Below are 139,471 nucleotides of genomic sequence, written 5' to 3' on the forward strand. Positions count from 1 at the left end.
CTCACTTGTTTTGTGAGCCACTGGTCGAAGTTGATCAATGTAGCTCGGGCCGGCTCCATTTCAACGACGTGTGCGCTCCAAACGCGCTTCATTTCTTGCGGCAACTTCTCCACTATTCTACGCAGGTTTTCTGTGCTTTGAAGGTCTCCTTCGTACTTCAGGTTCTGAAGAACTGTTACGGCAGAGTGAACAGCTGAGTGAAACCGTTCCAATCCTTGCAGATCTAGATCTGCTGGCGACGGGCATGCAAAGATAGCCTTCATTTTCGCCTGCACAATGTCCTCTTGTCTGCCAAAGCGGTTTTCTAGCGCGTGCAGCGCTTCTTCATAGAGAGTCCCTTCGTAGAGCATCCCACTGATCAGCTGCTGCGCCGGACCCGTTACTGCGTTTTGTAGATGCGCCATTTTTTCAGTGGAGTTTAAGGTTGCTTGATCGTGCACCAATGTTCGGAAGAGCGCGAACCATCTTGGCCACTCTCCCGGACTACCACTGAAGTTTGGCAGCGTGATTCTTGGGAGACTTCTTGCGAACAGAGATTCAGATTGCGTTGGCACAGGACGGGCGCTGGACGGCAGAATAGGCACATGCACTTCAGGGCTGTCATCTTCAGACTCCTTTTCAGCTGGGGAATCGCCTTCGGTTTGAGCTCCTTGCTCTTCAACTGCGGATGCCTCACCATCAAAATCCTTTCTGCGGTCCCAGCTGAGCTCACCCTCAGCAGCTGCGGTAAGGCGCGCTTCTAGCCTGGCTAACTCTTCGGCATCTTTAGCGGCTTGAAGCTCATTTTTTCTTCGCAACTCTTGTTCTTCCCTTTCTCTCAGGTGTCGCCGCTCCAGAAGCTTACGTTCCTTTTCTTTCACTTGAAAAGCAATGTCAGCGCTTCGAGCAGCTAACGAGCTGCTGGACTGGTGAGACTGAATTGAGCCCGACACTATAGATGGTGTTTCACCTTGTCTGGATTTCAAATATTCTCGTATGCATTGATATGCTTCGTCGTGTTGCTGCTCTGCAACCTTCATGTAATCGACCGCTTCTTGAACAAGTGCTTCATCTTCTGCTATTGCTTCTTTGAGCTCTTCGTTCACTTCTTCTAAAGACTCAAGTGCAGCGTCCAGCTCCTTAAGCATGTCGACCAGCTGCGTCCTAGAGCCTCTATTTTCAATCATTACTAGGGCTCGTCTTCTTACTCTGGTGAGATTTGACAGCATCCTCCCACGCTTCCCTTTGAAATCAGATGCTGACATGATTGGTGCAAATAAATCAGTGTATCTTAATCAAAGTTGATAACTTGAATTCAGACGCTACATTGGTTTGCATCATGCTACTTTATATCTGAGCAGCTTCTCTTAAACTTATGCTGTGCAGTTCATCTTAGAGTTTTGCAAACATTTTTGGAACTGCATTTTTGGAACTGTCACCGTTAGCCGTTAAAAATTATGAAACTTAATGCCGCAAATGCACTTTCGAAATCAATGTTTATTTTGGTACAGGCTTGATCCACTTCGCTCCTTGATCGAAATGAAAAACACCGTTCCAAAAGTCGCACATTGCGGCTAACGAGAGAAAATAAACTAAGAAATAAGTTGAAACATAAAGATAAACCTTTCTTGAATGTCACTTTGACACTTGTTAATCAGTGAATGCATCGTCCTTGGCTTTGCATATTTACTTTCACTGTTTCAGAATGAGCTATAATAATGACCCCGTTTCAATCAGTTTCTCATCCAAAAACCCCCTTTTCCTTAATTTTCTAAGCACAAAAATATGACAACAATTTCGTTGCTAGGCAACAAACGCACAGTACCCCCCGGTCGCGACATCCGACAACATTCAACAAACGACTCCGTAGCTCATGAACAGAAGAGATAAAAAGTCGTATAAAAAGGAATCTGATGGAAATAAGAATCACTTGAAATTTATTCCATTGACTTATAATGGGCAGGTAAAAAATGACCTATTCGTAGGTCATCGATATGCAATTCTGAGATATACGAGTTGTAGGTGCTCATCACCAAAATTATTTCTGTGAGTTTCAAGATCTGCTTTCAACAACGAGATAGCAAACTTCGAAGATTGTGTTTCGAGGTGAGGTCACTTAACGTGGCCTGGTGGCCTGACTTTTTTAAGATATGAGCTAAAGATTTCCAGAGGGTGTGCGAAATGGATGTATCAACAGTCGTGCCAAATCTGGCGGCGCTATGCGCCGCCTTTTTTATGCTATCTGACAAAACCTGAGGGGGGGGGGGGCTCCCCCGTCGGTGCGCGGGTTAAGCACTGTAATCATAAGGCAAAGAACGATATTGTATGTCTGTCCGTGAAAACTGAAAGATATAACTAGTAAGCACTGTAACATTTAAGTACAGAACGATATTGTATGTCACGGACCGACCGACCGACAGACGAGACAGACGAAACAGACAAATGTAAAATATTGGGGGGGGACACGTCCCCCGTCCCTCCCCCCTCCCCCCGTTGGCGGAGCCCATGGATGAGACAGGCGAGACGGACGGACGGACGGACGGACGGACGGACGGACAGACGGACAGACGGACAGACGGACAATTGTCGTCAGTCATCATTAAAGGGACCCTCCCACCTTCAAAAAAGTTAATGAATTGGCATGAAAGTGATGTCCCTTGGTTCAGAAAGAGCGAAAACGAATATCTACCAAATTTCACCGAAAAATATTCACTGGTTTTCAAGATATTAGGCTTTTACTTTTGTTTACTTTTTGGGATCTCCCCTGTTACTAGCGACTTTATTTGGAAGCAATAATTTGGCAGCCTTAAAGTGCGGCAGACGTTGCGCGCAAAGCAGCGTATACCACCACGTGTTAACGATGGTTTTAGTCTAAGATTTAAAAATCGTTAGATCTCCGCTGACGTCACAAATTCTAAGGGGGCATTCCAATGCATTAGCCCCTTAGAATCCGAAAACTGCAAGTTTGAAATTCCATATCTTCGAATTAAAGCATTTTTCGATGTTGTGAGTGCCCAAACCGGTATTTGCAGGCCATGGCCACCAATTTGGCTATCTCAACTCAAAACTAATGTTAAGGTGGGAGTGTCCCTTTAATGGTAGCTTAACCCTCGCCCGTATAGGGGGGGGGGGTCGAACGGACCCCCCCATGGTTTTTCGCGAATAACTCGCGTAAAAAGCGGCCGATCGCAACGAAACTTTCAGTACCCTCGCGTTAATCAATTTTACACCTACCCTGAAAATTTCATGATCCTGACCCCAATGACCTTTGACCTGTGACCTACTTTTCGAGACCATGTTTGGCCAGAATCGCGATTCGGCGTATGTCGGCTCGCATTAGCCGCGCGTTTGCTATCTTTTCGTGGTTTCAAGCGTTCAAACATGTGATATGATGTTGCCCCCATGCATAAGGGTGGGTGTTAAGGTCACCTGAAGGTCAGGTCAGGTCATTGACCTTTGGTGACCTCGGTTCACTTTTTCAAGTTTTACATGTTTCTAGGCCAGTTTTTGGAGCTGAATTCGAATTTAGCAACCATATGAACATTTACGAAGTAGTTTTGGTGCCTTCGTAACATGTTACGAAGCTGTCAGAGGTGGTTGACACCTACTAGGAATACCCGGCAGGACCCCTACTGGTTGACCTGACCTGACCTGACCCGACCTGGACTAAATGCATAAAGACATTATCTGTGATCAAAACTAACATGATATTCGTGATCAGCGCCCCGAAAAACCCCATAACAGCCACACTTTACGACCTTCTAACAGGTCCCGATTTTCCCGACTTTTGGGTCATTGACCTGACCTGCAAGGTCAACCAATGACCTAGGACCTTAAAATTAGGTATCATCGGCTTCCTCTCGTCACGGGCAACACGCTCGTTTTTACCGCGAAGCTCTAGCTCGATCAGGGGCGAAATGGCAAGGGGGGGGTCCAACGGACCCCCCCCCCTTATACGTTCGCGGCTGGAAAAACACCAATACGGGCGAGGGTTAAAACTCACCTTCAACGGGTGTGGCGCCCTCCGGAGGTAGGAGTTGTGCGGTGTAGCACGCCTGTCGCGTCATTGAGGTGACTTTGTCCTAATGCCATTCTCGCCGGCGTGACCCACGACGAGAGCCAGGTCTGAGGTCACCCCAAACCTGAAAGTAATACACAAAATAAATTAGCAACTTTTTCAGGCCAAGATTCTAGTACTTTTGTAAAACGTAGAGAAATGAAATTACTAAACATACCTAAACATATATTGATCAATCGACACATTGAACATTTGATGAAGTTACAGTTAACAACCTCAGTAGGTACTTAACTGATTTCTCAATTTGCCCTTGAGAACAAACTGAGAGGGTCAATTTGAGCTTCTGGAATCACTAATCAGAATGCCACGTATTGACACAAACAGCTAAGTGAGTGACGTGCATACAGACAGCAGCAAATCAATTTCATCAACTGCTAGGGGAAAGTGGGTGTATTGCGCCCTCCTAACCAATTGCGCCCACCAACATTCCCACGGTTTCAATGGCATGTTTATAATTTTGTGTTCGAAAACATTATTTTCATTTTTCACCACTGGATTGTTCATTTTATGGCCCAAACACTCCGATGAAGCCAATCAGCAAAGCTCATTACGCCATCAAAGATGTTATGGCGTTTTCTTAACTTTTTTTGCAGTACTTTGAACCGTTGGCTATAAAAATTTACGTTATTTGTGTGATTTTCAGAGTGATATTTAGAAAGAAAAACCCTTTTTTCATTGTATTTCACTGAAACCGTAAACTTCCTGCAACATCTTAATGATAACTTCTATGCTTTTATTAAAAAGTGCCTCAATTTTAATTGCGCCCATGGCAATTGCGCCAGGGGGGCGCAAATAGAATAATGGTGAAGCCATTGTATCACGACAGTATGAATGCATCATTAACTGATTGCAATAAAGAAGGAGTTTAATGTCAGGCAAGGGAGCAGCCCGCTGTCGTCAGTCCGCAAATTATCTCTATCGTCAAACTTATAATGCAACTGCCATTTAGGCTACGACTTGTGGTGTACTTGACAAAATACGACATTTTCAACATGGACTCAGGCGTGAGAAGTGCACTGAAAAAAACTTACTCCCCATTTTCTAATTTTAGAATGCCAAAAAGCACTCCTGCAATCGACTAATTTTATGACCTGGCATAAGCGCCTAAAATGGGGAGTTTTGGGGAATAAAACTAGCATATAGAATATATTTAGTATCCGAACGCTTATATTATTCGTGCTAGGGAGTAATTTTATGACGGAGGATAAAAGTATGCTATCTTTGGATAAAATTACACCAGATGATAATTTTATTAACTTAATACTAAAACTACTCCCATTCGGGGAATAATATTGCCATGCCAAAAAGCACTCCTTTTTTCGATAATTTTACCCCGGAGTAACTCCCCGGTAAAATCAAGCCCCGGTGTAAAAGTACCACCCCTGATAATGCGGGGTGATGTGATAATATTATGACCAAGTGTAAAATAAGGAATGCATTTAAACAATGTACTGAAACACCAACAATTGATTAACGAATGGTACCTGAGCATCAGCAGGTACATCTTAACCCGCGCCCCACTGGGGGGGGGGGCTATTTATAGCCCCCCCTCCCGTTTTTCTGCAATAACTTCCAAACCGCTTGACGTATCGACGCCAAACTTTCAGTACCTTTGGCTGCATCAATTTGACACCTTGTGTGAAAATTTGAACTTCGTACCTACCATAGGTCGGCCGGAAATGACGTCAGAGTGACGTCATGTTCGGCCGATTTCGACGCAAAACATTGAACCACGGCAATCGCTCCCAAGAGCTCAGTTTTTAAGCTAGATCCAATTTCTTTGCATGAGAGGACTCAGAATAGACTGCGCTATCAAACTGCTATCTCGGATTTTCGAAATTTTGAAAATTTTGAAAATTTTATATAATAAAGCTCAAAATTTATATTTTTACATTTTTTTTCAGAAATTTTTTGACTTTTCGAAAAAACCGGAATATATGTGATAGAACGCATTATTATGACTAACTCTAGCAAGTTTTAGCTAAATATCTTCAAAAATGGCCAAGTTATACGCATTATTGCAAAAAAAATTAACAATTATTAGTTTTTCAAATCAATTTTTCAGCACGAATTTGACATCGTACGCCAATATAAATAGCACCATCGTGTCCCTGAGCTCAAACTGCATCCAATAGACACCTTTTTTGTTGAAAAATTTTAACTTCAAAATTTGACCTTTTTTGACCTGAAAGTGACCTGACCTGAGCTAAATTTGACTCAAAATGACCTCAAATGACAAAGACGACATCAAATTCGAAATGTTTGGCCTAAATGGACCATAAAACATGTGCCACGTGACCGACGGATGATATAATATTTTCGTGACCTGTGATGACCTGACCTTGACCTGAAAATCAAAGTACAAGTTTGGTACCCTTAGAGTATCTAGAGCATCTGTTCACGAGTGTGTGAACCAAAAATGAGCCTGATCTGACTTGTAAGACGGCGGCCAGAGCCCAAAACGTGAAGAAACCAAAATGCTAATAATTTTTACTTTGACCTGACCTGTGACGTCATCGGTGACCTCGAGGTCAATGAAATTAGGTTTCGCTCGACAGTTTTTCCGGGGCTATCAGACACCGTTTGAATTTTGACGATCGGCCCAGTAGTTTCGGAGTTAGGAGGGGGGGGGGCTATGAATAGCCCCCCCCCCCCCCCAGTAGGGCGTGTTATACGCAGACCCCAGTGGGGCGCGGGTTAATTTGGACGCACTTCCAGTGATGGCGCATTGCGGCCGACAGGGACGTAATTTTGCTTCCTAGTTGAGAAGCGGCGTCTCAACTGGGAGGCAAAACTTCGTCTCTACCGGCCGCAATGCGAAATCACTGGAAGGACGTTCAAGGTCACAACTCACAAGGGCGTTATGGTTAACACTGAGGCTAACGAATAACATCTGCGCACAGAACCACCGCCACGGATGGCAGATAAAACGAGCGTGTATGGTTAACACTGAGGCTAACGAATAACATCTGCGCACAGAACCACCGCCACGGATGGCAGATAAAACGAGCGTGTATGGTTAACACTGAGGCTAACGAATAACATCTGCGCACAGAACCACCGCCACGGATGGCATATAAAACGAGCGTGATCTGGGCTATGAAAGACGTACAGATGTACTGAGACTCATTGGCGTACTGAGACCGCCACAGCTAAATTAGTCATAATACAGAGGCTCCAGTAGTGTGAGCCACACGTTGCGAGTCACTTGAGCCACAGGTGAGCCACAAGTCACGAGTCACTTGAACCACAGGTGAGCCACAGGTCGCCAGTCATTCGAAGTGGGCATCTCCGATGCTGGTTCTACACTACCTGGGTAACCTCCCACACCTTCTGTGATAAGCCAGATAGGTTTACATCGAATCCCACACTCCGGTAAAGAATCTCGAACAGGGCCCTGCAGGACCCCGTGAACTTTGTGTAGAAGACAGCGTGGGCGGCCGTCATTAGGGCCACGGTCTCCAACCTGGTGGCCGGCAGTTGGCAGACCACCACACCGTCCACCGATAGTTCCTCACCTGCCTGACGAACCCCGTTTCTCGGATCCGCCAAGGTGCCAATGGTTGTTCCACAACCATAGGCAAGTAGAGCTAGCAGCTCGACGTCTGCCGTGAAAAAGAATATTGCAGTCAGTTGGCATCAATGCATATCGTACAAATAAACGTAAAGGAAACCTATAAGGAGAGAAACAAGGAACCGCGTTCGTACAGTAGCTGGCTATGCCATCTACAGTATCTGGAGACGATTCTTCGCTTCTTCCTGATTTCTTTTCACTCTCAAAATCGTAGTACGATGCGTAGTACGTTTGCGTAGTACGATGCACTCTTACAACTAAACGTGGTGCATAATTACAAAATAATTATACGTCGTTAAAATATTTCAGTGAAATAAGAAATTAGTACCCGATGTTCCGCTGTCATGGTTAAGTATGGAGTGCAAGTAGGTATCAAACTGCATGTAACTGTGGTATATTTGGAGACAATGAAGACAACCATGAATGGAGACAACCTGAATGGAGACAACCATGACTTTTCAATATCACTAAAGTTAAACAACACTTTTTGACTAATAGCAAAACCAACGACGATTGGCTGTCCAAAGGTGAGGTACAACATATTGTCCCGCCCGTCGTTAAAGTGCCACCTTTTTACGGTTTTCGGTTTAAAATGGTTTTCAGTAGACCTGACCCACCTATGACCTACCCTGAAGTCCGTTTCCCGAAATTCGTCCTAGTTTTCGAGATATCCGCATTCGAACTTCACATTGATGCCATCACAAAAAGTGTGGGCGATGGGATTTTAACATGGTAATGTTACATTCCCATATTCCACACATTTGTGATGGCTTTAATCTGAAGTCCAATTGCGGATATCTTGAAAACTAGGCCGAATTTCGGGAAACAGACTCCAGGGTAGGTCATAGGTGGGTTAGGTCTAGTGAAAACCGTTTTGTGTAAAAAAGGTGGCAGTCTTCCTTTAAGCCAAAAAAATCAAGAAAATAAACAGTTGTCCTGCCCTCTGCTATTAATGTATTACGCCATTGGGATATGTGAAACGTCATTTCTCCATCGTGCAGGAAGAAGCATGCGTGGGAAATACCTTCCTACACTTGGTCTTGGCTAATGTTTTGGCCTGACCTCGTATTTATCGAAAATACCTCGGGCCTAACTTTACATTCGCTAAAAAAAATCAGTCAGATCTAAACATTATTCCAGCCCTGGCCAGGAATATATTGTCTACGATGGTCGGCTCGAGCCCAGTTATATAGAAGAAGAGTATGCCCCCACCCCGGCACGATGTGTTGCTAGCGGAACACCTCATCCGAAAAGGTGTGCTTGTACCCGTTCAAAACTCACCGTCTTTGTCGGCCGGCTCCACGTTTATCATCGTCTGGGCATGCTTCTTCGCGGTATGTCTGATTTTGTGCAGGACATGCTCCTTCACGTCCTCCTCGAGCCCCATGATCATTCCCAAGTCAGTCCATGCACCTGGAAACATTGCAAAATCACATTAATGAATGGAGTTAATATCAAGCAACATCAAGTGAACATTATATCATTGTGGAAGGTCAGGTCAGGTAAGTTACTCCAGCTCACAAAAAGTTTGAAAGCGCGCCACGTCAAGTGTCAACCTCTGGTGATCTTTTACCTGATAAAAATGACTGGAATGCTTTCGTCATGGTTTGTGACAAGATTCCCAACTTCCCAACCTAGAGCCGCCCCTGCCATACCTAGGTATTTGGAGCATTTCATACAGTTTCCCTGAGTGAGATGCTTATATTGTTGCTTACACTGTGAGTTGCATGGTTTAAAAAATATCACAAAATCTATAACTTATTAGCTCTACATAACAATCTTGATCACAACTTGAACTAAATCAGGGTAATTGACATGGCTGTTTCCCCTGGTTTCAATGGCCTTGAGCATGTCATGGGTAACAATTTGTCTTCCAGAATTTCATCGTCGCGGAAATCTTCGTCCGCAAATCTACGTCAACGCTTGGATTATATGGTCATACTACGGATTACTGTAAAGTCATACTAACAAAACACAAATTATACAGTAATTTCAGCTTACCTTCGAGGACTGGGACGCTTGCTCGGTTCTCTGACAGAAGGCCTTGGTTCTGACGACTTGAGCACAATGGCGGTCGCGAATGGTCGCGAACTGCAGAGACATTCCGAAAATATTATTCTTGGAATAATACTGTGCTGGACGAATATATTAATTACTTTTAGATTAGTTATGTCACAACGGAATAGGATTATCAAGAAAGTGATACAGTATTGCTTGAAATACGCTCCCGAATACTCCCGAAGAATAATGTTAGTAATGCTACCACATACCTAATATTACTCCATGGTTATAAAATTATTGTCCGGACATGATAGTTTTATCACGAAGGAAGTAATTTTTACACCTACATGAGAATAGTTTTATTCTGTCGCGTCAATTTACCAGCCGTAATGGAGTATAAAAATTACCCTTATTACTCCACAGCGGTTTATTTTCATGCAGTTTTGATAAAAGTACTCTAGCTGTCAATTTTATTACCATCTAATGGGAGTTCAGCACAAATATATTCTAATGACCTTGTTTATCACTGTGAAATAAGCTAAAATTACCCCATGGCTCTTTGAGACTGATATAAATTTATAACCCGAAAGAATAAAAAGGACACGTGATAAAATTAGAAGATAAAATCAGCACTTGCTAGAACACAAAAGAGATGATTATAGTACCAGGTTTAAGAATAACTTTCAAAAACGCCCTTAATGCAATGCAGAGAGTAAGAATACGCTACAAAACATAATCATTATATGCCATTGGTGCGTGATTATTCGCCAAACTGGAGTGGAAAAACTCCAAAAATAACTCTCTAGGTGTAAGTTTTTTTTCAGTGTGACAGCTATGATAAAAAAGTAAAAACTGATGTCATTAAGTTGTCAAAACGATAAAAATTATTAATTTTGAGAGAACCGATTGAAAATTTAACTGTATAGGCGCATAAGTTCACATATATCTAGTCGGTTACAGTAAACGTTTTCGTTGCACTTTTACAAGCGTACGGACACATGTAAAGTTATCTACCTGGGCAAAAAACATCACGATTTATATCTACATTTATTATTCATCCAGCCTGAATAACATTATAAATGTTTAAGTAAGCCGCAATGACATTAGACTGCCGGGGTGTATGCATTCCGTCTCATTCACTTAGCCATGTTAAAGTATAGGGCGCAATTGGGTTCTAATTGCGCCATCCCCCTGGCGCAATTTACAGCAGTTGTTGGCAAATGCGCCCTTTTTCATGCTTCTGAAAAAGCAGCTGTCAGAAGCAAACGAAACATTCTTAATTGATCGGGAGGCTCTTAAGTCGTAGCCAATGAGCTCCCCTTTGAACTGGTTACCAGTGCATGCTTATATCTCCAGCACTTTTCTTGCAATTAACGTTTTTCCTTAAGGTGGCGCAATTCACCCTCCTTCCCCTACATCGAAACATTATCAAGTCAACTTACCCTCAAAGTTATTCGGAAATGGGTCCAGCACTAGTCAGTCATGACCACACCGAACGCACCAGCACACTCGCACCTATCTCACTGTTTCAACCGCCAGAAGATCACTTGCAAGCGCCAGAAGTCTCCGTGGCTCCGGTCCGGAGCAGACACAAAAATGAAAATGGCGGAAACGGAAGGCTCGCGAGTCGCACGTGGACGCTATCGTAAAATAATGAACATATGGGTGCAGAACTATCATGTTTAGGGTATTTTAAATCCTTGTCATAAAATAACACCATCCTCATCGAAACACACTTTACCAAGGATGCATATTTACACCATGATGAGGGTTGAATTATCAGCTGACAAATCAGAGTGCAAATTTATGCTATCAGATGGGTATTCTTATCCAACTTGAAGAAAATACACTATAGTAGTAATTTTACCATCCATCAATTAGAGGGGTAAATATCTCAAAAATTAGAATTGCACCATGAGTGTTAAACTGGATTGAATTAACCCCCAAGAATACGCTCGTGACAGAGTACATTCGCACCGGAGCATTATTTTATTCTCCATATACGTCGAACAAGGGTATAAATATTCTTGATTTCGGTGTAATGGCGGTGTATAATAACACTATGCAACAAAAAATGAAAAATTTTCTGTTCCTGGAAAGCGACCGAATTTTTCTTATTCATTGGGTCCTATTATAACCGAAATGGGCATTAGTTTTGATCTGAAAATGCTTTTCCGGTTTTCAGAGACGATTTTCGATTTTTGGCCCCGAAATTCGGTTTTTGGCCCACCGTGTCCGATGTAATTGAGTAATCGACTCGCGGTAACTTTCATCGCCTTTCCTATGCCACAAGCTTTCGAATGATATCTGGTTTTGCATATTTGCGTGCAAAAATAACGTCATAAATCTATGTTAAAGTAAGAAAATGTTGACATTTTGAAAAAAAATTGACATTTTTTTTTCGATTTCATTTCAAAATAGAGGAAAAACTAAAGGCCCCATCCAAATTCTGAGCCCAGTTCCTTGAAGAGCATTCAATTTCCGTTCGGAAGGTACCTTTTCAGTGCATTTTATCGGATTCCTGTGGCGTCCAGATTGAGTTAACCTAAACACATATCCTAAGTCATATCACATAGCATTAACCTGATAACGTATGTTAACGCCGTAGGATCAACGAGGGGTCAACTGAGGTCATTTTGTTGACCCCTTGTGACCTCGGGTCACACGCAGGAACTTACTTTTGAGCAGTCCTGTCGCTCAGAATCTTGATCTGTTGGGGGCCCGTTTTTCAAGTGACTCAATCTGGACGCCACAGTAAACCGATAAAATGCACTAAAATAGTACCTTCCGAACGGAAATTGAATGCTCTTCAAGGAACTGGGCTCAGAATTTGGATAGGGCCTCTAGTTTTTTCTCTATTTTGAAATGAAATCGAAAAAAATGTCAATTTTTTACAAAATTTCAATATTTTCTTACTTTAACATAGATTTATGACGTTATTTTTACACGCAAATATGCAAAACCGGATATCATTCGAAAGCTTGTGGCATAGGAAGGGCGATGAAAGTTACCGCGAGTCGATTACTCAATTACACCGGACACAGTGGGCCAAAAACCGAATTTCGGGGCCAAAAATCGAAAATCGTCTCTGAAAACCGGAAAAGCATTTTCAGATCAAAACAAATGCCCATTTCGGTTATAATGGGACCCAATGAGTCCAAAAAAAATCGGTCGTTACTCAGGAACAAAATGACTGTTGCATAGTGTAATCAAATTCAAATTACCAAGGTGTACTTTTCTTTCAGTGATCCTAAGTAAATATTCTTTTCCTCTTGTTGTCCTACTGTTATATCATGCTGTATTTTTCTGACAATATGGTTAAACAGCCGTTTTCACGACGGCTATTTGGTACACATTTGGTGCAGATTAGGTGCAAATTTAGTGCAGATTTGGTCAAATTATGTTTAGTGTTTCTTAAAAACTTTCAGCTTGGGTTACACAGATAGTTTTACTCCTCATTTTTTTAAAGTTATCAGACGTTATTTTCTATTAAAATACTTAAATGAATTCATGATATGGTGATATTTACTGTAAGAGATATAGTGCAGATTTGGTCAACTTATGTGCATTCGCCGCCAGATAGCCCGTCGTGAAAACGGCTATGTTCCGATCTCAGATGAGCTCCAGCCGTATGGTGGGCACCGGGGCGACCTTGTGCGCGCGGCGGCGCGGTGTCACCGGCCGCCGGCGCCGTCCGAGCAGCACCAGCCTCAGCTGCGGAGAGATCAGCGCCAGCCCCACCGTGTCCATCAGACCGGCCTGACCGATCATCAGCACCCGGATCAGCAGCGCGCGCGTCACGCCGGCCGTCAGCGCCGAGGCCGGCACCCACAGCAGCACCAGCAGCTGCTCGCACAGCGTCAGCAGCGCGAACCGGCGCGCCGAGAGCACGTTGCGGTGGCGCGGCGGCGCCGGCGGCAGCGTGGCGTCGGCGTAGAGGAGCAGCGTGTTGGCCGCCGTGGAGATGAGAAACAGCACACCCAAGGCGGTGTTGTTCGGACTGGGCCGGTTCTCGATCGTGAGACCGGAGCACACAAAGAACAGCACGGCCGGCCGGTACTTCATGCTGAAGTAGGCGGCCGACGGGGCGTACAGCATGACCATGACGCCGTAGATGTGGTTGTTGGCGAGTCTCCAGGCGTTCTTGGGCGTCCAGCGGGCGGTGGCGAGCAGCAGCAGGCGCACCAGGCTCAGCCACATGGTCAGGTAGGTGATGGTGAACGCTGACGCCGCCGACAGCAGGCTCAGCGCGAAGCAGGTGTCCCGCTGCGACTTCCGGCTCGGCCACAGGATGACGGCGAACAGCACCAGCTCCATCAGCACGTTGCCAAGGAGAATCGTGGCGCGCACCAGCAGCAGGCTGTCGAACACGGTGAGCGGAGCGTGGAACCGAGCCAGGTAGCGCTTCAGGGTCGCGCGGAACACGAGGCCGGCGAGGATGCTGCCGATGCAGATCAGGACCAGCAGGGTGGCCAGCCACTGCTGCGGCAGGGTCAGCTCCAGGGAGGCGTCGGCGGCGGGAGGCCGATCCTGGACCTCGGAGGCAGCGGTCGCGGACGTGGACGGCTGCTCCGGGGGTTCGACGAAGGGTTCTTCGGAGATCGAGAGTGGTCTTGCTGTACTGGTAGGGTGCTCGGGGACGGAGGCATTGATAGTTAGTGAGGCCAGTGTAGTTGTGAAAATACATTTTAGTAGAGTGCAAGTGGGGTAAATTACATCGGATACAAAGCCCAGAAGAATTTTTTGTGCAACTGCAAGAGAATACAAAGTCGACTTCGAATTATTCACGATCACAGGATTCACCCCGTCTTTTGTCGACAGCTAAGTCCGTTGTCACAGTCTAAAATGCACAAAAAATAGCGGAATATTTTTGTTTACTTAGGCAAACTTTTTCCTCAGTTTTCTTTATAGAAGATCAGTCAAGTTGCACCTCGCCAAAGCACGCCAGCGTCTGTCCACTGGCAGCCCACGTCTGTCCACTGGCAGCCCCGGCGTCTGTCCACTGGCAGCCCAGCGTCTGTCCACTGGCAGCCCCGGCGTCTGTCCACTGGCAGCCCCGGCGTCTGTCCACTGGCAGCTCCGGCGTCTGTCCACTGGCAGCCCCGGCGTCTGTCCACTGGCAGCTCCGGCGTCTGTCCACTGGCAGCTCCGGCGTCTGTCCACTGGCAGCCCCGGCGTCTGTCCACTGGTAGCCCCGGCGTCTGTCCACTGGCAGCTCCGGCGTCTGTCCACTGGCAGCCCCGGCGTCTGTCCACTGGCAGCTCCGGCGTCTGTCCACTGGCAGCTCCGGCGTCTGTCCACTGGCAGCCCCGGCGTCTGTCCACTGGTAGCCCCGGCGTCTGTCCACTGGCAGCTCCGGCGTCTGTCCACTGGCAGCTCCGGCGTCTGTCCACTGGCAGCCCCGGCGTCTGTCCACTGGTAGCCCCGGCGTCTGTCCACTGGCAGCTCCGGCGTCTGTCCACTGGCAGCCCCGGCGTCTGTCCACTGGCAGCTCCAGTGTCTGTCCAGTGTCCACTGGCAGCCCAGCGTCTTTCCACTGGCAGCCCCGGCGTCTGTCCACTGGCAGCTCCGGCGTCTGTCCACTGGCAGCCCCGGCGTCTGTCCACTGGCAGCTCCGGCGTCTGTCCACTGGCAGCTCCGGCGTCTGTCCACTGGCAGCCCCGGCGTCTGTCCACTGGTAGCCCCGGCGTCTGTCCACTGGCAGTCCCGGCGTCTGTCCACTGGCAGCCCCGGCGTCTGTCCACTGGCAGCCCCGGCGTCTGTCCACTGGCAGCTCCGGCGTCTGTCCACTGGCAGCCCCGGCGTCTGTCCACTGGTAGCCCCGGCGTCTGTCCACTGGCAGTCCCGGCGTCTGTCCACTGGCAGCCCCGGCGTCTGTCCACTGGCAGCCCCGGCGTCTGTCCACTGGCAGCTCCGGCGTCTGTCCACTGGCAGCTCCGGCGTCTGTCCACTGGCAGCTCCGACGTCTGTCCACTGGCAGCCCCGGCGTCTGTCCACTGGCAGCCCCGGCGTCTGTCCACTGGCAGTTCCGGCGTCTGTCCAGTGCCCACTGGCAGTCCGGCGTCTATCCGCTGGCAGCTCCGGCGTCTGTCCACTGGCAGCCCGGCGTCTGTCCACTGGCAGCTCCGACGTCTGTCCACTGGCAGCCCCGGCGTCTGTCCACTGGCAGCTCCGGCGTCTGTCCACTGGCAGCTCCGGCGTCTGTCCACTGGCAGCTCCGGCGTCTGTCCACTGGCAGCTCCGACGTCTGTCCACTGGCAGCCCCGGCGTCTGTCCACTGGCAGCTCCGGCGTCTGTCCACTGGCAGCTCCGGCGTCTGTCCACTGGCAGCTCCGGCGTCTGTCCACTGGCAGCCCCGGCGTCTGTCCACTGGCAGCTCCGGCGTCTGTCCACTGGCAGCCCCGGCGTCTGTCCACTGGCAGCTCCGGCGTCTGTCCACTGGCAGCTCCGGCGTCTGTCCACTGGCAGCCCCGGCGTCTGTCCACTGGTAGCCCCGGCGTCTGTCCACTGGCAGTCCCGGCGTCTGTCCCCTGGCAGTCTAGGCGTCTGTCCACTGGCAGCTCCGACGTCTGTCCACTGGCAGCTCCGGCGTCTGTCCACTGGGAGCTCCAGTGTCTGTCCAGTGTCCACTGGCAGCCCAGCGTCTTTCCACTGGCAGCTCCGGCGTCTGTCCACTGGCAGCTCCGGCGTCTGTCCACTGGCAGCCCGGCGTCTGTCCACTGGCAGCTCCGACGTCTGTCCACTGGCAGCCCCGGCGTCTGTCCACTGGCAGCTCCGGCGTCTGTCCACTGGCAGCCCCGGCGTCTGTCCACTGGCAGCTCCGGCGTCTGTCCACTGGCAGCTCCGGCGTCTGTCCACTGGCAGCCCCGGCGTCTGTCCACTGGTAGCCCCGGCGTCTGTCCACTGGCAGTCCCGGCGTCTGTCCCCTGGCAGTCTAGGCGTCTGTCCACTGGCAGCTCCGACGTCTGTCCACTGGCAGCTCCGGCGTCTGTCCACTGGCAGCTCCGGCGTCTGTCCACTGGCAGCTCCGGCGTCTGTCCAATGGCAGCTCCGGCGTCTGTCCACTGGCAGCCCCGGCGTCTGTCCACTGGCAGCTCCGGCGTCTGTCCACTGGCAGCTCCGGCGTCTGTCCACTGGCAGCCCCGGCGTCTGTCCACTGGTAGCCCCGGCGTCTGTCCACTGGCAGTCCCGGCGTCTGTCCCCTGGCAGTCTAGGCGTCTGTCCACTGGCAGCTCCGACGTCTGTCCACTGGCAGCTCCGGCGTCTGTCCACTGGGAGCTCCAGTGTCTGTCCAGTGTCCACTGGCAGCCCAGCGTCTTTCCACTGGCAGCTCCGGCGTCTGTCCACTGGCAGCTCCGGCGTCTGTCCACTGGCAGCCCGGCGTCTGTCCACTGGCAGCTCCGACGTCTGTCCACTGGCAGCCCCGGCGTCTGTCCACTGGCAGCTCCGGCGTCTGTCCACTGGCAGCCCCGGCGTCTGTCCACTGGCAGCTCCGGCGTCTGTCCACTGGCAGCTCCGGCGTCTGTCCACTGGCAGCCCCGGCGTCTGTCCACTGGTAGCCCCGGCGTCTGTCCACTGGCAGTCCCGGCGTCTGTCCCCTGGCAGTCTAGGCGTCTGTCCACTGGCAGCTCCGACGTCTGTCCACTGGCAGCTCCGGCGTCTGTCCACTGGCAGCTCCGGCGTCTGTCCACTGGCAGCTCCGGCGTCTGTCCACTGGCAGCTCCGGCGTCTGTCCACTGGCAGCCCCGGCGTCTGTCCACTGGCAGCCCCGGCGTCTGTCCACTGGTAGTCCCGGCGTCTGTCCCCTGGCAGTCTAGGCGTCTGTCCACTGGCAGCTCCGACGTCTGTCCGCTGGCAGCTCCGGCGTCTGTCCACTGGCAGCCCCAGCGTCTTTCCACTGGCAGCTCCGGCGTCTGTCCACTGGCAGCTCCGGCGTCTGTCCACTGGCAGCCCGGCGTCTGTCCACTGGCAGTTCCGGCGTCTGTCCACTGGCAGCCCCGGCGTCTGTCCACTGGCAGCTCCGGCGTCTGTCCACTGGCAGCTCCGGCGTCTGTCCACTGGCAGCTCCGGCGTCTGTCCACTGGCAGCCCCGGTGTCTGTCCACTGGCAGCTCCGGTGTCTGTCCACTGGTAGCCCCGGTGTCTGTCCACTGGCAGCTCCGGCGTCTGTCCACTGGCAGCTCCGGCGTCTGTCCACTGGGAGCTCCGGCGTCTGTCCACTGGCAGCTTTGGCGTCTGTCCACTGGCAGCCCGGCGTCTGTCCACTTCACCGATCGTCCAGAAGTCTGACCCGTGACAGACAGACGCAGCGTCCCAAGGGCACAGCCACAGACAGAGCCGTCGTGAATAGCTCGGTCCAGTCCAGCGCAGACGCCAGTCCAGTCCGCCGTTCGCCAGGAGATCTGACCAGTCCAGTCCAGTCCAACGCGGACCCTACCTGACGCTGCGCACTCCTCCGCCCGTCACGACCACACGCAGCGACAGCGGCGGGCACTCTGGGAGTCGAACCGTCGCGTCGGATCCGGCCACACTTCTGCGTCCCTCGTCGGAGTCGGCTGGTCGCCCCGAAGACAGCTGGGTCTCGAAGGGGAGATGAGACTGACTACTGAGTGACGAGTATCAAAGGAGACAGAAGACAACAGTCATCGCGGACAAATGATTGCGTGTGCGTCGATCCATTGCCACCGCCCTAGCTAATAATTTGGAGTGTATGTATTATGTAAGCAATAAGCTTGTACGCGTGTGTGTGTGCGCGTGGACTTTGGAGACGCGGTCAGGCACTGCGATGCCACTACATTAGAGCGCACATGATCTTTGGCGGAGAGCGACCTCTCAACCAGTAGCGGCGGAACACCTGGGGGGGGGGGGGGGCACTGCCGACTTTTGGTCCCATTCTTTCCATGCAACGCCCATACGCCCTTAACATTAGCCCATAGGGCTAATGTTAAAATGCCATAATCAAAGGGGGTACGCTGCCCCGGTGCCCTCCCCGTTCCGCCACCTATGCTCTCAGCATTTCTTTTATTTTTATTTTTTTCTCATAGCACTTTCGTAAGGCTACTTCATTGTTCCCAAGCTGCTAGCCTGATGTCATATTGCTTTTTTGGATATGAAAAGGTCTTTCGTTCACTTTAGTAAAATTGGTGAGAGGAATGTCACTGGAGGTTTGGTCCCTGCTTCCATTAGAGCGAGCGGACAAATAAGACCCCTCTCACCAGTAGGTAAGCTATTTTCCAAGCTCCGTTACCTAACTGAAAACACATTGATTATGTTATTTATTTATTTATTTATTTTTATTTATTCAAATAAATCGCCAACAGGCTCATGGCCCATTAACAGGCGAAGTCATACCACAACATAAAATACACACACAAGGTAAACACTAAGCACTCATTCGCAATTAGATGACACTTAAAAATACAGAGATCCATGAAAGAGATCCATTAAATAATAGGATATAATATAAAAGTACACAGTAAAAATAAAATTAAATTAACCCGCGCCCTGCTGGGGGTCCTGGATTTCCACGCCCTGCTGGGGGGGGGGGGGGTGTTTGAACACCCCCCCTTGTAACTCGGCTCCTGGGCCACGTAGCGATACGCGGAAGGCGGCGTTCGAAAGAGCGTCAAAAATAATGACGAAATCACTTCGGTCAATTTTTTGGTCAGGTCAAAGGTCAGGTCACCAGAGGTCATTGAAGGCAAAATTTCGCCGATTTCCAGGTCGAATGTCGAAAATTTCCAAGAAGCCAACGCATAACTCGGGAACCAATAGAGCTACAGCGCTGCGGAAAAGCGCATTCGATAGCCCTATTAACGTCCTTTCTGAGTAATTCTCTCAGATTTGACCTAACGTCAACGGTTTTGCCTGCAGGGGGCAAAAACTGCAAAAATAGCCGATTTTTTCGAAAACAGTTTTTCTGCAATAACTTTAGACCCAAGCCTTGTACGAGCTTACTTTTACCGGCATCGTGTTCCACTCGTCAAGACGCATCGAATGAACTATAACTTGACCTTGAAAGGTCAACTTGAAAATTTGACCTCAGGTCAAGGTCATGACCTGACCGGAAAGGGTCATGTTGCATATCAGTCGATCCGTATCGTCGAGCTGAACACATCTAAGGCGTTTTCATCGCTCTAGCATGCCTCTATCAAAAGTTATTTGCGAAAAACTGTTAGATACCATTCGTGACCTAAGATGACCTCAGGGCATAAACAAGGGTCACGGACACCATTTTCATGTTCAGTGTGTCTAAACCACTTGTAATTCGGTGTTTGGGAGTGTTTATAATGTCTTTCATCCAAAAGAGGCGCATTTCAATTTTCTCCCATTGACTTATAATGGGGAGGTCGCAAAATTGACCTGACCTTAGGTCATCGATATCAAAATTCTGAGATATACATTTCGTACATGCTATTGCTCTTAGCAATCGCTGAAAGTTTCAAAGCGATCGGTCACTCGGTGTAGCTATGACAGACATTGAAAGTTTTTATGAGGTGAGGTCACTTTAAGTGACCTGGTGACCTGACCTTGAATGACCTTGGTCTGAAATTTTCACAACATGTGTAGAATTGATGTATGATAAGGTGTACCAAAAACGGCGGCGCTCCGCGCCGCCGTTTTTGAGATATTCGCGAAAAACCACAAGGGGGGGTGTTCAAACACCCCCCCCAGCAGGGCGCGGGTTAAAAGAAAAAAACAATAAGAAAAGGAAAAGTACAAACAAACTTTAAAATCTCTAAGACACGGTTCTCAAAGGCATGTTCCTGCAGTGGACCACGACGAATAATTTAAAAGAGATAAAGGTATCCGACGTGAAATCCACCTGAGGATTCCTGGCGATAAAATCATTTGCCTGGGCCCCCAGCCTTGTAAAAGTTCCTGTCTTTACCGTCGAGTTATGTACCTATATAGTTGTTCGCTCAGAATCAAATCTAGTTTGTTGCGTCAGGCTTGAATTTGTTGAACTCGTTAATGTTATGGGCTCTCGTGGGTGGCGGGTGCCTTGGTTCAATTGATCATTTCGATGAGAATTAATTTTTGAAAGAAATGTGAAATAGTAAATCGAACAAAATCCTTCAATCATTCCGATTTAATGAAGATCCGCTCAATACATTAAGGTTAGCACCACGAAAACTGGAGTCCTGTAAGTCATAAACCATAAGCCATCAGTGATTCTACTACTTAACCCGCGCCGGGCCGGTGCTCTGAGATTCCGCGCCGGGCCGGGGGGGGGGGGTCTGAACCCCCCCTTCTAACTCGGCTCCTGGGCCACGTAGCGACACGCGGTAAGCGGCAATCGAAAGAACGTCCAAAATAAGGACGAAAACACTTTGGTCATTTTTTGGGTTAGGTCAAAGGTCAGGTCACCAGAGGTCACCAAAGGTCAAATGTTCACTATTTCAACATTTTAGAAACTGCCAACGGCTATCTCGGGAACCGATAGAGCTACAGCGCCGCAGAAAAGCGCATTCGATAGCCCTTTTACAGACCTTTCTGAATAATGTTCTCAGATTTGACCTCAGGTCAACGGTTTAGCCTCCAGAGGGCAAAAACTCCAAAAATAGCTGTTTTTACGAAAGACGTTTTTTCGGCAATAACTTTTAACTCAAAAGAGCCATGACATTACTTTTGCCACCATCGTGTTCCTCTCGTCGAGGCGCGTCGAATGAACTATAATTTGACCTTGAAAGGTCAACTTGAAAATTTGACCTCAGGTCAAGGTCATGACCTGTCACCTGACCGGAAAAGGTCATGTTGCATATCAGTCGATCCGCAACGTCGAGCCGAACACATCTAAGGCGTTTTCAGCGCTCTAGCACGTCTCTATCAGAAGTTATTAGCGAAAAACTTATAGATTCTGTTTGTGACCTGAGATGACCTCGGGGACATAACGAGGGGTCACAGTTGCCATTTTCCGGTTCAGTGTGTCCATTTTACCTACATCTCGATGTTTGAGAGTGTCTAGAATAGCGTTCGTGCAAAACAGACGCTTTTCAATTTTAATCGTTTAATTGTTTTTTTTTTTTTGAATGACCTTCTTACAAAATTATACTTTTTATTCATGTATTTTTGTGTTTTTTCATTTTCATTACTTTTCATTACTTTTCATTACTTCATTACTTCATTACTTCATTACTTTTCAGTCATGTATTTTCATTCATGCTTTTCAATTTTCTCCCATTGACTTATAATGGACAGGTCGCAAAATTGACCTGACCTTAGGTCACCGATATCAAAATTCCGAGATAAACATTTAATAGATAATGTTGCTCTAATCAATCGCTGAAAGTTTCAAGGCAATCGATCAATTGGTGTAGCTATGACGAGCATTCTTATTTTTTTCTGAGGTGAGGTCACTTGGCGACTTGGCGCAGTGGCGGTCGCAGGGGGGGGGGGGCCATCAGGGCCATGGCCCCCCCCAAAGGCAAATCAGGGGGGGGCCATCATATCATTTGGCCCCCCCCAAACAACCGATGGGCCCCCATGGCCGTATGGGGCCCTGGCCCGTATTCGATTGTCACGAGGCTCGAGAAACCCACGTCAGCTATTAACAGCTCTCATACCAGTCTTTGAGGCTCCTACACGGACCTCTGAGGGCCCTTCAGTGGCGGTCATGCGTCCACATTGACCGCTGAGGACCCACATTGACCTCTGAGGGCCCTCCACTGGCCTTTGAGGGCCCCTAAACCGGCCTTAGGGGCCCAACCGGCGTCTGAGAGTCTCACACCGGCATCTGGTGGCCTCATTTCTGTCTCTCGAGTCCCAAGACCAGCCTTTAATAATTGTCTCTGAGGGCCCTGCGCTGGATTCTGAAGACCCGATGTCGGCCTCTAAGAGCCCGCATCGGCCTCTGGGGGCCCATCTTGGCCTTTGAGGGCCCTCCGCTGGTTTCTGGGTTCCAATGCCGGCCCATGCCGGCCTTTTAGGGCCCCAAACTGACCTCTAAGGGCCCATGCTGGCCTGTAAGGACCCACATTAGCCTCTGAGGGCCCCCGCACTGGATTCTGAAGACCCAATGCCGGCCGACCCGCATCGGCGTCTGAGGGCCCACCTTGGCCTTTGAGGGCCCTCCGCTGGCCTCTGGGGTCCAATGCCGGCCCATGCCGGTCTTTTAGGGCCCCACACTGACCTCTGAGGGCCCCATGCTGGCCTGTAAGGACACACATTAGTCTCTATGGGCCCCGCACTGAATTCTGAAGACCCGATGCCGGCCTCTAAGGGCCCGCATCGGCCTCTGAGGGCCCATCTTGACCTTCGAGGGCCCTCTACTGGCCTCTGGGGTCCAACGCCGGCCAATGCCAGTCTTTTAGGGTCCCATTCTGACCTCTGAGGGCCCCATGCTGGCCTGTAAGGGCCCACATTAGCCTCTGAGGGCCCTCCCCCGCACTGAATTCTGAAGACCCGATGCCGGCCTCTAAGGGTCAGCATCGGCTTCTGAGGGCCCATCGTGGCCTATGAGGGCCTTCTGTCTGGGGTCCAACGCCGGCCTATGCCGGTCTTCTAGGGCCCCACACTGACCTCTGAGGGCCCGTGCTGGCCTGTAAGGACCCACCTTAGCCTCTGAGGGCCCCGCACGAGCTTCTGAAGACCCGATGCCGGCCTCTAAGGGCCCGCATCGGCCTCTGAGAGCCCATCTTGGCCTTTGAGGGCCCTCTACTGGCCTCTGGGTCCAACGCCGGCTCATGTCGGTCTTTTAGGGCCCCCACGCTAACCTCTGTGGGCTCCATGCTGGCCTGTAAGGGCCCACATTGGCCTCTGAGTGCCCAATTCGGTCTCTGATGGTCTCAAAATGCCCTTTGCAGGCCCTGTGCTGGCCCCTAAGGGCCCAAACCAGCCTTAAAAAGTCCCACATCGGCCTCTGATGGTCCCATTTCTGTCTCTGGGACCCAAACTGACCCTTATGTGCCTCTGAGGGCCCCGTACTGGCTTCTGAAGGATCGATGCCGGCTTCTGAAGACCCATTACGGTCTTTAAGTGCCTCATACCGACACCTGAGGCACCACACTAGCCTCTGAGGGGCCCCAAACTGGCCTATGAGGTCTCTACACCGGCCAATGATGGCCCTGTTATGTTCTCTGGGGGTCTCATGCCTTACCTTCGGGTGTCATGCACTTGCCTCTGAAGGCTCACATCAGCCTCTAGGGCCCTACCTGGGCCTTTGAGGCCCTTCGCTGACCCTTGGGTCCAACGCCTGCCTCTGGGGGGTCTGACACCGTACTCTAAGGGCCCCATTGCAGCCTCTAGGCGATAGGTATCGCCGAAGCGCTATCGATGGGCCCATAAGTGTAGGAACCATGGGTGCAGTGGGCACAGTTGCACCAACAATAATTCTGCAGTGAGTGCAGACAATGTATTCTGCATCCACAACAATCTGGAACAAAACCCCCTGTTCTCAGCAACACTACTTTCCATGCAGCACGACAAATTTAGGATATTTTGCCCACTATCCATCTTTCGAAGCATTTGCTACTGTTATGATCTTCAAAACTTACATTTGTGCCCAAGTAAAAAAAAAAGATGAAACGGAACACATGTGATTGAACAGTGAACAGATACCGATGACCCACTGTCAAAAGTTTTAGCACGATGATCTTAGAAAATGGCAAAGTTAGCCGCCTAAGCCGCCTTTACTTTTGCGGTAATCCATTCACAGTTGCGTGGATTATTGACAATATCAATGCTTCAAAATGCACTTATCGGTACCTTTTCGACATGGTACACCCTCAAAGCTCGCATTGAGCCTCCGCTCGGGTGCCGCTCCCTACCCCCCCCCCCCCCGCTTCACCGGCCATGGCCTGGATTTCTGCACCCGTGCACTACGCCCGTGGGCCCCTTTAAGCTAGCACCGGGCCCCCCGGGTCATCGCAGGGGCCCCTTTGCCAAGTTGGCCCCCCCAAACTTCAAGTCTGCGACCGCCCCTGACTTGGCGTGACCTGGTGACCTGACCTAAGGCGACCTGGGTCTGAAATTTTCATAACATGTGCGGAAAAGCTGCACAAATAGGTGTGCCAAAAACGTTGGCGCTCCGCGCCGCCGTTTTTTTAGATATCTGCGAAAAAAACTGCAGGGGGGGGGGGGTGTTCAAACACCCCTCGGCCCGGCGCGGGTTAGGTAGGAGCAAAGGTGCATTTGAAGCAGGTCCGATGAAGCATAAGCATAGGCCTTTTCGTTTCCGCGTATCACCCTACGGTGCAAATTTGTATACAGCATTTCTTCCCAGGGCCTCGGCTAAGGAATTTTGACTGGTGGGCCACTTGGGCAGCGACATGGACTGACCTTCGTAGCCATAGCCCCCCCCCCCCAATTTTCGATTTCTCCCCAGATTTCGGCCACTTTATTCTGCAAAAAAAAAAACGTCAGGATGGCATTAAAAAATGTAAAAAACGGGCCTCGAACCCTCCCCCGACTCTTCAGAGAGAGGAGAGAGTAGATAGTAGGGACCCACAACCCTCTCAGTGGTGACACTCCGGCGGTGCACATAAAATCGCACAAGTATGCACAAAATATTGACGCAGATAAAACTTTGGACGATAACTTACGGCCGTTCGGATGTTAAAAATCAGCGAGCCCTGAGTGGATCGCTCGCCGACTAGTCGGAGATTCGAAAGCGGTCGGACGGCATCGGGCGTTGTCGGGAGGAATGGGGTTGGGAACTCGATTTTTTAAGAATGCATGAAAATGATCAAACTATTTTCACAGAATTTATGGTGCATACCATTGCCTCATAAAATCAATATCCTGAGAGAAATGGGTGAAGAAAGATAGGAAACTTGTTTTGAAAAGTTCTTGAAAAAAGATGCTCTTGATGCTGTTACGTCACATGTCACCTTCTGCGGTTGACAATTAATGGCGCATCTGGCGCACCACAGATTACATGTTATATCAATGGGTGAAAGATGTTGTTTGTTTCACTCTGCCATTCGCGCTGTTTTTAACTTTAAATTATGCTAAAACATTTACGAATGAAATGTTCAGTGTCAAAAATTGATGTGTCTGCCGTGTACTATATTCCCACTTAACATTGAGCGCGTGATAAACATTTTATGTACCTCGAATTTTCAAATGATAAAGATGATGAATCGGAGGATGCTGAAAAGCAAAAGCTCATTCCAATATTTGGACTACTTTACGATTAAAATGTTTACATTCCTGTCATCTTATTGATCATTTATCTGTTCTTTTTTATGAAAATAACTTAAGGCGTTGAGAGCCGAGGTAATTTCTATCTACCGTGCCTTAACTTACCAGCAACAGCAATCTATCTACGCCCTACGGTGGCAAGGGAGACTGTGAAAGAAGCGTAAGATGGATTCTAAACAATTCTTTTGTGATATACTGAAGGGCAAAGTGCAGAGAAGAGCATACAAGTCCTGTTTTGTGCCAGGCTGTTGCAGTAGCACTTATGAAACTCCGAAAACGATCTTCGTTCATGTCCCGAACAACATTACCCTGAGGAGATGATCGTCTGCAATAGCAGGAAGAGCTGATGCAAGTACTTTGAAATCCACTATCAAGTCGGTGCTATTGTTGTAATGATCACTGTGAGGTGAGATATTTTGTGTAAGGGCTGAGTGTAATGCCCAGGAGATGACCTCCATTCGCCCCCTGACCGGTCAGGGTTATAAAAATTTGAGTGGATGGCGGTCCGTTTGGGGTTCAGATGTCAATTGTATTTTGTTACTGTCAAACAATACATGTTATGCTGGCAGCGAATGTGTGTAACGTCGGTTTTCGAAACAGAAGTTAGAACTGTAACGGCAGAGTGCTTGCTGGTCTCATCGTAAGTATTGTAAGTGTTGTAAGCAAAAGCATTGTCAATATTGTAAGTATTGTGAGCATTGATGTATGGTAGATATCACCTCACATGATCTCGGCTCAGATAACCCTATCCGGTGTCCCTGTCAGTAAATGGCACCTGGATCATTACAGATAAGATAATTTGTCATTATTCTTAAAGAATTGGGTGGTTTTGACTCGTTTACTCGAGGTGCAGGTCGCATTTCAATACTTTTCCATAGGCTTGCAATGTAAAGGTCACGACTCTGACCTAACCTCAGGTAACAGATCAAAAATTCTGAGATATACGAACGACACATACTGCAGGTACTGTTTTGAAGAATTGATGAGAGGAAATAACTTCGTGAAAAACTCAAGCTCTGACGTGTTTGCAAACTTTTCTGAGGTGGGGTCAACAAACCCGCTCTGGTTACCTGACCTGACCTGACCCGGCATTTTTTTTTTTTTTGCTGAGATGTGCGCAATGAGCATTTAGGAAAAGTCACCAAATATGAGCTGAATGTCTCGCGGCGTTTGGCAATTGTACAAGAAAATCCTGAAAGGCCTCCCCGTCCGAAATAGGGTTAATGTGTATATGAAGAGTTGCAGATGCCAAACATACCCAGATCTAAGACTGCAGTTCCCACCGCCGCTGCAATGTTTTTAAAACAAACATACATAGGACATACAAACATGTTTATTTGCATCTGTTTTGGATAATAGCAAGTAGCAACTCATGGCGCCATCACCCGCGATAACTGTTAGGATTTGAGATATATTTTTATTTAGGCCATTAGTTTGGCTGTAATGTTTATTAATATTAGTTGGGCGGAGTTTGGTAGTTTTTTATTTAACTTGTGGTATGTTGTGCTGATTGCGGGTTGTTCAAACCTTTCAAATGTAAGGACCTTATTGAACTCAACCCTACCCCTACACTACCCTACATACGACTGGACGCTTTCCAAGCCCACAAGCATCACGACGCCGAGATGGAATGTAGCCGGGAAATCACCCTCGCCATCTGCTCTAGAGCTAATCGTGTGGGGCGGCGTGTGGGGCGCCGCTTAGCCTATGGGGGTGCACTTCTAGTGGATGGGGACGGGGGTGCACCTGCACCCCTTTCATATGGAAAGTTACTTCCCTGATTACAGCTCCCCGTATTGCACCTAATCAGGGAACGGCCAGCAAACGAAGGAACTATTTCTGGATGACAGGCGAATAACCGTTCACGCAAGGAGCGGAGCTCCGCCCCGTCCAAAGTGGCCAACAAAGCAGAGACGAGGCAGCATCACATCTTCCATCAAAGAACTGGTTTCTGGCTTGGAAGATGAGCTCCATCTTTGCATCCGAGTCGGTGCTGTCAGGAATCAGCTGGTCTAATGGAGTGAGAGTAGTGAGACGACTAGCTATTGTATCAGAGCTGCCTGGTCTTCGTAGCATTTGCACCGATTCTTCTCGATCGGACTCTGAATTCTGTCCCTCCTGCGTATTACTTGAGGCATTGCTATGTAGCTAAGTCTTTGGCAGAGTTTCATTATCCATGCTTTGCAAACAGTGCCATAACAACACAGTTAATTAATCACCAAGCTGTTTTGCAAGTTCCAATACAGTTGAATCGCACGCGATTTGGGTGCAAAAATCAAGAAAAGTGCAAATTTGTTCCAGTAAAATATTTTGAATATTGACCTAAAAAAATGAGTAATTTCCAGATAAAATAACAGCGAAATCAGTTTTCGCTTGCCAATAAAACTCACAGATATTGAAGCTCCATTATTAAAGGAACATTTTAGTATATGCCATTCTTTATAAAACTTCTTAGCCACGCAATACAAGCGCAAAATAAAGAGACACTGAAAACACGACCAATCACTCCCATTTACCATAGGAAAATACATAGACAATGTATGTCTCAACTGCGCCAAATATACAGACAGTTATATACCTACATGTGACGTCATGATTAGCCCGACCAATCAGAAGCAAGTTGTTTTCAGCCACAAATAATTAATTTCTGAACTAACTAGGCATTTTTTTAACAAAGTGATTTTAAATTAAATCATTAAAAATTCTGAGCTTTTTTATTTTACCAAAACATACAGAGCATGCAGATAGGTCCCAACCCTATTGTGAACAGCACAAGTGCAACTTTAGTGAAGTGGGTTGTTGTAGCAGGAACCCCAAAAGGGGGTTGTAGCAGCAGCCCCAACATCTCTGAAAATGATCATTAAGCATATTGGTGTCGCATGGAAAAGAATTGACTCAAAAGCCCAAGCGCACTGTGCAACCCTAATATTTTTCTAAAAACTAAGTAATGTACGCTTTTGGTGAACAGTGTCCCAAACTTCAGATTTCTCTTTGGTGTCTGAGTGGAAAATTCTAGCCACCCAAATGTGAGAGTGGAGAATTATTCATTCTTATTCTTGAGTGTCATCTTCAGCCCAAATGAGAAATTTTTGGAACGCTGACTGTGAACGGTTCGAAATTCGTCCGACTGGTCAGATGTGTGACTGCAAGCATCATACCGGTCGTGAAGACGCATAATATTGCTTGCAGACTTCAATCTGCTGGAAGTCGCCGACACTACCTCTAGTTTGACTCTGGCTTATATCGTGTATATCGACGAGCCGTCTGAGATCGCTCGCAGGCTTATACCCGACCGTCTGAACTGCTCTGTTCTTTATTCGTAGTTTTTTTCTTGTAACCGACTGGTCTGCGGCAGATGCTTATGTGACTGCAACCACTCGATCGATCAGAAAGCTTGCAAGAACTTTCGCAGACCTCGATCGGCTGGAAGCCGCCGACGCTATCTGTAATTGACAGAGGCAGACGTCTTTCACGATTATTGCATAAAATTTAAAGCCTCGGTCACACTTCACCGGATTGGACCAACGGACGAGAAACGGACGAGAACTGTCAGCGTCCGGTGATGTCCGTTTGCAGGGTATATTGTCCGTTTGTTTCCGTTGGACGTCCGTTTGTCATCCGTTAATATCCGTTCCATATCTGGTGGTGTCCGGTTGAGCACACCGGACACCACTGGACATGGAAGTACTGTGACGTCACATGGAGATCGAAGTAAAAATCATACAGCAAAGACGTAGGTGGTGGATTTTTTAAGTTGTGGGTACTAGGTATAGTCCACCCAAGAGGATATTGCAAACAATAGGTTGAAGTTTTTTTCACAAGAATATGTTTCACCGATGGGTACTTTACAGCCTGAAAATGTACGATAAGATCTGCTTTTTCAATTTGAAAAGTGAAAAATGTGAAAACTTCGATTTTTCGGAAAATAACTGGTGGGCCAAATCTTTGAGGCTGGTGGGCCATTTCGGGTCACTGGTGGGCCATTTGGCCCACCAGTTAACATGTTAGCCGAGGCCCTGTTTCTTCCTTATGTGCTTTATATGTTGAGGACAGACGATAGCGGAAGACTTGTATTGTAAGACGTCACACGAGCTCCACCAATACTTTCACAGAGGAAAATAGCATGCTCATGTGAGCTGGTACATTCCGTCTATTCAACAGCAGGCCGTGGAAATAACCCACCTAGTCAAACAGTCTAGAAGTACCGCACATAGGGGCCGGAGCCGCGATCGTCGAATGAGTCCAGGCCACCGAAGCTGCTGTCGTCGCGGGAGAAGCGACTGCCGAAGAGATCGTCGTTCGAGCTCTGGCTGCCGAAGGCGTCATCGTAAGAGCCCTGGCTCTGGTAGAGATCGTCGTTGGAGCTCGGGCTCTTGTAAAGGTCGTCGAACGAGCTCTTGTAGCGGTCATCGAAGCTGCCCTGGCTGCCAAAGTTGTCGTCGTAGCTGCCCTGGCTGGAAAAGCGGTCATCGAAGCTGCGCTGGCTGGAGAAGCGGTCATCGAAGCTTCCCTGGCTGCTGTAGAGGTCGTCGTAGCTGCCCTGGCTGCCGAAGAGGTCGTCGTTGGAGTTCCTGCCGACGCCGAAGGAGGCTCGGCGGCCGATCCGACCGGCGGAGGGTCGCCGGAGCGCGGAGGCGCGCACTACTCGGTACCGGAGGGCGTGCCCGACACCGGCCAGCGCGGCCAGCGCCGCCAGGACAGCGATCTGCCGACAGACAGCTGCCGTCAGCACGCAGCACTCAGCACTCAGCACTCAGCGCTCAGCACTCAGCACTCAGCACTCAGCGCTCAGCACTCAGCGCTCAGCACGCAGCACTCAGCACAAAGAGAGACAACTGTGGCGGAAAGAGCAGCTGCCACATGTGGAAATTACAGCGTTTTTGTACGGTGTACTTACCTACTTGTGATGCGTTATACACGTATTGCGCTATGCTACGTTGGCACGCCGAAAAAAAACGAGCAAATAACTTGTAATATATAGATCACACGGTTCGACATTTCTAACAACTCAAACTATCGCTGGCAGTTTTGGATGCACATTAAAGCATATGTGAGACCATAAACATTTACGCCTCAAAGAAATATCAAATAATTGCGTGTTAGTCAGAACACGGCACGACACTTACCGTCTTCATGGTGCTGCTGGTGTTGGAACACTCGAGAAGGCAATGGCTGGCCCTCGGCGTACCTGCGCTATATACCCGGCCACTTAGCAGGCAAATTAGCGCCTACAGCACACAGACGAGGAAGACGCGCATCGCACACGGGTGGGGCAGGCAGGCGGGAAACAAGACTCCGTAAAAACGCAGCCCTGTGGCGCGTCCATAGCGACCAACAACCGGGAAATAGGAAAATGGAAGAGGGAAGACGTGGCGCGAATGGATGAGGCGGCCCGCGTGTCGCTTCAATTCCTAACGGGTGCGGCTTCCTTACGTTCGGGGGAAGGTGGTTTCCAACGATCGGCCTCCAGACGCTTCCAGTAGGTACCGATCTTCGTTAGCCCACGCCTCGCACTTGACTGAGCCTCCAGTTGAACGCCATTGTCTTGAGGAGAGGGGGAGGGAGCGTTGAACGCACCACCGTAAGATTTTGAGAACCGGCGGCGAATTAAATATTGATTGAAGTTTATTATGTTTAACTGTCGAAAGAATCGGTCGATTTAACCCGCGCCCTGCTGGGGGGGGGGGGTGTTTGAACACCCCCCCTTGTGGTTTTTCGCGGATATCTCAAAAACGGCGGCGCGGAGCGCCGCCGTTTTTGGTACACCTTATCATACATCAATTCTACACATGTTGTGAAAATTTCAGACCAAGGTCATTCAAGGTCAGGTCACCAGGTCACTTGAAGTGACCTCACCTCATAAAAAGTTTCAATGTCTGTCATAGCTACACCGAGTGACCGATCGCTTTGAAACTTTCAGCGATTGCTAAGAGCAATAGCATGTACAAAATGTTTATCTCAGAATTATGATATCGATGACCTAAGGTCAGGTCAATTTTGCGACCTCCCCATTACAAGTCAATGGGAGAAAATTGAAATGCGCCTCTTTTGGAAGAAAGACATTATAAACATTCCCAAACACTGAATTACAAGTGTTTTAGACACACTGAACATGAAAATGGTGTCCGTGACCCCTGTTTATGCCCTGAGGTCATCTTAGGTCACGAATGGTATCTAACAGTTTTTCGCAAATAACTTTTGATAGAGGCATGCTAGAGCGATGAAAACGCCTTAGATGTGTTCAGCTCGACGATACGGATCGACTGATATGCAACATGACGCTTTCCGGTCAGGTCATGACCTTGACCTGAGGTCAAATTTTCAAGTTAACCTTTCAAGGTCAAGTTGTAGTTAATTCGATGCGTCTTGACGAGAGGAACACGATGCCGGTAAAAGTAAGCTCGTACAAGGCTTGGGTCAAAAGTTATTGCAGAAAAACTGTTTCCGAAAAAAATCGGCTATTTTTGTAGTTTTTGCCCCCTGCAGGCAAAACCGTTGACGTTAGGTCAAATCTGAGAGGATTACTCAGAAAGGACGTTAATAGGGCTATCGAATGCGCTTTTCCGCGGCGCTGTAGCTCTATTGGTTCCCGAGTTATGCGTTGGCTTCTTGGAAATTGTCGACATTCGACCTGGAAATCGGCGAAATTTTGCCTTAAATGACCTCTGGTGACCTGACCTTTGACCTGACCAAAAAATTGACTGAAGTGATTTCCTCATTGTTTTTGACGCTCTTTCGAACGCCGCCTTCCGCGTATCGCTACGTGGCCCAGGAGCCGAGTTAGAAGGGGGGGGGGTGTTCAAACACGGGCGTGGAAATCCAGGACCCCCAGCCGGGCGCGGGTTAAAAAAGCTATCAAGGTTTTAATGACTTCCTGATTTCTGAGTTTTCGACCGGAAATAGTCCATGGGCGTCGCCACTACTTCGACCACTACCGACAGTGTCCGTCGAAGTTTTGAAGTTCCAAAATCTTTTACGGTATGTCCGTACGAGTTTCGACGACAAAAAAATGAGCTTTTTGAACGTTAAAAGAGCATGAAATGCTGCAAAAGCTTAGGGGCGTCCAGGCTTAGGTGTTCTGGCATCTAACTTGTTAAACGGGATGGAAAATATCATTGTACATTAGAGCTGTCTTGGCAAGAGTTTTTGCAAAGCTTCGCAGTGCTACGCTAACGCGACGCCGATTTCACACACAAATAAAACGAGGGATGAGGGAAAACTTGTATTATTAGGGGAAAAATATTGCCACCCCAACATTGGCGAATCCAGGGCCTCGTTTCATAAAGCGAGTCCGTAACTTACGCCGCTTTTTGGGCTTGTATTGCAAGTGCACGTGAAGCGATAAATTTATTTCCCCTTCTCCCTTTTGTTCTTGCTTGTAAGATAAATAAATTCAACGATTCAAACTATCGTCATCGCTTCAAATGCACTTGCAATACAATACCAAAAACCGGCGTAAGGTACGCACTCGCTTTATGAAACGAGGCCCAGGGGGCATTTAGGGCAAACACACTTCCACCACATATCGATATCGACGATATCGACGAAGATCTGCGGTGTTCCGAGGATGAAACGAAAGCATAATTCTTAACATCTTTTATTAGGAAAAATCAGTTTTAAACTGCTCAAAATTGCGTAAGGAATCGAAATCATCGGAGTACCTATTTGGAGTTTGGAGAAACCTTTTTTAGGAACATGTCCCCCCCGCAGCGTCCAAGACTGCCTCTCTGGATCCCCCAGTGCCCCCCCCCCCACGCGAGCAAAGGCGTTCCTATGTTTTATCTAGTGGGTGCCATATGTCAATAATTACACCCTGATAGAAGCTCAGAGGCTTTGCCGTTAACCGTGATAAAGTGGAACGGATTTCGGATGTGTACTTACAGTGCAGTGGGCACCCATGTATTCGGTTCATTGTCATTATACAATACACATGCAATGCAGCGGCTTGGAAAAAGTACGGTAACAACAGGCACTATGAAAGGACGGGGTTTTCAGAGGGTCAACCCCCCCCCCCCCCCCGCCAGTAAAAATCCGTGGCGACACCGCTGCCTCTGACCGACCACGGACGATATCCTATAGTCCCGGTCGGATAAACCACCCCCAGTTTATAAACATCGAATTCCTCACCGGCGCCACGTCGACACCAGAGCTGAGCTTGGGCCTCTCAGCTGCCGCCGTGTCAGTCTGCCGCCAGCCTGCGCGCCGGTGGAAGCCGTAGTGCCCGGTGTGTCCCTCCGAGCCCACTGAGCGCCGGCCCGAGTCTGCCGCTGAGGCTCAGAGTCGTTCGTAGGTCGGGGCTGACCAGAGAGGCCGTCCCCTGTCGTCCTCAGAGGGTCGCCGCAGCCATGTCGCCCCTGCTGCCAGCAGTGGTGGCAGCTCTGCTGACGGCGGCAGCACTGCCAGCGCAGTGTTCTGTCCAGCAGCAGCAGCAGCAGCAGCAGCAGGTCGCAGCGGGACTCTACATCACTCCTGATGAGCTGTGGCAGCTTGTTGATCGTGCCGTCACCGCCGCCATTCAGCCGCTGACCATCAAACTGGACAGCCGCATCGACACGCTGGACTCCAGACTGGATGTGCTCGACGCCCGACTGGACAGAGTATTCGAACAGGAGCGCAAACAGGATTCTGAGATTGCAACGGTCAGGTTGCAACTGGGAGACGTTGAAAAACGTCTGAGTGATCACAACCTTCAACTACAAGGACAGCAAACCAAAGTTGACAACCATGAACTGCTGCTGAACGTGACGCCATCGCAGTTAGGAATCGCGGAGTCCCGACTCGATGAGCAGGTATTGCGACTCCAGAAACAGGACTCACTAATTGGTCGACTCAGATCGAGAATCGACTCGCATGATTCGCGCCTCGACAGCCAAGCGTCTCAGGTCAGCCTCTACGAATCCTCTATTGGTAAACATGCATCTCGAATTGCCGAGCTGAACTCCAGTCTGGAGACGCTTCAGAGCAGGACCGGTGGTCAGCGGGCGCGGATTGATGGGATCACCCTCCGCCTTGACGCCGCTCAGAATGCCTCGACCGATGGTGACTCTGTAGCCCGGGACTGCAGCGACCTACCGGTCGGCTCCCAGAGCGGCATCTACCTGCTGCGGCCCGGTCTGGGGGCCGCCGGAGAGGTGCCCGCCTACTGCGACCTGGAGACGGACGGCGGACGGTGGACCGTCATCCAGCGCCGGGCGGATATCGAGCCCCGCGAGGACTTCTACCGGAACTGGACCGCCTACAGGGAAGGATTCGGAGAGCTTGATAGCGAATTCTGGTGGGGCCTCGATAACATGTGGACTATGACATCACCAAGAGATCGGCGATATGAACTGAGGATTGACTTCGGGGATTTTCAAGGTGGACGGAGACATGCACTATACCAGAACTTCCGCATCTCCTCTGAAACGGATGGATATCGACTTCATGTTTTCAACTACAGCGGAAATGCAGGGGACTCGCTAACTTACCACTCAGGACAACGATTTACAACAAAAGACAGAGACAACGATGGTAGTAGTAAATCTAACTGTGCCAAATTCTATGAGGCCCCTTGGTGGCATAAGAAATGCCACTTTTCCAGCTTGAATGGCAAGTATCTTTCCGGTGAGCACAAACAAAAAGGTCACGGTGTCGTATGGGACGGCTGGCGGGGTAGCGACTATTCCCTGAAAACGGTCACCATGAAGATTCGTCCCACCAGGATAGCTCTGAATGATGGATAAACAGCGGCACGCCAAGTGATTCTCCACGCTTCTGTGCTTCATTTTGATTTTTGACTCGTCGTTGTTTTAAAGCGTTAAAAAACGCGCAGGAATTGATAGACGCAACGCACGTAAAATGCACGAATATGTAATATTTACCTGCGCCCCTCTGGGACTCCTGGATTTCCACGCCCTGCTCGGGGCGGAGGGTTGTTTAAACACCCCCTTCTAATTCGGCTCCTGGGCCATGCGATACGGGGAAGGCAACGTTCAAAAGAGCGTCAAAACTTATGACGAAAAAATTTCAGTCAGTTTTGTTCAGGACTCAGGTCAAAGGTCAGGTTACCAGAGGTCATTGAAGACCAAATTTCGCCGATTTTCAGGTCGAATATCTTTTTCAAACAAGGACAATATCAAACAAGCCGACGCATAACTCGGAAACTGATAGAGCTACAGCGTCCTGGAAAAGCGCATTTGATAGCCCTACTAGCGCTCCTTCTGAGTATCCCGCTCAGATTTGAACTTACGTGATATTGAAATGTTTTGCCTGCAGGGGACAATAGCTGCAAAAATAGACGATTTTTTTGCGGAAAGCTTTCTGCAATAACTTTTGATTCAAACGCTGCACGAGCTTACGGCTTTTACCTGCATCGTGTCCCTCTAGTCAAGACGCATCGAATGTACTACAACTAAAACTTGCCCTTGAAAGGTCAACTTGTTAATTTGACCTCAGTTCAAAGTGATGACATCCACCTCGGCATCGTCAAGCTGAACACATTTAAGGCGTTTTCATCGCTCTAGCATGCCTCTGTCAAAAGTTATTCGCGAAAAACTGTTAGATGCCTTTGGGACCTGGGATGACCTCAGGGCATAAACAGGGATCATGGGTGCCATTTTCACGTTCAGTGTGTCATGTTTACCTATGGACCAATAGATACATATTCGCGAAAAACCACAGGGGTCACCCCCCCCCCCCTTCCAGCAGGGCGCGGGTTAATAATGATGAATGAAATGATCCTGGCGGATCCACGGGGCACTTGGGGCAATGCTCCCCGCAGCGCCGAATTCAACAAAAACTTGTTTTTCGACAATAAAACGAAAACTTAACCTCTATGGAAAGAATCTAAAGTACGAAAATGAAGCGTCGGCTTTGAAAAAAAAAAAAAACGCTAGGGCGATCGCTTTGCCCCGGTCTCCCCTACTGGTGTTGAACAGTCGGATTAATTTTACAACTCTGTTCGTAAACAACAGATGACGGAAACTGCTGCCGATTCTCGTTCACTAAATCTCACCATCTCCGACAGCAGAGACAGGTGTAAAAATAAAGACATCAGGTGAGTGCTCAACGCGGTCAGACAGTCACCTCTCCATGACCTGTGAGAGCCTGCCATGGAGCAGTGTCCGCTCCCTGGGGGACGGGGGGTGACTACATCCGGCAGGCGGGCCTGCGGTCAACCACTTCCCTCATATCCGTGTCCAGTGGGAGGCATATAACACCGCCGCTGCAGGCTTACTCCCTACTCTGCACAGAGCTCGGTCCAGACAAGCGTCGTGGCGTGTCGTCTCGCTCACTCCCCGAATAGGACGTCGAGATTCGTTTCTCTGAAGTACCCCGGTGCATCACCAGATATCCAGCTCGCCGGAGAAAAGTCGTCACCTCTGCCGAAGTTCACCTCCTCTCTCAATCCCTCTTCCTCTCTATCCCTTCCTCTCTCTATCCTGTACCAGCCGTCGCGACAGCCATGCGCGCCTGCCTGCTAGCGACTACTATCTTACTATTATTCTTCCTCCCTCGCCCGTCAGTCGAGTACAGAGCCTACCGCCGCCACCCGGTCACATATCATCGCCACGTGGCCCCCGTCGCTTCTTCCCGTATTTCCTCCCTCGCCTCTGCCCGTCCTTTTCTCTCCTCTCCCCTTCTTCCCGCCTGCGCCAGCCCGACTGCCGTGTGCTTTACCAGGTGGATAAATCAGTGTTACAGCGACCAAGACTGCCACCAGAGAGGGTACCACTGCTGCCGCGCGCCCTGCAACAACCAGTGCCACAGGCTCGGCTAGACCGAGCTGACAACGTCGTCAGGTGGACGTGGCAATGTAACAACGGTTGGAAGTACCCTGTGACAAGTGCGACAGACTCGGCTAGACGGAGGAGACACATGTCATCAGGTGGAAGCATCAATGTAACAGCGTGTAGAAGTTCTGCAACAGCTAGTGTCTGAGACTTGGCCAGACGGCGGAGCTGACAAATGTGATCGGCTGGAAGTAACAATGTAGAAATGGTTGGAGTAAGCAGTACCATCAGAGGCAGCTGGATGGATGCGACGCACATCACGGGGGGACGGATTCTGTACACTCTGCTTCCACAAATGGGTACTCAGAGCTGACCAACGTCATCAGGAGGAGATACGGCGTCATCGGGTGGAGAGATGACGTCATCCGCTGGAGAAATGACTTCAACGAGTGGAGAGATGACGTCAGCGACTGAGAAGATAAGGTGTCGTCAGCGGACAATGCGGTGCTGGATTCGGAGCTTGACGGAGTGTGTGCACTGTGCAGCTTGTCGGGCTGCCAACGTCACTTCAGATAGAGATGTGTCATCAATTTAAGAAAACGTGACGCCTCATATAACGAGCTCACCAGATGTGTCACCAGCTTTTATAGGGTTCTGAGTTCTCCAATCAGAATGGTTTAACTGGCATTGTAAGACAAGTTGAGTTGACGGTAATTACCTGACTCGTGCCTTGGATCACACTGAATGCACTGGATCACACCCGCGTAATAAGGTTGTCGTTTTGTCTGGATGTCAAATCCTTTGGTTTATTCCTTATAATAAACTGTTCAGTATTGATTTGTTTTTGATGAGAGAAGCATCATTAATTTGAGCTCGCGAAATCCTAACTTTATAAACAAATCAGAAGCCAACTATCACCGTCGAGTGACCATTTGGCGCCATCATGTGCTCTTAACCCGTCCCGACTCCAGACTAAACAAACCAGCTCACTAGGGAGAGTTTATGTAAAAAACAGCATGGCGCCTGCACGATCAGAGCCGCAGCTTATGCGCGCGGCAGACACGGTTAGAGTGGCCAGTTGAGCGCGGCGGACGGGCCCGGAGCCCGGACTAGAAGAACACACAGTAGATAGAGCGCCTGAAATGATCGATGTTCGAGACCGGTAGCCGGGAACGAAGCCCTGAAGCCAACCTGAAGCGAAGTCGCTTTAATTAGCGTTACGTGCATCCTGCCTCTATCGCCGAGAAGCGATTCGGCGACGAGAGTGATGCGTTAGTCCGGCACGACCCGACGAGCATGTCACGTTAATAGAGCACACGACAGGCACAATATCGTCAAATAACGACGCAATATCGAAGGCGCGTTATAAATGTACAACACTTCAGGTGGCATACAGCCGCACACCTACGCAATAACAAACACAACCGCACATCTCGCACAAACATAGAATTAGACAAACATACTTTTCAGATATAACTGAAATTTCCTTGTCAGGAAACACACGCTCCAAGTGTCAGTTTTTGTCCCCTGACTTTGATGTTTTGGTGGCTGTTCTGGGTGTTTTATTATATATTTATTATTATAGGGCTGTAGCGCAAAGCTACAGCCCTTTGAAGCTTGCTTTGAGGATAGCTCATGAGGGACTCCTGGGCATGCTATAGATATGACATTGCCAGCCTAATCAATGCCTTTGCCCTTTTCGTAATTAATTCGTCGCAATTGAGCTACATTATGAAAGACTGCGACCGTATGTTACCATGCGACGTTAGATTTTCATAAAAAGCCCCCAAATAGCGAAACCAAACAAATTCATCATTTTGAGCCAAGTCACTCAACACACGCACGCCTCAAGCGAATTCACTAACCCGCACATGGCCGCTCATCCTTTTCAACGTCACACGCGGCTGCCTCGTGACCCAAAATCACCCCTTCCGCTCAGCTGAGTGACCCCTAGCACACCAACTCTGAGCACCTTCTCCTTTTTCCACATCAGCGCACCGTCCTGCCTCCCGACTGTACGTCTTCCTGGCCGGGGGCGCTGACTCTGCGACTCGCTGACTCCGTGACTCGCTGACTCGCTGACTCGCTGACTCGAGTCTACATCTGCACCCGTGCCAGGCGAGTCTCCAACTCCGCGATCAATTCGTCGGTCCTCGCCGATTGACCGCGGAACTTTCCCGGCTCCGGCCCGATCATTTTGATCAGCTGAGGCACATCGTTGTAGGAGACCTGGCGACAACAGAGAGAGATACAGGTGAGAGGGAGGGAGAGAGAGAGAGAGAGAGAGAGAGAGAGAGAGAGAGAGAGAGAGAGAGAGAGAGAGAGAGAGAGAGAGAGAGAGAGAGAGAGAGAGAGAGAGAGAGAGAGAGAGAGAGAGAGAGAGAGAGAGAGAGAGAGAGAGAGAGAGAGAGAGAGAGAGAGAGAGAGAGAGAGAGAGAGAGAGAGAGAGAGAGAGAGAGAGAGAGAGAGAGAGAGAGAGAGAGAGAGAGAGAGAGAGAGAGAGAGAGAGAGAGACCACGACTTATTCGGAGCCCCGGTAGGCCAGGCCACTCAGCGACAAAAACGACCTCCCATGTCTTTAGGATCTACCCTCCACCAGCCAGCCCCGACATGCTCATGGGAACCAAGAAACGCATGGTTAGTTCTGAGGACAGATTGGACGGATGGCTGTTAGCCACTCTGTGACCACCCTTGACGTAAGAACTCAGAAACGCCACTACTGTAGAAAGCTGTTCAGTAACGTCTCAAGCGCTACCCGAAACCAATGGCGCCCGTGCGTCAAAGGTTCACCAAGGCACTATTGGAAAAGAAACGTTACACGAAACAGCTATAGAGTGGCGCTGCAAATTGACCTGCAAATAGAACTGCACAAGTGGACAGAAAGGTTCACACACGAAATAATATGACGTCCGATTTATAGCGGGAACTCCCAGCGGCATATCCGTTCACAAGAGCTAATCACAAGAGTTTCTCAATAGAAAACCTTTTTGGAAACCCCGCAGAAAAACACATGGCAATTAACGTCTTCTTAATTTGCCGCGCATTGGCGATTGAGCATTACTGGGGCTTGCTTTCCGCACGTCTCACGTACCTATTTTAGAAGCAATAATGTTACATAAAAGTGTCTGACGCAAGTACTCATATTAGGGACACACTCTATAAAACATGTCATGATTGATTATGATGATTATATGCCATATACAGAAAAGAGCCGATCCTAAAATATTTCATCGAGCATGGCGCCCAGCCAGCATCGAGCGACATTTTTTTATTATCATTAGGTACCGTAAGGTGGGGCTATTTGAGACAGTGGGGCTATTTGAGATAGTATTTAAAATTGCTATAACATAAAAACCACCTAAAATTTATGCTTATTTTTTTCCTCAGGCGATTAACTGCTTGATTCCATACCTCCCTGAGCAAAAATATCACACAAAAATCAAACGATCTTCATTTTATAGCGATTTTAAATACTGTCTCAAATAGCCCCACTGTCTCAAATAGCCCCACTTTACGGTACTCCTGGTAGCTGAGGAAATGAGAGGGACGGTATTCTTTTTCAGGTTGCTGCTGGCAGATAAGAGGGGCGGTATTATTTTTAGCGTTGCCGCTGGTTCGTGGGATGGACGCTACTTTTTTCAGGGCTGCTAGCTGATAAGGTTTCTCAAGTTTCACCAGTGGGAATAAGCTTAAATACCTTCAACGTAGATGACACGAATACTTTTGGGGGTAACTATAACTAAGTTTGGAAGGTGTCTTCGGGCAAGGGAGTTGTTGTTAAATACTGCACCTCACACTCACCACACGGCAAGCACCATTACGCCTGTGTCTGATTCACGACAGTCAACGTATAAATAAATTTCAGGGCACCATAAATCTCAATAGAAGCTTAATCATGCTAAGACAAGTTTGGAGCGCTTCCAGGTCATACACGGTTATACACACATAAAAATATTAACACCGTTAGCGGTGTAATTGCACAGTACATATCTGAGCACTTGAGGAAAGTTAATTTAGTCCCTTCCCCGCTTAAATTACTCGCGCTTCCAAATGAACACCAGGAAGAAGGTAATAGAACACTGTTAGGAGGGTTGGGTGTTTTGCTACATGTAGTAAAACACCCAACCCTCCTAACAGTGTTCTATTACCTTCTTCCTGGTGTTCATTTGGAAGCGCGAGTAATTTAAGCGGGGAAGGGACTAAATTAACTTTCCTCAAGTGCTCAGATATGTACTGTGCAATTACACCGCTAACGGTGTCAATATTTTTCTGTGTGTATGAACGTATCAAACACAGGGCTTTTGGTGGCCATGGACTTTGGAGGCCGCCAGTAAGGAATACTTGATAATAGAATGGTTGAGTAAGGAATGATTGGGCATTTAAGCTTATGCAGCTGGTATATGTAGCCTATGCAGCAATGTCAAAGTACGATTACAAAAAGGCATTTGGTCATTGACAGAAGTTCAGAGCCGACCCCGTTACAACGGTCTCTAGAGTTCCTCCAGCCAAAACTGCTGTGGGGTCGGCAGCCAGCGCCGATTGCGTTACAGCGTCTCCCGAAGTACGGCCCTCAAAAGAGTGGTTGGTTAGCCTATGTGCTTTTGGTGTAATAACTTTAAATGACAGAGACACTCCTGTAAAATGACTCAATTGAAATGAAAAGAGGGTTCGTGCACACATTTCGGCAGTGATTTTCAACAGCCATTAGACGTATTCATCAATGCAGATCGCTTATTGTGATGTTGGCAACCAACCACTAAATACCTGGAGGGCCGTACACGGACTCACGTCAATTTGAGTCCACGGGACATTAACCTGAGAGTCGGTTTTTGCAAACATGTTCTGGTATGATTTCCAGAGATATGGCTTTTCGTTAGCTTCTTCAGACAGCTGCCTGCCACAATCGGACCGCGTCGCATCAACCCAAAGGCAATAAATCTGAGAAGATTGTCAGATTCTTTCCTTCCAGTGACGAGCAAAAAGACCCGCAGATACGCCAAGTAGAAGAGTAATGCACTGGTTCAGCTTTTCATGACCTTTAGAAGATTGTCCAGGGGCCAGAATTAGAGTTTGAGTAATGTGTAGAGTGGTAAGCTCCACGTAAATCTCAGGTAAGCCGATGAGTACAGATAAATCCACGTCAGTCTGCGGATTTAGCGTCTCAAGAACTAAAAGTCGCGTGGTCGGATATTGGCATACAGCCATCACTCGGCCATCGACGCCCAAAATAGCACATCACTCCTATCCTTTATCGATCCAAGTAGCTGCGCGCAACAACTCGACCAGTCAACAGCAACAGCTGCAGCAGCCGTAGCAGCAGCGTAAGTGGACAACTGATAACCGAAGTAATACGTCATGTACAGGGGAAGGTGACACCGCTACGGGCGCTCTTCCAGTTGAAAGTCGATTTGAAATAGAAAAACGCCATGCTGTTGAAAGTTATTGGCAGTGAACAGCCAATAAGCTGGCGAGATACTAATTTATGCATCGATCACTTAAAATTGCATAAACACTACGGCAATAGACATGCTAGGTAATAAGTATGCCGGACATATGAATATTAAATCTATGTTACGGATGGTTAATAGACCTGGTTTAACTCGTAATGAGGTAAAAGTGTGTTTTAGATCACGTTTTTCAGATAGTTGTAGTCCGATTCCTCATAATTCTTGACACGAGCGCGCAAATATAAGGATACCATAATAACTGAAAGACCAAAATAACAAATTTTCAAACCATTCATAAACTTTTCGAGGCGCGAAGTAGAACCACCTAGGCTACTTCACTACCTTTGAATGACGCATTTTGACATAAATAAAATATACAATACATTTCCTTCAACTTGCATGTAGGGAATTTTCCTCCCGGGCATGAATAACGACCTGTCTGGACATCAGGAAGCTGACATTCAGGAACCGGATCCCTCAATATGAGGCCTTCGATAGCACGCTCAACATAATCTTATCACAAAGGCCTAACGCAGTGTCATTCCCGATAAGCCCCACGTAAACGGACACCCGGCACGGCTCCTTTCCTCTCTCCTACCTCCCTCCTCACTCTACTCTCGTCACTCACCTGGGCGAATTTGGCCAGGGCGCGCATACACCTGTAGAGTCGCTCCTCTGGTGGCGACGTCTGGAAGTACTGCAGAATGGCCATCGCCAGTTCCGTGGCCACGTCATCAAACACCTGGCGGCCAGTGTAGGAAACACTACTGTCATGGCCGCTCATAGATGGCGACACTACAACATCGGACACCTGGCGGCCAGTGTAGGAAACACTACTCTCATGGCCGCTCATAGATGGCGACACTACAACATCGGACACCTGGCGGCCAGTGTAGGAAACACTACTGTCATGGCCGCCCATAGATGGCGACACTGGTCACCTGGCGGCCAGTGTAGGAAACAATACTGTCATGGCCGCTCATAGATGGCGACACTACAACATCAAACACCTGGCGGCCAGTGTAGGAAACACTACTCTCATGGCCGCCTAAAGGTGGCGACACTGTCACACTATCGGACACCTGGCGGTCGGTATGGAAAACACTACTGCTGTGGTCGACAATAGAGGGCGCGACTGCCGAAGACTGTAATGCACAAAGGATACAGACGCACGATCGGACAGCACCGTGAAATGTATTGCGCTTGTTTTTTTCTGAATATTTACGATAATTACCTCAGAATGGGATACCGAACGATTTACCAACAGGTAAATCGTTCACATTAACGTTTACCTGTCACCTGAATCATTCACAAGAAAAATCCGCACACCGCTTGATCATGGATTACACATACGAGCACTGATTGTCATTGAAAACCATGGCATTTTATGCCCCATAAAATCTTAAGTATGCGATGAAAACGAAAAATGCTGAGATTGATCTGTGACACGAAACAAATAATACAAATAATGATGCTTCGAGACATTATCTAAGTTGACTGTTACGGCTTATTCCAGGAATACAACCATTAAATCGTAATTATATAAGAGAAACTGTTGTTAGCAGGGATGCGGAGCCGTGGAAATTTCAGACGGCTCCGACTCCGGCTCCGGCTCCGGAGAAAAAAATCGGCTCCGGCTCCGGCTCCGGCTCCGGGTGAAATGTCATGGCGGCTCCGGCTCCGGCTCCGGCTCCGAGTAAAATGATCCGGCTCCGGCGGCTCCGGCTCCGGCGGCTCCGGCTCCGGCTTCTACCAAGTAGGGTAGTGTGGGGTAATTTGAGCATATTTTTACGTCTTCTCCCTTGTACCAACTTCCAGCTCAACCCTGGATGAAGAAAAACTGTTTCAGTAGCGCATGTGTCACTTGCTTTTACCATGCAAGCCTCATTTTTGGACGAGCCGAGCATACCTTGAATAGCATAGCATCACTTCTCCACCAAGTCACGGTGTGTTCAAATTGCCCCACCGTGGGGTAATTTGAACATACTGCCTTTACCTGCCATAAAAACGATAGTCTCGCCAGCACCGATGCATTGTTTGACCCATAAACGAATAGGTAGAGCAATTCTAAACATACCTTCATTTGAAAATCAACACAGCAACAAAAATAACAGTTGCAGAGTATCGATATCTGCACGCTGCACACAGGTCAGTTGAAAGAATTCGCCTCTCTTCAATTAACAGGACGTCTATCATCTCCGTTCGATAAAAACTCTACCAAACCTTACTTCATCTGTTATAGTGGTGCCAATCGGAACCTGGACATTCGGAGTTCCGATTCTTTATTATGTCCAATTCGGAATTGATTGCACAAAGGTAGGTATAGTAGTCTGGACAACATTGGACGATGGCCTGCCACACTTGAGCATTTTTATCAAGTAATCGTGCGTAGCATTGCTTGGCGAATGGAAAGCTTGTTAAGCTCTCAATGTAATGAACACTTTTCGGCTGGTAAAATTACGTGATAAGCAATATAAATGACGGTTTTGAGTGTTGATAGCTGCATAATTTTCGGACATATTTGGACAAATAGTTGACTTTAACATTTTTGGACGGAAAATCAACGAAAATGCCGGGCATTAGACGGAAATTAGACGTAAATTTTCGAAAACTGGCATCACTTATCTGCTACTGCTTTGGGTCGAAAATATTGGCAAAAAAAAAACTGGGAGAGCTGTTTTTTCGGAGCTATCCCTGTTTTCATTGAAATTCTCACACTATGTTCAAATTACCCCACACAAAAAGTTATTTTGCCATTTTCAAAAACAGGGTTCAAAAGCAAATTTCTTGGATTGAAGACACTGATTAGGTCATTGTACAACAAAAGCTGTTACGTATTAGGCACTAGCAATGCAAGATTTTGCGCTACAATGAAGTTGCAATGACGTGTTGTTAGGCGTTTATCCTTGCGAAATTATTTTTTACACTGTGCGTCAACATCTTCATTCCCTGAAACTTTAAACCCCGTTCATATGATAGCCCTTTTAGTTACGATAATTTCTCTCATTGGTCTTATTGTCATGCCACTTATGGATTTTCCGTAATTTTGTGTTATTCACACTATGTTCAAATTGCCCCACATGTTCAAATTACCTCACCCTACCCTACATCCCCTATGCGATCAATTAAATACGGGTGGAATACCACATTTTGAATACCACATTGTTTTACGCCTTGAAGGTGGTGGCAGCATTGCTTTGAATGCGAGGCGAGGTGTAACCGTGTATGCGAACACTGAAGGTAGAGAACACTGACCAGGACCTCGACGGTCCCTACTGTCAAACCGAACTAGGTAAATAATTGTTTCCTCTAAAGAAAAGGAGCCGGAGTCGCCCCCTTTTTTGACGGCTCCGGCTCCGGCTCCGGCTCCGGGCTACATTGTTTCACGGCTCCGGCTCCGGCTCCGGCTCCGGGCAAAATATGCCGGCTCCGGCGGCTCCGGCTCCGGCTCCGGCTCCGGCTCCGCATCCCTGGTTGTTAGGACACTGGCATGCGAGTGTCTTCACGGCAACAGCACAGCAGGGGCCAGTCTTACCTTGTTCAGGCTGCCAGCGGGCATCATTTTGCGCATGTTCATGTTAGTTTTCAGTTTCTGCCGGGGAGAGAGGGGGGAGAGGGACGGCAGAGTACCGGGCGCACGCACACGCAGGCCGTTACGCGGTGCGGCACGGCCGCTGGGTAGCTCGTTAGTAGGCGAAATTGACATAGAGCTGGCGTGATTAGCGGAAAATTTAGACAGATGACGTGAAATTAATTAGGAGGCATGATTAAATTACACGAGATACTGAGGGATTAGTGTGCTTTTTATTTAAAAAAAGTTGCGAAAAATCGAAACAAATGTTGTTCCAGATGTAAGGATCGTTTTAACAGTTGGTTGGTTATAACGCTAATGAAGTTGCATAAAATAGTCAGGCGAAGCCAACTGACAACGTCTTGGGGTAAAATGTAAGGCCTGAAATCCTGAAAGAAGAATTGGGATCAAAAGTGGCCTATCATCCAGCAACAACAGAACGAACGAAAAATGCAAACCGGAGTTAGCAGACAATACCACTGCAATATGACTGAATACAGATATAGACAAAACTGACTATTATTGGTGCGAAGGACGTCACTCAAACCCAGGCTGACAGCATATTATGGCATTTATAATCATATTTTCGCTGTATTTACTTGATGTCACCATCAGCGTTGGAATGGCTCTCGTTAGACAGCACCACTCCGAAAGAAAGAAAGAAAATACAGATAAATGCTGGATTAGATTTTTAGGATGTTCGAACGGCAAACGTACAACGTTGTACACTACCATATTTACGAGGCATCGGCATGACAAGATAATGTAACACACATAGATTATCCGGTTAATGACCATGTGCTGGTGCCGAATAGAACAATCCGTGTTCCGCCCAGAGGTTTGAGTGACGTCTTCTACCGGGTGGCGGGGAGCGGACGGACGGGCTGGCGGCGGTATCCACCTCTACTCAAACGGGTAGAACGTCTACTCGTGCCGGTAGAAGGCGATACTGACCACGGTTTTTACCTCCTTCACCGCCAGGTTGTACATGATGGCCGTGCCGCGGTCCTGCATCTCGGCGCTGTCGGCCAGCAGCGCGTTCACTGCCACCTGGCGACGGAAAACAAAAGTACAGGTTCACCGGCCGCCGGTAGAGTGATTGACGGATTTCGCAGCCGCGCGTCCAGGGGCTGACAAACTAAATTACTTGATAACAAAAATGGAAACATCGTAAAAAAACGCTACAATATCCGGGCATAGTTTGCACTTTAGGAGCTTCAACAGCCCCATATATAAATCAAAAGTCAATGAAACATACTACGACTCACTTCTAATTACTGTGAAACCTAATACATTTACGCCAGGTCAGCAACTTATGTAACTACTAACTATATACGAGTCATCCCACGCCCTCTTTCCCACGCAGTACCAAGCGCCAAAGCCGGCGATGTGGGCGGAGCTCTAACCCGAGCCCTGCGCCGGTGCCGAGCCCACTGACAGACCCAGGGCCGCCCCTAGCTCTGACCGCGGGACAGTACCTTAGTGGTGACTCGAATGTTGGAGATGGGCATGTTGTTGTGCGGGCTCTGCCACTCGGAGATGTACAGGAGCCACTCGCTGCTGCCGTTCTGGTCAAACATGTTGGCAAACTGAAATACATGGACAGTATTTGATGTAACCGATAGTCTGTGTTCTGCGTTAGTCGGAACAAATCCATCATGAGCATTGAGCATACACCTCAAAGCGGCCTTCAATGAGCCGGTAGCTGTGAAACCTTTCCAAGCAGTGCAACAGGTAATATAGCATACTGAATGAGGCCTATGTAAATTAATTCTAAAGATCGAGATCCTTACTCGATTTTCAAACGAAGTCGAAGGCCGGGTTGTGTTGTCACTCCCACCACTGAGCTGAAACCCAGTATCTGACCCTTCCTCCCCTCCTCTATCGGTGACTCTCTCACCATCAGCGACAGAGCGGTCTGTTCCTCAGTAGGCAGCCGGTCCACGTCATCGGCGTAGTTCATGATCACGTGCTCACGCCGGTCCTGCGGGCACACGAATACGGCGCGGTCACGTGACATGACAGGGATGGCCGACAGTTAGCTGGAACCGACTGGCCGTGTCGTGAAGGGAGGACCACAGTGAAAAAGAAATACACAAACATGGCGACCAATAAGTTCTATGAGATAATAAATAAGTTTGTCATGTCAGCTGCAAAAATGAACAAAAGCGCATGAAAACGAGATTAAAATGTGAAACACAGAATACCATTAATTTACGCTTAGGCACTGTAAAGTACCGACAAAATATTCTTTTAAAAATAAAGGGTGAAGTGCTGAAACAGGGACTTTAACGGTTCAGGAATCAAAAGGGGACGAGAGAGACTTTGGCTGATTCATCGTCTATCTTCAATAGTATCCACTATCCAGTCCTTAATCACGTTCGGCAGACATTACATAAATATGCGGCTGCCTTCCATAGCAGCCTAGAGTATCATGCCGTCGAATTCACCGCTACTGAGACGCGCAGCACTCCGAGGTCGCTTCGATTCCCCATTAGTTACCGAGTATCCATCGACTGTTGGTTACATCCAGTGCCCTATCGTCTGTAACATGCAACGCGAACCCCCGAACGGGCCACTCGCCACTTAGCGTCAATGTGGACGCTAAGGTGCTCATTATAAATACAACACGTGGAAACTTGCGACCCGCTTCCGCTTCCGTGCTTCCTCTTATGACCTATGTCATAATCAGCCTACCAGCAAAAAGCGCAATAAATCAATTGCGGCACTTTACTTTAACCACAACAACCATAATCCTAACCGACCAATCAAGTGGTGAGTATCCCTACCAAAAGTGTTGTGTCACTTCCCTAATACCACCAGTACATGTCCGAATCGACCACCGATAGGTAAATAGACCCCCGCCCCGCCATCGACCTCAGAAAAGCGTCCAGTGCCGTCCGGGAGGCCTTCATAACCGCGCTGTCATATCTCCTCCCTCTCCAATGGACGGCCGGCAGTCAATACGATCATGAAATGAATTGACCCGGGGTCGATAGTGCCCTGCGATCGACTGGACGGGCGGGCGGCTGGAACGCTGCGAGAAGGTGTCTGCCGGTTAGTGGAGGCTCTCTACGCGGGGTGGAGTAAAGACAGCGCAGGCGGAGCCTGCTGAATAAAGGAGAGATCAAATAAATGTGTTCCTCTGTTTCGGAGAGGGTGAATAGCGTGATGTCATGTAAGGGCCATGTCATGTAATCATACGATGATGATGTGGGGTTGTTATAATGTGAGTTGGGTAAACTGGGCATGATTTACATTGACTTGTAAATGCTCATGTTGTAGTTTATCATCTTCGTTTCTAAATACAATAAACAACTAGAAGCCGAGAAAAGAACGCTTAAAGGCAAGACTAGTCGCAAAAACTTGAAGACTTGCATCGGATTTGGTATAGTTTGTTTGGGTTGGATTGGGATTGACTTGGAAACTGAGTCTTGAGATGGTTGGGATGGTTGGGATGGGTAGAGTCTGTCTGAGTCGTGCCGCATCACCTCAGCTCTCGGCTAAATAGCCGCAGACACGGCTGCTACGTCCTTACGTCAACACCAGGTGCAGGAGCAGGATGAAGTCCTTATGTCCTTACCTGGTGCAGAATTAGGAGTAAATAATCGTCACCTGGTGCAGGATCAGGATGAAGTCCTTATGTTCTTACCTGGTGCAGGATCAGGATGAACTCGTCCTTACATCATCACCTGGTGCAGGATCAGGATGAAGTCCTTATGTCCTTACCTGGTGTAGGATCAGGATGAATTCCTTACGTCCTTACCTGGTGCAGGATCAGGGTGAAGTCCTTACGTCCTTACCTGGTGCAGGATCAGGATGAAGTCGTCCTTGGTGGTCGCCACGGACAGCAGGTTCAGCAGGTGTACACGTGCCGCCGGAGGCAGCGACTTGTCGTGCAGAATCCGACCTGCAGCCAGCCAGAGGTCAGGTCAGGTCAGATCAGGTCAGAACACAACCCGCCGGAGGGTAGGGACGATAGCAGTCGTGTCAGGTTGATGACGGTTATCTCCGTCATTAAAACACATGTTCAAGATGTTATCCTAACGTGGTTACGGCAAACTGGTAAGCGAATTATGTATTAATCTGAAAAGAAGTATCCGAAATTTTCAAAGGAGATGTCCACTCCTCATTCAATTCAAATTTTCATTATACGTTGATCCCTTCAAATTTATCAACGCTTTACTATTCTAACAAATGAGAGAAGCGATAACACGAATCCACAAAGTTGACTCGAGATCCGGTCGAGGTTCCACCTACCCAGGAAGTTGATGAAGTTCTCTCCAAGGGCCCAGGCTCCCTCGTCTTCCAGCATGTACATCTTGAGTTCCTTGACGTTCTGCAGCTCCTCGTCGCCAAGCTGGCCGTCCACGGCCTTCAGGAGGCCGTCAAACTCAGCCTTTACCTGAGGAGGGGGACCACGTCAGACGTAAGTTCGGCTAGCGTTAGCTATACTGAGTTCGACTGTTATGAAGCGACCACGTCAGGCGTCAGGTTCGGTTAACATTAGCTATACTGAGTTCGACTGTTATCAAGCAACCACGTCAGACGTCGGGTTCGGTTAGCGTTAGCTATACTGAGTTCAACTGTTATCAAGTTGAACGTCAGCGTTAGCGATATACATAGGATTCACTGGATTCACCTATGACAAATCCTATGACCAGCAGCTTTGTCCAACGTCAGGCCCGGTTAATGTGATAAATATTGGGGGCGATTCGATGCATAATCTTATCGGAAGCTCGGCTGTTTGCTCAGGTAAACACAGGAAACGGACGGGCCAAACAAGACCAACACAGAACGGAAGTGTGTACTTATAGTCACAAAGCCCAGTGGATGAGGACCGTATAACTATAACGATCACGAGCTGCGGTCGCGCAGCACGAAAAACACAGAAACTCATTTGATGGATTGCTTGACCTTTTCGTCGTGTGTATATACAGTTGAAACGTATATTCATGGAATAAAGCTCTAAATATGATCCCCAAAAGGTCGTTCTACATATATTTATAATTAAGCACGCAATTCTTGATAACAGCCTCACTAGGAAGTGTGACTTTTCCTTTTATAATTTCACTTGCTGAAGAAATTGAAATTTCAGTCAATTTCTTGGCGCTAATTAGCGCATAGCGGCGACACTGCGAAAATCCATATGAAGCGTTTGCGCTTTGAAACGTTTTGAAGTGAAGCATTTGTTATGAAGTGCGTTTGCCGCACATACATATATCTTTCAGGCGATATTCAGAAGTTGCCACGACACAGACATCACGACACACCATCCCAGTCCCCCGCCGCTGATTCAGATCAATGACGTCACAGAGGGTCCACCAATAGCGGTCCGGGCCTCCTCTGCCTATCGGGGAGCTGATAAGGCCGATAGGTAGGCGGCAGTTCTCCGCGGAACGACCGACCGGACGGGGCGTGTTCAGGTGTGACGTGTAAGTGGAAAGGTGTGACGAGACGGGTTCACTCAGTGTGACGGTGTGATGTATTTTCATAGTGACGTTATGATGACATGTGATGTGATCACTGTCCAGCATTTACTGCAACACTTGGCAGAGTGACGATTAAAGAAGTCACGAAGCAGTAAGTGCCAAACAAGTGTCTACTTCACAGTTGACTTTAATGGGACGGTAAACAGGTGGGTACAGCGAGTAATTCTGGGAGCCACTCTAGCCGGAACTCGCGGTTAAACTGTTTGACTAATGATGGACTAATGAAGCGTAGACCTCTGTAAAGAGTCTACGAGTGAAGACGTTAGAATGTTACCGTAGCTCTGCAACTAAATACCAGCAGAACTTGATTGTTCAGACAGAAACAGATGCCCTTTGCTGTTTGAACTTACAATTAAATAATTGACCCGAGTATAACAAAGGTGGGGCTGTTCGAGCTGACTGGCTACGAGCTGCAAAGACATGTAATCCACTGGCATGGGAAAGGTGTCCATAGACCTCTGTACACCGAGATCTAGGTATTGACATACTCGACATACTTGGATAGCGATAAAACTGGTATGTCAAAATTGTTTGGTGCGTCAGCTACCACAATCGTAACTTCCAAAGCACCCGTTTCAATAATGATAGGTATACTGGAATGAATAAACTCTATTCCATGCAGGATAGCGATAAAGGTGAGGTGACAGCACCTGTCCTAACTCAAACCTACATTCAACAAACCGTTTGTCCACAGGTCAACCCAGTACACGCTCAAGCTTTCTCGTCTTTTGGAAGTAAGTTCGAGTGTGTACAGACGCAGACTAAGCAATGCTAGCAGAACCCATGGCCAGAAGTACCGAATGTAGGCAACGGACCATCAAAAAGCGCCAGTAGCTGGTGGATAGCGCTTGGTGTGAAAGGGAGCTCTGCAGAGAGTCGGGTGTAAATCTTCAAGAAGCTGAGAGTCGCCTGAAGTCAGACTAGGCCATTGCCGAATATTACCGCAAGTCGCCAGGAACCAGTGAAGGCGGACAGAGGTCAAACGCAGCGATGAGGCGCGTTAAACCGAAGCCGGGGCACGCCAGAGTCGATGTATGACCGTCTCGGATCCCCACTCGCATACACTGGCGCTGCTCCGTCGGCGCTGCGCGATGGTGGCGCCATGCGCCGGCGGCGGCGGAAAGCGAAGACGCGCGCTGCTGCTCCTAGTCAGCGCCACTGTCGCGCTTCTACTCTTCTACGCCTTCTACCCCGCCTCTCAAGACCTCACACACGTGTTCTACCCGACTGCAGACCCAGACCAGCTCTCTGATCTCTACTACAGCTGGGAGACCCACACCCCTCACGGTCTCCCCGCTCCGCCGCGTTACCCAGTCTGGATCCAGGCCACTCCTCTTCCTCCCATCACCCCTGACCGAACCATCTTCCTCCTGGAAACCTCGGGCCGATCCGAGATCCGGCCCCGCGAGTGGTGTGCCGTCGAATCGGCCGCTCGCGCCCACCCGGGCTACACAGTCCTCTTCCTGACAGCCACAGCACGGGTGAGGCGGACTGCCCTGGCCGCAGCGGTCCTGGCGTTCAACAACACACGGCTGGCGCAGCTCGACTTCGCCGAGGTTTTCGAAGGAACGTTGCTCGAGGAGTGGTACCGGTCGCGGGCGGTGCTCCGCTCCTGGTGGCAGGCGTCTCATATGAGCGACGCACTGCGGTTCGCGCTGCTGACCAAATACGGCGGCATCTATCTGGATACGGACGTCATCGTACGCCGCTCCATGGCAGGTGAGAACGACGACGGAGAAAGTTACACAACGTAGCTGCTGTTTATAGGGGGTTTTTGGCGCCGTGAATGCTAGAATTATTTTGCATCTATCTGCAAACATGAACAGACATTTCGCATATCATCAGGTTGAGAAGATTCAACTCGTAAATCTTCAATATCAAATATCAACCCATATCAGGCAAATACCAACCAATGACGAAAGCTTTTCGCGGGGCCAAATCAACTCCATGAGGCGCCACTGGCAACAGCAACTGTACGTTCATTTTAGCACATAGCTCTGCGCGAGTGCTGAAACAGGCCCGAATGATTGTTTGTGTGACATTTGGTTGTCTTGCCACTGCACTGACTGAAATCATCAGTATTTAAGAGTATGGACCCAGAGTCTGAAATAAAGCTTATCTATCTATCTATCTATCTATCTATCTATCTAACTCTTCTTACATGACAATTCGCACCTCCTTTATCACCCTCTGTCCGTTTTCAGATATGGACGACGGCGCCGGCCTGGAGTCGGAGCACAGTGTGGCCGCGGGGGTGCTGAAATTCGCCCGCCGCTCGGCACTGCCCGGCCTGCTCGCGGCTCGGTTCGTCGAGCAGTATGACCCCGGGGACTGGGGTGCCAATGGACCCGGGGTAGTGACTGCCGTGTTGCTCCAGCGGTGTGGGATAGGAGGACTGCCGCTGCCGCCCTCGCACTGCGGCGACTTCACCATATTCGGCAGGTGAGGGGACAGTGGCCGGGAGAGCGCGGGTTCGAGTCTCAGTTGGAGAAAAACACTGCATGGACGTATGAAAAACACAGTTACCATTGGCAATCTTACATTGCAGCAATCAAGGTTACCAGCCAACGTGCCAGTGAATAGAATCTTAAGCCTCAGCAGCAACAGCTTACTACACATACGACTGTGACCGATTTCATATGTGTGTAATGTCCAATATCAGAGCTCTGTAGAAGTGTGAAATGTTTGGTGTCTACCAGCCAACCCTTCCCCAGAGCCGTAACAACCCTCCCTGACCACTAACACCCCTCCCCTCCCCTCTCCGGCAGTCGCCGTTTCTACGGCGTGCCGTGGCCCGAGTGGCGGCTGCTGCTCACCCCCGCCCAGCGGGACACGGTCCTAGAGCGGGTCGATGCCTCGTACGTGGTGCACACGTGGGGGCTGCACATATCGGGCCACTCGGCACCTCCCGGATCGGCGCTGTACCAACTGGCTGAGCAGCACTGTCCGCTGGCGCTGGCTGCCAGCGGGAGCAGGTTCTGATGGAGAGCGCTGACAGCTGGCAACAGGTTCTGATGGACAGCGGATTGTCATTGGAAGCAGGTTTTGATGAAGAGTGCTGTCAGTGGCAGCAGCACAGACTGTCCGCTGGCGCTGGCTGCCAGTGGGAGCAGGTTCTAATGGAGAGCGGACTGTCAAAGGCAGCAGGTTCTGATGGAGAGCACCGCCAGTAGCAGCAGGCTATGATGGAGTGTCAGTGACAGCATCTTCTAATGGACAGCACTGTCAGTGACAGCATCTTCTAACGGACAGCACGGTCAGTGGCAGCAGGTTCTAACGGACAGCACTGTTCTCCGACTGCCAGAGGCAGCAGGTTCTGAACAAGATGAAGCCAGCTGCCGCGGCGGCGAGGGGAAGAGCCCTTGATTGACAACAGATGCTGCCAGACCCAATATAACCTCACTGACAGTGACCGAGGACAAATTCAGCGGCAGGATTCTGACGAGCAGTGAGAGTGGTTCATGGTGAGGAGAGGAGGACCCAGTGGTGCAGTGTGGTGCCGCTGGTGATGCGCTGTGGTGCCACGGAAGGTGGTGACCCTGAACCGCGGACAGTCACGGAGGTGTCAGTGAGGAACCGTTTAAATGGTGATAGTGTGACCATAAGCTGTCTCAAGTGAACGAAACAGGGTAGTGATGGGTCAATACCACAGGATGATACAGGGTAGACGAAAAGACGCCAATGGTGATGACGCAATGAGAAGAATGTCAGCTTTGGTGAAGTAGTGAGGTCTGGTCTCACAGTGATAACTGAGGAATGGGGCAAAGTGAGAAGTGAATTCCTGGTGCATATTGCTTTGTAGTTAAGTGGAATGGGGAGTAAACGCCAGTGACTATGTGTCAGCTAGTTCCAACAGGGATTCTCTAAGAGCGTATGAGCGAGCCAGGAGATGCTACCGCAATGAGGCGTCCCACCAGCCGCGAATATACTCAGGTATGTACCAGTGTCTCCTCACTAGACTGGCTCTCAGGGCCGGGACAGACTGTCACAACTCACACCCACTGTCGTATATGCTACACCCGAAGTGGTCCAGCCGTTGTCGGCATGGTTTGGTCATCCGATATGTGCGTGCCATTGCAGTGAGATGAAGTTACCAGTGCTCTGGTAGCTGACGATTACGACTTACAGCATCAGTGAGTGGATGCATGGCGCAATAATGAAGGAATGGATGGATTAACAAACGAATGAAGGATGGATGAGCCACAGACCTCTGTAAACTCGGTGTACAGAACTACAGACTACAGAGGTCTATGGATGAACCAATGAATGAAGAATGAATGAATGAGCTAATACATGTGAATCTCTGTGAATTGACACGTCAGTTTATTTGATCTTCTCTTATATCACTACAAAATCCTATGTTCCACCCAGCTACACCCAAGGCAAGCGCTTCCCCACCCCCACCCCGCCTCCCCCACGCTCCCCTCATCGCTACTTACATCACTAACGGCGTCCTTGAAGACGACGGGCGGGATGCGCGGCTTCTCTGGCTCCGGTTCCTCGGCACCCGGGGCCGGGGGGCGCGTCTCGGCCGGTGGCGGGGGCGTGCCGTCAGACATGGCTGCTGCTGAGCGAGCTGGTGCTGAGCGCGCTGGTGCTGGTGCTGGGGGCGGCCGGGAGCTGAGCTCTGGTGAGCTGGAGGCTCCGCACTGACCGTCGGCCGGGCCACGAGGCTCCTCCGGCTGGCTGTGGGAGGTCAGACGTGGAGGTCAGGTTCGAGGTCAGGGTCAGGTTAGAGGTCAGGGTCAGGTTAGAGGACAGGGTCAGGTTAGAGGTCAGGGTCAGGTTAGAGGTCAGGGTCAGGTAAGGTCAGGGTCAGGTTAGAGGTCAGGGTCAGGTAAGGTCAGGGTCAGGTTAGGTCACGGGCTGGTCAGGGTCAGGCGTAGTTTCAGGGCGGATGCCGAACTCCGAGGACCCTCCGGCTGGCTGTGGGGGGGGGGGGGGGGGGGAAGAGGGGCTGAAGTTCAAGTCAGACTAGTCAGAGGTTAGGTCAGGTTAAGGTAAGAGGCCGGTCAGGGGTAAGGCCAGGGTTTGGGAGTTATTTAGGGGGCACTGAAGGGGCTTACTCAGATGTAAGGAAACTTGCAGCGACAAGTGTAACAAAACATTGTTAAGAGCTAAACTGCTAAAGGGGACATTTTTCTTCCCCGTCAGCGCGCAACATTACGTAGGTAGCTCAATAACGGGCCAGATTCGAGGAACAGAAATCGACAGTGCACAATGCACATGATCCGAACTATAAGAACAAATCAGATTTAGATGACGACAGTAATTTATCAATCATTTCACATTCACAAATGAATTGGCACTGTTCGTCGACAAGACTGTAATGATATAACCTAAAGAAAACAATAAATAAAAACACCAGCATATTACCAGCGCTATGATGTCAAAAGGGCACCTCTACAGCACCGATGCTCTTCAAACAATATCGATGTTAGTTTCAGACGTTAGTAAAAGCGTATCACACACCACGCTCTCTCAAAACAGTAGGTACATACGAGACAATTAGAATGGATAAATATCATGCAACAACCGTTATAGCAATGCTCCTCTCCACAACAAAGGTAAACTACACATTGGAGGATGAAATAGCTCTACAGTGCTCCACAGACTTCACACTAGTGCTAATAACCTATTACAAACCTCAGATAAATTTCACTGCAAGATTGCACGTCAGTGTGTCAGTAAAAACAGGACTATCACACTTAGAGTGTCGACAAAACTGCAATAAAATAGCGCACAAAAGCGTCCTTGTTGGAACTCAATGTTAGTATTTCGGAGCTGGCTGGCTCTCCAAAGAGCGCCCGCTCCGGCAGCGTGGAGCGGTGGGAGGCGCTGCCTCGAGTAGGTGACCTGGGTGAGTCCTCAATGCGATGCAGAGTGGGAGCGAGCGTCGGCGGCGGCGGGGGTGGCCGGCGGTTGAATGTTTGCAATCGTTGCCAGTGGTGGGCAATATCAAATACTAGATAGCGCAGGGACAACTCACTGACATAGAAAATCTGATCCGGACCGCGGGGTAATAGGATCAAGTGTGGCCACACGCATGTGGTAAGATATCTGCGCAATAAAGCAAAATGAGCTGAACAACAGGAAATAAACAGGTAACAGTGAGTTCAGTGAAAAGAAACAGTGCGCTCGTACATTATGATAAGACAGTGTCCCAAAATTGAGTTTCGTCTTGGGTGTCAGAGGGGAAAATTACCCACCAAAAAGAGGGGAGAGAGTGGGAAACTGCTTCGATTGGATCCAAAAAGAGTGAGAAACGACAAAAAAGCATGCATTTGATTCTAGGGTGTAGAATGTTTGATGATAAACTGGGCATCCACACAACTGCTCTTACTAATTTCTATAGGTAAAAAATGCAGGTTTTCTTGGTTGGGAGTGAAACATTTTTCTTAAAATTGGTGGTGAGAGTGGAAAATGAATTTTATTTAGATGGCGTTTCCCACCCAAATCGACAAATTTTGGGACATTGTGATAAGGGGAAACGCCTTCTAACCCGCCACGCCGCCACCACCGCCGCCGCTGTCTCCCACAGGGTAGGTAACTACGGACGGGTGTACCTAAAGGTGACACGGCGCGGGGACCCGACACGCTGCTCCGACCTCGAGCTCTCCTCTACGTCCAGAAGGTCCGCAGAGCCGGCACGCGAGCGACGCTTCTTGTGAGACTTGCCGTCGCGTTTCTTCTTCTTCTTCTCCGCCTTGTGGAGTTTTTCGCTGAGCGAGCTGCGTCTCTCGTCGAGCAGTTGGTTCTGTTTGCTGAGACAGTCCGCCGGCCGAACCCGTCAGCACCGGTATAGGTCGGTGTGGTGATGGTTATGGACGTAAGGGACGGGTGTATAAGTAGTATGGCAAGGTGCGCTGTGATATAGTGTGCAGAGAGTACGATGGATATTTTGTATGATAAAAGCGTATGTCCGTGAAGTTGTATGCGTGTTTGCAATGCGCAGTGCTCACTATACAATATGCAAAAACGTTTATCGTAGTAATGTACATTTCAAATCATACACTGTGTGAACGGATTTCCGCTGAACCATTTCAAACGAAACCCATATGAAATATAAGCTGTAAAGGCTGTTGGCAGGACCAATCACTGACAGGCTTCTTTAGAGCAGTTACAAACAATCACCCAACGAATCGCCACCAGCCCACAGCTGTTCTCCACCCTCCCGTTTTCCTGCCCACTCCCCTTTCTACCCACCGTATCTCCTCGACTCGCTGGTTGAGCTCCACGAAGTCTGGACTGTCCTCTCTGTTCGAGCTCCTGACGTCCCGCACTGGCACGGAAAGCGGGTCGTTGGGGCTACGCTTCAGAGATAAACTGGCCAGCAGTGGAGCGACGGTCTGACCCAGGGGTCTGTGGGGGAGAGGGGGAGGGGGGAGGGTCAGCTAGGACAGAGACTGGAATGCTGCTTGAGAGAGACAGGGGGTCTGTGGGGGAGGAGACAGGGGTCTGTGGGGGGGGGGAGGGTCAGAGGGGTTAAAATGGTGAGAGAGGGAGGGGAGGCTCAGCTAGGACAGACTGGAATGCTGCTTGCCAAGAGGTAAGCTCATGTATGAACTTGAAGTTCAGCTGCATGAAGGTAAGCTCTCAGGGGCGTCGGGAATGCTAGAAAACAATTTTTTATTCAAGTTCCAACTGTATAGAATATAGGCAGAGGTTTATAAAATTACAAATGAGAAATCAAAAAAGAATATTGATAAACTGACAGAAAAAAAAAATCCTAAAAAGCTGAAAACTCTATTACGTTCTCTCCGTCGTTACTCTCCCTCTCTTTGTCTTCCTCCGTCACTCTCCCCTCCTCCCTGATGCTCACGTGTTCAACAGCTCGTCAGGCAGTGTGAGGATAAACTTTGGGATGCCGTGGCCGCAGAGAAAGGTGGCCACCTCGTCGGCAAAGTTGTTGCAGTTGTGCTCAATTAGGTTGTACTTTCCGGGCCTGCAAGGTGTTAACGACATTCTTAGTACACGCTCTTGTCTTCAGAAAAGGCGACCCGTCAAGTTATAGATGAATCTAGCATTGTTGCAAACGTAACTGATAACTAATTGCAATGTCGTTATCTAGCCCAAACTAGGCCGGTCAGACAGGCCTAGCCCCGCCACTGATAATCCAACTGACAAGATACAATCAAGCCTGCGTATCCCATCCCTTTCCTGCACTGGTAAATACATACCCCTCGCTCTCTCCTCTCAACCTCTTTCCCATCATACCACGGCACTAGGCATACCTACATAGAAGCATACGCTAAAGCATATGAGTAACACAAGTAAGCAGCACCCCACTGACATCCTAGTAACACACCAGAGCCCCACCTTCCATCGTAACTCACGCGAATGTGCTCTCTCCGAGTCCGAAGACGTATTCCAGGAAGAGCTGGTAAGGCACCTCAGTTTCACCGATACGCTCCACGCGAGTGGGTTCGCCCAGTATCGTCCCGCCCTGTGAAAGAAGACATTGTTAGATTGTCAGACGATGACACAGGAGATGACACACAGAGCATAGTCCTACCCTGAGATAGAGAGAGGACATTGTTAGATTATTAGACGATGACACAGGAGATGACACACAGAGTATCGTCCCGTCCTATGACAGAGAAAGAAGGACATTGTTAGATGTAGAAGATAACACAGAGTATCGTCCCGCCCTATGACAGAGACAGAAGGAATTTATTGGATTATCAGACGATGACACACGAGATGACACATAGAGTATCGTCTTATCCTGTGATAGACAGAGGCATAAGACATTGTTAGACGTGTCAGATGGCACATGTCAAAAGATGACACACAGATAGCTCATGAGTTGAAACGAGGATGACAAGCATAGTTGGTATGCCATACCATTATCTCACAGTTCAAACAACCACAAACTCTATTTGAAATAGCTGATCGTAGGAATCATAACAATGCCTGCTTGCCATGAACAATGAATCAAGCGCGACCAGTTGAAGCTGCAAGCCACCTTAACCCGCGAGTTGCTGGGGGGGGGGGGGCGTTAAACGCCCCCACTTTTTTTCGCCGGGCCATAGCATAAAAACGGCGCGCCGCAGGCGCGCCAAATTTTGGGTACCTGTAGGGAATTGATTGAAGTTTATTGTGACAAAGTTTCAAAAAAATCGGTCGGAAAATTTTTGAGATATCGAGGTTTTAGTGACGTCATGATTTCTGAGTTTTCGACCAAAAACGGCATATGTTCAAAAAATCATATAAAATCACAGAATAGACATACAGACATGCCGTAAACGCCATTAGACTGCCAATACCATGATCAATCAAATGGCTATCTTCGATTATTGATTATCGTTCCGCATTTTCCATAATCTTGAACTGAATCTTGGCAATTTTTCGTGACTTCTTCACGACCATGATACATGCATTTCTTAAATTGAACTTTTTTAGCCAAACACGTACACATATGATCAAATGAATGTCACCATCGTGTTCTACGCCTCAAATTACCTATAAAACATGTGTCACAGGCTGCGAATATCAGTTTTGATTTTCGGGTATATGTGCCTGCCCGGTTGACCTGACCTTGACCCTGACCTATGCTTGACTGACCCCTACATGGAGCTGACACTCTTTTAGGCCTTATATGATGGATTGTGCACCGTTTTGACAGAGTTTATGACGAGAGGTGCCCATTGGGAAGTCCTGAAGTCCACGCTACTGAAAGCCCGATTTCAGGTGTTTGACCTGACCTTGACCCGACCTGTGACCTCAAAATTCAACTTTTAAGTACTCATCTGAAGCGTCTCGTCGCGCTCTTTCGTTTGCCGCCTCGTGCGTTTCGCTGCGCCTATTGGTTCTCGAGTTATCGGCTGGGGGCGTTTAACGCCCCCCCCCCCCAGCAAACGGTGGGTGGCGAAATACCCCAGCAACTGCCGGGTTAAAGACCTAGAGACCCAATAAAACAGTGACAGCTGGGCACTTGGGCAGCCGGGCAGCCCCGTGTACTGCCTACTTTAGTTACTAGTTACTGCCTACTAGGCAGTAAGTTCAGCGGCCATAGACCAAAACCTCACTACCGAGCAGCCGAGTTCGTCTGGCTAACAACAGGTGGTTCGGCTCCACCCCGAAACAAACACACCGGTTTGCTCCAACCTTCAGCCGCCAGTCACAGCTCCCCCTCCTCCACCCCAACCACCCTGCCCCCCCCAAACGCCCCCACATCTCCGACCCCGACCGTTCCACCTGGTACTTCCAAGATAAACGGGCGCCGACCGAAAATACCGCGCCGATCGGCTACTATTTACCAGCCCCGCCCACGCCAATAACTCGAACGAGGATGCACGGCCGTGCGCGAAATAATTCACTTCGTGGGTAGATGTGTTTTGTCCAAGGACAGAAGGGTGTTACACAAAAACTTTTTCCCATGGGCAGAGACTTATTTACTTACATCTTGCCTAGAATACGGTCACATAAAAGCAGTCCAAAAATGATCTTGACATTGTTTGTAAGTCGAATTCTGGCCTCATATCAAACGTTCATTAGCGACGCTTCCCATGTCACAAGAGTATTTATATTTTAACATTATCATTCAATGCCCAAAGGAACATAACAGTAGGACTAAAGTCGTCATTAAAACGTTTAAACTTCTATGTTGAACTCCACCCATACACCTTCAGCACGAGCACCTAACATTTTGAGACAGTCATCAGCGGGCGCGGCGGTTCGGGCCGACCAGCAGCGGGGGGGGGGGGGAGCAGGGAGGGGGTGAGGGGGAGGGGCACCACCAGCTGCCAGGAATACCGGCTCTGCCGCCTCCGATCGGTTGGGTGAGTCACCGCTCTCACCTTCTCACAGGGGGCGGGTGAGTCGGCTACTAGCGGTGGGTGAGGTAGCCTTACAGATAAGTGGGAGCTTCGTGGCAGCCAACGGGTAAAAATGGAAAAAATGGAAGAAGTTGAGGATCATCAACAATACTTTCTCTGTTCAAAGTAGGAAGTGGGTTCCCTTATAAAATACCCCTATATCAAACGAAGGATGCGACCATGATGGGTAATAAGGCTCTATGATAAACACAAACCAATACCATAAACAAAACGAAGAGCCCTGAACTTCAAAGAAAGAAAACCACGAAACCGGATAGAATCCGCAACACGTCGCCCCTAGCAGAGCCGAAACACCACAAGCACACGTAACTCTGCAATGCAGCCGACAGAGAAACGTCAAATCTTCTCAGTTCAAGCGGTTGCCGACCAATACGCCGGAGCCACAGTGGAAAGCCAGGATAAAACTGAGATGATCACACAGAACAGACTATTTCTGAAGAGCCACGGGCCACACAAGTTGTAAAAATTATCTTCCGTAGACAAAAATCATGACCACACGCCTCTCATGAGCTAAGACCACCAACGCCTTTCTCCTCTTCCGAGATCTGCAGCACCGCTGACTGAAATTTGAGCCGATTCATCGGTCATCGGCGCCCTGCACCACCACCACTTCTTCTGTCTTCAATTTCATTCCACACCACTTCCACGTCCGCACTACTCTTCACAGACACATCCACCACTTCCCTCTCACATCCTTCTCACCACACTCTCACCTGGCTGTTCCCGGCGTGCACTCGTTCAGCTCACAGCGGCCGCGCGGCAGCGAGAGAGCGTGCCCGGCAGCGGGCGAGGCGAAGCCGGCGGTACCCCGGCCACCGGCGGCGGACCAGAATAGACCTGGCAGCCACCACCGGCGGCTACCGCCGCTACCGACACAGCTAGGAACACAGCCACCGGCGCCCAACGCGACGAGGAAGACGTAGGGAGAGTTGGGAGGGAGAGGAGGGAGAGGAGAGGGGACATGTGTCAGTTTCCGGATGGGCACGGACCGCGATGTCCGAGGTAGATGACCGCGAATGAAGCTGAGCGGACAGGAGTGGAGATGGGAGGAGGGCGGAAGGGGCAGATTGAGATATTGCGACATGTAGATGAGGCTGGCTGGGTAGGGTAGTGTGGGGTAATTTGAACATATTTTTACGTCTTCTCCGTTGTACCAAATTCCAGTTCAACCCTGGATGAAGAAAAACTGCTTCAGTAGCGCAAGTGTCACTTGCTTTCACCATGCAAGTCTCATTTTTGGACGAGCCGAGCATACCTTGAATAGCATAGCCTCACTTCTCCACCAAGTCACGGTGTGTTCAAATTGCCCAACCGTGGGGTAATTTGAACATACTGCCTTTACCTGTCATAAAAACGATAGTCTCGCCAGCACCGATGTTGTTTGACCCATAAACAAATAGGCAGAACAATTCTAAGCATACCTTCACTTGAGAAATCAACACAACAGCAAAAATAACAGTTGCAGAGTATCAATATCTGTACGCTGCACACCGGTCAGTTGACAGAATTCGCCCCTCTTCAATTAACAGAACGTCTATCATTTTTGTTCGATAAAAACTCTCCCAACCGTACTACATCTGCTTAAGTGGTGCCAATCGAAACCTGGACATTTGGAGTTCTGATTTCGTCCAATGTCCAATTCGGAATTGTTTGGACAAAGGTAGCAGCCTGGACAATATTGGACGATGGCTTGCTACACTTCAGCGCTTTTTATAAAGTAATCGTGCACTGCATAGCATTGATTGGCGAATGGAAAGCTTGTTAAGATTTCAATATAATGAACACTTTTCGGCTGGTAAAATTACATGATAAGCAATATAAATGACGGTTTTGAGTGTTGATAGCTGCATAATTTTCGGACATATTTAGACAAATAGTTGACTTTAACATTTTTGGACGGAAAATCAACAAAAATGCCGGACATTAGACGGATATTAGACGTAAATTTTCTAAAACTGGCATCACTTATCTGCTACTGCCTTGGGTCGAAAATATTGGCAAATAAAAAAAAGGGAGCGTTGTTTTTTCAGAGCTATCCCTGTCTTCATTCAAATTCTCACACTATGTTCAAATTACCCCACGCTAAAAGTTATTTTGCCATTTTAAAGAACAGGGTTCAAAAGCAAATTTCTTGGATTGACGGCGCTGATTAGGTCATTATACAACAAAAGCCGTTGCGTATTAGGCGCTAGCAATGCAAGATTTTGCGCTGCAATGAAGTTGCAATAACGTGTTGTTAGGCGTTTTTCCTTGCGAAATTGATTTTTTACACTGTGCGTCAACATCTTCATTCCCTGAAACTTAAAACCCCGTTCATATGATAGCCCTTTTAGTTACGATAATTTCTCTCATTGGTCTTATTTTCATGCCACTTATGGATTTTCCGTAATTTTCTGTTATTCACACTATGTTCAAATTGCCCCACATGTTCAAATTACCCCACCCTACCCAATGAAGTATCGTTCAATACGCAGCGGAGTGCACAGAATCGGTACCGTTTCTCTTCTGCGATCAAGGTGTGGCGGATTTTACAACCCCGAGAGTGGCGACGGGTCTCACCCTGTAGCCTGCAATGCTGACGCTGTATCTGAGGTACAACAAACCCCGCTAGGGCAGCGCTACACATCGACTGCCGACTGCTGCAGAAATATTCTGCTAGAGTTATTTCGGGTTCAACGTCGTGCGCGCTCAAATGTTTCAGTACACCCTCTTGGGCTTGGTAAAGTGCGCCATTATTTCCAAACATCCGACAGGGTAAGCATTTCTTTGGTACAGGCAGTTTAAAAATTCCTTTGATTGCTTCCAAAGTCCAAACCGCTTTTCCATGAATCATAAAAACAGCATTCTTCGGTTTTCAGGTCAGCAGCTATTCTCAGAAGTGGACCTGATTCTCTCGACTCGGGCGCCAGTCTCCCTGTTTTACACCCCGGCGACGGACAAACAACAGTATAAATCGGTGCTGACACCCCACACCGGATTTTCAGCCAAGTCCGCGCCGCGGCGACAATCATGGAGTGATGTGTGGGACGGGCGATGCTTCTAGACGCGAGGAGCCCAAAGGGTGCCCTCGGAACTTTTGGATCGACCTGACTTCAACAACTACACCCAAAGAGGCCGTTTGTAGGTATAAATGTGCATGTCTGTGATTATCTACAAGTGGTGTTACAAGACGAGCAACAAGATGCAATTACTAATAAAAGCCTTATCACGCCAAATCGGAGTCGCGCCCCGCTGCTAAGAGGCGCAGTGGCTACAGCAGCGCCATCTGCTCGTATCTGGTCAGCAGAGGCGCTGAGGTCGCCTCTTGCTGGCGCCACCGCCGCAGCAGCCGAGCCTCAGCGCCACCGACGGCCAACGGGCGAACTAGCGCTTCACAACTTCCCGGTAGACGGTGCTATTGACGAAAAACGTCGACAAACGTGAAATCCAAGGGTTTTATGAGGTGAGCACTGGGAAAGCATCTAATACTGGCTCACCATAAATGATATTGAAAATAGAAACGCGAGTAGTTATAAGTGTTGGTGACTTCTTACGCTTACCTAACGAAGAATGTCGACGAAAGCAAGACAAGAAAAACTCCAGCAGACAAACTGCAATAAATAATTGAGGATCCTGAATTGGCCTGGTCGGTATTTACCACCGTTGCGTGCTTCTATCCTCAGGATACTGAAATCCTTCTCCTCCACGCCTCAACCCCCCTCCGGGCTGGACAGGCAACTTTATCTCATGCGGGCTGCTCCCTTGGAGCGGCACCGCTGCTCCCGAGGGAGCGCACCCCGTAGCCGGGTGCAGTGAGTGCCCTGGGGCTGGGTGGCCTGTCCTCTGGACGGGCTCAGCCCCGGCGACTCACTAGGGTGCCTGCCCAGACCAATGTCTCCCCCTTTATCCTATCATCCTCCCGGCTCTGAAATGGTCTTGCCAGACCGAAAGGGCCTTACCCAACAAAACAAAACAATCGGTAACTAGTCAACTGTCAAGTGGAGCTCTGTGTGTGTTTTTGTGATATATTGATCTGTGCTCGCCTGTGCTTAGATGGCATATCATCAACATTTCGAGGATACTAAGAAAGACAAAGTGAATTGAAATTAAACGACACGGTACCAACCTATCAATATCAAGATGAAGAGTACCTACCTACGTTCGAGGCACATCGAGAACCAATTAAGGGTGTAGTAGCAGGTACACGCTACGCGTTACAAAATAGTTGAGTGAATACCAGACTTGACTCTCGTATTACCACCGGTAACCGAAGCCGTGCTCGGGGAAGTGGGCCCTGCCTTGAGACGTGAGGAACGCTATTTATCAACAACTACCGCCGAGCGGCCCCACCCAAACACACAGCGCGTTCCGGCCACTGTTCGGTCGGCACAAACCTCGCGAGTCGCGAGCGACCCGCCAGCAATCACTCCGTCAACACAGCTCCACTGTTGGCAAACAAAGGCGAAGGCATCCACCGCCGCCCCCGCCCCCGCCACGGACTCTCTCACCGCCGCCCCCGCCCCCGCCGCCCCCGCTTTTAGCTGCCCCAGCGCTCCAACAGGTGTCGAAGAATGAAAACTTGCGCAAAAAAGTAACATGAGAACTTTCTGTGGATGATGCAACAAGGACTAAGTGTCTTGCTGAACTACAGGGTCATACTTAATTAATAGTTCCAACTACTCATCCCTCAGGATTTTGGTAAAAGCTGGTAGGAAGTCAACCAGTAAAACATGTATAAAAAGTTTGTGACACGTAGATTTTGGCAGTTGCCTAGTTAAAGGGACTATTCCACCTTTAAAGGGACCCTCCCACCTTAACATTAGATTTGAGTTGAGATAGCCAAAATGGGGTCCCTGGCTCACAATTACCGGTTTCGGCACTCACAACATCGAGAAATGCCTTAAATCGGAAATATTGAATTTCAAAATTGCAGCATTTTGATTCAGAGGGGCTAATGCTTAGGAATACCCCTCTGAATGTGTGACGTCAGCGCAAATATCTAACGATTTTTAAATGTTTGACTAAAACGTTTTGTAGCACGCGGTGGTATATGCTATTTGCGCGCAACATCTGCCGCAAACGCCGCACTTCTAAAATAAAGTCGCTAGAAACAGCGGAGATCCCAAAAAAGTAAACAAAAGTTAAAGTCTATTATCTTGAAAACCGGTGAATATTTTTCGGTGAAATTTGGTAGATATTCGTTTTCGCTCTTTCTGAACCGAGCGACATCACTTTCATGCCAATTCATAAACTTTTTTGAAGGTGGGAGGGTCCCTTTAACATGGGGTTTGAGTTGAGATAGCCAAGTTTGCGGCGAGGTTCAGAAACCACTATCTATCTAGGTTGCAACCCCCGCGGCCTCTTGGTGTTGAAGAAATTCGTTACCTTCATTTGAAAATGGGCCTTGCACAAGGCCCTATCTTCAACATGGAGCGACCGTTAGTAAGACGTCACCTCGTTTAGTCATTCTGATTTAAATGGGTTTGTTCGTTGAAAAATCGCTTAAAACTTGGTCTGAACTTTGTTGTGGTGCCTACAGAGTAAAAGAATCAGCTTTATGACAGTAATGTGGCCTGGGGAAGGAGGTAATTTTGGGCTGTGACGTCACATATTTGAAAGTTTGTGTTTGGAATATGGGAAGCCTAAGATGTTTAATGAAAAATAAACGCCAGAACCGTGTTCCTGGTCATCCAATCTATAAAGTCGGGCACAATTTAACTGGTTTTAACAACATTTTAGAAGGTGGGATAGTTCCTTTAATGCCTACTACGCTCTCAAAATCGCCTTTGCTTAGTCCAGCATCAATTTAAAAGTTTATTCTGAAAATTTGGTGCATCATCCAAAACGGCTTATATGACACTGTCGCCGCCCTATTTCCTCCCACCTCCGCATTCGGCCGTAAGAGCCCTCCCCCCCCCCTCACATACATACGGCCTCCGTCACCGCCCCCGCCCCGCCTACGCGCTCAGCCGCCCCTCCCCGCCGCTAGCTTCCCGTCGCCTCGACCCCACAGGGCGCACGCCAAGAAACACGGAGACACAGGTGACAAAAAGCGTGTCACTCGTCTCACGCTGGTCCGCGGGCTATTTGCCGATCTCTCAAACGAAGAGCGGCGGGGCGATGCCAGCGACACTGGCGGCAAACGAGCGAACTAGGAGCAGACAGGGCGGTTCAGCTCGTCGAGTGGAAACTTCGGATTGAGTTAAGTTTATTATTAGAAAAATCCAGGGAGCAGCAATCCAAGAAAAACAACTTATAGCGATTAACAAGCACCAATCCTTTCAAAATCCTGCGGCAATTATTCAATATCTGTCTGAACCTTTCTCTATCCTATCTCATCCGTACCTGGGTTTCACTTGCTAACGATAAGAAAACTACGTTTACCACACAGATCCGCTTCGGTCCTGATGCTGCTCATTTGCAGTAGCATTCATCTCTGTTTACCCGTCAAAACTGAGCGCTCATCGCTGGCACGGGGTTCGGATCGGGCCAGCCGAGCCCAGGTAAACATCCTCCCATCAGTATCGATGGTGCCCCCAGCCAAATCCGTGTCATATCACATCTAACATATGCTACGCCGCAGCGCCGGAAAGTGCAGAACCGTTTAGTTCAGATGAAGATGCCAGTAAAAGGTAACTACTGATTCCTTTGTACTTTTGAGTCATGAAGTGATGAAATAAAGAGAGAAGGGAAGAGAGGGAGAGAGAGACAGGGGGGAGAGAAATTGTTAAGCCGAACAGCTGCTTTCGTCTTGGATAAATTGGTCAAACCTTTCTCGCAAATATTTTTGAAGGGCGTGAAACTAAACGAAGCAGGGTTGCCAGTCAGGCAATTTGTGGTTTACACTCGATAAAGATGTCAATAATATCTATAAATATAAACAAAGTGGCCACAATAACAAAGTAGTTTAAATTCAGCCTCTTTCACGACTGATCTTAGTTCAGATCAACAAGGACGTCGCGGTATAAACTGCGACGAAGAGGCCGATTTCGTCTGGCTCGATTTAGTAGCGACAACATAGTTAGTGCCAAGCGTCAGAGTTGATGGGTGTAAAACAGCCCACCGGACTTCGGCGACACACGTGCAGGGACTCGAACTGCGCGCCTATGGATCAAAATTACATTACCAACACGTGCTTTGATCTAGGCAGCATGCTAGTCACCCATAGAGAAAAACCTTCGCGCGATTTTATTCTTGCAAATATGCAGGCATCGGGAAAATCCTTTTTGAAAGGATTGCATTCCCAATCCACATTCCTTGTGCCGAAGTGGATTGCATTCCTACCCGCAATCCCCTTTTTTCACTTGGATTGTGATCAAATCCGCAATCCTTTTTTGCAATCCTGTTGTATCATTATGTGCACTAGTGGATCTGGGGGAGGGAGGGGGGCATATGGCCGTGCCTCCATCCCCAAATCACCCATTTCTAGTACCTAGTCTAGGGAGGGAGGGGGGGCATATGGCCGTGCCTCCATCCCCAAATCACCCATTTCTAGTACCTAGTCTTGCGAGTAATTCCTATCTAAGGCACAGGTATTTTATGGGAAATATTTTTTGCGTCAAACACCCCCACATTTAAACCTCTACCCAACCAGTGTTTTATATTTTTAAAACTCGCCCTCAAATCCGTAATTTTGCCCTTCCTATGTAGTTCATCAGCGTATATCATTTTGAGCGTTTAAATTAAAAGCGTTTAAATTATTTCAAGTTTCGATGTAAAGCCCTTGATAGCAAAGTACATTAAGCCGATGAAGCCGATCTCATAATTTTCAATCGCAACAAACCATTTCAAAGCACTTATCAAACACAATCCGGATTGGAGTGCAAAAATTGGAAATATGATGCAATCCAATCCGCAATCAAATCCTGTTTTTTGGAATGGATTTCAAATCCAGGTGCAATCCACCAAAAAGGAATGCAATCAGGATTTTGCAATCCTGCAATCACAATCCTACCGATGCCTGCAAATATGCATACATATTCTAAATACCTATATGTCCGGGAAATAATAGTCTCTAGGTTGTTTTACTCGAAGAGAAGTCAATGATCCTGAAACGTTACTTATTGAGCCAATACTTTATACCTACAGTGAATGCAGTTCGTTCACGTCATCCTCCTTCCCTACAGACACGACGACTAGACTGCAAAAATACCTGCAAATTCACCTCGGTCTAGGCAGATACCCCACACAAGCTCAGTGACAGTTCAACTTCATTACACTCGTCCCATGACCCACTACCCCCCTCCAAGCAGTTTCATCTGTCTGGGTCGGCCAGGGGAGAGCGCCAGCGACTGTGACCTTGTTACTATTGGCTCCACCCCCCGGGTGGGTCACGGTCACCCCTCCCCCTCCCCACCCCCAGCCAGCGGCGTCGCGGCCAGGGGTATCGGGGCCACCTGTCTGGGAGGGGGGGGGGGGGAAGAGACAACCGTATGCCGAGGCGTCGCAGAGTTAGCTTTCTGACAGGGAGGGCATATGCCGTGACCGTCAGAAAACACGCAAAGTTAAGAGGCGGAAAATACGGAAAATTTGAGACATGTGGAGCATCTGGGCTATTTGAGTCATGTTAGGAATGTAAAGCAGATGGGTAAAGACTAGAGCATGCCATGCCAGCAGACAGTTTAATTAGTAAATGATGATGGGATGAATGGTTCGTAGGAATGCGAGACGACACACGGATTAGAGCCACGAAAGGAGAGCGAAATGGGTGGTAGTTCAAAGTTTGAAATTGTTCATTTAGCACAGAAACTCAAGAAAGTAAACAGAAAATGAACTAATTACCTATATTTCGATTTTGCGAAAATGCAATCAGGTTTTTCCTACTGGCTTTACCTACCTTACCCATATCGACACAAATACAGCTTATTATTTTTGGGCGAAAGCCGCCGAAATTTAGCATAAAAAACAACATTTATAGCTTCTAGCTGCGTGACTCAGCAGGCACAATCACGGCAAGAGAGTCAGCTATGATCCTATTCATCAGACACTCCAGACTCGGCCGAGGCAGACCGTTCCTCCGCCGTTCTCAGTCTCTCAGTATGAGATGACTCAGAACCAGCCGAGGCGGGCGAAAAGGACAGGGGTCAGGGGTCGAGGTCAAAGGTCACAAGCCAGCTCAGCCAAACCTCTAGAAGGTCTAGACAACAAAGACTGTGGACTTCACGCACTCACGAGACTTGAACTGCGTTTGCAAAAGAGATGACAAGGTACGATTAAAAGATCATCAGTTACTGCAGAAAATGTGATCATTTTGTAGTTGGGAATTCAGCATTTAAGCCTGAAAACAATGCGCTTTATAAGACCTTTGACTCAGTACACGTTAAAAAATGCCAGAAAAATGCAACTCCGAAACGGTTTCGATCTTTTTCAAACCTACAAAAATCTGGACTTAGACTGGACTGGAATCACTATCACGTATTGCAACACGTTTATCGGCAAAGAACAAAGCGCATAATCACACTTTTTCTCTCCCGCGTATGCCAAGAACTACAGACTGGTCAGACCAGACGGGCCCACAGCGCACCCAGACAGGGTCACTAAGGCCGGGTCACACCGGACGGTAACAGCTGGGCTGTGGCTGACCTTGAACTTCACCTCAGCACGCTCCATCGCACATCAAACGGAGACGGGTCGGGAACTTCCGCTATAAACGAGATGCTGCGGTAGGAAAGGAAAGCATAGCAGCTCGGAGGCCTCTTGCACCAAAATCCTCTTGCACCAATGCTTTTTTTTATTTTTTTTTTAATTTTTTTTTTTATAAATTTAGTCCGAATGGTTGAATGGGTGGATTTGAGGAATCAGGGCCCGCACTAAGCATAGCTTGTTGTGCTGACCCTGACCCCACCACCCGATCGCGCAATTCCAGTTGTATGGCAGAATTTTGTCCGAACGTTTAACGTGCCCTCACGACTGGGCACGGCCCCCTCCGCTCACTCACGTTACCTGGCTTCTGTGCGGCCCCTGCCACAGACACGCACGCCATTACACGTAGGAGCTAAATGTGGCCGCCCTCACCGGGGCTTGAACCGGGCTCTCACTACCGGCTAAGCGTCGGATTCCGGCGCTTTAATCCACTCGGCCACGGAGTGGACTAGTGGATTACGATATGGGTATACGATGCAAAATAATGCTTGGATTATTTTGCATCGTATACCCAGTCCAAGTCTCAAATGTAACAATTTGAGTGCAAAATTTAGCAAGCACATGTAGGATTATGTGTTGGGCTATTGCAAACAAATTTACCACCGTTAGATTAGCTTATTCTGAAACCGGTTTTTCGATTTTACCTAGGTAGGTAGTTTGGTGCAAGAGGCCTCCGGCTCAGATGTCCAACCGCCTCGAGCATTCATGTTTCTTCTCGCTTTTATAGATATGGCATGATGAGGATACAACCGAAACGCTCATGTCATGAGGAAATGTTAGATAGTGAATAGATGGTGACTTGCTTTGACAACATCCGAGATTACGAATGACTAGACACTTATCTGGGTGTCCGTCAAAATTCGTGGAGATATGCTGTCCCACGATTTCAATAATGCCTCACGTCAATAAATGAGCTTATTTCAGCGTAACACGGGGTCCGTACGCGAGATTTGGACATTCGATTGAAGAAAAAAATCATTGAAAAGGCAACAGCAAAGTGGCAAAAAAAAAATGGACATCTTTCCAAAACCGTGCTTTTGTGTGCCTATGTATTTTAGCTTGTCCCACAACCTGCGAAAAAAATCTACAGCGCTGCTGTGTAGTTATTTTTAGAGATAATTAAGCGCGAGGGAGCGTTGTGAATAGCAAAAACATTGAAATTTCTCTTCATGGCTCTTATTTTTTGGTTATACAATTTAGCAAAACTGCACAACGCAAAAACGTCTGTCCCACGGTTTTTGGCAAACTTTTTTCTGGGTCACGTTTGTTTCTGGGTCACGGTACTTAGCTCCTCATTCAAAGCATTACGGACCGGGTAAGCAGGGTCTGCAGACTTGCATATGGTCCTATCCCGCGAAGGCGCAGAAAGCGGGGGCGGAAACTGAAAACTGTCAGTTGGGCTGGGCGAGCCCAGGGGAAATCATCTCCTGCGTGCCATAAGATTTCTTTATTCTGGGTCACACGCCCTTGTGGCTTGTGGCTGGTAAGTGTCGAAAAGAATCACAGTGTCGTGTTGCTGCGTGCTCAGGTACTCAAGATAAGATGCACTTGGAGATTAGTATTCGATAACAAACTTGCCATATTCGGAAAACTGTAAAAACCATTCCCCTGGGTCACGCATTTTTTTTCTTCTGGGTCACGAATTTTAGCGTGACCCAGGAAAAAAATCGTGACCCAGAAGAGAAATTCTGCCCACCTACATCATCAAGACATGCAAGTCTTTCCGCCTACGTGTGGAGAAGGTCATTGCCGATAAGGGGGTTATATCGCGCATGAGGTGAGTGAACGTATCTGGTTTGATAATGCGTGACCCAGAAGAAAATTTTATATTTTCTGGGTCACGGACCATTTTACGCGCATGCGCAATGGCATTTTTGAATAATTTCAACTGTGAACAGCCTAGGGTGCATGGTTTATGAAAAGGTAATGATTTCTAGGAAATCAGTTGTGGGACAAATATCGACCCAAATCTCCACGAATTTTGACGGGTACCCATCTACTATAAAAAAGCTCTTAAACGCCTACGGACTACCTCTGACCATTTGTTCTCCACATGCCGGCACATGTCGCGACAAACTTCACAACATTTCCGAATGGTAAGACATTACGGTCTAATAAATCTTCTGCCCTCCTGTTGCACCTCCGCCATGAGCAAGAGCGAGAGGGCGAGAGCGAGGGGAGAGTGGGAGAGGAGAGAGAGAGAGAGAGGGTTGGCGACGAGAGCGGCTGACCTCTGTCGGCTTTGGACGGCCGGTCAAGTGACCGATTTGGCCCGGCCCCCGTGGCACGCGGCACAAAGACAGCCCAAAATAGACACCGCTATTACGGAGATACTACGCCACCCGAGGTCGGACAAATAAACAACAGAGGCCGGGCTATCAGATGTGTACAAGATGGTAACGATGACAGCAAGTTTAATTGGCAGCAGATGTAGCCATTAAGGCCGCATTTCGGTATCAGCTTCTTTAGATGTTTGTTGTTTAAACACATGATCGCCCATTCACCTCAATGCCACAATATTGCGACACATCCCTTACCAAGGTCATGGCCACGGTTCCTCCCAAGAAATTAAAGAAGCTCGACTGCATGCCAGTGACAGTGCGATTAAGGAGGAACGACCTCAAACAAACAGTACAAACCAGTATAACGCCTTATGGGGCGACTAACGGAGCGAGCGAGAGGGTGAGCCTTGCACGTGCGAAATTTCGAGGGGGTACCTCCAACTGACTTGTGCACGGCACCCTACTCACCGGTCTCTAGCGATGTGCCAAATTTGAGCACAATCGGCCCAGCCGTTCTCGAGATCTGGAAGCGGCACCCTGCACGTGCGCACGTGCAAAATGGGTCCCAACTGACTTGTGCACGGCACCCTACTAACCGGTCCCTAACTGCGTACCAAATATGAGCGCAATCGGTCCAGCCGTTCTCGAGATCTGGAATCGACCCCTGCACGTGCGCACGTGCAGCAGCACCTCAACTCCGGCACATGGATATGCAGTGCCTAATGGGTGCCTACCTATATGCCAACTTTCAGCGCAATCAGCCAAGTAGTTACCGAGATATTGCAACAATTGCAAAACTGACACCTCTTCGTTTTGCACGTGGCACGTGCATAAGGGGTCACCCACATGCATCGGGAATAGTCCAGTGCTTGGTAGAAGGAATGAAGACACAAATTACCGCGTGTAAATCGGTCAAGTGGTTGCTGAGATATAAGCCTCGCAAAAGCGTCCGCACGGCCGGCCGGCCGGCCGGCCGCTCATACTCAGAAATTTCCGTTAATCTAAGGAAAGACTACGCTCGCTTCGCTCGCTCCGTAAACACTCAGATGATGACGCTTTTATCCGTTATAGTTTTGGTCCATCATTCTCAGATACAAGGGCGAATGACAAGACATGAGCGATATTGTTCTAACAACTTTTCCCATTGCAACACCCAACTACCCACCAGCCATCACGCAGTGCCCTGGCCACTTTTATCCGCCTCCCACAGTCCGTAGCGAATATCACCCCACCATCCATCTACCACTCACCACCGACCACGTTCCCTAGCACTGCAACTATTCCCGCTTAACGCTCATCCCATCATTACCCAGCACGGCCCCTATTTTCCTTCACCCCCCCCCCCCACCACCACATCCCACAACCCAGCACGTCTTCCGCCCATCCCATCAATCCCACCAAGGTCTTTTATCTACCCATTTCATCACCCATTCCCACCACTACCCCCGCCCCCGTCACTAACCGGTGCGCAGCTCTGGACTCCCTCGCTGCCGAAAAAGTACTCGCGTCCGAACGCCACCACGCCTGTGTGCCAGATCCCCTCGACATGCTGACCTGTGGACAATATAAGCAAGTCAGGACAGGGATGCATGCTGACCTGTGAAAATTACAGTCGTCTGGAACGTAAGGGGCGGGAATAGCTGATCACAGACAAGGTATCGTACTACATACTTCAATAACACTCTTAGCATCCGCCACGGAAAAGTTAAAAAATGTGTAGGTACAAGAAACCAGCAGTCGTTAGCTAATCTAACAGAAAAATGAGAAAAAAGTTGTCAGCTGCGCTTGCATTGCATGGACGTCCAGCAGCGCCATTCAATGTTTGACAAACTATCAACGGCGATCACACCAACGGCCACCCGACAAGCAAGAGGCGACCAAAGATATGGTTTTAGGTTTAATGCACCCAAAATGCTGACAGTCGACACCAAACATCAACATACGTACAGAATCATAACCACAATCACAATCAAAAACACCAGCTCAGAGGCGATGATATTGACAATAGCGGAGTACTCAGACCACAGAATCGATCGACTACAGGCGATGCATGAAGCAGGGGTGGACAAATGTGCCAAGTTGGGGTAGCACGGGCGCAGCTAATCCGCCGCCGCCCTAGCGGTGACCTTGACCTCCGCCGGCTGTTGCGGCTCCAAAGCCAAGCCGGCATGGAATTGGGAAAGCTCATGCTACCCCAACTCGGCACAAATATCCATCCCTGGCATGAAGCAAACAAACATATAATTCTGTAATTTAAAAAAAATATTCGTTGTTGTTCCATTTACACAGCAATTAACAATATTTGCCCGCCTAACACCAAAGGCTGAAATAGCGTGACGGGATAAGCAAGAACTAGGACAGAAAAGTGTTGAGCAAAAACGAAGACAGAAAGGCAAAAGTAGAAAAACAAAAACGACGTCTGCGAGGGAAGAACGGTATTTGCCAACGCTTTAGGGTTTATCTGAAGCGTGCCAAATGACATCTTACTCTCACTGTGACTGGGAATTTCAGATGAGATAAAGCTAGACCCAGAAACTATTGAGCCGGAATCAGACACAGTCCATCATATCTTAGACCATTCGGCTCACATTCACCCGGACACGACAGTGACCCAGACGGCCTAGACACTGACCCAGCCCGTAGAGTACTCGACCCACATAGTGGGAACAATAATTCCTCCATTGCATCAAACCTGTGACGAAGAAGATTCTACGACAACATTCTATCACGAAGACACAAATGGACTTCCTAAGCAGTGGTCAGCAGCACACCGTGTTACGACTTCGGCACAACTCGAATGACAGTCACCTAGCTGCGCCTGTGACAGTATAACAAAACCCGTCCAACGGAACATATTGCAGAATGCACAGCATGTCGCGGGACTTGGGAGAACAAACTCACGGCGCAAACAAATACCGCATTCAATTACCGTAGACACAGACATCCTGGGCTGAAAATACGGCGCCTGGGAAGCACTCACAAAGAGGCAGACGTTCGCCTTATCCCACTAAGTAAAAGCCCAGAAGACTTATGCTAGCATCCCACTTTATAATTGAAGCGTACTCACCGAGCAGGGCCTGTGAGAACATCTGCGCCAGGCCCGCGGTCAGGTCGTAGATGTAGACCGACACGGAGGAACTGGCGGCCTCGTCATCCGACATGGTGGCGGCCCGTCAACGTCGGCCTTTCAGTGGCGGCCTGTCAACGTCAGCCCGTCAGCGGCGTCAGTAGCGGCCTGTCAGCGGCGTCAGTAGCGGCCTGTCAGCGGCGTCAGTAGCGGCCTGTCAGCGGCGTCAACGTCGGCCCGTCAGCGGCGGCCTGTCAACGTCGGCCCGTCAGCGGCGTCAGTGGCGGCCTGTCAGTGGCGTCAGTGGCAGCCCGTCAGCGTCTTACGAGTGGACCGACGGACTGACGGACCGACGGACTGCTGGACTGAAGGACCGAGCCGGTGGACCGCTACGAAAACGAGCCGCTGAGCAGACGGAAATCCTGCGGAAGAGAAAAAGAGAGGGAGGGATGTCAGAGGGCTGGCCACTATAATTCGCTTTGATGAGACAAAAAAAAGAGAACATTGACCAATTATCCTCAACGTTAGAAAAATGTAAAATAATAATGAAATAGTAATGAAATAGTTTTATTTTTATTTAAATCAGCAAGTAAATATATATGTCGATATATTTCGGATACAACTCTTTATCAATCGCTACAAGTAATATTAACGTTGAGGATAGGTAATTGGTCAATGCTCTCTTTCATTATAAAAATGTTATTCCTGACAACGCTCAAATATCTTAAAAAAAAGAAACATAGAAGGACATAGAAGAGTAGAGAGTTGATCGCGGAAAGTTTCATGTGCACGGGTAAGACTTCAGAAAACGAAGACGGGGAGTCATTGACAGGAAAAAGGTGCAACAGATACTAAAATGACCGAAACTCGAGGAATTGTTACAAATCCACACTTCCATACATCTCCCACTAATTGCAACGAAGCATCTTTTGCTTGCAACAGACAATCTTTCGCTAAAACAGCGCTGGTGTGAGGAGGTAATGCTTCAAGTCGCAGTACAGTATACACACTGCCACTGAATGCAGATAACGAACACAGCACAAACAACCTTAAAGGTAGTGTGCCAGCTTTCCTGGACCGTATGGAGTTAATGGCCCAGATAAGGAGAACCGGATTTTTAGAACTTATCCATACCTTCAAAACTCATGGAAACGTCTTAAATTCTTCAAATTTTGAGTACCCCAGTGCGAAATTCGCCCCGACGGGTTGTCGGTCGTACCCCAACTACATTTCACACCACTATGAACAATAAATGCACACACTGAAATCGCTATTACCGATATGCTCATCCAATCAAGTTTCGATAAACCCGTTCATCATCATCTCCTGCGGTTTCGAACACGCCTGTTAGGTGGTGCGGTAGACCGCGCCCAAAGCCAGGGCCCCGGTAACGTGAGGTAGCCGAGTTTCTTGGTTGTTTAACGACGCATCCAAGAAACTCGGCTAGCCGAGTCAGCCGGGGTCGCGCGTCCTCCCGGTGTCATGTGATAGCCCGGGGGGATGCGGTAGACCGCGCCCAAAGCTGCGGCCCCGGCTTGGGTCAGCGCACGCTGCACCGACTCGGCTACCTCACGTTACCGGGGCCCTGGCTTTGGGCGCGGCTTCTGCTCATACTTTGTGGTGCGGTGGTGGTGCGTCGGGCCGCGCGCTCTGACTTCGGCCAAGAAAAATGCGTCAGCTGATCATTGTCATTTCTGCCACTTGCGTGTGGTGAAATGGGGTCATAACTTAAGAGACGGCTTTTTCATATCAATTATTTTACATAAAATCATATTTCAAACCATAAATAATGTTCGACAGCCAAGTAAAAGAAACAATACCAATACAGGCTTACAGTTTAACCCTATTCCTGGCGGGGGGGGGGGGCCTCAGGAGCCCCCCCCCCCTGAGGTTTTTTGGTTATTTCTCCCAAACGCGTTGAGCTAGGAAGCTCAAATTTTCTGACTTTTCCTAAAAGGCTTTTACGCAACATGTCTGAAAATTTTGAATTGATCTGACCTCAGGTCAGGTCACCAGAGGCGGTTTGGTGACCCTACCTCAGAAAAGTTTGCAATCACGCCAGAGCTAGAGTTTTTGACCGATCAATTTCTTCTCTTCAGGCTTTAGTTAGGGTACCAGTATGTGCAATTTGTATATCTCGGAATTTTGATATCGGTGACCTAAGGTCAGGTCAGTTTCGCGACCTCCCCATTATAAGTCAATGGGGGAAAAATCAACTCCCTGTTTTTACCACTAAAACGGGTCGGAATGGCCCCATATACCATACATGACTTCATATACGATCAACCTTCACTACCTTGAGGTCTGTTTTGCTGTTGGGCAGCTGTGAGGTCATGTGACGTCATCAAAGGTCACCAAAGGTTTTTGGCCAATAACTCCGTACAGGAACAAGATACAGACGCGTGGATGGTCTCATTGTGTTCAGCTCGTCAAGACGCATCGAATGATATACATGATGACCTCGAGGTCACGTGACCTGAGGTCAACCTTTGACCTTGACCTTGCGAGGTCAACATATATATCATTCGATGCGGATTGACGAGAGGATCACGATGATGCCCTTAGTTTGTTCCTATCTTGACTAATTCGAAAGTTATTCGAGAAAAACTCTCTCCATATCTAGCGCCGCCATTTTGACTTTTTCGACCCCTGTGACGTCATCTTTGACCTGACCTGAAAATGACCATAGTAAAAATTGTAGATCTTGACCGTGCGTATCCGATGCCGTTTACCGTTTGTCGCTATCTTGCTTCGTTCTCGAGATCTCAGGGGGGGGCCGAATCGGCCCCCCCCCCCGCCAGTTTCTTGTCCCGGCGGAGCCCGCCAGGAATAGGGTTAAGGCTCGACATTGTGTTGTCTACGATTAGACAGCTGATAACTCATTCCCGTATGTCGTAACTCTATAATGACCTTTACTTATTGTCACATGTGCGCCGCATTCGCGATTGTTGCCGACGCCTGTTTGCAGCTCAGCCCACTACAGTTGTTATACATATCGAAAAACCGATAAACTTTTAGGCGAAAAAGGCACTATTCCAGGCCCATTTTTGATTTTTTTGCGATATTAGGTAAAAACAGAAGCTTCTTATCCTAGGAAAAATAAAATGGGAAATCTTTCAAAGGTGGCACACTACCTTTAAGAACAGCGGTAAACGGTGATTGCCACACCAAGCCAATGGACCGAAACAGCGACGCACAGCATAACCGAGCGTAACAGTAGCACCACTGAACGAAGGGAGATTCGATGAGTGAAACCCTTCCTCCGTTTGTGGTCAGTTCATTCAGACCGGACCGATAGATTCTTGAATCGAAGTTAAATGTCCGATCACCACGACGGAGTATAAATAAGACGTCGCGTTAGCATACCATGCTCGACGAAAGCCTGCCAGGGCCTCGTCTAAGGAATTTTCACTGGGGGGGCAGAGACTGAAGGACCCAAACCTAGGGTACCCCCAAATCCTGTTTTCTCACCGGATTTAGGCCACTTGTTTTTCGTCACAGCCCTGAGACCATTATTTTTTTTTTTTTAACAAAAAAAAAGAGCCATGCTCGTATAGGGGGGGGGGGGGTCGAAAAATGTCATGACCCTGACCGTAATGACCTTTGACCTGTAACTTCTTTTCGAGACCATATTTGGCCGGAATGCGATTCGGCGTATGTCGGCTCGCATTAGCCGCGCGTTTGCAGTCTTTTCGTGGTTTCAAGCGTTCAAACATGAAATATGATATTGCTCCCATGCATTAGGGTAGGCGTCAAGGTCACGGTCAGGTCAGGTCATTGGCTTTTGATGACTTCGGTTCACTTTTTCGAGTTTTACATGATTCTAGGCCAGTTTTTGGAGCTGAATTCGAATTTAGCAACCATTTGAACATTTACGAAGTAGTTTTGGTGCCTTCGTAACATGTTACGAAGCTGTCAGAGCCAGAGGCGGTTGCCACCTACTACGAATACCCGGCAAAACCCTTACTGGTTGACCTGACCTGACCTGACCCGACCTGGCCTAAATGCATGAAGACATTATCTGTGATAATTAACTAACATGATATTCGTGATCAGCACCCCGAAAAAAAAAACATAACAGCCACCCTTTACCACGTTGTAACAGGTCCCGCGATTTTCCCGACTTTAGGGTCATAGACCTGACCTGGAAGGTCAACCGAAGACTAAGGCCTTAAAATGAGGCATCATCGGCTTCCTCTCGTGACGGGCAACACGGTGGTTTTCTCCGCGAAGCTCTAGCTCGATCAGGGGCGAAACGGCAAGGGGCAAGGTCCAACCCCCCCCCCCCCCTATACGTTCGCGGCTGGAAAAACACCAATACGGGTGAGAGTTAAGATTAATGTGTTACCCCCTCACATTGCCCCACCAGACAGTGCTAAACATATTTATCCGTGTTGGGCCGTGGGCGTTTGATTGAGTGGGAGGGGGGGGGGGGGCACAAACACGAGTTGGGTCACTGGCAGCTGCCAATTGACAATTTACTACTTGAATCACAGGCAAGATCACAGAATCACATTGGGTAGGTACTCAGCTCTATAAATCACAAAACTCTGGCTTTTCCCGTAGTCATGGAGTAGGAACAGTTTTTGAACAAATAATTTAACGTTTCTCTTTAAATCCGTATAAGACTCCTAACAAAAACGCATTGCAGAGAAGGTAATTTTGTGAGAAGTTCACGTTTTGACTGGGGGGGCAAATGTTGGCGACTGGGGGGGCAATCCGCTCGACTGGGGAGGCAATTGCCCCCCCAGTTAACATGTTAGACGAGGCCCTGATTAGCCTGCTACATCAAAAGGAAAGTTAATGGAGAGTTAGTCGTTAAAAAAGATGTTACTTTTAAGAAGGGAGCCAATGGACTAAGGATTAAAATGATCGGTCGTTAGTTTGAACACGTATCTCAGCATTTTGAGTTCGTATAGCCTTCCCCAAATCCAGACTTCAGTCATTTTTGTCCAGAGAGAACGACCGAGCCCCTGACCGCTCCGACTCCTCCTAGCTCGAGTCACGATGCGAGTCACGACCGTATGAGTCACGCCCGAGTCATTTCGGCGCAGTAGTCGAGGGCATGCCTCCAGACTCGGCGCCTGGAGCTCTGGGCGAGCCGGCCGGAGCAGCTCGGCCAATCAAAACAGTCCCTGTCGACTGCTCAGTGCTGAATCAGAACTGGGGGCGCGCGTCACACTAAAAGCGCTGAGCCGATACTGAACGGGTGATAAGGGCCAGAGAGGACGCGGATCAAACATCAAAAGGGACTGTTACCTTCTGGAAGGGTGTCAAGGTCGTGATAAGTGGGTAACTCATCGTTGAATACTGGATGGATGGCAACAGAACGATACGGTGCGAATTGAGGCCTTTAATTCAAGCCGACTGCAATGCTTAGGTACCGACTAGAATGCAAGGTTGTACTGCAATTCGTGCAGCTATGACCGAGAACAACGTAGACGGTCGGAGACGCTGACGACGTAGCCTAAAATCACCTTATAGCTTCCTATATCTAAAAAATTCCGTTGATGAAAATTATCCAAACATTAAGTGGCTGATAAAAATCAGCAAAAGCATTCGGCAGCTTTGAGGATATCATTCATACTGTCGAGCAAATACCAGCCATCCTGCTGAGAAAATCCATCGTTGGGTAGGTATATCAAATCACTCCTCCAAATAGCAGAAGAGCTCTGTTCCCGACAGGAGGACCGTCTTTCCGACCGGGACGAGGTATAACACATCTCCAGTCCGATTATCACTCTGCAGACATCTGCCCATCACTGCAGGAACGCGGACACCTCTTCACGCCACGGCAGAGTGATGGGCTGTCAGCGGGCGAGGAGCTCGGACGCTAAATGTGGTGTCGGGCGCCCCGTGCCGTAATCAATTTGCAGACGCCTCGTTACGTGCTCAGACACACAGCGGGGAAATTGACAGAAAACGGAGGAAGGAAATTGTCAGCCATCCGGAGGGATGTGCTAGCGGGTAGATGCGGGGCAGTATCTCATCAATAACGACCTGGATAAAATGTAAAATAATCAAGAGAAGACAACGTAACAGGAAAAACAAAAACCTAGGTGGAAGAAACGATGCCTACAGCATCTACAAACGATTCCGAAAAACGAGTAACATTTAAGTTAACTCCCCCGTCGAAGGGCTACATAGCATATCGCAAAGGAAGCCGACAATTTGCAACTTCCAAACGAACTTCAGACCTCCCATTTCCAGAGACAAAATTACGGCTAAGCATCATCCTTCGTTCCAAACAGCAATCTGAATTAGCTTACCCTCTCAAACAAGCCGTCGTTTCAAAATCAAACACCACTCGTCTCTCGGCACCTCAGTGACTCTTCCACCTTTCACACACCGACAACCTCGGATTGCGCTAAGCCCCGACTGGACTATCTCTCGCACAACCAGTCGCGAGTGTCTCGAGCGAGACGCTCTTACGTGAAAAGTTCTCACGTGAGAAGTTCTCTCCCAAGAGGAGCGGAGCAGCTCGGGCCGCGAGTGTCAATTGCGGTTTGCCGTCGAGACCGACCGACTGAGCCGCTTCGGAGTGGGTGCCGCCGCGCGTCGGACCGCGCAGGGTACTCCAAAATAGACCCGCCACAGAGCGGGGCGATCCGGCCCGGCGGGGGCGGCAGTGACGAACCACCGACAGCAGCGATAGGCGGAGGACGGGCGGGGTTCGACAGGATGCGGGACAGAACCCGATTTCAGCCGCTCCAGCGCTCGATAAACGAGGCTCCTGACGGGGATGGCACGAGGTTGGCTGAAGCAGCCGCAGCCAGTTGAAGTCAGTTGAGTGGGACGGACTTCGTCCAGCTTTGATGGGCAGTTTGCGCGCTTAGCATCGGCCTTAAAGCTCCTAATTCCCCATTTATCAGTAAATACTCGAGAGCGGACGGCAATGATCTGTACTCATGCAATAAGCTCTGTTTTGCGCCGGCTGCGGCTCTGTCAATCGGTCCAAACATTCGAACTAATTTTTTACATATTAAAACGTTGTGAGAGGCGAGCTCCAGCCTTCCAGGCTTGAGAGCCTGCCTCCGCCTATGGCGGCCGCCGTCACGTGACCTGCGCCTCGGAGGTCGCGGGGCGCCGCCCGCTGGCGGCCAGTCTTTGCTCGGTGAGTGACGCGCGCGGATCTCACACTGGTGGCAGCGTAGTGAACGGTGCATCGCCGGTGATTGGACGTGCGTACTCGGTGAACAGACGCACCGGTGGAGTGTGGACATTGATTATGGCAGAACGAGGCTCGGACAAGCTGGTGTGGGGGGAAGGAGAGACGATACAGGATTATTTGCGGCGCGTGGATGCCTATGCGCTGTTGGGGGATGAAAAGAAGACCATCGGGAAGACTCTTCTGGGACTCGGTCATCGCATCAGCGTCATCGACTCGCTCAGCGATACGGACAAGAGCTCTGTGACGAATCTGAAGGCGGCCCTGCTGAGAGAGTTCGGCGACACAACCCAACAGAGCCAGCGGCAGTTCCTGACCAGACGGAAGCGGGACGGTGAGACGTACGGCATGTTTCTCTCAGCGCTTCGAGTACTGTTTCAATCTGCCTATGCATCGAGCCCAGGTCAGTCCAACACCGATGAGAATTCGGCAGTGGGGATGGCTCTGATTAAGTCGACGTTCCTGTCGGGTATTGATAGCGGGGTGGCTGGGCAGCTCCGTCTACAGTTCCCAGACGCTAATATCCAAGATTTGCCAACCCATGCGAGGGCAATTGAGGAGGCTATGGGGCTGCGGAATGGAAAAGCGGACGTTTGTCAGGTTGCCGAGCAGTCTGGGAAGCCGGACCAGATTGCTGCGCTTCGCTCAGAGGTGCAAACCCTGACAGAGGCTGTCAACGCCATGCGCTTCGTCGATGCTGGTCGGGGCCGCGCGGCTGTGCCGGTGCTCGGACGCGGCGGCGGCGCTGAGCCGGGTCGCGGTGGAGCGGCCCGGCGTGGGTCACGTGTCCCGCTCGGGGCGCCGCCGGCCGCCCCTGTCTGGACAGCGGCTGGGCGCAGTGGCGCGCACAGGGTCGGGACCTGGGAGGGCGGCCCCGGCGGAGCGGGGCGGGGATGTGACACTGACGCACGGGGAGTCACGTGCTGGACGTGTGGCGAGCCAGGTCACGTGCGAAGGTGGTGCACGCGCGCGCCTCTGGCAAGGGGCCGCGGACGGCCAGCGCCCCTGGTATGCTGGGCGTGTGGCGAATTCGGGCACACCCGCTACCAGTGCTCTACAACATATTTAAACTGAGAAGGGTCGCTGCCACGGAGCGAGCGGCGGCCTCTGGGACAATGGAAGCTCCCCTAAGGACGTCGAACACGCTACACGTACGGGGAAAAATTGGGAAGCTGGACTGCACGTGGATGGTGGACACGGGCGCGTCAGCCACTTGTGTGTCAGCCTCCCTGCCGGGGATTCAGGCGATGCACCACGAACCCGCTGATGTTAGACTCGTGGCCGCCAACGGCTCGCCGCTGGTGTGTCTGGGTGCGTTATGGACTGACGTAATGTTAGGACCAGGACTGATTCGGCACGGCATTAAGGTGTGGGTTGTCGAGGATTTGTCAGCTCCTGGTATTTTGGGAAATGATGTACTTCAGAAGTTCGGGCAGTTTTCAGTTGATTTTGAGGCTCGTGTGTTGGAGCTTGCAGGCCACCGGCTGCCGTTGGAGGCGCGCGCCAGTGGAGCGCCGGTGCACTCTGTGCAGGTGCGTCTGGGACACGACTGCCTTCTGGAGCCGCACTCTGAGCGGGTGGTGGAGGTCAGTGCCGTGGACTTCGGCGCGAATGAGCGGGACGTTGTCTTTGAACCAGACGCTGCAAGCAGCCTGCGTTTGGGAGTAACGCTACCGCCCACAGTAGTTCGGTCCGGTCCTATGAACAGAATGCCTCTGTTGGTATCAAACCGTGGTAATCAGTCAGTTCGCCTATACGGTAACATGACGCTGGGGGAAGTCACAGCTATCCAGGTGACCGAGGGTGAGCAGAATCTGAGGGCCTGTCGACCCGGACCAGCGCAAGTTGACCTTAGCAGCGCGGAGATAAACGAACAAGAGAAGAGAAGTGTTGAGAAGCTGTTCAGCAGATATCGAGCCACGTTTGCAAATAACGATGACGAACTGGGCAAGACACATCTCAGGGAATTCAGGATTGTGACAGGGGACTGTCCGCCTGTCGCTGTTCCAGCCCGGCGCACTCCATACCATTTGCGTGAAGAAGTTGCGATTCAGATACGGAAAATGGAACGGCAGGGTGTCATTCAGAAGTCCAACTCGCCTTGGTCAGCTCCACTGCTACTGGTAAAAAAGGGTGACGGCAATTATCGGTTTGCCATCGACTATCGCGCTCTCAATGCAAAAACGGCAACAGAAGTGGCATACCTCCCAACAGTACGCGAATGTTTGGACAGCCTAGCCGGTTCAAGGTTGTACACAACTCTGGATCTGAATTCAGCGTATTGGCAGGTTCCCATCGTACCGGAAGATCGTAAAAAGACTGCATTCTGCACGGAAACAGACCACTGGGAATTTCTAGTCATGCCATATGGATTGAAGAATGCGCCGAGCTGCTTCACAAGGCTCATTGCTGATGCACTGCGGGGTCTGTTGGGTAACGGAGTGACGGCCTATCTGGACGATATCATTATCGGTGGCAAATCTTTTCAGGAGCACCTGTCGCTGTTGGAAGCGGTGCTGGAACGACTGAAGCAGGCTGGGTTGACGGTGAAAAGTAAGAAGGTGGTTGCCTGTCGGCGGAAGCTCCGTTTCCTCGGGCATCTGGTTGGTGATGGAGTGGAGCCGGACCCGGAAAAGGTGGCGGTAATCAGATCCTGGCCCAGACCTACGTCCACGAAGGAGTTGCGCTCATTCCTCGGTCTCTGTGCTTACTATAACGACTTCGTCCCTGAACTTCAACGGGTAGCAGCGCCGCTGCACAGGATTTCGGGAAAGGCGAAGTTTACATGGGATGCCGAGCGCGAAGCGGCATTTGAAGGGTTGAAGAGGGCCCTCAGCGAGACCACCACTCTACAGTTCCCGAACATGCAGAAGGAGTTTGAGGTCAGTACAGACGCCTCGGATACAGGCTTGGGATGTGTTCTTTCTCAGAGAGACGATTTGGGTAGGGACAGACCAGTCTGCTTTGCATCGAAAGCGTTTACTGACAACGAGAAGAACTGGCACATTCGTGATAAAGAGGCCTTTGCTTTCGTGGTTGCGTTGCGGAAATTCCGACCGTACCTCCTTGGAAAAAAGTTCAAATGGTTTACAGACAATCGAAGCTTGACGTGGCTACATAACACAAGAGATCCTCGAGGCCGCTACGCTCGGTGGCTTGAAGAAATTCAAGAGTTCGATTTTGACGTGGAATATCGCAGAGGGGCAAGCAACTCACATGCTGATGCCATATCCAGATTACGTGTCTGTGTCACACAGGAACATGAACCACGAACTCTGAGCATGGTGAACGAAGTCGACATGGTCTCGGCTCAACAAGAGGACTTGTGTTTGAAGAAGCTGTACAGTGAGATCAGGCTAAAGCGCACCAATGGACCAGAGACGGTGAAGTGGAGGAAATTGGGCTGGGAACCGAAAATCGAACCGGGAAGCGGCCTGTTGGTGGCTACGAGGAAGCAGAAGGAAATGCTTATTGTTCCTGAAAAGTTCATTTCGCTGGCTCTTCGTCTTAAGCATGATGATGCTGGACACTTCGGAGCGAAAAGGACTGGGGTGCTGCTACGACAGGCTGGTTACGGCTGGCTAACGATGAAGGAAGACGTGAAGCACTACTGCCGCAGCTGCGTTACGTGCGCTAAGGCCAACGACCCCCACCGAAGGTACCGCGCTCCGCTGTCGGCAACAACCCAGCCAACCGAGGCCTGGCAGCACGTGTCATTGGACCTGATGGGACCGATCGGCGTCACACCCACCGCCCGAGGTAATCGGTTTATTCTTGTGGCACTGGATCTGCTCACTAAAGGGGTTGAGTTAGTCGCGATTCCTGATAAATCCGCCAAAACGGTGGCTGAAGCGCTGGTTGAGAATGTTTTCTATAGACACGGGCTGCCTGAATCTCTGCTGACTGATCGTGGTCTGGAATTCGACAACCAGTACTTTCTGACACTGGCACGAGCGGTCGGCATTGACCGGAAGAGAATCAGTGCGTTTCACCCACAGAGCAATGGTGCTGTAGAGCGGTGTAACCAAACGCTGGGATCGCTGCTCCGAAGAATGGCCCAGGAAAAAGTAGGTGACTGGGATGATCACCTGTCGCTGGTTCGGTTTCAGTATACGAGGGACGTTCAAAAAGTTCTCGGCCCGACCATGAAGGAGCAGAGATACGACGTCGACTTATTAGACCAAAAATGTTCATTTAGTCAAATAACCACCGTTAAAACAAAAATATTTCGCGCAGCGCTTCGCGAGAGGCCCCTGGGTCTCCATAGCCAAGTGGGTTTTGGACGCATCTGGCACGTCCAAGACGGCTGCTTTTGTCTCCTTGCTGTCAGCGAAGTTGCCACTGCTAAGCAATTTCCTTATGTTGGGGAAGAGGTGGCAACCTGAGGGTGCAAGGTACGAAGAAAAATGTGGCTGTGACAACAACTCGAAGCCACAGCTCACTGCTTCGCTGATCGTCACCCTGCTCATGTGTGCTGGTGCGTGGTCCTGGATCAGGCGCACACTTTTAGTCAGCTTCCCTAGTCTCTCCTTGATATCTGCTGCTCGCTACTGTTATCGAAGGGAGGTGTAGCATTCATCATTAATTGTGCGCCCCTGTTTTAGAAAAATGACGAGCAGAGCCCCGCCATCATCCAAAAATGCAACCACTGTCACCTTGCCGTCTGACTTTAACACGTCGCACACATTTGGTGGCCTTTACTCAGTGTGCTTCCACTTGTGCAACTCGGTCACGCCCTGAGGGTCAATGTGTGACACCCACAATCCCTCCACGGTAACAAGTAGTTCAATGAACTCTTTTGGATCTTCGATAGAGGGGCCAAAATTTTCGCGTTACGCCTCCTTTCGAGTTTGCCTTTCCTCTGGAGTCAGCAAACGGGGGATGCATCTTGCAGAGATCTTAAACATATTAAAACGCTGTCGAAGAATGGCTTTGAGGAACCTGATGGACAACTCCGCTTCTGCTGCGTTGTTTCAGATCAGAAAATTTGTCATTTTTCACAAAGAAGTGCTTGTTTTTTCATATTTTCTTGAGTCAATGCTGTTGATGGCTGGCCACTGCGGGGGTGACCATTAATGATCTGTTGACCAAAATTGAACAGAGATGCCCACTTTTTGACGCTACTATAAGAAAGACAAACCTCAACGTGTGTTGGCACTAGCTTTTCGTGAATAACGTTTGGTGCATTCTTCTGCAATACATGAACCAAATCACTGTTCTATTCTGGGCGTCACCCATTCTGACCGGGAATAGCAAACTATGTTACGATTAATTAGCAGCCTGAACCAATCACAGGGCAGATTGGTTAATAGCTACGTAAGTGGACATCCCAATAACACATCATTGAACACACCGCGTTGCAGGCCGAAATTCCAACTCCTTCATGGTTGGGCCGAGAACTTTTTGAACGCCCCTCGTATGACAGCTGAGCACAGGGCAACCGGACATTCGCCTTTCTATCTCCAGTTTGGCCGTGAGCCCCGTACACCGCGCCTGGCTGAGAGGGTGGAGCCGACCGGACGGCCGCCGGACGCCAACTCATGGGTTGAACGACTGACAAAGGAGCTGAAGGCAGCTCACGCCACTGTAGTGGAACGGGAAGAGAGGACGAAACGGCGGCGTCAGGAGCTCAGTAGCCGGAATGCGCACGTCGCCCGGTACAAGAAAGGGGACCTGGTGTTCCAGCGATGTCCTCCAAAGCCGGGTCGACCGGGGAAGCTGCAGCCCCGCTGGGACGGTCCGTACATCGTGGTTGAGTGTCGTCAGGGCAACGTCTACTTGATCAAAAAGGCAGATAACTTCCGACGGCGATATGTTCGGCATCATGATCGATTGAAGCCGTTCGAGGACAGAGGGGAGCGTTTGGGGGCTCCGCCGCCGCCGCCGGCAGGCAGTGCACCAGCCGGGGAAGAGCGAGAAGATGGACAGCGCGACCCGTCAGACGAGTCAAGCGACTCCTCCCCGTCACTGGACGAGGAGAGGACGGAGCTATCGTCGTCAGCGTCGGACGAATCGGACGAGGAAGCCGAGGCAGCATCTGGTGTCCCACCTCCCCGTCGGGGCAGCCGGCAACGCAAGCCGGCGTCCAGATGGCCGGAGGGCCAGTGGACGCAGTAAGACCGGCGGCTCCGGGGGGGGGGGGGAGGAAGAGGACGGGAAGAGGAAAATCTACGAGGAGGGGAAGGTGTGAGAGGCGAGCTCCAGCCTTCCAGGCTTGAGAGCCTGCCTCCGCCTATGGCGGCCGCCGTCACGTGACCTGCGCCTCGGAGGTCGCGGGGCGCCGCCCGCTGGCGGCCAGTCTTTGCTCGGTGAGTGACGCGCGCGGATCTCACAACGTTGTTTGTCAACCATACCTACTTGACATACGGCAAACGGCTAGTCATGCGGTAAAAAGGCGTATTATGACAACATTTTTCGAACTGCGATAGTTGCGAGAATGAATCCAAAGATTGCAAATCACATCATTTCACTCCGTTTTCCTATTCACGAATCCAGTGACAAATAATTTGAAATCAATTCATTTTAAGCCTGATGAGAGCATCACCGTACACTCACAGGTTACGCTCCTAGGGGAAGAAGCGTATGACCGTGTGTCTTAATGAATCAGGCATCCGTTTTCTTGTGGCAGCGAGATTCTCGGCCAGCGACTTCCATGACGTATGATTCGCGGTGGTGAGAGCAGGTCATCGTTTGCCCTCTCTGAGGTGCTAGTTTGAGCGGCAGAGCGGACTGTCTCATTGGGACGGTCTCTGCCGCTACGGGGCACCGTCCATAGTCCGTACAATCAAATGCCTCCATCCTACACTATCCAGCCCATGAAAGCTTCGCATTTCTGAAATGGCCTTTCCAGGCCAAAATGTTTCGTTCTAGCAGAAAAAAACATAGATAAAACCGGCAACAGGGAAACGCAATAGATCCACAAGGTTCATGTCACTATATAACAATCTATGAAACTATCACCAACCATTGAATCGGACAGGCTAAAATAAGATGATGGGTCAGAAATTAAATCTTTTAAACACTTTTCTTTCAAAATACAGACCCATTTATGGAATGGCCAGCCGATTTTGACGCCCGGAACCTGCAGAAAAGCCGTTTTCTGATTGCCGTTTTCGAGTGTATTCACCAGATTTTATCAAATAGCGTTAACTCTGAGTGGAAATGGAAGCCTTTTCTCTCCAATAAGTGGCTATACCGCAAATACCAGCATGTTATACCATTTTTCACCCGTAGTAGCGAGGGCTGCATTTATGCCCATATATGGTATAAAAGTCTATTTATAGACTGATCAATTTTTTGGATCTTCGCCTCATAGTTTCCCCAACTGAAATGATTGAGCATGCATGAAGGAAACACATCATGAATGTCACACTTTGCAGGCGAGGATGTAATTTAATTGACAACTATGAATGCACTTAGTTGCCACAAGTGGTGGCACGCTCCTGTCCTGATACCATCCTTTACTCAACAATACTGACAGTAATACCTGTAAACGCAATTTTCTGAGTCAATTACCGCATAAACCACGATCTAAAGTACCTACTTTGCTGAGAAATGGCTGGTGTGAAAGCCCCGAGCAAAGCAGCAAGAGGTAAGAAGACGAAAGTGGCGCATGTGAAAACGTCGAGAGAAGCGAGGTCAATGGAAAATGATGATGTGAGGACTGTTAATGAAGCTGAAAATAGCTACACTTGTCCTAAATGTGGGAAGGAGGCTGAGATGGATGTTATAGAATGTGAAACATGTCATGAATGGTTTCACTTTGCATGTGCTGGGGTCACAGATCAGCTTCAGGATTTGAGTGATATTGAATGGATTTGTTGCATGTGCATGTCGCAGAGCGCAACTAACTTCGCAAATGGGTGTGGCAGGCATGATACTGCTGACAGTGCACTGAGGGGGATGATCTCAGAAACAGGGGACGATTCCGCAATTAAATTTGGCATGATTGAAACTGGCCATGCAAACGGGAAGCATGAGACAGATTCAACAATGGTGCTCCGCAAAGACCATGCAATGGGGGATGGCTATATGTGTGAGGGCGAAGAAGGTGGTTGCATGAGAAGCACTGCAAATGAACTCGCACCATGTGTAAATGATGAGACGCATCTGCATGGGCATGATGATATGCATGACACTGAAACTTTGGCTGGGAGTCAAAAGGAGTGTGATAGCTTGCGGAGTGCTGTAATTATGCCAAGGGATACTGTTGAATCCTTCATACAAGCAGCCAAAGCTAACTCGGAAAAGAAGATAGAGACATTAGGGTTTCTGGCAGGTACAAAAGATGATGGAAGAGTGCGCGTCACATCAATAATAATACCTGAACAGGTAGGAACAACATCAACATGTGAATGTAGACAGGAGGAACAAGTGGTAGAATGCATTCGAAAAGACGATCTCATTCTGGTGGGGTGGATACATACTCACCCCATTTATGATACATTTATGAGCTCAATTGATGTACATACACAGTACACCATACAGAGAGATGTTAGTGAGGCATATGCCATAGTACATATGTGCAACTGAGAAAGGCAAAACTGGGTACTTCCATCTCACAGTGCAGGGCATGAGAAATGTTTCAGGATGCCAAACAGGAGGCTTTCACGAAGGTTGTGGTGAGGACACAAACTGGGAAGCAATTGAGCAACCCGAGTGGTGTAGCACACAGATAGAGGTCACTGATCTACGAAGCAGAATGAACAAAAAAGTTCAAGTCGATGCACAGGAGGGACCCCAGCAGAATGAAGATGCTGGTCTGGAGGCAGGAAGAGCCTGCAGCAAGAACAACTCAAAGAAAAGGAGACCTGAAGAAAATGTGAACAAGGATAGCATGCGTGAAGTGGGAAAGCATACAGAGGAGAACAGGAGGCAACAGACAGCATTAAGCAATGCAATGCAGCAAAGTGAAGACAAGAGGGAGAAAGGAGAAGGAGGCAACACAGAGAAACTGAGACCAAGCACGTCGCAGGGCTGTGAAAGAAGCCAAGGAGTACAAAACTTGGTGATTGATGAAGAGCTGCAGGAAGAAGGTCGAAGCCAAGAACAAATATCGGTTGGAAGAAAACATGAAAGTAGGGTTGAAGAGATGGCCCAGCAGCACGGGGGACGGGAGCAAGAGGGGGATGAGGCAGAAAAAAGAAGCGAGGCATGCCAACAGGAAACAGTCAGATATACCCATTTAGTACAGGATGAAGGAACGCTCTGTCAAGAAAGTGAAAAGCATGAGGGAGAAACTAGCAACAGAGAGGAAAATAGCAGAAATGAGAGAGAAAATGTTAATGTGACTGTACCAGGAACAGGTGGACAGAAAGACCCTACAGGTAAACCGAAAGGCCTGAGAAAGGCTAGGCTAACTAACGGCGTACTAAAAAGTCCCAGAATTGGGTTAGCAGCACAAATACAGCAGCTCAAAGCGGAAAATCAAAAACTGAGAGTACAGCTGCATCAACTGGAACAGGGAAAAGAAGTGCAAAAGAATGCTGACCAAGTGGATGGTGGAAAAGTTCTAGGTGAAGGATTATGTGGAGCGTGTGCAGCATACCTGCTATGGCTACATAGACAAGAAGAAGAAAAGTGTGGAACTCTGCAAAACCAAAGCATGGATGCGGCAAATCAGCTGAGAAATGTGAGTAAACAAGGGAAGGAAAACAGCACACCAACGGCAAATCAACACTACAGGCAGGGACAAGAACAAGGCATGTCGGGAAACACATACCAACAAGAAGAAACAGAGAATGAAATTGTTGTGGTAAGCAGTGATAATGAAGACACACAGAAAGTGCGGGAATCAAGTAACTCCAAAAGAAACCAGGAGTTGACAAAGGACAAAACTGTACAATGCGACCTGAACTCACAGAGCACAGGAAAGTCGAGATCGAAAGTGGGAAATGAGAATGAAGGATGGGGAGAGAGAGAACAGCAAAGAAAGGAAATGAACTGCCGCAAAGGTGGCATAGAGGAAAGAGGAGAGGACAACAAACAGGAAAATCATGAGGATAACACGATACATGGAAGAAATCCTCTGATGAGCAACAACGTAGAGCAAGGAAGAAACAATGGTGCTACAGGGCATGAAAGAGGACAAGGTGGAAGACACCCACGATACTATAGAACTAGAGTGTTCGTCAATCAGCGGTATAGAAATAGGGACGAATACAGGGAGTACGAAGAAAGGGAATGGGAGCCTGTGCATCACTTTTCAGGAGAAGACAACATGCGCAGGTTGAATGGAAATAGTAGAAAAAACTACTACAGGACAGACAGGTACAGGGAAGGAGTGTATAAACAAGAACAACGCGAAGGAGGTAAGGGAGCCAGAGCGTTTGGAAAGCAGGACCTTAATGCAGACGGACATGACAAAAGAAACGGAAACCGCGTCCAAGTAGAACCACCCTATTACGGTAGGCGCTTCGATGGACACCCAGGTCAGAGAAAGTGGGGCAGACATGAGCATCATGAACCCCAAGACTGGCAGCTGAGAGGACAAAGACAGATGAACTGGAATGGCAACAAGGGGTGCAATCAATCACATGAGCGAGGGACTGGGAATGAAAACCAAGAATGTTCCAGGGACTATATGGAAGACGAACGTAACTATGGGACCACTGAGGAATGGAATGAAGAGGGTGGTGCATCCGGAAATCAGCAGCAGAGGAGGCAGTACCAACAAGAAAAGTGGCACAGTCGAGAAGAGCAGAGCTGGAACTATCCGGAAAGTCGACGGGTCCGGAGAGAGCATGGGAATTTTCACCGGCAAGGGGCGAGTGGAAGCCCAGATCAGTGCCCAGGTTGGAGAGGGAAAAGCTATGCCGAAGCCCTGCTGGAAGAGCGCAGGGTCTTATGGCACTAACAAGAGAAGGAGACACTGGGAGAAATTAAAACTCGTTCAGTATAACTGTAGAGGATACCAGAAGAGTGAGTTTATGCAAAGCATATTAGATGAAGCAGATATTCTGTTGCTCAATGAAACATGGACTTCAAAGGCAAATCAAAGTGAAACCCTACTGACCGAAACACATGATGTGATTGCAGTAAGCTATGATGAATATATAGACTATGCCGTCTTACAGAACAAAAGTGGTCGTGGGCACGGGGGTGTAGCGATTATGACGAGAAAGGAGCTAGGCATGATTGAAGTGGACCACCGTGGCAGCACTAGGATTCAGGCGGCAACTGTAAAAGGCATGGAGATTGACATCCTAGTCATTGCTGTATATTTGCCGACTGGCACACTTCAGAAGACAACCATTGAGTTTCAAGAGACAATAGATAAGGTGACAGGCATAATTGAGGAGTATGGTGAAGAGAAGATGATCATTGTTGGAGGTGATCTCAATGTGGACCTGACTAAAAACGTGCATCCAAACAAGAAGTATGTCGAAGCGATGCTAGCTGACTATGGATTAATGATTCCCTGCAACAACATAGAGGGCCATAACACATTTTACAAGAATGAAATTGAAGCAACATCACTGCTAGACTATTTTATTGTTGACAGAGGTCACTCAATGTATGTAACAGAGTATAAGATTCCAGAAAGAAGCGCTCTCAACACGTCAGACCATGAGCCGATATGTGTCTGTGTTGAAATGAAAAGGAGATGTAAACAGCAAAAAACAGAGGAGCAAAAAATTGACTGGGAGAAGGCACGAAGGAATGGCAGCATTGAAGCCTATCGGCGTTACCTATGGAAACATAGACAGACGCGAGTGGACATAGACAGTATCAACAAGACCATTATAGAAGCAGCGAGAATGCTTCCAAAGAAAGGAAGAAGGAACAAGTCAAGTAAGTGGTGGAACAGCGCTCTCACGGAAATGAGACGAGAATGCTTAGCAGCTAAAGACAAATGGAAAGAATGTCCGGCGGAAGAAAAAGATATTGCGAAAGCGACATACAGAAGTAAAAAGCGGCAATATATCAATGCGCAAAGAATGTATAGGCTACGTGCCCGAAAGGAAGATGATGCTAAAAAAGAAATAGAATGCCAAAAACTATCAAACAAGTACTATCAAAGAATACAAAAATGCGTACGAAGAAGCAAAGTACAACGACTGAAAATTGAAGGAAAAGAAATCTACCAGCCCCTGGAGATTGCTGAGGCGTTCCTCCACCATTTTGTTAGAACAGCCATGCCAATAGAAGACCCGTGTTTCAACAGGAAATGGAAGGAACATGTCACGGCAGTGGTCAACTTAACATGTAACAAATACCAGGAAAAAGGACGAGACTTAGAAGACTGTAAGCCAATAACAGAAGCAGAAATATCCAACATTATTCGAAGACTGAAAAGAAGGAAAGCACCAGGAACAGATAATATTATGGCCGAGCATCTCATAGAGGCAGGAGACGCTCTTATTCAAGATATAGGAACCTGTCTCCAGGATATAATGAAAACAACAGAGATTCCAGAGAACTTCAAATGTGGACTAGTCACTCCAATCTACAAAGGACACGGAGGTAACACTGAGCAAACAGACAGCTACAGGGATATATCTGTCCTGACTACTGCCTGCAAAATTTTCGAAAAGGCTATAATTCACAGACTAGGTGAGGAGCTCAAAGAAGCCGGAATACCGTCTGATTTACAATTCGCGTACCAAAGTGACAGGAGTACTTTGCAGGCAAACTTCATCCTTAGAGAAGTAATATCTGCAAATAGAGATATAGGCAAGACAGTATATGTCGCCTACTTGGATGTGCGGAAATGTTTCAATTCGATTTGGCACGATGGTCTCATCTATAAGCTAATCACCAGCAATGTTCACCCAAGACTGGTATTGATACTCTACAATCTTTATAAAGAGTTCAGAGTCAGAGTGAAGGTTGCAAATGAAAAGTCTGGGATGGGAAACATGCAACAAGGACTAAAGCAGGGTGGAGTGTTGTCCACTAGCCTGCTCTGTCTCTACATGCACGATAAGATACAAACTCTGCAGCAAGCACGTGTTGGAGCAAGAGTTGGAGATATACAAGTACCTATCATTGCATATGCAGATGATGAAGTTCTCATTAGTACAGATCCGACAGAGATGCAGTTAATGCTCGATGTTGCATACAGTCATAGCACGAAATGGAGATATCAGTACAATGCAAGTAAGAGCAAAATCATGGTATATGGGAAATGCGCAGATGGCAGAAGATGGTTACTAGGAAAAGAGCACATTGAAGTAACCACAGAATATACCCATCTGGGCGTCCATATGACCAACAAGGCTGAAGGAAGAAAGAGAATCGAAGAGGGTATGAAAAGGGCGAGAAGAGCGATGTTTGCAAGGTGCCCAGAAGGCCTTAACGTTGCCCGTACAAGCCCACTGTCTCTTTACACCACATGGAAAATATATGCTGAACCGATACTCCTGTACTCCATGCCAGTGACGATTTTCACAAATCAAGAAATTAACTACCTGGAGGTGATGGTGGTAAGACTTCTGAGGGCTATGCAAGGATTACCCAGAAGAACCCAGAACTTAGCTGTGTACATGATGCTTGGAGCGTTACCCCCTAAGGTGATGATAATGAAAGCAGCTATGCAATTCATTCAGTTTCTCGCTAAAGCAGCGCGGGAGCATGCACTGACGGAATACATGATACTGCACGGTGCTCTCAACAAGGACAGGAGCTCGAGCATACTAAGGCAATGGGAACATTACTTTACCGCATTGAAGCTACCAGGCATAATACAAATGATGACAACAAATGGAGTACAGGGTAAGAGCTGGTATAAAGTTTGCAAACAAGCCATCAACGCGTATACTAAAGCAATGATTATAGAAGAAGCTAGCAAGAGACAAACTATACAGCGGATCGCCGATATTGCACAAAATATGGAAGAATACGAGCCAGCGAATCAATTCTGGCCGAAAAACAGACTAAGTGTTATTGGCAGACAAGCGACAGGCACGAGGATACGACTTCTAACGGAGCAGTCGCTTCTTGCCACAGGAGTCTTAAGAAGGCACGCTGAGCGAAATGAGATCTGTCCATTATGCATGAAAGCAACAGAAACTCTTGAACACTTTCTTTATGAGTGTGTGGAACTGCGGCAAGAACGTGAGGAAGGACAGAGGAGGTGGAATGCGAGGTTAAATAGGACTCTACCTGCGAAGCTGACTGTCCGCAATGCTGACTCAGAAGAGGCCTTGTTGATCAATTACCTATACAAGACAAGGATACAAAAGGAACTGCAGTCTGCATGTCGACAGCAGTTGAAACGAGCAGGACAAGAAAAGAATCCTGTCCTCATCCTCCCAGTCTCTCCTTGCCCGGTGCCACCACTAGCGTCTTGCACAGTACCTAACGTAAAGGCTGAGATAAGGGACAGCAGAGGGTCATCAGGGAGGACAAGCTGATGGTGCACCCGATGGGTGGAACCGACGACTGAGAAGACTTAACTCAGCTAATTAGTTAGAGGAATTGTCTTTTTTATTGACTAAGAGCACAATGTAGGTAAGGCCTTATCTGTATGGCCAGGCTTGTACTTACCGGGTTGAAACAGTGAAACTGCAAGTGCTACGAATGTCTATACAATGTATTCTCATAAACTGACACCGGAGATATGCCAAAACTCCACGAAAATCGTCAATATATAGCGGTGTTGAAATTTTGTGGGAACGCTCCCGACCATGACAATTACAAAGGAATAATTGAAAATTATGTTCTATTTTTCAGAAAAACAGGCGTACGCTAGCAGGACTGCCCTTACAAGCTGCCGTCACATGCGCTATGATGGCATCAATTAGGTAAAATTTGAACAGGTCCCAAAATATTGACGTGATTTGCGCTGCTGCGACAAAATATTGTGGAATCATCGAAGTAACTGCCACTAAAATATTCATTCCATTCAAAGGCGTCGTATTCCTTTTATTTTGTTAGAAAAGGTCAATTAACATCTCTAGAGCTGTATATCGGCGTCGATCTCCTGAAGAACGGTTTTATGCATCAAAAACTTATGAGAAAGTACCCCGAGACATAAGAAAAAACATCGCAGTCATAGCTGGTGACTGGTGTTTGGTACTGGATTGATGTGCACTCTTAGCAAGTTTTCTTTAAATCGAAACAGCTCAAATATTTCCTTGATTCACCCTGATGACATCTGGGCCCTGTTTCACCGGTGATAGCAGCAAGCTGCTATCACGTTTCGCGAGCTGACGTCATGTCGTGACGCCATACTGTTGTCGTAATGGGTAGTTCCGGCGCACGATTGCCGCGACCTTGGCGGCGGCATTAAGTGACGTATGAGCCTAAAAGTAAGAGTTTACGCAGTCATGATATTATATATATTTTTGATATATATTTTTTCAATATGATGTGTTTAAAAGAAGTTGGGTTTAGGAAAAATTTGGACATTAACTTCGAACATTTAGCTGATGACGTAAAACAATATTGCGGCAATCGTGCGCCAGAATTGCCCCTTACGTCAGCAGTATGACGTCATCACATTACGTCAGCTCGCGCAATTTGATAGCAGCGTGCTGCTATCACCGGTGAAACAGGGCCCAGCAATTCGTGAACTCCACTGAGATAACAACACAAAACAGAAGCCAGACTAAGGCCATCTATAGAAGCCAGATCTCCTTTGCTGAAGTCAGGAATGGCATTGACTAAAGCGCGCTCGGCATGAGGTATAGCTATTTTCTAAAAGGCAAACGTATGTGATGCAAAAAAAAATCTAATCAGCATTTGCCATGAGATTTATTACGCACCATTTCTTCATCGACTTATCCTACTGGCGCGGGAACACCGCCATAATGCCATACTAAGCGGCACAAGCTGCCCGCCCTGCCATCTCTTCTCTCGGCCAAGACACAAAGCGCAGGTTACTCGCCATCCGACTGGTGGCACATATAAACCCGCCGCGGCGGAGCGGCAGTTTCCTGCCTCGGAGAGGAGAGCGTCTCACTGACGCCCACATATTGGCATAATTACACCGCGCGCCACGTCCCGCATTAATCTGCAGCACCAATCACTCACATTCGCCCGCACCAATATATGCACTAAAAAACAGCCGTCTTGCCGCCGGCGCACTGTGTCACTGTCACTGTCACAGTGACACACTGTCACCTGTCACTGTGTCACTGTCACCCCACCCACCGGTATCATCACAGAAAGGCAGACAACCCCTACTAGGCCATATACTTAAACTTGTTAATATCGTCCGGATCTCGCTTCATGTACTTGTTCTCGATCAACCACTCGATCTGCTCCTTGATCATCTTTTTACTCGGCAAGAACATGTTCTTGAGGATCTCGATCAGTTCAGTCTGCAGTTGGGCGTTCGTCGTCACCTTCCGCATCTTCATGATCTTGACGATGGCCTCCTGCGTCCGCAGTATCCGCAGCTGGATGATGCCCTCGTTCTCTTCTTCTCGGGATTTTTCCGTGCTGAGCTGAAGTCGCCCGATCACATTGACCTTGCCCCGCGGCATGGGCTTGCCGTTTTTGACGACGGCAAACTGCTGGTTGACCCAGAACTGGGTATCTTCAACAAACTCCTTGGCAGAGTGGACCTGGGCGGGAGACAGGGTCAGAGTCAGAGAGGTGGCGTCAGCGGGAGGATCGCCTCCGTCACCCCAGTGGTAGGCGATTCCGCAGAAGAGATGGATGAGCCGTCAGACGGGTGTCGCAGGATGTGAGGGCCGAGGGGCGACGAGCAGGATTAATACCCAGACAGAAGCGCACTCATGAGACTGAGGAATAATGACGGCGCAACAGCAGGGAAATGACCAGAATTTCAACCAGGAAACCAGAAAAAAGATGCAGGATATTGGATAACCAAAGAATGCCAGCTCTCATAACACTCTACCGAGTTATCCAATGCCGTAAATCGATGGCTAATCATGATGATAAATGATCATAACCATGAGCAAATCATGATCTTCCATTCATAATCAGCTGCATACATTGTATTACGCCCACAAACAGAAACTATTACGCCACATTTGACAAATCCCACCTTCCCACCCTGACCCGTCCTGCCCCTCCCCCTCCCCCCCCTGCCTCCCCATCACGCCGCACCTCTGGCGCATAGAGCAGCAGCTGCCGTTTGAGTTTGCTGCAGGCCACCAGTGTCCAGAGCGTGCGGCGCAGCTCGGCATCCGGCAGCTCGGTGGCCAGGCGCAGGTTCTCCAGACTGATCTTCTCCGCCGGCCGCTGGTTCCAGGCGAACAGCACGGCCATCTGGAAGGTGGTGATGTCCACATCGTACCGGCCCTGGAACAGAGGACGGGTCAGAGAGGTGGTCAGAGAGGGGAGGTCAGAGGGCTGGTTAGAGGGATGGTTAGACGGCGAGCCAGAGGGCAGGTTAGGAGTCAGTGCGGGTTTCTCAGTGCGGGTCAGTCAGTGATTTTGTTGGTAGAAGACGATAGCGATTATTTGAGAGTTAGCGTTGTGAGGAAAATCATCATGTTGATTATGAGCATATTTAGTTGACCGAATCCTCAATGTAATCTGAATAAAATGACAAAATAGCAAAAATTCGGAACCAGGATAACGATTATTCTTAAAACGCAAAAAAAAAAAACTGACGGTAACAAGCAATCACCACGGAAGTTCTCATCGGAAAACGACATCGCTAGAATATCCTAGTCTAGTGATGTGTCACTCCAGTACAACCTCAATGCCGGGAATTTAAACGACAGCCGACGTAAGCTCAGTACGACAGGATTATTTCGCCGCGAACTAAAAGGGAGTAAACGTCCAGCACGTAAGTTTTCCACAGTCTTAAAGCACCCTATCTATTCCAGTCCATAGGATCCCTCCCTTCCCCTCTCCGTCTCCCTCCATACCAGTTTGCTGGTAAAGGTGATGGTTCCGTTTGACATGTGGTGGTGCCACTGCAGCTTCCTGCCGCTGTGTTTGGCCCGATAGAACTCCTCCAGCTCGGGAATGTAGTCCTCCAGCTCGGTGGGCAGCGTCACCGATACGCGCTCACTGCCGCGCGCCCACGCGCCCGCGTTCAGGATCTTGATGTTGACGTTATCGGCCACGTTGGGCCGTGAGTCGTGGAACTCGGCGTTCAGGTCCTGGGATACCTTCACGTCCTGGAAAGAAGGCAAGACGAGGGCTTGACAGTGTTTGGGGGTGAATCTATCCTGGGAGGGGGGAGGGGGGCAGATTGCTCACACATATAGATCTTAAATAGATGGTACAAGCAAAAGCCTGAAACAATTGGAGAACTCACGAGCCACGTCCCGTAAAAATGTTGTCACAGACTTCCCTTGCGATGAAGCTTCTAGGCAGCATTTTAACATAGCTCTCTTCGCCTAGCTCAGTCTATCAGTATCCTTCAACTTCCTGTAACTCCAGTATCGTTCTGAATGTACTGGGCATCAATTTCGGGTGTCTTGAAATAACCCTTCAGCCCCAGCTCTCATCACCTGGAACATCCTGGACAACTTGTTGACGGAGTTAAATACCCCCCCCCCCCCCCACACACACACATCCATCCTTACCTACAACCTACACAATTTGCTGACACAACACTGGTATCCCACATCCCCCCTTACCTGGAACATCCTGGACAGCTTGTTGACGTAGTCCGCCGGCATGCCGATGCCCCTGAGCCAGTCCACCATGTTCTCCTCCTTCTCCGAGTCTGCTGAGGTGTCCAGGATCAGTCGCCGAGACAGGTGGCCCTTGTGGTAGCGCATGAAGACGTCCTTGTTCTGCACGTACTTCAGCAGGCAGAGCACCGAGCGCAGCTTCTCGTCAACCTGGCGGGGGGAGAGCGGGGGAATGAGTGAGTGAGAGGGGAGGGAGAGAGAGAGAGAGAGAGAGAGAGAGAGAGAGAGAGAGAGAGAGAGAGAGAGAGAGAGAGAGAGAGAGAGAGAGAGAGAGAGACGTGCTCAAGCTTACAGAGCAACAAACATACATAATCACCAACATGGATACAGAGAAATGAGTGCGCAATTGTAACACACTGCTAGCCATGTGTCTGTCAGAAAAAGAGGAAATGAACAACTCTAAAAAATTACGTGAACAGGAGTAACCCCGTACCCCTCTCTGCCGCTAACTGAGTACTGACATGGGTGCCTTACCTCGTCGGCGGTCAGCCGTTTGCTGAATGTGGTCTTCCTCAGCAGCATGTCACAGTAGTTGGCCAGCAGCTCCGGACACCGAGACTCGGGCGTGGACTTTAGCGGGCCGCCGGCGCGACCCCGAGCCGGTAACTCCAGTCTGAGGCAGGTCAGGGGTCAGGGGTCAGAGAGGGCCGCCGGCGCGACCCCGAGCCGGCAGCTCCAGTCTGCGGGAGGGTCAGGTGAGAGGTCAGGTCAGGGGCCAGAGCGGGCCGCCCGCGCGACCCCGAGCCGGCAGCTCCAGTCTGCAGGAGGGTCAGGTCAGAGGTCAGGTCAGGGGTCAGAGCAGGTCAGAGGTCAGGTCAGGGGTCAGCGCAGGTCAGAGGTCAGGTCAGGGGTCAGAGGTCAAAGCGGGCCGCCGGCGCGACCCCGAGCCGGCAGCTCCAGTCTGCAGGGGCAGGTCAGAGGTCAAAGCGGGCCGCCGGCGCGACCCCGAGCCGGCAGCTCCAGTCTGCAGGGGCAGGTCAGATGTCAGGTCAGGGGTCAGATAAGGTCAGAGGTCAGGTCAGGGGTCAGGAGTCAGAGAGGGCCGCCGGCACGACCCCGAGCCGGCAGCTCCAGTCTGAGCGACGCAGGTCGGGTCAGAGGCCAGAGGTCACACCAGGTCGGAGGTCAGAAGTCGCATGTTAGGTCAAGGGACAGAGGTGCGGGGTCAGAGGTCAGATAGCATCGAACTACATAGGTAACTGCCTCATATTGTAGCAGTAACCATGAAACCAATGTAGCTTATTGTAATTGGAAATGTCTATCTATATCAATCAATGTAGCTAAATGAACTCCAATTACAGCACACAAACACTACACATCTTACATTTACCAACAGCAATAAGCATGTATGTCGTTTTCCGTGATTCACTGGCAGACAGAGTAAGGGAGAAAGGACGAAGAGAAATGGAAGAAACGGACATAATCAAGGCAGCAAAAAAGCAACTGAAAGTAGCAGACGAAAGAAGTGAACAATAAAAAAGAGACCTCAAACAAAAGTCAGCCACTAGGCCGTAGGGTAGCCCTCCGTCCTTCCTAAATGTCACCCACTTGAAGACGCTGGTGTCGTTGACGAGGTCCTTGAAGGCCTTGTCTCTCGATGTGAGGAAGCGCGGATCACTGTGAAACGCGTCCCGCACTAGGGCGCTGAACTTCTGGAATAGCTCCAGCAGCTGCTCCACGTAACGCTCACAGTCCTGGAATGACAGTCACAGTCACAGTCATCGTCAATAATCACAGTCACATCACGTACCGCTCACAGTCCTAGAATTAACGGCAGTCACAGTCACAGTAAATATCACAGACACATCACGTACCGCTCACAGTCCTGAAATCAACGGCGGTCACAGTCACAGTCACAGTCAATAATCACAGTCACATCACGTACCGCTCACAGTCCTGGAATTAACGGCAGTCACAGTCACAGTCACAGTCACAGTCAATACCACAGTCACATCACGTACCGCTCACAGCTCTGGAATGAAAAGCAGGCTCAGTCACAGCCCATATCACAGTCACATAACGTACCACCCACAGTCCAGGAATTAACGGCAGTCACAGTCACAGTAAATATCACAGTCACATCACGTACCGCTCACAGTCCTGGAATTAACGGCAGTCACAGTCACAGTAAATATCACAGTCACATCACGTACCGCTCACAGTCCTGGAATTAACGGCAGTCACAGTCACAGTCAATAATCACAGTCACATCACGTACCGTTCACAGTCCTGGAACTAACGGCAGTCACAGTTACAGTCAATACACAGTCACATAACGTATCGCTCACAGTCCTGGAATAAACGGCAGTCACAGTCACAGTCAATAATCACAGTCACATCACGTACCGCTCATAGTGCTGGGGGCAGACAACTGAGTCACTGTCACAGAGCGAACGAACACACGAGCACACGAGCTAGTCAGACAACGAACGAGCAAACGAACGAACGAACGAACGAACGAACGAACGAACGAACGAACGAAAGAACGAACGAAAGAACCAACAAACGGACGAACGGACAAACGAAGTAGAAAATATGGGAAGCCCGTAAAAATAATTAAGTAATCTAACAAAGTAAATATTGAACTCATATATCAATCAAATGAGCGTGTGAGCCGCAAACGAACGATCAAAACTATTAACAAGTAACAACTCACAAAGGAACTAAAGACAGCGAAAAAACAACAAACAAGCAACAAGCAACCCAAAGAATGAACGAATGACCAGCCTAACAACAAACCAACACTCGCACGCGCGCACCCCAGCCCCCACCCGCAGCTCTCACCTGAGTGATTGTGTCGGCGTTGGCCATCATGGCGTCCAGTCCCGCCGACTTGATGTGGTCCTCAACCACCCTCAGCATGGGCTCCACCCCTCCGGCGCCTCCGCCGGCCTCCGTGCCCCGGTCGAGCAGGCCAAACATCAGAGACAGCTTGTCCGTGTCGTGGTGTCGGACCATGGTGGGACACTCGGCGAGGATAGAGTCCCGGTACCGCGTCACCAGCAGCTGGACGCACTGATCGCGGATCTATAGCAACAGAGAGGGGTCAGATGTACGCACTGGTAACGGATCTGGAGAACAGAAAGGGGTCTGATGTACGCACCGGTCACGGATCTGAAGACGGTAACGAGAAGTCAGTTTAATGCACTGAGTGGTGGCAAAATATTTTGGGATAACCATGTAAGGGCGGGGGCGTTCGTTTCACATATTAGTCATGAAAATAACACTAATAAGGTTCTCCCGCCGACTAAAGGCCGGAGGAGGTCAGCTAGACGCACTGGTCTAGTGGCCACTCATGGATGTGGTAGGGACACGACGAGAGTGAAGGCAGGAGAATATGGAGTGAATAAGGGCAATCAGAGAGCCTTAAGGCCTGGCTACACTATGCGTTTTCTGCGTGCGTTTTTTGCGGGTTTGCGTTTTTTGCCTAATATCCTTCTAGCAAAAAGTAAAAAATAATATAATTTTTACATTAGTTATATGCAAAAGTTAATATAACTCTTATATTAACAACAATTGAATATAAAAAACATCACAAAAGCGTAATATCGTTTATTTTTCTAGAACGATATTACGCAAAACCCGCAAACACGCAAAAAACGCACGCAGAAAACGCATAGTGTAGCCAGGCCTTTATACTCCTTTGACGGCCACAAAGTCCAGTTCACTCCAAAAGCCTCTTTATTTGGTTTTTAGGGCGTGCCCACTGCAGTCTGCAATGGTCAATGGCCATTTTGCACCCATCCTCTCGTAAAAACCCTATCTATGCTTTCATTAAGAAATATGCACCCAAACCTTCGCCAAAAATAAGCCACGCACTCGTAACTCGTACCTTTTTCAGCGAGTCTCCACTGGTTTCCAGGTACTTCAGTCCCCGCTCCTCCTCCTCCTTCAGCTTGCTGTCTGCGTACCGCATGAAGTCATGTACTCCGTTATCAGCCAGAAACTCGGCCGCATGACTCTGATAGTAACGCGTCAGACACTCCACGTACACGGTCTCAAAGTGCTGTCGGTAGGACTCGAGCCGGTCCTCTGTGCTCGTACACAGGTGGACGAACGAGTCCCGTACGCCGACCACCAGGTGGGCGCCCTCGATGGAGGTACCGCGCCGCTCCGTGTCCAGTAGGTGCATGGCGGCGCGCAGCAGACGGTCCTGATGGACGGAGGTCAGCGGGGTTATACTGAGAGACGGTGCCACGCAACAGATAGTTTTGACGGGAGAGGGGCCAGGCTTACACGGAGAAATAACACGCAGCAGACGGTTCTGATACAGACAGACAGAGGGGGCTGGGGTAGAAGGGGGGGGGGGGCAGAACAAGAAATGTCTTGCAGCAGAGCAAGAGAGGAGGGGTGGGGCCAGAAGGAGAGGCGAAAAGCTGAAAACAACCATACCAGAGGGGAGCGGAGGTAGACGGGAGGGAGGAGCGGTCCAGACACAGAACCGGGTGAGGGGTAGATGAAAGGATCGACTTAAACCACACTGTCCTCGAGTCAAATCACCCTGATCCCTGGTCAGCTTCCAGCCCATTTATCGCACATTCTGATTCTACTGACCCCAGATCAACCCACCCTGGCCCAGGATAATCACCTATCCAGTCCTGGCTAAACACGACCCACCCTGATCCAGCTTCATCACCGTTCATGACTGATGAACCCAGGTCAACCCCTGACCCAGCTTCATAACGTACCCTGAGTTGCGAGAAGATCACATCCTGCCACGTATCCAGCATCAGCTTCCTGACGATGCTCTCGTGCGGCTGCTTCGGTTTGTTGCTGTTGGTGTTTTTGCCGGAGAGCGCCTGCTCGAGCTGCCCAAACGGCAGTGGCAGGTAGCTGCACTGTGTGAAGAACCGGTCCCACTCGCCAATGTACGCCTTCAGAGTCTCGTACTCGCCCTCGTGTTGACCGATGCGGTCATAGGCGAGCTTCACGAACGACTGCACTGCCTCCTGGTGGTGACATCGGAAAACTCGTCAGGTCGACGGAAAGGATTTAGGATTTCATTTACCAGTAACACTGCTAACTAAAAAAAAAGTTCGAAACCATTCAACATTGGATACTCTGCCATGGATTATGTATCAACAGTTGTTTTAAAAATTACATAAAAATGGATGGAAATGGATGCACTAAAAATGGTCCTTAATTGATGTACCATAAACATACGGTTTTTGTAACAAACTCGTAGCTTATCAGCGACGATATATCAGCTGCCTAATGCCCCAGCAAACACTCAGCCATCAGAAGTGGGTTCAATCTGGCTAATTTATCTCTCAGCCATTGGTCATGTATCTGCAGTAGTCTTTGTGCCACCCTGCTAACAACAGCCACTAACCTGGAGGTACCTGTAGACCTTGGGCGCGCCCTTCTCGTCCCACAGGCACACGGTGTGGGTGGACCAGAACAGGTTCTGCCAGTCGGCCTTGGTGACCGGATCCTGCTGGAGCAGCCGCTGGATCACTGGCTCCATGCTGGGCCACTGCTCCTGGAACGCGTTCTGCGCCCGGTCCTTCAGCAGTGCCGACGTCATGGCTGGGCGGCGAGGGGAGGTGGGGCGGCAGGTCCCAACGGCTCACAGGCTGGACAGGCGGCTGTGGGACAGACACAGGGGTCTCAGACAACATTAGGAGCTGAGGGTTACAATACAGACACGGTGGGTTGCAGGGGATAATCGTAACACAGTGAGCTATTTAGGTACAACTTTTCCAGAACAGTTTTGGAGAACTTTGCCCGTCCCGTAACTCAGTTGGTAGATCGTTGGACTCCTCGAGGTGAGAGTACGCGTCCCGGTTGTAAAAGGCTGGGTTCGAGGCTCGACAGGCGCTCGATCTTCATGAACCTCCTGACAGGTATGGTTGCGGTTGGTGGCAGACCGTAGCCCAGTCAAAGTCATAAAGTCAGTGAGGGAACCGGCCGTGCGCGACTATGTGCGTACATTAACCCTCGCCCATATAGGGGGGGGGGGGGGGGCGAACGGACCACCCCCCTCGGTTTTCGCGAATAGCTCGCGTAAAAAGCGGCCGATCGCGACGGAACTTTCAGTACCCTCGCGTTAATCAATTTTACACCTACCCTGAAAATTTCATGACCCTGACCCAAATGACCTTTGAACTGTGACCTACTTTTCGAGACCATGTTTGGCCGGAATCGCGATTCGGCGTATGTCGGCTCGCATTAGCCGCGCGTTTGCAGTCTTTTCGTGGTTTCAAACGTTCAAACATGTGATATGATGTTCGCCCCATGCATTAGGGTGGATGTCACGGTCACCTGAAGGTCAGGTCAGGTCATTGACCTTTGATGAACTCGGTTCACTTTCGAGTTCTACATGTTTCTAGGCTAGTTTTTGAAGCTGAATTCGAATTCAGCAGCCATAAGAACATTTACGAAGTAGTTTTGGTGCCTTCGTAACATGTTACAAAGCAGTCAGAGGTGGTTGACACCTACTTCAAATACTCGGCAGGACCTCTTCTGGTTGACCTGACCTGACCTGACCCAACCTGGCCTAAATGCATGAAGACATCATCTGTGATCAAAACTAACATGATGTTCGTGATCAGCACCCCGAAAAAAAAACATAGCAGCTACCCTTTACGACGTTCTAACGAGTCCCAATTTTCCCGAATTTTGGGTCATTGGTTGGGGTCATTGACCTGACCTGGAAGGTCAACCAATGACCTAGGACCTTAAAATTGGGCATCATCGGGTTCCTCTCGTCACGGGCAGCACGCCCATTTTTCCGCGAAGCTCTAGCTCGATCAGGGGCGAAACGGCAGGGCGATCCAACGGACCCTCACCCCCCCCCCCTTATACGTTCGCGGCTGGAAAAAAGCACCAATACAGGCGAGGGTTAAACTTTGGACTCTAAATTCCAAGGCTAAATTCTACCATAGGAAATGAGCGATCAAAAGGAAGTGGAGAGGGGCAGGTAACAAGCTCTGCTTAGTCGGGTCCCTGTGAATCCCTCCATTCAAAATCAGAGTTCAAAATGTCTTGACTGAATTTATATAAAAAACTTCTGGCAAAGATACTGCTTTTACACATGATTCCATGAACTGAGGGCTACAACTTATGACTAAGTACAACTAACCTGTACTGTAGACATGGGAGCTTTTATGGGGTTGGTAGAGTACTGGAAGCCTGGTGGTGAGAACTCAGGCTTGAGCTGCTCTGGCATGATATATAGGAGAATCATGATGGGAGGCAGTTGCAGCCAGAGGCCTGTGCTATCATACACTGTAATGGGACATTATTTCATGGTGTATGCATAGTTGGCAATGTAAGGGATAGAGCTTCAAAGTTCAAAGACATGAAAGGCACAGCAAAAAAACTGCTGCTGAATGGCATAATATCATGCTATTCAGATTATTTTGCCCTCAATGTCAATGTGGTGCAAAAAAAAAAACAGTTTAATTGCTGCATGTTTCTTCCTTGACTGAATGTGAGATACAAATCAGGAATCACTGCCACCTTAAAGTTTAGCAAATGCATGTGTGATATACATACTTTAGAGCTTTTTATCTGAAATCAGTTCACATCAATGACAAAAAATCACTGCATTTTTCTGCTCAGGAGTCAGCTGCATATTTTGCTACTGTCCCTGGTCCCATCAAAACATTTTGCCAACCTGTCTGCACTGCCAGCAGAGCAGAGGTGTGATGTCATTATGTCAAACTTGCACCAGTAACTGGTGCAAGTTACACCACCCCGCCAAACCTGCATCAATTTAAAAAATCAAAATAAGGCCTTGTAATGAAACAACACTTTGAGTCCTGACCCTCTTTTCTGACTGCTTAACACAAGAAACCATCATTACTAAATACTTTGCATGTAAATCAATTATATTTAAAGCCCTAATAGGTACTAGCACCAGTGCTTGTTTCAAGACACGACGGTTCAAGAAGAAAGGCTCCAGTACGGCAAGAGCAACATGAGTGACTTTACAATAACGTGGCTAGCGATTGACGTTTTTGCAATTTTTATTTTCATGTTTTTCTAAAGGTAATTTCCTATGGTTATCTACTTTTTGATTTTTGAGCATAAATTGAAGCTAGAATTGCAATAAATGCGCATTGATGTTCAGAACTTTCCTTCCAGCACCGCAAGTGGAACAGGCCACAGATGGATATGACTTATGAGGTATTTTCCTGTATTCGTATTCCTCCATTTGAGATCAATACATTCATTTTATTGCCTCCTTCCACCCACTCCGATCCCCAACAAGAGGATTAGGATTTCTTTGGCATTACACTTACTAGGTTTCCTTCGTTAGATCCAATTCATATTTGGACGTCGTGAAATGTAAGCCTAAGTGTCTGAGCGATAAATTCAAAAGAGAGGCATAAAAATATTCCAGAAATTCACCTCACACACTGCAAATCAAATGCGTCCAATCCCTACTATTGTTTTGTTGTTTCAGTTTGCCTCAGTTTGTTTCAGTTTGTTTTATTATAGAGTTCAGTGCAGTTTGCAAACAAATTGCAGAAATAATGGCGCACCACCACACCACATATGAATCAAAGAGATGCTTCCAAATTGCCCTTGTTTTGCTGAGCTACCATATTTAGGAAAATGCTCCTTTTTCCTTCACACGACGATTGAAGAGTTTTGGTCAATAACTACCGAGTCGGAGTACACTCGGGGGGCAGAGTGATGTTCTACAACTCTTTATCCACCGGGTTCCTATGGCTCAGCATTGGCAGCAGCCGCCTGGTACCGGTAGACTGTGCCGCTTCACTTACTTGTCAAGCGGCACAGCCTACCCACACCGTATGACACCGGTCTGCAGTAGCGGCGGAACACCCCCAAATCTCATGGGGGGGGAGCACTGCCGAATTTTGGTCCCATTCTTTCCATGCAACGCCGGACGCCCATAGGGCTAATGTTAAAATGCCGAAAATCAAAGGGGCCGGTACGGTGCCCCGGTGCCCTCCCGGCTCCCCGTTCCGCCGCCTATGCCGGTCTGGGTCGGTGCATAGGCGTAGGAACCGGGGGGGCCAGGGGGGCCACGGCCACCCCACCATTTTGGAGTGGGGGGGGGCCAGTAATGTGTGTGGCCCCCCCCACTTTTGAGAGCACTCCAATGTCTGAGATTCGCTCTTTACTTTAAACACGATTCAACCAACTAAACACAAAAAGATGGGCCACGGTGCCGTTTCTGTCACGGATAATCTGTGCTTTGCAGGTAGAATTAACACCGTCTAAAACATGCAGCAGTTTAGCGATTTAGCGCGTAAATTTTCAAATTCAGCGCAGAAGAGACATATCTGATATGTTTATTGCGCCAACCGGTTTCGTTTTGTGGATCTGGTCAAGGCACTAAGATGAAGATCTGGTTTGAGTCAGGTAGAATTTAGAAATGAGATGGATATAAGAAGTTTTGGGTGTGTATCTGGTGAATAAACATATTGCATGATTAATGCGACCTTGACAGGGGTGGACAATTATGTAAATCCCAGGGTTGCCTTTTCTGGACGGACCTATGCACCTACCCTACCTACAATTTCCCCAATTTCATTCAAAATTAGCTACAAATGAAAGGTTGCCTTTTGTTCATGGGTACCTTTGGAAATAAGAGTGTGTTTAAGAGAGTGTGATAAGAGAGTGTGAAATAAGTGTGTGGAAATAAGAGTTTTTTGTCAATAACTAGGTACCGATCAAATTGAGCTAGCGAGTCGGGAAAGCCACCTATGGACTCAAGAAGACCTGCCGAATCGAATGATATGCGACATGACCTCCTTCGACCAATTTCGTGACCTGGGGACGCCGACGGCCGACCTGACCGTGACCCGAGGTCAACACCCTAAGTTTACCTCACCCAAACAAAAAGTATATCATTCGACGCGCCTGAGAGAGGCGAACACGATGCTGGCAAAATCGCGGCTCTGCGGCCATTTTTTTGCGAAGTTATTCACCAAAAACGGAACCGTGCCTTGAGGCACTTGACCTGACCTCAGAGGTCACCGGTTTTTGTTTGTTTTGTTGGGTTAGGCCCTTTCAGTCCAATGAGACCATTTCAGAGTCGGAAGGATGATAGGATACCTATACATAGGGGGAGACATTGGTCTGGGCAGGCACCCTAGTGAGTCGCCGGGGCTGAGCCCGTCCAGAGGACAGGCCACCCAGCCCCAAGGCACTCACTGCACCCGGCTACGGGGTGCGCTCCCTCGGGAGCAGCGGTGCCGCTCCAAGGGAGCAGCCCGCATGAGATAAAGTTGCCTGTCCAGCCCGGAGGGGGTTGCGCCGGTTGCGGTGTGGAGGAGAAGGATTTCAGTATCCTGAGGATAGAAGCACGGAACGGTGTCAGAGGTCACTGGTTGACCTAGGACCATAAAATCGGGTATCGATCTCTGGCATGACACAAAAACGCCGACTAAAGCCCATGCTCTGCCGGAGGTATGCCCGCTCTGCGAGCTCCGGACAGCCGTAGTTTACCCCTAGTTGAGCGACGATTGGCGTTAGCCCGATTTAAGCCCGAGCAGTGAATCCATTTATATAATGGAGATTACTCTGGGCCCGAGCGGGCTGAACTCCGGCAAGCCCACTCTGTGTGCCCTGTCTATCCCGACTTAAGCCATAGAAGTGAATGGGATTTATACATTGCAAACTGCTCTCTGCGTCTCGTAACGGCGCACACGCTCGTTTTACCGCGACGCGCTAGCTCCACCTGGGGCGAAACGGCGAGGGGGGTCGTACCCGCCCCCGCCCCCTCGGCCAGCGCGTATGTAGAAAACCTATAGGACCGGGCCGTGGAGGGTTAAACTGGCCTCTGAAGGCCCAGACCGTCTAAAAGTCCCACACCGGCCTCTGATAAGTGAAAGTCAATCAGCCCAGTTGCAGTGGTCGCTGATATAAAACCTCTTAAAACGTTATAGGCCTGGCTGAGCCTAGCTGGGCCGTTCATGCTGATTTTTATAGGTATATTGAAAAGACTCGCTTTGCACGTTTCACGCTTGCTCGTAATGAAAAAGTTGCTGGATGCCTCTGGAATTTGCATGGGTGCCAACGGCTGCGGAGGACAGGGGAACGCGTCCATCAGTTTGAGTTTATGGACGGGAGAGTGGAGACTCCCTGAAATTTCAACCAATTTTTTTTTCTTTTTTTGTCTCTATTTTTTTTACCTCTGAGCATGTTTGCGAAAACAAAGTGGCCGAAATCCGAGGAGAAATCGGATTTTGGGGGTAGGTTAGGTTTTGGATCTCTGGGACCCTGCCCCCCCCCCCCACTTTCGAAAACGTTCCTACGCCTATGGGTCGGTGGCTGGAAGGTGATGTGGGCCGCCTGTGACGTCAGCGCAGCGGTGAGGGCCGAGCCCGGAGGCATGGCTCTGGGCGGCGCAGCTCGGCGGATGGCGAGGGCTGAGGAGTGAGGCGGGATGGAAGCATGGACCATCGCGAGGCTGGGCGAGCGTAGTGAACTTTCGCGTCTCCATTTGCCAATTATTCTACCCAGTGTGGGCCGGCCATTTCGGCCGCCCCACCAGTCCGAAAGGGCGTGGGTTCGTATCCCACCGCTGCCACCAATTGTGGGCCGGCCATTTCGGCCGCCCTCGTCGGAGCCGGGGTCCGCGGATGGTGTTGGCGTCACAGTCGGTAGAGGAGAAGTGAGAGAGTGTATTTCCGAAGAACATGGTTTTATGGTGGGTGTCGGGACGCAAGCACGTGACCGGACGGCGGACGGGCAGCCGGCCAGCGAGCCGGCCGTCCCGTGTCGCTATGCGCCCCAGACACCCAGACAGATACAAAAAAGGGGGGTCCGACATTTGGGGCCTCCATCGGGAGTGGGAGGCATGATTTCCTTCTCCACACCAGGGCTGCGGAGTCGGAGTCGGAGTCGGAGTTGGAGTCGGTCGGAGTCGACAATTCTGCCCGGAGTCGGAGTCGGAGTTGGAGTCGCCAAAATCTTACCGACTCCGACTCCGGAGTCGGAGTTAACGCTGCATGGCTCCACGTCATGCACTGCACCTGTTGAATTGCCACGATACTGCTCTCGAAATTATAGATTTTGTCGAAAAAAAATGACCACTTCGCTGTTTTGGACGAACGTTTTCAGAGAAAGAAGCAGAAGACGGTGAATTCCCAAGCTTTTTGTTAATTCTGAATATTGTTTTTATGCATATTTGCAACGCAAAGCCCTGGAACGCACAAGGGATCGTTTCAGGCAAGATAAAACATATCCATTATGAGCTTCAGTATTGCACGATATGGATTTTAATAGAACCGTCCGGAGTCGGAGTCGGAGCTGGAGTCGGAGTCGGAGTCGATTTTTAAAGCCGGAGTCGGAGTCGGAGTCGGAGTCACCCTAAAATCCATCGACTCCGCAGCCCTGAATTTGCGCTAAACCATCATTGTTAACCCGCGCACCGACGGGGGGGCGGATATCCGCCCCCCCCCTGAGGTTTTTCGCGAATAGCGGGAAAACCGCGGCGCGTAGCGCCGCGAAATTTGGTATGACTATAACCTCATCAATTTTACACATGGTGTGCAAGTTTAAACCTCCTACCTTTTAAGGTCAGGTCACCAGGTCACTTTGAATGACCCAACCTCAAGTCACTTTTTTGCAACTTTGTCACCGTGCCAGAGCTACAGTAGATGTCGGAGGCCTTTGAAAGTCGCAGGATATTATTAGGTCATTGGTAGCTACAATTTGTTTATCTCAGAATTTTGATATCGGTGACCTAAGGTCAGGTCAATTTCGCGACCTCCCCATTATAAGTCAATGGGGGAAAAATCAACTCCCTGTTTTTACCACTAAAACGGGTCGGAATGGCCCCATATACATACATGACTTCATATACGATCAACCTTCACTACCTTGAGGTCTGTTTTGCTGTTGGGCAGCTGTGAGGTCATGTGACGTCATCAAAGGTCACCAAAGGTTTTTGGCCAATAACTCCGTACAGGAACAAGATACAGACGCGTGGATGGTCTCATTGTGTTCAGCTCGTCAAGACGCATCGAATGATATACATGATGACCTCGAAGTCACGTGACCTGAGGTCAACCTTTGACCTTGACCTTTCGAGGTCAACATATATATCATTCGATGCGGATTGACGAGAGGATCACGATGTTGCCCTTAGTTTGTTCCTATCTTGACTAATTCGAAAGTTATTCGAGAAAAACTCTCTCCATATCTAGCGCCGCCATTTTGACTTTTTCGACCCCTGTGACGTCATCTTTGACCTGACCTGAAAATGACCTTAGTAAAAATTGTAGATCTTGGCCGTGCGTATCCGATGCCGTTTACCGCTTGTCGCTATCTTGCTTCGTTCTCGAGATCTCAGGGGGGGGGGCGGTCATCCGCTCCCCCCGTCGGTGCGAAGTTGGCGCAGACCCCCGTCGGTGCGCGGGTTAAAATGCCCTATGCCCAAGATAGCGCCTATCATTTACTTGCTATGCGTATTACGAAGTACTTAAGCGTGGCAATGGGACAGCCGATAAAACTTATGTCACACGTGCATCGAGGTGCGGAGCTATGTTTTGTATAATATGTTAGTTAGTATTAACCCTCGCCCATATAGGGGGGGGGGACCCAGCCAGCAATCCCACTCCGTTCCCGATCGGGATTTTCGGACTCAGCCCGCACCATCCCGATCGGGACCGGAGTGGGACGGGATTGGGAAATGAGACACTTTGTACGGGCTGGAACGGTCCGGATATCCCAACCTACCCCGCACGGCCGGTTGGGAGATCCCGCACGTATCCGGACCGCCTTATCACGTTTTAACAAGCGCTGAACTCCGATCCCGATCGGGATTCCCCAAATCTCCCCGCACAACCGGTTCGGAAATCCCGCACGCACCCGGACCGCCTTATGGCATTTTAACAAGCGATGAACTCCGATCCCGATCGGGATGTCCCAACTCGGCCCGCACGGCCGGTTCGGGAATACCGCAGGCATCTGACATATTAACCGCAGTCTCATAACCGCAGATTGCTGTTATGCAGATACGACCACTTTGCTTGCGCCACCGCAACCCCCTCGCCTCTTCATTATTCTCCAATTCAACCTTTATACCTAATGCCTGCACGACAAAATGAATTACATTGGACACTGAAATATATTCACAAATTTACTGGTTGCACACAGGTCAATTTTTTACAAATTCACAACCTGGCCAGCACATTCGTGGCGTCGGCCATCATCTTAGCGCCGCTGCAACTTGCAAGGCGCTGGCACAGCGGACTCACTTCCGGTGTTCACAGTCATTATAGCAGGCCTGCGCCTTGTTCGTGTCGGCTCCTCTGCGGACAGTGTGTCCGTGTGCCGTCACGGGCTTCAGAGAGCCACCGCGAAACTATGTAGACGGCTGGCATCTGGTTGGGCGGTTCACCACTGTGCGAAGAGAGCATCTGAAAATGACCAAGAGGTAATTAATCAAAGTCTGGGACACACTAAAAATCACTAAGAAATAACCCACATCTGACATTTTACATGGTATGCCTGGTAATTCAGGTTTTCAAACCTACAATGCAACCATTAACGACACAATGAGACCAAATATCTTCTGTCCATGATAACTGATCAAGCATGCGACAGCACGATTGTAATTCACATGTCGTACACGGTACAACCACTACGAACATAACAATTTTTATTACCTATAGCTTTCCCGCTCCCTACATCACGGATGAAGTGTGCACTACATATACTCACCCTGTTCTCAAAGACGGACTGATTTCCCTGCAACGACAACAGTTGAACCGACCGCTTGCTAGAGCCAGTTCAAAAGCAATATCCTGAGGCAGCAGCTCAAAGGAGGGATAGACACTTGACCAACGCGGCAACGAGACTGGCCGCTGCGCTCAGAGGACGCGTCTGCCTGCACGCGGCCCATCTGATTGCTTTTCCAGGCTTTCTGGGCCACCGGATATGGTGCCCGAAGCGCCTTCTCAGATCGGTTGGGATAACAACGTAAATCACAAGCCTGTCTAAACATGGGATTCGAAACATGGGATGGGATTCGATTGGGCTATCCGTATCGCGTCCCAACCGATTAAGCATGCGGTCCGGAAATCCCGAGTCACCCCTACCGCCGGCCTCTGAGGTCCGGTATCGATTGGGACAACCCAAGCCTACCCAACCCGGTAGGGACAAGTCGGGACATCCGGAGCCTATCCCGACCGTCCCCAACCGCATCCCGGACGAATTGCTGGCTGGGGAGGGGTCGAACGGACCCACCCCCCTTGGGTTTTCGCGAATAACTCGCGTAAAAAGCGGCCGATCGCGACGAAGCTTTCAGTACCCTCGCGTTAATCAATTTTACACCTACCCTAAAATTGTCATGACCCTGACCTTAATGACCTTTGACCTGTGACCTACTTTTCGAGACCATGTTTGGCCGGAATCGCGATTCGGCGTATGTCGGCTCGCATTAGCCGCGCGTTTGCAGTCTTTTCGTAGTTTTAAGCGTCCAAACATGGGATATGATGCTGCTCCCATGCATTAGGGTGGGTGTCAAGGTCACCAGAAGGTCAGGTCAGGTCATTGACCTTTGATGACCTCGGTTCACTTTTTCGAGTTTTACATGTTTCTAGGCCAGTTTTTGGAGCTGAATTCGAATTTAGCAACCATATGAATATTTACGAAGTAGTTTTGGCACCTTCGTAACATGTTACGAAGCTGTCAGAGGCGGTTGCCACCTACTACGAATACCCTTACTGGTTGACCTGACCTGACCTGACCCGACCTGGCCTAAATGCATGAAGACATCATCTGTGATCAAAACTAACATGATATTCGTGATCAGCACTCCGAAAAACCCCATAGCAGCCACGCTTTACGACTTTCTAACAGGTCCCGATTTTCCCGACTTTTGGGTCATTGACCTGACCTGGAAAGTCAACCGGATGACCTAGGACCGTAAAATTGGGTAGCATCGGCTTCCTCTCGTCACGGGCAACACGCTCGTTTTTTCCGCGAAGCTCTAGCTCGATCAGGGGCGAAACGGCAAGCGGGGGAGGGGGGGTCCAACGGACCCCCCCCCCCTTATACGTTCGCGGCTGGAAAAACACCAATACGGGCGAGGGTGAAGGCAGATTGAGCAGATTGGTGTCTATTGTTTCGCACGGCAATCGTCTAGAGACGTGGGAACTAGGGGTTATGGGTATAGTGCGGCAGCTAACGCCCCAATTTAAAGCGATTATTACTGTTGCTCTAACCTTCTCCCCAGTGGGGGGGGGGGGGGGCATATGTTACCACCCTGTCGCATTTTTGGCGTGTGAATTAAAAACCGCGGCGGCGTAGCGCCGCGCCGCTTGGGGTAGCTTTTGGTACATCAATTTTGGACAATGTGTGAAATTTTTGACCCCAGGTCATGTCAGGTCAGGTCACCAGGTCAAGTTAACTGACCAAGCCTAAAAAAGTTTGCAATCATGTCCAGCCTGCAGTGTTTGTCAGAAAGGTTTTAAACTTGGTGGATTGCATGATGTTATGGGTGCCTACAATTTGTATATCTCGGATTTTTTATATGCGTGACCTAAGGTCAGGTCAGTGGCGTGACCTTACCATTATAAGTCAATGGAGAAAAATGAAAATGCCTCTAGACCCGTGTGTACGCATCGGAACAGTCCAAATATTTCAGAATCTCAATGATTTGGACCACCCGTGACGACCAAGGTGTCATTTTTGCTGATAGCCTCTAGAAAGGTCATCCGAGGTCATTTGAGGCTACAAACAGATTTTTGCCAATAACTCGCGATTGGAAAGAGATAGAACGCTGGGGATGGTGTCATTGTGTTTGTCTTGTTGAGACGCATCGACTGATATGCAAGATGACCTTTTCCGGTCAGGTCATGACCTTGACCTGAGGTCAAATTTTGAAGTTGACCTTTCAAGGTCATATTATGGTTCATTCGAAGCGTCTCGGCGAGAGGAACACGATTCTGGCAATATAATGTCGTGGCTTTTTGTAGTCGAAAGTTATTGGCGAAAAACACTTTTCGTAAAAACAGCTTTTTTGGAGTTTTTGCCCTCTGGAGGCTAAACCGTTGACCTGAGGTCAATTTTGATAATGACAATGTCAAAAGAAGAGCTCAAAAGCTATCGATTGCTTTCCCATGCGTTTTTCTAGCTACCTACCATAGTTCCTGAGATAACGGCATGTTTTCTGAAAAATATAGGTAATGACCATTGGCAAATTTTGACCTTTGATGACCTCTGGTGACCCCAATATTGCTCTAAGATGAAAAATGACCGAAGTACTTTCAAACGTACGCATTGAGAGCTATCGACTGCTTTTTCCCGCGTCTTTATAGCCCTCTTAGTTTTTGAGTTAGAGGTGGGTGGTAACATATGCCCCCCCCCCCCTCCCACTAGGGCGAAGTTGGCTGAGACCGCCACTGGGGCGCGGGTTATGTGGTCGCAGCCACCAATAGCAAACCGTTCCAACCAGGAGCTAAAAAGTCGGCCGCACTAGGAGGGTTCGAATCGTGCCTCCCCACTGATCATCTTACGATACGAGCGTTCAATGTTCATCCACTGAGCTACCGAGAATGGTCCCCGGCAGCACAAAACAAAATGACATTCACCCGCTGACCGCCAATGACAGTTTTGTGACATTTCATCGCGTTTGACCGCGCCAGGTAGTTGCTGGTCTCGGTAGATCAGTGGATGCACGCTATAGCGTCGTAGGGTGACCGGTTGGAGAAGCCCGGTTCGAACCGTCCTAGGTGCGCGACTTATTTGCTCCTAGTTGGAACGGTTTGCTATTGGTGGCTGCGATCACACATTAGAGGAACAGTAAGATTTGCTTAAAGTTGGGGTGTTGGCTGCCGCGCTATCCAAGAACCGCAGTTCCCACGTCTCTGGACGATTGCTGTGCGAAATAATAGACACCAATGAGCTCAATCAAGGCCTTAATACTTATCTGTTATAAACAATGCAGCTCCGCAACTCGATGCACGTGTGATATAAATTCTATCGGCTGTCCCAATGCCACGTTAGCCCTCGCCGGACCTATTGGTTTTCTACATACGCGCCGGCCGAGGGGGGGGGGGGGGTACGACCCCCCTCGCCGTTTCGCCCCTGGTGGAGCTAGCGCGCCGCGGAAAAAACGACCGTGTGCGCCGTTACGAGACGCAGAGATTGGTACCCGATTTTAAGGTCCTTGGTCAACCGGTGACCTCTGAAGTCAGGTCAAGTGCCCCAAGGTACGGTTCAGTTTTTGGTGAATAACTTCGCAAAAAACGGCCGCAGAGCCGCGATTTTGGCAGCATTGTGTTCGCCTCGCTTAGGCGCGTCGAATGATATACTTTTTGTTCGGGTCAGGTCAGCTTAGGGTGTTGACCTCGGTGTCATGTCTCGCAACGGCGCACACGCTCACTTTTTTCGTTATGCTTGAGCTCAGTTACAGGGGAAAACGACGGAGGCCGGGGACGGGGCATCGTTTGCCCCTCGGCCTCCTGCATGTATAGAAAACAAACCTTCATCCCCGCCCCTCAGCTTCGAAATAGCTCCCGTTTCCCTGCTTGGACACGTGCATAGACACTAGACATTGAGCAACAACACGACACGTTACACGCGTCTGAATCAGTTGTAAGGGTACTTGCGGTGGTATTTTATCCCGCGCCGGGCTGTGGGCTGTGGAGGGGCGGGGTAGGGAGTAGGGCGGTGAGCACCCGACTGTCTAACTGCTCCTTGGCCAGTGGCCACCTCAGCGACTCGCGATAGGTAGCGTAAGCGTTCGAAAAGTGTCAAAAGCATGAAGGAAGAAGGCACTTCAGCCAATTTTTGGGTCAGGCCAGAGTTCAGGTCACCAGGGGCCATTTAAAGTTAAAACTGCATATTTCAAAATTCAACACGTTTCGACAAATCGGTGCAGAACTCGAAAACGGGACTTGTTTATAAGCTCACTCACTCATCGGCCAAACCGACTCCATGTGACGCCTAATCCGGCCGCTCTACAGTCGCCGGTCGGCTAATCTGGCCGCTCTACTATCGTCGGTCGCTATCGTTACTATCGTTGGTCGCTATCGCTACTATCGCCGGCTTCGTCGAGCATTGGACATGGACAGCGTGCCCCCGGGCACACGGACAGCGACGCTGTGTGGTGGCGGGCGGCCCGGGGTGCGGGAGTGTTGAGACCGAGTCAAACGCAGGGAGCTCGCGGCAACACTATATAACCCCACCTGTGCGCGACCATTAGCTACATAGGTGAATTAGCCAGTCCCAGGCCTCTTGGAGCTTCACACTGAGCTGCCTTTGGTAAGTTTTCGGTTGATATTAATGAGGTATGTGGGCAATGCTGAGAGTGTAAAAGCACATGAGAGTTGTGAGATCGCATTCCATAAGCCGAGTTATTCATCTTATCCAATAACCTTGCCCTATAAATTGAGCTTGCCCTAAATATGACTTTCCAGATCAGTGTTGAATGGTACGGCAGATAGCGTCTCCGCTCATATAAGCGTTGGGCACTCTTACTCCTCTGATATGAACGCTCATATGATACAACTCTGTTCTTGAGATTAGAGAGGTCAAAAGTTCAACACGATCAGCGAATGAACAGCGTTGCGGTCGTTTGACGTTTATATACCCAGGCTCGGTAGGGCCAGAATTCGACGGGGCTCTATAGTCCCGCCAAATTGGCTGTTTTAATGTTGGGCTCAGCCCCTCGGCGTTGGGTATCAAAAAGGAAAAAAGCAGCTAAATTGGTTCAAGAGTCCTACTAAAAAAGGTCCAAAAGGTGATGACGGCACCGGGGCACGGCTGAATGTTGCCGTTTTAATTCAACAATTCAACAGTTCATCGCCTTCGCTTACCTGCATGATCAAATTCTGATATATACATACATACAGTCGTTATTTTATGCCTACTTCTTCCAGCTATGCCACACTTCCCGTCATGTAACTAAAGAGGTTTAACCCTCGCCTGTGTGCGGCGTTTTACAGCGTCTAATGCGTATGGGGAGGGGGGGGGGTCGGTTAGACTGCCGCTTGGCCCCTGATCAAGCTATAGAGCTTCGCGAAGAAAAAATGAGTTTGTTGCCCGTGACGAGAGGAAGCCGATTATACCAATTTTGGAGTCCTAAGTCATTGGTTGACATTTAATGTCAGGTCAATGACCTGAAAGTCGGGAACATCGGGACCTGCTAGAACTTCGTACACTGAAGCTGTTGTAGGTTTCTTTTAGGGGTTCTGGTCATGAATTTCATGTTAGTTTTGATCACAGATGGTGTAAGTACCGATTCATGCATTTAGGCCAGGTCAGGTCAGGTGAATTAGTAGGCGCCCCGCCGGTTACCATAGTAGGTGTCAACCACCACAAACGGCGTTGTAATATGTTACGAAGGCACTAAAACTACTTCGTAAATGTTCGAAGGATGCTAAATTCGAAATCAGCTCCAAAAACTACCCTAGAAACATGTAAAACTCGAAAAGTGAGCCAAAGTCATCGAAGGTTGACACCCACCATAATGCATGGGACCAACACCATATCACATCTTTGAACGTTTAAAAACACAAAAAGACTGCACGCGCGGAAAATGTGAGCTGACATACACATGCCGAATCGCGATTCCGGCCAAACATGGTCTCGAAAAATAGGTCACAGGTCAAAGGTTATCTGGATCAGGGTCATAAAATGTAAAGGGTATATTTAAAATTGAATAACTCGAGGGTACTGGAAGTTTCGTCGTGATCGGCCGTTTTTTTTTTGCGCGAGTTATTCGCGAAAAACCTAATGGGGGATGTACGTTTGACGATAAGTGCGAGGAGTTCAGTTCCAAGTAACTGTCTCGACACGAGTTACAACCAAGCCTTTAGTCGCCTCCTCACCATGTCCCCACAGAGGTCCAGCCGCGCCTCCAGCACCGCCGCCATCATGGGCACGCTGATGGGCCACGTCGTGCCGGGCTCCATCTTCCTCATCGGCGGACTCTGGTGGACGTTCAACATCTGGAGCCGCTACTTCGCGGCGCTGAAGAGCCGCGGACGCTTCCGCTCCACCATGTCCTTCCCACTGCGGCGCGGCTCGCGGGTCCCCTGGGAGAGCATTGTCGTCATCATGTGCGCCATCGCCGCCATCGCAGGTCAGAAGGGCGGCATCGACAATCGCTGTCGCCCTGTCGCTCATCGACAGTCGCTGCTTCTTCACCGCTCTAACTAGTCGCTGCCACTTTCTCCTTGTTTTGCTTAGACTGCAGCCCTATGTCATAATGTAGCAATTTGGATAGCAATGCGGGTGACAGGACAGGATGGATGCGGAAGGAAACATCTAAAGGGATACACATTCAAAATTTGACCATAGTTTTTATGCAACAAAATACCTAACTTTGATCGAGATTTTGCATTTATGGCGTTTTGTATAAAGAATAAAATGCGATAGCAATGCATCTGTTCAGTCTGTGGTGCTTCGAGGATTTCTCCTCACGTTTAATCACTGAAAAGGCTCAGCCTCCGCTGCCTATAACAGCACCCCTTCCCTCCCCCAGGCGAGATCGTGACGGGCTGGCGCGGGGACCGTCTGGTGGAGATGGGTAACGGCCAGCACGCCGTCATGTACTTCATGTTCGCCATCAGCAGCGCCGCAGAGGCAGCGCGCGTCACCGGCTACGAGCTGCTCCCCGGCCTGGAGTACGTCCTGGCGGTGATGGCACTGGCCGCCGAGGCGCTGCTCTTCGCGTTCCACGGACACGGCTCCTCCGAGCTGGAGATGCTGGTAGGTGGCTGGGAGGAGCTGGAATGGAGATGCTGGTAGGTGGCTGGGGATAGATGGAGATGCTGGTAGGTGTCTGGGAGGAGCTGGAGATGCTGGTAGGTGGCTGGGAGGAGCTGGAGATGCTGGTAGGTGGCTGGGAGGAGCTGGAGTGGAGATGCTGGAAGGTGGTTCCTCAGAGCTGAAACTGCTGCTAGGTGGCCCTCAGTTCCGCCACCTATTGCTTAACGCCATTGTCAGGTCCTCCAGCTAGCACAATTCGTCGTTTTCAGGTTTCCCATCTAACACTATCGTTTTCAGATACACGATTTGAATCTGTGCGTCATTTTCCAACTCACCCTCTGATGCTCTGCTTCGTTGTCAGGTCCACCATCTAATGCTGTACGTCGTCCTGGCCACGGGGGCGGCAGCTGCGGCGGAGGGGATCTGGAGGCACCGCGTGCTGCCCGCCTTGGGCAGGTGCTTCTTTTTCCTGCTGCAGGGAACCTGGTTCCTACAGGTTGGCGTCATGCTGTACCCGCCCAGTGGGTGGCCGGGACATTACTACGACCCCAACAGCTACAGACAGGTGGGTACGGGAGGAGCTCAAACCTCATGAGCTAATAAAAGTAGAACCCCGGGAAACTCGCGAGAAAAACTCAATAGCTCCGGTAACTGGTACCTAATAATTTTTCGCTAGCCTGTTCTCAGAAGCAGTTGTGACGTAGGGTGCACGGTGTGGCTTCAGCTAAGGAAAAAATCGTTAAGATCACGATTTGCTGTGGATTTTGTTCTGCAGTGGCTTTTGAGTTCAAGCTCATCGCAACAGTGAGATTACCAGCATCGTACGTCTTTCATGGAGACGCGTAAAATAAAAAAACATACGCTTTCCCTGTAAAATTTTGACCGAGGATTAGCGTCATAACCTGATCGGAAAACGTTTGCTGCTTTTAAGTCGGTCGTGTTGTTTAGCTTGATGCAATTGCATTCGATAGGGCATAGGATAGGGTCTTGTTTTTGCTCTAACATGGTTTTACCGATCTTACATAAAATGACCTCAGAGGTAAAGGATGGAGTCTATTTGCGTAATGAAACTCGCATAGAGGGGCCTGAAAACGACACCTTCCCACACGTTCATGATAAGCCACGTAAATGATAAGCTGCGGTACGGATCTATCATCTCTGGACACTAATCAGAAAATGTCATCGAAATCAGTAATCACGAAGCGCCTCAGCAACACACCCTCGTTCTCCGCAGCGGAAACTGGCGACGGTGGTGTTCGTGCTGCACTGGGTCGGAGTGCTGACGACTATCGCCGCCATCGGCGTGTTCCTGCGCTGGAAACACGGCCTCGGCCTGCGCTCGCGAGCTCCGCGACCGAAGCACGGCGACCGGCCCCGGAACGGCACCGATACCACCCAGCTGCTGCACTCTTCGGATGACGAGCTATGAACGCCGCCGGATCCGGAGCGGCGCTAGCAGGGACATACTCTCCAAAAAGTTCACTTATTTCCAAACACTCATCGGAGGCTATGTGTTACTGAGCAATTTTAATCCAACCTTCCCCACTAACAAGCTTTTTGTGCGATAAGAATTTGATTTTTTTTTTCTCAAATATGGGACGGTATAGGAGGGGCAAATGTCACAAATGTCCCTTTGAATTCACCAGTGCCTGTGAAAGAGCTTTTTGCTGAGCTTCGGTGGTTTTCAACCATGCCACTGGTGTAAACTCTTCTCCGTGGTCTGTGTTACTTAATGTGCCTTAAGGTGTTTTATTGTGGACTGTAGACGGTGATGAGAGAGAGGGAGAGAGAGAGAGAGAGAGAGAGAGAGAGAGAGAGAGAGAGAGAGAGGAGAGAGAGAGAGAGAGAGAGAGAGAGAGAGAGAGAGAGAGAGAGAGAGAAAGAAAGAGAGAGAGAGAGAGAGAGAGAGAGAGAGAGAGAGGGAGGGAGGGAGGGAGAGAGAGAGAGAGGGGGGAGTGCATCGTACTCACCTGCAGTGTTCAATGTTCATGCTTTTGCACGTTGACCATAGGCAAGAGAACAATGGCAGGCACAGCACTTCACTCATATTTGTCGATTGTTAGTCATTGGGTAATAGCATTGATTATCGGTGTATTCTCTGGACAGCACTTGATACGTGTGCCTTTGGTTAGAACTGCATGTTCACAATTCGTATGCACTTCAGAGTCGTTTCTTTCCGAGACTCGTCGCAGCAAACCAGCATGGAGTCTTGTTAACGTGCATTCATTTGTAATTCTGTTGTAGGACAGAGTTCATTGAAAAAAGTTACGATGAATGTTGGTGCAGCTAGTTACTGTGCACAAATAATGAACTCGACACTCGTGAGGTCTGCTGAATGATGGACATCTAGTGCGCTACGACGCTGTTTACCTACCTAATTATTGTATGTACGTACAATGCACATTATCCGTCATATGAGATCTCACGTGATCATCCCTTGTGCGTTTAACTTCGCGTTTTATGCTTAACCGAAGGCGATTAAAGGTAGTGTGCCAGCTTTCTTGGACCGTATGGAGTTAATGGCCCAGATAAGGAGAACCGGATTTTTAGAACTTATCCATACCCTCAAAACTCATGGAAACGTCTTAAATTCTTCAAATTTTGAGTACCTCAGTGCGAAATTCGCCCCGACGGGTTGTCGGTCGTACCCCAACCACATTTCACACCACTATGAACAATAAATGCACACACTGAAATCGCTATTACCGATATGCTAATCCAATCAAGTTTCGATAAACCCGTTCATCATCATCTCCTGCGGTTTCGAACACGCCTGTTAGGTGGCTTCTGATGCTCGTTGAGGTCGGAATTTCCAAATACGCGTGGTGCGTCGGGCCGCGCGCTCTGACTTCGGCCAAGAAAAATGCGTCAGCTGATCATTGTCATTTCTGCCACTTGCGTGTGGTGAAATGGGGTCATAACTTATAAGACGGCTTTTTCATATCAATTATTTTACATAAAATCATATTTCAAACCATAAATAATGTTCGACAGCCAAAGAAAAGAAACAATACCAATACGGGCTTACAGTTTAAGGCTCGACATTGTGTTGTCTACGATTAGACAGCTGATAACTCATTCCCGTACGTCGTATGGTCGTAACACTATAATGACCACAGGGGAGCAATGCCGCTTCAACCCTATTGGCCGTAGTGTCTAACGGTGGCGGCCATATTGCGCAGACCAGGAACCGGCTGCCGCCTGTGTTGAGGAATAGGGAATTCGGGACCTCGATTTACGTTTGCGGCCGCCGTATCCGTTACGTTCAAGTTACGTAGATACGGAACCCGGCGTCTTACGCAGAATTGAGTGGGGAACACGATCGTATCTTCAGAATTCCTCAAATTCACTCGCCTGACCTACATTTGCCCCGGCCGAGGGGGTTGATTGAACCCACCTCGCTAATGCACCGCTAATTAAACTAGAATTAAGCGGTAAAGTGGTCGTATGCGGCAAAGTATAATGCAGAGTGACTGGTAGGAACCCGCTGTAAGGGTCTCAGGTCAACCGGTGACCTCTGAGGTCAGGTCAAGTGATCTAAGGCACGGGTTCGGTTTTTGGTAAATAACTTCGCCAAAAATGGCCGTAGAGCCGCGATTTTGGCATCATCGTGTTCAGCTAGCTCAGGCGCATCGAGTGATATACTTTTTGTTCGGGTCAGGTCAACTTAGGGTGTTGACCTCAGGTCAAGGTCAGGTCAGCACCCCCAGGTCACGAAGTTGGTCGAAAGAGGTCATGTCGCATATCATTCGATTCGGCAGGTCTTCCTGAGTCCATTGGTGGCTTTCCCGACTCGCTAGCTCAATTTGATCGGGAGTTATTGAAGAAAAATGGTGACCCTTGTGACGTCACAAATGACGTCACGCAAGGGCAACAATGCAAATATGAAGCATAGAACCTTGCAAAGAGTGCATGAAATCATGATTTTATATGCTTGAGATAGTTTCAGATCATTCTCGGCGCCAAAATAACAATTTTCATATTTCCCCATTGACTTATAAGGGTTTAACGTATTAGTTCCTTATAGCTGATGATTTTTTAGGATTTCATCTTGTTCTCCACTCAATTCTGCGTAAGATGCCGGGTTCCGTGTCCACATAGCTTGAGCGTAACGGATGCAGCGACCGCAAACGTAAATCGAGGTCCCGAATTCCCTATTCCCCAGCACAGGCGGCGGCCGCTTTCTGGTCTGCGCAACATGGCGGCACCGTTGGACACCATTTGGCGGCCGATGCGCATTCCACATTATAGAGTTCAGTGATAATGACCTTTGCTTATTGTCACAAGTGCGCCGCATTCGCGATTGTTGCCCGACGCCTGTTTGCAGGTGAGCCCACTACAGTTGTTATACATATCTAAAAACCGAATTTTTTTAGGCAAAAAAGGCACTATTCCAGGCCCATTTTTGATTTTTTTTTGCGATATTATGTAAAAACAGAAGCTTCTTATCCTAGGAAAAATAAAATGGGAAATCTTTCAAAGGTGGCACACTACCTTTAAGTTAGGATTTTCGATTCGAACAATAACGAGCAAAAATCGTCATTTTCAGTTTTAATTTTCAACTTGTTCAAGGCGACAATTCACGAGCATTTCAATACACAGCTTATCAGGGAGTCAAAGAATATGATCACAAAAATGCTGGAAAGATTGAGCACATAAAAAGCGTGGACATAGCTAAATTGCAGCACCTAGCACTCACGTGATTTTTAAGAGACATCCCTGTTGCCTCAGGAAAGAGCATGCAACTCTAAACGCGAATCCAAGCCAAGAATGAATCGAGCTTATTCATGCTAATCTATGCACCGCCTATCACATAGCGACAGGTTTCAATAGTGTTATTCTTCTTGATGTTTGTGCATACCCAGTACCCACCCTGCGTGACTGACTTTGTAATTGTATACTTGGCTTTGTAATATATGTTCTTCTGCCATTACTCATTTCGTTTTCTTGTTAGGTGAAAACAAAGATAAATCTGGCCATCATATACGCGTACCTATATGCTTGCCAAAAAAGAGTGACTTGCAGCTCTGGGAACATTACATTATAATATACATTGTAGGTACAGCGTAACAGCCAGGCTAACAAACTGGTGGATCTATAAAAATGGGTTAGAAAACTCTTGGATTGGGGACCCCTGATTTCCGACGATACTTCTCTCAAACTCCTCCTGTTTTCCTTTGTCATGCGCTGTAAGCAATTTTTAATCTGACAGAAGTTGCGAAACCTGATTTCATGAATGGAAAATGACAAAATGTTGGCAGTTTCAGACGCTGTGTTAGGGACGAATGCCTCAAATGTCCCCCCTAAATTTCATGAGCTAAACCAGTTAAACTTAGCTCGCTGTTTCTTTCGATTGGGTGCCGAAGTGTGTGTGTTTTTTTAGCACACGAATGCCCAGAAACCGGTTTCGATAAAACGAATGTGATATACCGTATGCACGTAGTTATATGTATAATAAACGAATGATATGGGTATGTTTCTATTGCCCCTAGAGGCGCTGAGGCGCTGCTCCTGCTGGGTCATGTGACCCTGATCAGACGCACCAAATACAGCGCTATCAATGGTATGTACATACCTTTGAACGGTGTGCCGACTGTGTGTACAAAGTCCACCCCTGAGTCATGCAGCAAGCGACCCCTCCCCCCTCGCGTTTGGCCCCTGATGGAGCTAGAGCTTCGCGGAAAAAAACAAGCGTGCTGCCCGTCACGAGAGGAAGCCAATGATACCCAATTTTAAGGTCCTAGGTCATCGAGTGACCTTCCAGGTCAGGTCAATGACCCGAAAACCGGGAAAGTCGGGACCTGTTAGAAAGTCGTAAAGTGTGGCTGCTATGTGGTTTTCCGGGGTGCTGATCACGAATATCGTGTTAGTTTTGATCAGAGATGATGTCGTTAAGCGTTTAGACCAGGTCGGGTCAGGTCAGGTCAGGTCAGCCGGTAGGGGTCGTGACGGGTATTCGTAGTACCTGTCATCCGCCTCTGATAGCTTCGTAACATGTTACGAAGGCACCAAAACTACCTCGTAAATGTTCAAATGGTTGCTAAATTCGACTTCAGCTCCAAAAACTAGCCTAGAAACATGTCAAACTCGAAAAAGTGAACCGAGGTCACCAAAGGTCAATGACCTGAGCTGACCTTCAAGTGACCTTGACACCCACCCTAATACATGGGAGCAACATCAAATCAAATGTTTGAACGTTTGAAACCACGAAAAGCTTGCAAACGCGCGGCTAATGCGAGCCGACATACGCCGAATCGCGATTCCGGCCAAACATGGTCTCCGAAAGGAGGTCACACGTCAAAGGTCATTTAGGTCAGGGTCATGAAATTTTCAGGGTAGGTGTAAAATTGATCATTGCGAGGGTACTGAAAGTGTTGTCGCGATCGGCCGTTTTTTACGTGAGTTGTTTGCGAAAAACCTTAAAGGGGGTTGCATCAACCCCCCTCCCGCTGTGCCGGCGAGGGCTAGAATTCTGCTGCTCATGCGTGCAAACCCATACGAGCGTATCTTTTGAGTAACACACTAACTTTCGATTTGGTGTGGGGTTTTCACACCAATTTTCGTAGCGGCCTTTTTACATCTTTACTCTTCCAATGCAAATGACTTCAATACATTTTTCAAAATTCAAAATTGAAAACAGTGTTTAACGCATCCAAAGCAGGAAGACGGTGTGGATTGGTTGCAATGATAAGTGATACGGTTAATCCGCGCCCCGTTGGGGTCTGCCGAGCAACGCGCCCTGCTGGGGGGCGCGTTGCTTGACCTAGGCCCCCCTAGGTCGCTATACCTAACTTGGAAAAAAGGAGGTACCTATCGATCTAAAATTTGGTATGTGTATAGAAGAGGGCAGGGACTAACACATGTATTCCGTTTTTTTCGAAATTCGGAAAAAAGGGATTTTTTTTTGCGTTTTCTAAAAAAAATTGTTTTGATTTTTGGGGGTTAACCCGCGCCCTGGTGGGGTCTGTTTATAACGCGACCTGGTGGGGGGGGGCTATTTTTTACCCCCCCTCGTATCTCCGAAACTACTGGACGGATCCGCAAAATTCAAATGGCGTTCGAAAGGCCTGTCAAATTTGTCGAAGGAAACCAAATTTCATTGACCTCGGGGTCACCGATGACGTCACAGGTCAGGTCAAAGATGAAATGTTTCACCGTTCACGGGTCTTCTAGGGAATGCGCTATAACACCGAGGAAAACGCATTTTGTCGAGAATCAGCGATAGGGCGTCAGTTGCCTAGTAGATATGTTGCTATTAGAGGTCACTGACAATACCAGGTCAGGTCACAGGTCAGGTCACCAAGGGTCACAGGTCAGGTCACATGAGCCCAACTTTACTAAGTTGTGTGATGCATGTTTTATGGCCAATTTTTCATTTCCAACTCAATGGTGTTGGTTATAAGACTATCCGGTACGGCTTAGGTTACTTTCTGGTGAAGTTCAGGTCAAGTTCAGGTCAAGGTCAGGCCAAAAAAGGTCAAATTTTAAAGTTGATAGTTTTGCATAAAATGGGTTGGGTATTGATTCGATGCAGCTCGTCACGGGGAGTCTAATGGTGCATTTTGTTTTGCATCCACATTTTTAAGTTGATAGTTTTGCATAAAATGGGTATTGATTCGATGCAGCTCGTCACGGGGAGTCTAATGGTGCATTTTGTTTTGCGCTACGGGGTCTAGAATTGCTAAAAATTGAGTTTGAAAATTTGACGTCATCAGTTTGAACAGTTTTTTTTCGCTATAACTTCGCCAAAAAAAGAGGTATCAATCTCAAATTCGGTATGTGGATGGAAGGCGGTAAGTACTATCACATTTATTCCGGTTTTTGCGAAATTCAAAAAAAACTTTTTGGATTTTTCGATTATTATATCCAAAGAAAATATTGTTTGATTTTTGGGGGTCAAAATCCAAAAATTTCAAAAATCCGAGATAGCAGATTTGTAGCCCTGTTGATTCTACAGCTTTTATTTTTTTATCATTTTTCTGTATTTGCAAAGCTATAAGCCTGACAGCGCTTCCCGCGAAACCCTTTTTGGGTCGAAAACGGCAGAACATGACGTCACTCTGACGTCATTTCCGGCCAACCTTTCATAGCCTTTGGAAATTTTTTTGGTCACAATGTGTAAAATTGATGTCCGGGAGGGTACTGAAAGTTTGGTGACGATCGGCGCAGCAGTTCTGGAGATATATCGAAAAGTCTGGAGAGGGGGCAAAAAATAGCCCCCCCCCCAACAGGTCGCGGGTTAATATCCCAAAATTTTGAAAACCCTGGATAGCAGTTTGTAGCGCCGTTTTTTGTCTACATGACCATATAAAGAATTTTGAAATTGCTTGGTAACTGTAGCTTTTGTGAGCGTTTCAAGATTTCATGTTTTTTGCTCATTTTTGCTCGAACATGACTTCAGTTTAACCTCAATAACTCCTGACCTATGGTGACCTAAGACTTGCAATTTTGTGTGAAGGTGTCAAATTGATGCCCGGGAAGGTATTTTTTTCAGTACAGGCTATATGGCGAGTGCACCTTATTTGACAAAATCTACACCTAATCTCTTTTACAGCAAATATCTTTATTTTATGAATTTATTTCAGTGTTTGGCTTAAAAGGCTCCGTAGAAAGCGGTGTGAACCACTGACCGTGATAAACGTTCACCTTCTTCGGGAGAGACACATACGTATTTTTTATAGCTATTAGCCGTTTTCACGACGGGCTATCCGGCGAATGCACCTGATTTGACCAAATCTGCACCTAATTTCTTTTACAGCAAATATCTTTTTATATCAGTGTTTTAATCGATGATACTCTCTGATATGACAAAGCAGGCATATAAGTGCGACCCTAGCTGATAGCTACTAAGAGACACACTGAACCTAATTTGACCAAATCTGCACCTAATAGTCTGCACCAGATGTTCACCAAATGTGTATCAGATGGCCGTCGTGGAAACGGCTATGAGTCGACATACGCCGATTCGCGATTTCGGCCAAACACGGTCTCGAGAAATAGGTCAAAGGTCAAAGATGATTTGGGTCAGGGTGATGAATTTTTCAGGGTAGGTGTCAAATTTATCAACTCGAGGGTACTAAAGTTTCGTCGCGATGGGCCGCTTCTTGCTCGAGTTATTCGCGAAAAACCGATGAGGTCCATCCGACCCGCCCCCTACAAGTGTGACGGTTAAAACATTTCCCGATGTTGTGAGTGCCCAAACCGGTAATTGCAGAATGCAGGCCATGAACTCCAATCTCAAAACTAATGTTTAGGTGGGATGGTCACTTTAACCTTTCCAAGAAACGCCACATCGTGCTCGGCAGCTCGCGCCTCATTCAAGCCTCACACCGACCGGTGTGCGCAGGTATCCAGCGATAAGGCGAATCTTCGCCCACCTGTCTATCACTGTACACGATTTTAAAGGTCGTTCTCCACGGTACATGTTTTGCGTGTTTTTAATGACGTTTTAACGCTTTTTTGATGTTTTGCGAGTTTTTCATGATCCGGCGTTGATCTGTACCATTAAATTACACGGTGCCATCTCCACGGCGGAAGATTTGTCAAAAATCGAAAAACGCGTGACTTCATAAAATTAAAAAACTGCAAAACTCGTAAAACGCGTCAGTTGTGTCATGCAAATCTCGTAAAACTTTTAAAAAGCGCAAAACTCTCATTTGTAAAAACGCGCGATTTTATCCAAACAATTGGATCGAATGAAAGTTTTCCGGTTTTTGAGAAGGCTAAAGAGGTAATCATTCTGCTATTAATACCATTTTACGGTGAAATAGATGCAATGGAAAGTGTGGAAAGCGATGGAACGCAATTTGATTAAGCCAATGATCATGGCAAGTACTCAGACAACCATACCAATAACTTCTGTTGCTATTCCAACGATGTGGATGTCAAATAATTACATAGTGAGTCTATGGATAACAGATATTACGATATCAGATCATTTCAGATAATTGATAATTAACTGATGTCATAGCGGTGATAACAATAGGGTAACGTGATGATACCCCTATAACTATCTTTACAGCGAAAATCGAGGGGTTAATAGAAGCCGTGCGCCAGATACCTGCCCTGTGGGACAAGAGGGCCACGGCATACAGCGCACGAAGGGCGAAGAAAGATGTTCTTACTCTGAAATTGAAATTGTTCTGAAATTGTAATTGTTCTGAAAGACTGACAAACTAAAACCGTAAAAAGCGAAAAACTCGCAAAACTCGCAAAAGCGTCTGTTAAAAAGCGAAAAAAGCGCAAAACTCTCGTTTGCTAAAACGCGTAAAAACCGAAAATGTTTACACGTGGAGACAGTACTTAAGGCCATATTTGCACGACCCTCGTTAATCAATCAACGTTGGATCATGCCCACGGTGGTTGGTAGGTTGGTTGTCCACTAATCACAGCGCGCGTTAGACGGTATCCAAAAGATGCGCCAGAACACGGACACCCTGTAGAAAATAACCAGATGACAATCACAGGCTGAACAAGCATTGACTAACTTTTAACCCTCGCCCTGGCAGGGCATTTTTCATAACACGGCCTGGCAGGGGGGGGGGGGGTCGATGCGACCCCCCCTCGCGATTGGCTCCTATGGCACCTAGAAACACCAAATTTGGTAGGTAGGTGGGCCCCCTGGAGTTCTCGCCCCTGTGCAAATTTGGTTGCTCTAGGTCAATATTTAGGGGGGTTTTGGGGGGTATAAATGTAAAAATTTCGCTAAAAACAGGTCAAAAGTTTTTCGCTTATAACTTTTGATCTAATTAAGATAGAGCAAAAAGAAAAACACCAGTGAACTCAGCACGTCAAGGCGCGTCGAATGATTTACTTTTTAGCTTGCTTAAGTGTACCTAAAGTTTTTCTTAAATTTTAAGTAAACTTAAATTAATAAGTTAAGTTCAAGTTAACCAAATTGCATCATATCGCCTATCATTCGATTCGGCTGATCACCAGGAACACAATGATACTATTTTTTCAGCTCTAGCGTCATTATGTACCAAGTTATTGGCAAAAACGTCATTTGACCTCAGTTGACCTCATTTGACCTGACCCATGGATAAGTACACCTAACAAAGAAGCACCAAGTGACCTGCTGTTAAGTACTGTGGTTTCAAAGCACAAAAGTGATAGAACGAAGCGGATATCTCCAGTATTTTCCGAATTTAGTATTTTCCCATAGGCTTAGCATTACGACGTAATGACCTCTAACTGACCTCAGGTCAGTGACCTCAAAAAACCCGAACTATATGTTATACAACTCGGTGAGCTTAGCACATCCTGAAAGTTTGAAGGAAATCAGTCCAAAACTGTGAGTTGGGCAGGTGCAAAAAGAAAATTGAAATTTGACCATGACCTTGTACCGGTTTTTCTGACCTGGTGACCTGACCCAAGGTCACCCGGACCTGAAATTTTCAGGTCATATGTAAAAAGGTTGCCCCATAGGCTGTGCCAAATTTGGCTGCGCTGCGCGCCGCCGTTTTTACGCTATCTTCGAAAAACCTTAGGGGGGGGGTCGCATCGACCCCCCCCTGCCAGGGCGAGGGTTAAAGCGCACAGCGACGGGTTGCCCACTGCCCACCTGAAGGTGCACATGGATCGCTTAGACTGAAAGCCAGCTTTTCATAAGTGTCTCGTGAGTTTGGCTCCTTCAGCAGTCGTCGAAGACGTACTGTCTGAGCTGCCACCTGTCCGGCAGGGCGCCAGTGATGGCGTCGTACTTGGTGCGCAGCTCAGAACCCGACAGCATCCGCCCGATGGCCTGTCTCCAGAGCTCAGCGGCAGCGGCGGCGCTCGGAGACCCGCGGAACACTGCGGATCGCTTCAGCCGGCCGTAGAGGTAGGAGCCATAGTCGCTCTCCAGCTCCTGGCGAGTTTCCTCGTAGGACCGCCAGTACCAGCTGTTATCCCCGAACATACGATCCCAGTCGCGCTTGTCTTTTTCCCAGATTGGCTTTCTCGCACGCCGTGTTCCGGTGGCATCTCTCGTCCTACGTCTCGGCTCATCCTCTGCCGAGTCCACGGAGCTCTGCGCAGTGGGAGGAGGCACAGCCGGCCCTGGACGCTGCTCCTCGAGAGCGTGCTGGTCGGTCTCACGACACCCACAGCGGAGCTCTGGGCTCCCCGGCGGGCAATAGCGCCGCGTCAGCAGAGCTTTGGACTCTTCGCAGGCTCGCAGCAGGAGGTCTGCATTGAGCAGCAGCTCCTTCCTGCCCTGCGGCGTGTCCAGGTCAGCGGTCATGCCCTCCGGTCGCTCCGCTCGCGGCAGCCGCAGCTGTTGTCGCCACCAGCTCGCCACCGCCTCGGGCTCTCCCAGCAGCAGCTGCAAGTCTGAGTCTTCGAGCAGCGCCAGCAGCGGCGCCACGTCCCAGGTGTAGACGTCTCCGCCGTGCGCTACCAGCCGCGCACTGCCCACCAGGTCGTCAGGGGCCGCCAGCATCGCCTGCACAAATATCCGGCCTTGGTGGTATCGCCGACCGAGCCGAGACCGTAACAGCTCTGTCCGGATCAAGTCCGGCAGGTTGGAGCAGTTTTCCACACCAGAGACGCCCTGGTGCCGATGTTTGATGATTTCCAGAACTGCATACATAGTAATGTACCGAGCTGCATACAGCTGCAGCAAGCGGTCCGGGATCAGCTGGTCGCCGGACGTAACCTCTTCACTGCTTGGGGTCTTGTCTGGCGCCATCCATTGCTCGTAGTGAGCGAACCACGGCTGTAGATCGAAGCAGGTGTCGTGCCACGCTAGCAACGCAGCCAGCATGCACTTCCTCATCCTCCTTACTTCACGCTGCGTAGCGCTCAGGTCATCAGCGGTGTACTCTGCGAAGAGGTTGATTTTCGTCCAGAAGAAGCAGTGCAGCGTGCCCTCTGTGAGTGCCTTCTCCAGTTTGTCCAGAATCAGGTGCATCGCGGTGGTGGCACTTCTCCAGCTCTCCCTGGGCAGGTCCTGACACAGCCACAGAGCCGTGGTCTTGATGTGGTAGGACTTAAGACGCTTTCCAGTGTCTTTCACTGTTGTCGTTTTCCTGCGTTTTTTTCATCTCGTTCTTCACATTTTTTAGGCCACGGGCAGCAATCCTTACGGTAGGGAAGAGGTGCCAGCCAGCCACCACCTCGGCGCGTGAGAATGACAGCCGCAGCTCGGTGTACTCAGTGGAGCTCCCCGGGTGGCCGGTGGGCACTAGGTGTACGCCAAAGCGGCAGATGTCCTCCCGCGCCTCAGCCGGTGGGAAGTCGGTCACACGTCGACGGGTGCGGAACTCTTCTGACGGCCACACGGGCCAACGGAGACAAGGCACCCAGTCGATGCCACCGTCGATGTCTCCTTTCTGACGGACATTAACGGCGGGCCCTGCTGTTTCGATGATGACATCCGAGCCATGCCTGGTTCTGCACCAATCCTGCACCAAACGACGGAGATGGTCTGCAGAAAACTGGCGAGGATCGCTATGGTCGCATGCAGTCGTTGGCTTGACAAACAGCAGGACAAAGCCTGGATTTTCGGTCGGCTTAGCCACCAGCAGCGGCGCCGAGTCTGGGTCTCCGTCAGGAGGAGCCGGGTCCACCGAGAGCGGCGGCCCCTCGGGGTCATCAGCTCTGAGCCAGCGGCACGGGCCCAGCTCCATCATGACGTCCACGTCTGAGGCGCACTGCCGGCCGTCGTTTCCGTCGAGGTCGTCCAGTCCCTCGATGCTGCTGCCGGACTGGTTGAAGTGCAGCACGGAGAGCCGGCCGAGCGGGCAGCAGGACGGACACTCGCCGGCCGCCTGCACGTGACACCGCTGAAGGCAGCGCCACAGCGGCTCACCCGGCAGCCAGTGCAGCGCTCTGCGGGCGTTGTCCCAGGCACGGGTCACAGCATGTGTGCGGTAGTTGAATGGCTGGTTACTTTCCAAGAGAAGGCTGACTACCTTCTCACTGATGGATCCAGCTTTCTTTACCAACAGGTTCAAGGCCATCAAAGATATCGGCTCTCTTTCTTTCTTGTCCTCATCTTTCTTCTCAGTGTTGACATCTGCCGAAGCCTGCTTGTCGTACAGTTCAATCAGCCTTGCCACGTTGCCAACTGATGATCGTTCACTTTTGTCACGCGCGCTGCGAAAAGGAACATCCTCGCTACTGACCTGGCCAAGTGACGATGGGGGCCTGCTGAACATGGTCACCAGTTCTGTCACGGTTGGCCTCTCCGGTGCGTCTCCTCTTCCGCGGGTGCGGCCAGCTCTCAGCTGGGCGGCCATGGCCGGGTCCCGTTCACCTCCTCACCTTGCCATAGACTGCGCGGTCACCTCCTCA

At 49.1% G+C, this 139,471-nt stretch overlaps 6 protein-coding genes across 25 annotated transcripts; 3 read left to right on the forward strand and 3 right to left on the reverse strand.

Annotated features, from left to right (window-relative positions):
• Positions 1 to 29,916: 29,916 nt before the first annotated feature.
• On the reverse strand, positions 29,917 to 30,928 carry LOC122391218 (stress protein DDR48-like). Its single transcript, XM_043384913.1, has 2 exons — positions 30,901 to 30,928; positions 29,917 to 30,479 (listed from the first exon to the last, which is right to left on the reverse strand). The coding sequence occupies exons 1-2, from the start codon at positions 30,907 to 30,909 to the stop codon at positions 29,970 to 29,972; spliced, it is 519 nt and encodes a 172-aa protein (XP_043240848.1). The 5' UTR covers positions 30,910 to 30,928; the 3' UTR covers positions 29,917 to 29,969.
• A 3,030-nt stretch (positions 30,929 to 33,958) lies between these two features.
• Positions 33,959 to 38,320, forward strand: LOC122391205 (angiopoietin-related protein 7-like). The gene has a single exon (XM_043384897.1). It carries the CDS (start codon positions 34,120 to 34,122, stop codon positions 35,494 to 35,496), a length of 1,377 nt encoding a protein of 458 aa, XP_043240832.1. The 5' UTR covers positions 33,959 to 34,119; the 3' UTR covers positions 35,497 to 38,320.
• Positions 38,321 to 38,471: 151 nt separating this feature from the next.
• LOC122391203 lies at positions 38,472 to 99,749 on the reverse strand. Of its 17 annotated transcripts, none has more exons than XM_043384882.1 (16): positions 99,465 to 99,604; positions 77,807 to 78,228; positions 76,202 to 76,293; positions 60,332 to 60,441; positions 59,818 to 59,940; positions 59,202 to 59,357; positions 58,604 to 58,759; positions 56,435 to 56,681; positions 50,764 to 50,908; positions 50,307 to 50,413; positions 48,404 to 48,487; positions 47,982 to 48,092; positions 47,458 to 47,553; positions 46,468 to 46,524; positions 43,561 to 43,674; positions 38,472 to 39,714 (listed from the first exon to the last, which is right to left on the reverse strand). In XM_043384882.1, the coding sequence occupies exons 2-16, from the start codon at positions 77,898 to 77,900 to the stop codon at positions 39,583 to 39,585; spliced, it is 1,824 nt and encodes a 607-aa protein (XP_043240817.1). In that variant the 5' UTR covers positions 77,901 to 78,228; positions 99,465 to 99,604; the 3' UTR covers positions 38,472 to 39,582. The 17 variants fall into 17 exon arrangements, with proteins under 17 accessions (XP_043240817.1, XP_043240816.1, XP_043240814.1 ...); XM_043384881.1 differs by having other exon boundaries at positions 47,470 to 47,553; positions 58,562 to 58,759; XM_043384879.1 differs by having other exon boundaries at positions 58,562 to 58,759.
• On the forward strand, positions 51,889 to 56,311 carry LOC122391206 (lactosylceramide 4-alpha-galactosyltransferase-like). Its single transcript, XM_043384898.1, has 4 exons — positions 51,889 to 52,141; positions 52,690 to 53,714; positions 54,200 to 54,437; positions 54,764 to 56,311. Exons 2-4 carry the CDS (start codon positions 53,030 to 53,032, stop codon positions 54,975 to 54,977), a joined length of 1,137 nt encoding a protein of 378 aa, XP_043240833.1. The 5' UTR covers positions 51,889 to 52,141; positions 52,690 to 53,029; the 3' UTR covers positions 54,978 to 56,311.
• A 905-nt stretch (positions 99,750 to 100,654) lies between the features above and the next one.
• On the reverse strand, positions 100,655 to 112,055 carry LOC122391210 (cullin-5-like). Of its 4 annotated transcripts, XM_043384902.1 has the most exons (12): positions 111,793 to 111,983; positions 108,876 to 109,131; positions 108,232 to 108,492; positions 107,376 to 107,696; positions 106,328 to 106,570; positions 105,092 to 105,237; positions 104,018 to 104,156; positions 103,487 to 103,693; positions 102,767 to 103,021; positions 101,997 to 102,191; positions 101,058 to 101,488; positions 100,655 to 101,013 (listed from the first exon to the last, which is right to left on the reverse strand). In XM_043384902.1, the coding sequence occupies exons 2-11, from the start codon at positions 109,068 to 109,070 to the stop codon at positions 101,105 to 101,107; spliced, it is 2,346 nt and encodes a 781-aa protein (XP_043240837.1). In that variant the 5' UTR covers positions 109,071 to 109,131; positions 111,793 to 111,983; the 3' UTR covers positions 100,655 to 101,013; positions 101,058 to 101,104. The 4 variants fall into 4 exon arrangements, with proteins under 4 accessions (XP_043240837.1, XP_043240838.1, XP_043240839.1 ...); XM_043384903.1 differs by having other exon boundaries at positions 100,655 to 101,488; positions 111,793 to 112,055; XM_043384904.1 differs by having other exon boundaries at positions 100,655 to 101,488; positions 111,938 to 112,001.
• Positions 112,056 to 122,562: 10,507 nt separating this feature from the next.
• LOC122391217 (transmembrane protein 45A-like) lies at positions 122,563 to 127,730 on the forward strand. Its single transcript, XM_043384912.1, has 5 exons — positions 122,563 to 122,743; positions 124,325 to 124,565; positions 124,968 to 125,194; positions 125,556 to 125,759; positions 126,429 to 127,730. Exons 2-5 carry the CDS (start codon positions 124,358 to 124,360, stop codon positions 126,621 to 126,623), a joined length of 834 nt encoding a protein of 277 aa, XP_043240847.1. The 5' UTR covers positions 122,563 to 122,743; positions 124,325 to 124,357; the 3' UTR covers positions 126,624 to 127,730.
• The last annotated feature ends 11,741 nt before the right edge of the window (positions 127,731 to 139,471 follow it).

The sequence above is a fragment of the Amphibalanus amphitrite genome, unplaced genomic scaffold (assembly GCF_019059575.1).
Source record: "Amphibalanus amphitrite isolate SeventyFive unplaced genomic scaffold, NRLGWU_Aamphi_draft 000426F_arrow, whole genome shotgun sequence".
In the NCBI taxonomy this organism is placed as follows: Eukaryota; Metazoa; Arthropoda; class Thecostraca; order Balanomorpha; family Balanidae; genus Amphibalanus; species Amphibalanus amphitrite.

Excerpts from the sequence above, each read along its gene's own strand:
- LOC122391205 (XM_043384897.1), top strand. The coding sequence starts at position 34,120 with ATGTCGCCCCTGCTGCCAGCAGTGGTGGCAGCTCTGCTGACGGCGGCA.
- LOC122391206 (XM_043384898.1), top strand. The coding sequence starts at position 53,030 with ATGACCGTCTCGGATCCCCACTCGCATACACTGGCGCTGCTCCGTCGG. Across the intron at positions 53,715-54,199 it reads CGTACGCCGCTCCATGGCAG|ATATGGACGACGGCGCCGGC; the intron begins GTGAGAACGACG and ends GTCCGTTTTCAG. Across the intron at positions 54,438-54,763 it reads GACTTCACCATATTCGGCAG|TCGCCGTTTCTACGGCGTGC; the intron begins GTGAGGGGACAG and ends CCTCTCCGGCAG.
- LOC122391203 (XM_043384879.1), bottom strand. The coding sequence starts at position 77,900 with ATGTCGGATGACGAGGCCGCCAGTTCCTCCGTGTCGGTCTACATCTAC. Across the intron at positions 76,294-77,806 it reads GTTCTCACAGGCCCTGCTCG|GTCAGCATGTCGAGGGGATC; the intron begins GTGAGTACGCTT and ends TATTGTCCACAG. Across the intron at positions 60,442-76,201 it reads GAGTCCAGAGCTGCGCACCG|GGCGGGACGATACTGGGCGA; the intron begins GTTAGTGACGGG and ends CTTCTTTCACAG.
- LOC122391210 (XM_043384903.1), bottom strand. The coding sequence starts at position 109,070 with ATGACGTCGGCACTGCTGAAGGACCGGGCGCAGAACGCGTTCCAGGAG. Across the intron at positions 108,493-108,875 it reads AGGTCTACAGGTACCTCCAG|GAGGCAGTGCAGTCGTTCGT; the intron begins GTTAGTGGCTGT and ends TGTCACCACCAG. Across the intron at positions 105,238-106,327 it reads ACGCCGACACAATCACTCAG|GACTGTGAGCGTTACGTGGA; the intron begins GTGAGAGCTGCG and ends CTGTCATTCCAG.
- LOC122391217 (XM_043384912.1), top strand. The coding sequence starts at position 124,358 with ATGGGCACGCTGATGGGCCACGTCGTGCCGGGCTCCATCTTCCTCATC. Across the intron at positions 125,195-125,555 it reads CCTCCGAGCTGGAGATGCTG|GTCCACCATCTAATGCTGTA; the intron begins GTAGGTGGCTGG and ends CTTCGTTGTCAG. Across the intron at positions 125,760-126,428 it reads ACCCCAACAGCTACAGACAG|CGGAAACTGGCGACGGTGGT; the intron begins GTGGGTACGGGA and ends CGTTCTCCGCAG.